We start from the raw sequence: 144,179 nt of genomic DNA, 5'->3' as shown, positions 1-144,179 counted from the left end.
ATCAATAGCGCTTTAGTTCTTGTGCTCATATTACAAGTTGAAAGTAAAAAGTTAAAAGGCGAGTATTAGGGAATGGGCCGACATGGCCTGTACATAGGGCGGCAGATTTAGGGAAGATGGGGGGGGCACTAATTTAGCCTGTGGTATCCCTAACTATACTGAAAGTTTCTAAACTTAAATGGACAGTACACTGTAAAATTGTTTTTCTATTTATGTATTTTCAATGACTTGTTATACCAGCTACAGAGTATAAAAACATAATTTATGCTTACCTGATAAATTCCTTTCTCCTGTAGTGTAGTCAGTCCACGGGTCATCATTACTTATGGGATATTAACTCCTCCCCAACAGGAAGTGCAAGAGGATCACCCAAGCAGAGCTGCTATATAGCTCCTCCCTCTACGTCACACCCAGTCATTCGACCAGGAACCAAACGAGAAAGGATGAAACTATAGGGTGCAGTGGTGACTGGAGTATAATTTTAAAAATTTAGACCTGCCTTTAAAAAACAGGGCGGGCCGTGGACTGACTACACTACAGGAGAAAGGAATTTATCAGGTAAGCATAAATTATGTTTTCTCCTGTTAAGTGTAAGTCAGTCCACGGGTCATCATTACTTATGGGATACCAATACCAAAGCTAAGTACCACGGATGACGGGAGGGATAGGCAGGATCTCTATACGGAAGGAACCACGCCTGAAGAACCTTTCTCCCAAAAACAGCCTCAGAAGAAGCAAAAGTGTCAAATTTGTAAAATTTGGAAAAAGTATGAAGAGAAGACCAAGTTGCAGCCTTGCAAATCTGTTCAACAGAGGCCTCGTTCTTAAAGGCCCAAGTGGAAGCCACAGCTCTAGTAGAATGAGCTGTAATCCTTTCAGGAGGTTGCTGTCCAGCAGTCTCATAGGCTAAACGTATTATGCTACAAAGCCAAAAGGATAGAGAGGTAGCAGATGCTTTTTGACCTCTCCTCTGTCCAGAATAAACGACAAACAGGGAGAAGTTTGTCGAAAATCTTTAGTTGCCTGTAAATAAAATTTCAGGGCACGGACTACATCTAGATTGTGCAGAAGTCGTTCCTTCTTTGAAGAAGGGTTAGGACACAATGATGGAACAACAATTTCTTGATTGATATTCTTGTTAGTGACTACCTTAGGTAAAAACCCAGGTTTAGATACGCAGAAACTACCTTATCTGAATGAAAAATCAGATACAGAGAATCACAATGTAAGGCTGATAATTCAGAGACTCTACGAGCCGAGGAAATAGCCATTAAAAACAGAAACTTTCAAGATAAAGCTTGATATCAATGGAGTGAAGGGGTTCAAACGGAACACCCTGTAAAACGTTAAGAACTAAGTTTAAGCTCCACGGCGGAGCAACAGATTTAAACACAGGCTTAATCCTGGCCAAAGCCTGACAAAAAGCCCTGAACGTCTGGAACTTCTGACAGACGCTTGTGTTAAAAGGATGGACAGAGCTGAGATCTGTCCCTTTAACGAACTAGCAGATAAACCCTTTTCTAAACCTTCTTGTAGAAAAGACAATATCCTAGGAATCCTAACCTTACTCCATGAGTAACCCTTGGATTCGCAGCAGTGTAAGTATTTACGCCATATCTTATGGTAAATTTTCCTGGTAACAGGTTTCCTAGCCTGTATTAGGTATCAATTACTGGCTCTGAAAATCCACGCTTTGATAAAATTAAGCGTTCAATTTCCATGCAGTCAGCTTCAGAGAAATTAGGTTTTGATGTTTGAAAGGACCCTGAATTAGAAGGTCCTGTCTCAGAGGCAGAGACCAAGGTGGACAGGATGACATGTCCACTAGATCTGCATACCAGGTCCTGCGTGGCCACGCAGGTGCTATTAGAATCACTGATGCTTTCTCCTGTTTGATCCTTGCAATCAAACGAGGAAGCATCGGGAATGGTGGAAACACATAAGCCATCCTGAAGGTCCAAGGTGCTGTCAAGGCATCTATCAGGACCGCTCCCGGGTCCCTGGACCTGGACCCATAACGAGGAAGCTTGGCGTTCTGGCGAGATGCCATGAGATCCATATCTGGCTTGCCCCAACGTCGAAGTATTTGGGCAAAGACCTCCGGATGAAGTTCCCACTCCCCCGGATGAAAAGTCTGGCGACTTAGGAAATCCGCCTCCCAGTTGTCCACTCCTGGGATGTGGATCGCTGACAGGTGGCAAGAGTGAGACTCTGCCCAGCGAATTATCTTTGAGACTTCCATCATCGCTAGGGAACTTCTTGTCCCTCCCTGATGGTTGATGTAAGCCACAGTCGTGATGTTGTCCGATTGAAACCTGATAAACCTCAGAGTTTCTAACTGAGGCCAAGCCAGTAGGGCATTGAGAACTGCTCTCAATTCAAGAATGTTTATTGGAAGGAGACTCTCCTCTTGAGTCCATGATCCCTGAGCCTTCAGGGAATTCCAGACAGCGCCCCAACCTAGAAGGCTGGCGTCTGTAGTTACAATTGTCCAGTCTGGTCTGCTGAAGGGCATCCCCCTGGACAGATGCGGGCCGAGAAAGCCACCATAGAAGAGAATCTCTGGTCTCCTGATCCAGATTCAGCGTAGGGGACAAATCTGAGTAATCCCCATTCCACTGACTTAGCATGCACAATTGCAGCGGTCTGAGGTGCAGGCGTGCAAAAGGAACTATGTCCATTGCCGCTACCATTAAGCCGATTACCTCCATGCATTGAGCCACTGACGGGTGTTGAATGGAATGAAGGACACGGCAAGCATTTAGAAGCTTTGTTAACCTGTCCTCTGTCAGGTAAATTTTCATTTCTACAGAATCTATAAGAGTCCCCAAGAAGGGAAACTCTTGTGAGTGGTAAGAGAGAACTCTTCTCCTCGTTCACTTTCCACCCATGCGACCTTAGAAAAGCCAGTACTAACTCTGTATGAGACTTGGCAGTTTGAAAGCTTGACGCTTGTATCAGAATGTCGTCTAGGTACGGAGCTACCGAAATTCCTCGCGGTCTTAGTACCGCCAGAAGAGAGCCCAGAACCTTTGTAAATATTCTTGGAGCCGTAGCCAACCCGAAGGGAAGAGCTACAAACTGGTAATGCCTGTCTAGGAAGGCAAACCTTAGATACCGGGTAATGTTCTCTGTGAATCGGTATGTGAAGGTAAGCATCCTTTAAATCCACTGTGGTCATGTACTGACCTCTTTGGATCATGGGTAAGATTGTCCGAATAGTTTCCATCTTGAACGATGGAAACTCTTAGGAATTTGTTTAGGATCTTTAAATCCAATATTGGTCTGAAGGTTCCCTCTTTTTTGGGAACCACAAACAGATTTGAGTAAAACCCTTGTCCGTGTTCCGACCGCGGAACTGGGTGGATCACTCCCATTAGTAAAAGGTCTTGTACACAGCGTAGAAACGCCTCTTTCTTTATCTGGTTTGTTGACAACCTTGAAAGGTGAAATCTCCCTTGTGGAGGAGAAGCTTTGAAGTCCAGAAGATATCCCTGAGATATGATCTCCAACGCCCAGGGATCTGGACATCTCTTGCCCAAGCCTGGGCGAAGAGAGAGAGTCTGCCCCCCACTAGATCCTCTTCCGGATCGGGGGCCCTCACTTCATGCTGTCTTAGGGGCAGCAGCAGGTTTTCTGGCCTGCTTGCCCTTGTTCCAGGTCTGGTTAGGTTTCCAGCCTTGTCTGTAGCGAGCAACAGCTCCTTCCTGTTTTGGAGCAGAGGAAGTTGATGCTGCTCCTGCCCTTGAAGTTACGAAAGGCACGAAAATTAGACTGTCTAGCCCTAGGTTTGGCTCTGTCTTGAGGCAGGGCATGGCCTTTACCTCCCGTAATATCAGCGATAATTTCTTTCAAACCGGGCCCCGAATAAAGTCTCGCCCCTTGAAAGGTATGTTAAGTAATTTCGATTTAGAAGTTTCATCAGCTGACCAGGATTTTAGCCACAGCGCTCTGCGTGCCTGAATGGCGAATCCGGAATTCTTAGCCGTAAGTTTAGTTAAATGTACTACGGCATCAGAAATAAATGAATTAGCTAGCTTAAAGAGTTTTAAGCTTAAGTGAAATCTATCTAATGTCGCTGAGTCAAGGGTGTCTTCCAGAGACTCAAACCAAAATGCAGCCGCAGCCCATGACAGGCGCAATGCATGTAAGGGGTTTGTAATATAAAACCTTGTTGAACATACATTTTCTTAAGGTAACCCTCTAACTTTTTATCCATTGGATCTGAAAAAGCACAGCTATCCTCCACCGGGATAGTGGTACGCTTAGCTAAAGTAGAAAACTGCTCCCTCCACCTTAGGGACCGTTTGCCATAAGTCCCGTGTTGGTGGCGTCTATTGGAAACATTTTTCTGAATATAGGATGGGGTGAGACAGGCACACCGGGTCTGTCCCACTCCTTAGTAATAATTTCAGTAAGTCTCTTAGGTATAGAAAAACGTCAGTACTCGTCGGGTACCGCAAAATATTTTATCCAACCTACACATTTTCTCTGGGATTGCAACTGTGTTACAATCATTCAGAGCCGCTAACACCTCCCCTAGCAACACACGGAGGTTTTCCAGCTTTAAACTTAAAATTTGAAATGTCTGAATCCAATTTATTTGGATCAGATCTGTCACCCGCAGAATGAAGCTCTCCGTCCTCATGCTCTGCATATTGTGACGCAGTATCAGACATGGCCCTAGCATTATCAGTATACTCTGTTCTCCTATCCCAGAGTGATCTCGTTTACCTCTAAGTTCTGGCAATTTAGACAAAACTTCAGTCATAACATTAGCCATGTCTTGTAAAGTGATATTGTAATGGCCGCCCTGATGTACTTGGCGTTACAATATCACGCACCTCCTGAGCGGGAGATGCAGGTACTGACACGTGAGGCAAGTTAGTCGGCATAACTTCCCCTCTCGTTGTCTGGTGAATGTTGCTTAACATGTACAGATTGACTTTTATTTAAAGTAGCATCAATGCAATTAGTACATAAATTTCTATTGGGCTCCACCTCGGCTTTTGAACATATTGCACAGAGAGTTTCCTCTGAGTCAGACATGTTTAAACAAACTAGCAATTAGATAGCAAGCTTGGAAATACTTTTCAACTAAATTTACAAGCATATGTAAAAACGTTACTGTGCCTTTAAGAAGCACACAAAAACTGTCACAGTTGAATAACAATGAACCGGATTAGTTATTATAAATCAAATTAGCAAAGGATTGCACACATTAGCAATGGATGATAACCCCTTAATATCAGAAAAAAACGTTATAACATTGACAATATAAACGTTTTTATCACAGTCAAGCACAGTTCTCACAGGTCTGCTGTGAGTGATTACCTCCCTCAAAATTAGTTTTGAAGACCCCTGAGCTCTGTGGAGACGTCCTGGATCATGCAGGGAGAAAAGACAGACTGTGACTGAAATTCTGATGCGTAGTAAAAGCGCCAAAATCGGCCCCTCCCACCTCACACTACAACAGTGAGGGGAGCTCAGTAAACTGTTTTAATTTAAAACAACGACAGCCATGTGGAAATAAAGCCCAAAGCAATTTTCACCAAGTACCTCAGAGAATTAAACTATTTAACATGCCAGCAAACGTTTAAAATCAAATATATGAAATGTCTTTAAAAAGCCTGCTGCTAGTCGCTCCCACTGCAAGTTAGGCTAAAAGATATATGCATACAGTATTTTCCCAGTGAAGTGCCATTCCCCAGAAATACTTAAGTGTTAACATATATACATGTCAGCCTGATACCAGTTACTACTACTGCATTTAAGGCTGTACTTACATTATATCGGTATTAGCAGTATTTTCAAAGTCAATTCCATTCCTTAGAAAATAATATACTGCAACATACTCTTTGCAGGTGTCCCCTGATCTGAAGTTACCTTACTCCTCAGAATGGCCGAGAACAGCAAACGGATCTTAGTTAAGTCCGCTAAGATCATATACAAAAACTCAGGTAGATTCTTCTTCAAATTCTGCCTGAGAAGGAAACAACACACTCCGGTGTCGTTTAAAATAACAAACTTTTGATTGAAGATATAAAAAACTAAGTTTAATCACCACAGTCCTCTCACACATCCTATCTATTAGTTGGGTGCAAGAGAATGACTGGGTGTGACGTAGAGGGGAGGAGCTATATAGCAGCTCTGCTTGGGTGATCCTCTTGCACTTCCTGTTGGGGAGGAGTTAATATCCCATAAGTAATGATGACCCGTGGACTGACTACACTTAACAGGAGAAATGTATGAGAAATTGCATTTTCAGGTAAATGAAATAGCTGGTTTTGTGCTTTTTAACCACAGCCTATTACAATGGGTTGAGTTTCAGATCTCATTATCTTATCACTTTGTGTACACACACTTGCTTCCTTATCTTATATTTGTTACCAAATATAAGATAAGGAAGTATATATGGTATATTTATACCAAAGCGCAAATACTTAGGGGCCGAATTATCAAGCACCGTTTCGGCTGCTCCATAACTTGTCCGCCTGCTCTGAGGCTGCAGACATTAATCCGCCCAATCCTATTCGATCGGGCTGATTGACACCCCCTGCTAGTGGTTGATTGGCCGCGAATCTGCAGGGGCGGCATTGCACAAGCAGTTCACAGATCTGCTTGTGCAATAGATAAATGCTGACAGCGTATGCTGTCGACATTCATCGATGTGCGGCAGACATGATACCGCTACATCGTATCATATCCGCTCACACTATAATAAATTGGCCCCTTGGAGAGAACAATGGAAAATTATCATTCTATTACTTAACTATCCTGCACCCCACTGGGAATTTAATTTCTTCTGCTGGCTGTGTTTACATAGCCTGTCAATAGCCTATACTCCAGTATACAAACTCTTTCAGTATAGAGTGGTATACCACAAGCTATTATTATTATACTTTATTTATAAAGCGCCAACATATTCCGCAGCACTGTCCACTGGGTACAATTTATTTAGATAAAACAATGATATAAAACTTGTAGGAGACAGGACCCAATTTGACAAACTCATACAGGAGAATTGAGGGCCCTATTCCCGTGGGAATTCACAATCCAGAAGGGTAGGAGGTTGAACAAACAGGAGGTGAGGACTGCCAAGATTGAGAAAGATGTTAAAGCAGAGTTAGATGAGGGAACTATTAGGTGAGTGGAATTAATGTATCTACTGAGTTGGGAGTTAGGCTTCTCTGAACAGAAAAGTCTTCAGGGAGCATTTAAAGGAAGAAAGATTAGGACAAAGCCTGACAGCACGAGGAGAGTGTTCCAGAGGGTAGGTGCTTGCACGACAGAAGTCATGCAGTCTAGCATGAGAAGAGGTGATAGTTGCGTATGCAAGGAGCAGGCCATTGTTGGATCTTAGTGGGCGGGCTGGAGTATACTTGTTGATTAGAGAGGATAGGTTAGAGGGGAGCGGCGTTTGTGAGAGCTTTGTATGTACAGGGTTGAGAATGTTTTATTCAATTCGCTACATCAGCTATTTCAATGGGGAAATAAGGAGCTATAAACAATTTGATACATTCTAGCAGGTAAAATGGATCATTGGGAACAATTTAAAGGGGAGAGATTTTTTTGGGTGAACTATCCCTTTAAAGTGATAGTAAATCGTTGTGTTTTTGAAACATTAGGATTTACCAGTGCTACAAATAAAGGGGGCTTTCAGTCATGAAGTATAAAAAACCTCATGCCGAAAGTTCCTTTAATTGCAGTGAGTTTTTCTGCCAAGCTGAGTGCCTTCCAGGCTGCCCAAAGCAAACTGATTTTTGTCAATAGCGTCCTCTTAGCCAATAGCGTACCAGCTATACAACATAAAGCTGATTGGCCCACTATGGCTATTGTCTAATTGATGTAAAATGGTGTATTGCCATTGGCAGCCCAGAGGTGCTCAGCTCGGCATAAAACTCTGCAAATAAGGTACTGTTAAAGAATAAACGGCTAGATTACGAGTTTTGCGGTATGAGTGAAAAAAGCAGCGTTAAGGCTCTTTTTCACTACCGTGGTATTATGAGTCTTGCAGGTTTAGGTGCACCGCACCACTTTTTTGGCCGTAACGCAACGTAATTACCCACAGCTTTCAAAAGTCCCTTCCTATGCGCCTGTATTACGAGTCTGCTTGGGAGGCCAAAAAGTGAGCGGTACAGCCTATACCGCCAAGATCCATACCGTAAACTGAAAGTCAGTAGTTATGAGTTTTACGCTACAAAGCTGTAGCATAAAACTCATAACTAAAGTGCTAAAAAGTACACTAACACCCATAAACTACCTATTAACCCCTAAACGAGGCCCTCCCGCATCGCAAACACTAAAAAAAATTATTTTAATTTTATTAAAGTTAGGGGTGTTAGGGTAGGACGTAGGGTTAGGTTTAGGGGTTAATAACTTTAGTATAGTGGCGGCGATGTTAGGGACAGCAGATTATTAACCCCTAATCTGCTGTACCTAAACATCGCCGCCCACTATACTAAAGTTATGAGCCCCCTAAACCTAACCTAAGTCTAACCCTAACACCCCTAACTTTAATTTAATTAAAATAAATCTCCATAAAAACCTACTATCATTACCTAAATAATTCCTATTTAAAACTAAATACTTAACCTGTAAAATAACCCTAAACTATCTACAATATAACTAATAGTTACATTGCATCCATCAGCGCTGGATGGATGAAGATAGAAGATGCCGTCTGGATGAAGACTTCGGCCGCTTGGATGAAGACTTCTGCCGGCTTCGATGAGGACTTCTGTCGCTTCGTTGAGGATGGATGTCGGGTCTTCAAAAACTGGTAAGTGGATCTTCGGGGGTTAGTGTTAGGCTCTTTTTAGGGTTTATTGGGTGGGTTTCTTTTTAGATTAGGGGTTTGGGCACTTGAAAATAGCTAAATGCCCCTTTTCAGGGCAATGGGGAGCTTAGTTTTTTTTAGTTAGGATTTTATTTGGAGGGTTGGTTGTTGTGGGTGGTGGGTTTTTACTGTTAGGGGGTTGTTTGTATTTTTTTACAGGTACAAGAGCTGATTTCTTTGGGGCAATTACCCCGCAAAAGGCCCCTTTTAAGGGCTTATTGGTAGTATAGTTTAGGCTATGGTTTTTTTTTTATTTTGGGGGGCTTTTTTATTTTGATAGAGCTGTTAGATTAGGTGTAATTAGTTTAATATCTGATAATTTATTTTTTTATTTTGTGTAATTTAGTGGGGTTTTTTTTGTAATTTAGTTAATTGTATTTATTTTTTGTCATTTATTTAATTTATTTAATTGTAGTGTAAGGTTAGGTGTTAGTGTAACTCGGGGTTAGGTTTTATTTTACGGTAAATTTGTATTTATTTTAGCTAGGTAGCTAGTAAATAGTTAATAACTATTTAATAACTATTTACCTAGTTAAAATAAATACAAACTTGCCTGTAAATAAAAATAAAACCTAAGCTAGATACAATGTAAACTATTAGTTATATTGTAGCTAGCTTAGGGTTTATTTTTCAGGTATTTAGTTTTTAAATAGGAATTATTTAGTTATTAATTAGTAGGTTTTATTAGATTTATTTTAATTATATTAAAGTTAGGGGATATTAGGGTTAGGGGTAATAACTTTAGTATAGTGGCGGTGACATTGGGGCAGCGATTAGGGGTTAATAAGTGAACTGTAGGTGGTGGCGACATTGGGGGTGGAAGATTAGGGTTAATCTAATTGTAATGTAGGTGTCGGTGGATGTTGGGGGCTGCATATTAGCGGTTAATAACTGTAATGTAGGTGGCGGACAATGTCGGGGGCGGCAGATTAGGGGTTAATAAGTGTAGATTAGGGTTTTTTAGACTCGAGGTTCTTGTTAGGGTGTTAGGTGTAAACATAAATTATAGTTTCCCCATAGGAATCAATTGGGGCTGCGTTACGGAACTTTACGCTGCTTTATTGCAGATGCTAGACTTATTTTCAGCGGCTCTCCCCATTGATGTCTATGGGGAAATCGTGCACGAGCATGGTAAAACCAGCTCACCGCAGCTTTCAGCAGTGCTGGTATTGGAGTACGGTATGGAGCTCAATTTAGCTCTATGCTCACTTCTTGCCTGTTAACGCCGAGTTTTTATAAACCTGTAATACAAGCGCTGTAGGGAAGTGAGCGGTGACAATAACTTGCAAGTTAAGCACCGCGCCGCTCATAACGCAAAACTCGTAATGTAGCCGAAAGTTTTTTTACCTTTATGACCTGAAAAGTCCCCTGCTATTTGTAGCACTATAAATCCTAGTGTTTCACAAACACTAGGATTTACCATCACTTTAAACGACCCCAATAAAATGGCCCTTTTTATGATGCATAAAACTATTTATTGTTTAAAATTAAAACATTATTGCAATATATACTTATTTATTTTGCTGTATAATACATATGAAAAATTGTACTTGTTCCACTGTCTCCCAGGGAGGCTAGGGTTAATACATTTAGCTAATTTATCTGTGAGGTTTTGTTTTACCCCTCCTACCTCATATTCTCTGTACTCATGTACTTTTTTAAGGTGGATTTTATATTACTTTACATTCAGATTGGGTCCTTTCAGTATATTGCCACTTTAAAGAGACAGTCAACACCAGCATTTCTGTTGTTTAAAAAAGATAGATAATCCCTTTATTACCCATTCCCCCAGTTTAGCATAACCAACAGTTATAATAATACACTTTTTACCTCTGTGATTACTTGTATCTAAGCCTCTGCAAACTGCCCCCTTATTTCAGTTCTTTTGACAGACTTGTTTTTTAGCAATCAGTGCTCACTCCAGGGTAACTTCATGTGCACAAGCTCAATGTTATCTATATGAAATACATGAACTAATGCCCTCTAGTGGTCAAAATGCATTCAGATTAGAGGCAGTCTTCAAGGTCTAAGACATTTGCATATTAACCTCCTAGAATTAGCTTTCAACTAAGAATACCAAAAAAACAAAGAAAAATTGGTGATAAAGTAAATTGGAAAGTTGTTTAAATTATATTCCCCTATTTAAATCATAAAAGTTTTTTTTGGACTTTGCTGTCCCTTTAAGCTTTGCACTTTCTGTTTTATATTTTAAGTACACTTAGATCTAGATCCAGCAGTGCTTTTACAAATTCTGAATGTTTTGAAAATTTCTGTGTTACTTTAACCAATTTATGGAATAAAATGCAAAAAGGCAAGTGTGTGTAATTATTAACTGTTTCACTGCTGGGCCGTTCTCAAAACTGGCCGTAGAGGGAACCCTAGTGAGCATGATGTTTAACTGCATTATTTCACTATGGTGTTTGTATGCAGCATGTATGTACAGTAAGTATGTAGTGCTCATGTTTCGTGTGCAAGTACTGTAACAGAATGCGCTTATATAGGGCTAGATTACAAGTGTACAAGATGATATTAGTACTCCACTTTGTAATATCAGCGCACGATAATGTGCACTGGTATTACAAGTAAATTGCAATGTGAATGTGAGCTCACATTCGCATTGCTAGGAAGCATTGCGCTCACGAGAGTGCGCTACCATAGGCTCCTATCCATTTTTTAATATATATATATATTATATATATATATTTAATGTATATACACCAAATTAACATAATAAATATATATGTATATAATTGTATACATATATATTTACATTGCTGTCTATGGGAACAAACAGTTCCCATAGACCGTAATGTAAATCCACTTTTCAGTGCCATTCTTTTTTCTAACACCCCACACCCACCAACTTTAAAGCCCCAAAATGAAATAAAACATTTTTTAATAAAAAACTACAATGTCCTCTATTTTGAGGGCCTTTGTGTGAACTTTTAGAAATATAACCAGAAGTCTGGACTCTGGTTTATTTTCTGAGCACTAATTGCTACTGCGTGCTCGCGATAGCAATAACCAGCCACTTGTAATGGCTGGTTAATTATCATGCTCCCGCAAACGGGCAAATTTGCCCATTTGCAGGAGCACGATAATTTAGCCCTCCACTTGTAATTTAGCCAATAATGTGTGCATCAGTGAGAGGGTGTGAAAATGAGCAGGTTGTGTAGATAATTTGATAGAGAAGTAATTCAACTTACCTGACAGTATGCAAGTGTTTTGCAAGCCCTAGTAAACATTTACTTTGGAAGCAGGGGTCAAGTCCAGTGGGAAACACAAGGGAACGGAGTTCCTACACTATTTTTGCAAGTGGAACTAATGTCCCCCCTGGAAAGAGAACAATTTTTTTTTTTTAGCAAACACTGCTGCTGGTGGGAGGACCTGGAGCACAGTGTGATTAGAGGGATAGTGAGATCCTTTAGTAATGGGCAGTAACACTTCTACAAACACACTAAATGTAAGCCTGTCAGTGGCCCTGCTGTGTGTTTACCCTGCACTTTGTGGAACACATGGTGGCTTACATTTCTGTGTGGCTTGCTCTGGGGATATTTAGCTTACCTAAGCAGAAATAGGACTATTGCACCTTAATGGATGAGACTCTGTGACAGAGGAGAGTCTCAGGCCAAAGGCAACCATTCAACCCCTCACTGGATTTTATTTGCTTTCATTACCCAAAGTGTATAGATTATATACATATAAATACAGTGTGTGTACTCCACTGGGTAACCTTCAGCATTACCAAAGACAAACAGGATTACTTTAGAGAACACCCTGAAGTCATTTGATGATCATAAAACTACTTTGGAAGTCATTTGCACATCATCAGAGATCATCAGAGCTTGTAAAGTCATCAGCTAAGGTTGATGACTTTAAAATGATTATCAGATGACCTTAATGGTTACATCACAAGCAATGAACAGCCAATGAATGACTCTAGAGCAGTGCTTTCCAAAACTGTGGCCTCTAGTTATCAACGTGTCTACTTTACCTGCCATCTCCAGCCCAATACGCCCGCCTAAGCTCGCCTACCATCGCCGCCGCCAGACCTGAAAAATCTCGCCAAAGTTATCAATAAATCTGTCAAAAAGCAGCACACCAAGTACGGGGCGATGAGCAGCGGACTGTGATAGTTATCACTCATCCGATCTCGCTGCTCTTCGGCTTTTTGACCGCTTTATTGACAAGCTGTCACTAAGCACCCACACTAACTATACTGTTCTACCCCTATAATCCGGCGCCCCCGGATCCCCCCGCAACTAAATAAAGTTATTAACCCCTAAACCGCCGCTCCTAGACCCCGCCGCAACTCTTATAAAGGTATTAACCCCTAAAACCGCCGCTCCCGGAGCCCACCGCCACCTACATTATACCTACTAACCCCTATCCTGCCCCCCGCCTATACCGCCGCCACCTATAATAAATTTATTAACCCCTATTCTGCCAGATCCCGGGACCCCCGCCGCAACTAAATAAATTGTTTAACGCCTAAACCGCCGCTCCCGGACCCCACTGCCACCTATATTAAACTTATTAACCCATAATCTGCCCCCCCTACACCGTCGCCACCTATAATACATTTATTAACCCTATCCTGCCCCCCCCTACACCGCCGCAACCTATAATACATTTATTAACCCCTATCCTGCCCCCCCTACACCTCCGCCACTATAATAAAATTATTAACCCCTAAACCTAAGTCTAACCCTAACCCCCCCTAACTTAAATATTAATTAAATACATCTAAATAAATTTAACTTTTATTAAATTAATTATTCCTATTTAAAACTAAATACTTACCTTTAAAATAAACCCTAAGATAGCTACAATATAATTAATAATTACATTGTAGCTATTTTAGGATTTATATTTATTTTACAGGTAATTTTGTATTTCTTTTAGCTAGTTAGAATAGTTATTAAATAGTTATTAACTATTTAATAACTACCTAGCTAAAAGAAATACAAAATTACCTGTAAAATAAATCCTAACCTAAGTTACAATTAAACCTAACACTACAACTATCATTAAATTAATTAAATAAATTACCTACAAATAACTACAATTAAATAAACTAACTAAAGTACAAAAAATAAAAAAATATTCAAAAATATTACAACAATTTTAAGATACTTACACCTAATCTAAGCCCCCTAATAAAATAACAAATTCCCCCCAAAATAAAAAATTCCCTACCCTATTCTACATTAAAAAGTTACCAGCTCTATTACCTTACCAGCCCTTAAAAGGGCCCTTTTGCGGGGCATGCCCCAAAGAAAACAGCTCTTTTGCCTGTAAAATAAAAATACAACCCCCCCCCCCCAACATTAAAACCCACCACCCAACATACAGCCAATCAGATTTTTCCTACCTTAATTCCGATTGGCTGATAGAATCCTATCAGCCAATCGGAATTCGAGGGAGGCCATCTTGGATGACGTCCCTTAAAGGAACCTTCATTCGTCGTCTAGTCGTCGGGAGAAGAGGATGTTCCACGCCGGAGGTCTTGAAGATGGAGCCGCTCCTCGTCGGATGGATGAAGATAGAAGATGCCGCTTGGATGAAGATGTTTGCCGGTCCGGATGTCCTCTTCTGCCCGGATAGGATGAAGACTTCTACCGCTCCAGATGTCTCTTTTGGTCCCATCGCTGCCTCGGCTGAGTGAAGATGACTCAAGGTAGGGAGATCTTCAGGGGGGTAGTGTTAGGTTTATTTAAGGGGGGTTTGGGTTAAAGTAGGGGTATGTGGGTGGTGGGTAGGTTTTAATGTTGGGGGAGTTGTATTTTTATTTTACAGGCAAAAGAGCTGTTTTCTTTGGGGCATGCCCCGCAAAGGGCCCTTTTAAGGGCTGGTAAGGTAATAGAGCTGGTAACTTTTTAATGTAGAACAGGGTAGGGAATTTTTTTATTTTTGGGGGGGTACGAGAATTTTTTTGGCGTGAAGTTACGTTTGTTGATGCAAATTCGTCATTTCCGGCGTCTTAGTTGACGCCGGGGTCCTTTCACAAGGATTTGCGTCATCTCTATGACGCGAGTGTGTCGTTTCCGGACGTTTTTGGCACCAAAAAATATTTTTCTGTTTGTTGTGCGTCATACTTGCCGCCCTAATATTTTCATTACTTTAAGACCCCATTCCTATTTGCCCTCTTGCCTTTTTCTATTGTCAGAGGGCTATTCTGTTTGCATTTTTTCCCATCCTGAAACTGCCATATAAGGAAATTGATAATTTTGCTTTATATGTTGATTTTTTCTCTTACATTTGCAAGATATCTCAATCTGTTCCTGTCTCAGAATTCACTGCTGGATCCTGCTGCCTGATAACAGTTCTACCAAAGCTAAGTGCATTTGTTGTAAACTTGTGGAGATTATACCTCCAGCTGTGGTTTGTAATAGTTGTCATGATAAACTTTTACATGCAGATAATGTATCCATCAGTAGTAGCTCATTACCTGTTGCTGTTCCCTCAACATCTAATGCACAAGATATACCTGTAAATTTAAAATAATTTATTTCTAATTCTATTCAGAAGGCTTTGTCTGCCATTCCGCCTTCTAATAAACGTAAAAGGTCTTTTAAAACTTCTCATAAGGTTGATGAAATTTCAAATGACCAGCAACATACTGAATTATCCTTCTCTGATGAGGATCTATCTGATTCAGAAGATCCTGCCTCAGATATTGACACTGATAAATCCTCTTACTTATTTAAATTGGAGTATATTCGTTCTTTGTTAAAAGAAGTGTTGATTACATTGGATATGGAGGAACTAGTCCTCGTTGATATTAAAACTAGTAAAGGTTTAAATTCTGTTTATAAACCTCCTGTGGTTATTCCAGGGGTTTTTCCAGTTCCTGATGCTATTTCTGATTATGATTTCTATAAGGAATGGAATAAGGCCTGGTACTTCTTTTATTCCTTCTTCAATGTTTAAAAAATTGTATCCTTTGCCAGAAGTTAGATTGGAGTTTTGGGAAAGATCCCCAAAGTTGATGGGGCTATTTCTACTCTTGCTAAAAGTACTACTATTCCTACGGAAGATAGTACTTCTTTTAAAGATCCTTTAGATAGGAAACTTGAATCTTATCTAAGGAAAAGGAAATTTATGCTTACCTGATAAATGTATTTCTTTTATGATATGACGAGTCCACGGATTTCATCCTTACTTATGGGATATCGCCTCCTGGTCAGCAGGAGGAGGCAAAGAGCTCCACAGCAGAGCTGCATAAATAGCTCCTCCCCTCCCCCCAATCCAGTCATTCGACCGAAGTTAGGGAGTGAAAGGAAAAGCCAAGGAGCAGAGGTGACTGAAGTTTAACAAAAATGAAAACCTGTCTCTAGAAAAAAAACGACAGGGTGGGCCCGTGGACTCGTCATATCGTAAAAGAAATAAATTTATCAGGTAAGCATAAATTTCCTTTTCTTTTACAAGATATGACGAGTCCACGGATTTCATCCTTACTTATGGGATACAATACCAAAGCTATAGGACACGGATGAAAGGGAGGGACAAGACAGGAACCTAAAATGGAAGGCACCACTGCTTGAAGAACCTTTCTCCCAAAACAGCCTCGGACGAGGCAAAAGTATCAAATTTGGAAAATTTGGAAAAGTGTGAAGAGACGACCAGTTGCAGCCTTGCAAATCTGTTCAACAGAAGCATCATTTTTAAATTCCATGAGGAAGCCACAGCCCTAGTAGAATGAGCCGCAATTCGTTCTGGAGGCTGCTGTCCAGCAGTCTCAATACTGCAACACAGATAATACTCTTCAGCCAAAAGAAAGAGAGGTAGCCGTAGCTTTCTGACCCCTACGTTTCCCAACAAAAACAACAAATAATGAAGATGTTTGACGAAAACTCCTTAGTCGCCTGCAAGTAAAACTTTAAGGCACGGACTACGTCCAAATTATGTAACAGACGCTCCCTTCTTAGAAGAGGGTTAGGACATAATGAAGGAACAACAATCTTACTGATTAATATTTTTGTTAGAAACAACCTTAGGAAGAAAACCAGGTTTGGTACGTAACAACACCTTATCAGAATGGAAATAAGATAAGGAGAATCCACATTGTAATGCCGAAAGCTCAGAAACTCTGCGAGCAGAAGAAATAGCAACCAAAATAAAACTTTCCAAGATAATAACTTAACATCGATTGAATGGATGGGTTCAAACGGAACCCCCCTTGAAGAACATTAAGAACTAAATTCAAACTCCATGGAGGAGCAATTGGTCTAAACACAGGCCAGATTCTAGTCAGGGCCCTGACAAAAGGATTGAACATCCGGAACATCTGCCAGACGTTTGTGTAGCAAAACAGAAAGAGCAGAAATCTGTCCCTTTAAGGAACTTGCTGACAAACCCTTTCTCCAATACTTCTCTGAAGAAAGGTTAGGATTCCTAGGATTTTATCTTTACTCCATGAGTAGCCCTTGGATTTGCACCAATGAAGATATTTACGCCTATCTTATGGTAAATTTTTCTAGTAACAGGCTTACAAGCCTGAATCAAAGTATCAATAAACTGAACCAGAGAAACCCTCGCTTAGATAAAATCAAGCGTTCAATCTCCAAGCAGTCAGCTGCAAAGAAATTAGATTCGGATGATGGAAGGGTCCCTGAATGAGAAGGTCTGCCTCAATGGAAGCTTCCACGGTGGCAGAGATGACATGTCCACCAGATCGGCATACCAAGTCCTGCAGGGCCACACAGGAGTGATGAGAATCACTGAAGCCAACTTCTGTTTGATCCGAGCAATCAGCCGGGGAAGGAGAGCAAATGGTGGAAACACATAAGCTAGGTTGAACGGCCAAGGCACTGCCAGGGCATCTTTCAGTTCGGCCTGAAGGTCCCTGGACCTGGATCCATATCTCGGGAGCTTGGCATTCTGACAAGATGCCATAAGATCCAGCTCCGGCCTGCCCCATCTGAGATCAGGGCTGGCAAATATCTCCGGATGGAGTTCCCACTCCCCTGGATGAAACGTCTGTATGCTCAAAAAATCCGCTTCCCAGTTGTCCACTCCTGGGATGTAGATTGCTGACAGATAACAAGAGTGAGCCTCCGCCCACCGAATTATCTTGGATACTTCTGTCATCGGCAAGGAACTCCTTGTTCCCCCCTGATGATTGATGTAAGCCACAGTCGTGATGTTGTCTGACTGAAACCGGATGAATTTGGCCGAAGCCAACTGAGGCCAAGTCCGAAGTGCATTGAATATTGCCCTCAACTCCAGAATATTGATTGGAAGTAGAGACTCCGACCGAGTCCACACACCCTGAGCTTTCAGGGAATTTCAGACTGCACCCCATCCTAGTAAGACTGGCGTCGTTGTCACAATCACCCATGAGGGTCTGCGGAGAGCATGTCCCTTGGGACAGATGATCCTGCAACAACCACCAAAGAAGAGAGTCTCTTGTCTCCTGATCCAGATCTATCTGAGGAGACAAATCTGCATAATCTCCATTCCACTGTCTGATGATGCTCAGTTGTAGAGGTCTGAGATGAAAACGAGCAAACGGAATGATGTCCATTGCCGCCACCATCAATCCAATGACTTCCATGCACTGAGCCACTGATGGCCGAGGATTGGACTGAAGGGCTCGGCATGTATTCAGAATCTTTAACTTTCTGACTTCCGTCAAGAAGATTTTCATGGAAATAGAATCTATTAGAGTTCCCAGGAAAGGAACCCTTGTCTGTGGAATTAGTGAACTTTTTTCTAGATTCACCTTTCACCCGTGAGTCCTTAGAAAGGACAGAACCATGTCGGTATGAGACTTTGTCAGTTGGCAAGACGATGCCTTGATTATAATATCGTCCAGATAAGGCGCCACTGCAATGCCCCGTGGTCTGAGAACCACTAGCAGAGACCCTAGAACCTTCGTGAAGATCCTTGGTGCCGTGGCCAGCCCGAAGGGAAGAGCCACGAACTGAAAATCTTTGTCCAGGAAGGCAAACCTTAGAAATTGATAATGATCTCTGTGTATAGGAATATGCAGATATGCATCCTTTAAGTCCAAAGTAGTTATAAATTGACCCTCATGGATCAATGGAAGAATTGTCCGAATAGTCTCCATCTTGAAGGATGGAACTCTGAGAAACTTGTTTAGACTCTTGAGATCTAAAATAGGTCGGAATGTACCCTCTTTTTTTGGGAACCACGAAAAGGTTTGAGTAAAACCCCTGCCCCTGTTCCTGTTTTGGAACGGGACAAATTACTCCCATAGTGGAGAGGTCTTTTACACAACGTAAGAACGCCTCTCTTTTTGTCTGGTCTACAGACAATCGTGAAAGAAGAAACCTTCCCCTTGGGAAAGAATTTTTGAACTCCAACTGATACCCTTGAAACACGATCTCTAGTGTCCAGGGATCCTGAACATCTCTCATCCAAGCCTGGACAAAGAGAGAAAGTCTGCCCCCTACTAGATCCGGTCCCGGATCGGGGGCCGCCCCTTCATGCCGTCTTGGGAGCAGCAGCGGGCTTCTTGGGTTGTTTGCCCTTGTTCCAAGCCTGGTTGGGTCTCCAGGTGAGTTTGGCTTGAGAATAATTCCCTTCCCTGTTTAGCGGCAGAGGAAGTGGGGACTCCCTTGAAATTACAAAAGGAGCTAAAATTACTTTGTTGTCCCCTTTGCTTGTCTTGAGGGAGGAGGTGACCCTTACCTCCCGTAATGTCAGAAATGATTTCTTTCAAGCCAGGCCCAAATAGGGTCTTTCCCTTGAAAGGAATAGCTAAAAGTTTGGATTTAGAGGACACATCCGCAGACCAAGATTTCAACCCATAAGGCTCTGCATGCTAAAATGGAAAAATTTGGCGAAAAAATTTGGCGATCTGAAAGGCGGCATCCGTGACAAAAGAGTTAGCCAGCTATTTCCTCTAAGGAAGTCTCAGTTTTAAGAGACTCTTCTAAGGGCTTCAAACCAAAAGGCAGCCGCAGTTGTGACTGGTACAATGCAGGCCGTCGGTTTGTAAACAGAAACCCTTGGTGAACAAATAGCTTTTTTAGAAGACCCCTCCAACTTTTTATCCATAGGGTCTTTTGAAAGCGCAACTGTCCTCAATAGGGATAGTTGTACGCTTAGCCAGGGTAGAAATAGCTCCTCCCACCTTAGGGACGTCTGCCAAGAGTCCCGAACGGTGTCAGCAATAGGGTACATCTTCTTAAAATAGGGGGAAGGAGAGAACGGGATAACCGGTCTTTCCCCATTCCCGTGAAACAATTTTCGAAATTCTCTTAGGAACCGGAAAAGACATCAGAGTAAGAAGGAAATTCTAAGTATTTGTCCATCTTACACAATTTCTCTGGAGGTACCACAATAGAGTCACAGTCGTCCAGAGTCATCAAAACCTCCCGCAGCAACGAGCGGAGGTGTTCCAGCTTAAATCTGAAGGACATGACGTCCGAATCTGTCTGAAGTAATGCACTACCTGAGTCAGACAGTTCCCCCTCAGAAAGGGTCTCCCTGCTCCCCAATTCAGATTCCTGGGAAGGTACATCGGAGATAGCCATCAAAGCATCAGAAGTCACAGGGATCACATGGGATTCTGTCCTGCTGCGTTTGCCTTGCAACACTGGCAACTTAGACAAAACTTCTGTGAGAGTGGATGACATAACTGCAGCCATATCCTGCAAAGTAAAAGAAGCAGACGCCATTGAAGAACATGGCGTCTTATGTGCGGGCGTTAAAGGCTGTGACACTTGAGGAGAAAGTTGCGGCATACCCTGAATCTCATTGGTCTGAGAACATTCTTTAGACATATCTTTATTAACAAATATTTTCGCTTTACACTGTAAGGCCCTCTCAATACAAGTGTCACAAAATGTAAACAGGGGGTTCCACAATGGCATCTAAACACATGGGACATGTGTTTTGCTCAATGTCATCCATGGTAGCAGATGCAGGAGCAAAACGTGGTCAAGTCACTGATACACAATCAGCTTAACAAATAGACTATAATAAAGCATATACTGCGTATTGTAATAATGCAAAAAACGCTCTTAATGATATATGGGGCAGAGCAAAATTTCACATTCCCTGTAAAAAAAATAACAATAAAAATAACAATGTTATAATTTTGAAAATTAATTAGTCACCTCACCGCAGCTCCGCTGCGGCCTCCTACCTGCCCCCACGAGCAGTCTGAACACTGCAAGCACGGCACACCTAAAGTCGCTTGTAAAATATCCCTACAAGCAGACTTAGGAGCCGTGAGGAAATGCTGGCAACCAGGACCGCAAGAAGAAACTGTGCTGTCAAAGCGCACGAATAACACTAAGCCCCGCCCATCATGGGCGTAAATAACTTGTCAATCACATCAACCAAGCCGCCATTTACGGAGCCTTAATAAAAACATACTCTCTCCGGAACTGTCCCCAGCGTCAGCTTAGCCCCAATCTATGTAACCCCCACACTGTATGTCCCAGTGCTTCAGGCCCAACAATAAATGCCAGAGTGTCCGGTTATAGTACAACCCCACACATAACTCCCAGTGCTTCTAGGCCCATAACACCATGCCAGAGTGACTGGATAATAACTATGTCGGTCTTGTACCCATATCCAGTGCTTCTAGGTTAATAGATTGCTAGAATGTCTGGATATAAATGTTAAAGGGACCCTTCTTAGCCCCCCAATATAAAAGTGCAAGTACAGTTAGTCTGAGGTATTTTTGCTGCGTCCCAGAATAAAAATCTGCACTTACCTCCATGCTGAGGAACAGCATGCACAACTTCACAGTATCAAGAGGTCCACTCTCCCTCCTGAGGTCCTGTGAAAGTAAAAGGGTCTTAGTTACAACCTCCAAGACCACACACAGAAAAACGCAGCTTAAACATGGGAGGCGCAGTGGAGACAAAAATCCACCAGTTCCCACAGTCTGAAAAAGACTATCAGAAGCTGCTCTGTAATAAAATAGCACACTTTGGCACCATTTGAAAATAAAAAACTCTTGATTGAAGAATCTAAACTAACACCTCACTTTACCTCACTCCTATCACTAACACAGGCAAAGAGAATGGCTAGGTTGGGGGGGGGGGGAAAGAAGGAGCTATTTATGCAGCTCTGCTGTGGAGCTCTTTGCCTCCTCCTGCTGACCAGGAGGCGATATCCCATAAGTAAGGATGAAATCCGTGGACTCGTCATATCTTGTAAAGAAAGCTTATTTATATTCAGGTCATCTTCTTAGGCCTGCAATTTCTTTGGCTTATGTTGCAGCTGCTTCAACTTTTTGGTTGGATACTTTAGCGCAACAAGTATCGGATCATGATTTGTCTAGCATTGTTAAGTTGATTCAACATGCTAATAATTTCATTTGTGATGCCATTTTTGATATTATCAAAATTGATGTTAAATCTATGGCCTCTATTTATCAAGCTGTCAACCGCAAATACGCTGGAATTCTGCAGCGTATTTGTGGCGAGCCTGATTCGCCTTAGTTATCAAACCCTACAGACCGGCAAAAGTAGAATTTAGTTACGTAACATACGATCCGCCGGACTCAGTCTGACACAGATCGATGCTTACGTCACTCCAGATGTTCCGAATGCAAGTTCGGAACAATCTGACTACTTTTGCTAGTTATCAAATAACTAGCAGGTACGCTCGGCACTATTCCGGCCCAGCGTACCTGGTTTTCAATCCGCCGCCCTGGAGGCGGCGGATGCCATAGGAATCAATGGGAGTCTGAAAGCAGCGAAAGCTTATGTTCGCTGCGGCCCGATATCCCATTGATTCCTATGGTAATGTCTATACCTAACACCCTAACATGTATCCCGAGTCTAAACACCCCTAATCTGCCGCCCCCCTACACCGCCGCCACTCTACATTATACTTATTAACCCCTAATCTGCTGCCCCGACACCGCCGCCATCTACATTATACTTATTAACCCCTAAACCGCTGCTCCCCGGAGCCCACCGCCACTCTAATAAACTTACTCACGGACCCCGCCGCAACTAAAGTTATTAACCCCTAAACCGCTGCTCCCGGAGCCCACTGTCACCTACATTATACATATTAACCCCTGATCTGCCGCCCCCCTATACTGCCGCCACCTACATAAAGTTATTAACCCCTATCCTGCCGCTCCCGGACCCCGCCGCAACTAAATAAAGTGTTTAACCCCTAAACCGCCGCTCCCGGAGCCCACCGCCACCTACATTATACTTATTAACCCCTAATCTGCCCCCCTACACCGCCGCCACTATATTAAATTTATTAACCCCCTAAATCTAAGTCTAACCCTAACACCCCCCTAACGTAAATATAATTTAACCTAAGTTACCAATTACACCTAACACTACACGATAATTAAATTAAATCCCTAAATTAACTACAATTAAATAAATTAAATTATCTAAAGTACAACCCCCCCACTAAATTACAGAAAATAATAAATAATTACAAGTTTTTTAAAACTAATTATACCTAATCTAATCCCCCTAACTAAATAAAAAATAAAAAAAAATAAAAAAAAGCCCTACCCTATACTAAATTACAAATAGTCCTTAAAAGGGCTTTTTGCGGGGCATTGCCCCAAAGTAATCAGCTATTTTACCTGTAAAAAAAAGTACAATACCCCCCCCAACAGTAAAACCCACAACCCCCACACCCAACCCTACTCTAAAACCCACCCAATCCCCACTTAAAAAAACCTAACACTAACCCCCTGAAGATTACCCTACATTGAGAAGTCTTCACCCAACCGGGCCGAAGTCCTCAACGAAGCCAGGCGAAGTGATCCTCCAGACGGGCAGAAGTCTTCATCCAAGCCGGGAAGAAGAGGTCCTCCAGACGGGCAGAAGTTTTCATCAAAGCCGAGAAGAAGAGGTCCTCCAGACGGGCAGAAGTCTTCATCCAGACGGCATCTTCTATTTTCATCCATCCGGCGCGGAGCGGCTCCATCTTCAAGACATCCGACGCGGAGCATCCTCTTCCATCAACGTCTTCTTCCCGAATGACTCTTTCTTTAAATAACGTCATCCAAGATGGCGTCCCTTGAATTCCGATTGGCTGATGGAATTCTATCAGCCAATCGGAATTAAGGTAGGAAAAATCCTATTGGTTGATTCAATCAGCCAATAGGATTGAGCTCGCATTCTATTGGCTGATTGGAACAGCCAATTGAATGCAAGCTCAATCCTATTGGCTGATTGCGTCTGGAGGACCTCTTCAGCCTGGCTTCGATGAAGACTTCTGCCCGTCTGGAGGTCCACTTCGCCCGGCTTTGTTGAGGACTTCGGCCCGGTTGGGTGAAGACTTCTAAAGGTAGGGTGATCTTCAGGGGGTTAGTGTTTTTTTTAAGCGGGGATTGGGTGGGTTTTAGAGTATGGTTGGGTGTGTGGGTTGTGGGTTTTAATGTTGGGGGGGTATTGTACTTTTTTTACAGCTAAAAGAGCTGATTACTTTGGGGCAATGCCCCGCAAAAAGCCCTTTTAAGGGCTATTTGTAATTTAGTATAGAGTAGGGCTTTTTTTATTTTGGGGGGCTTTTTTATTTTGTTAGGGGGATTAGATTAGGTGTAATTAGTTTAAAAAAACTTGTAATTATTTTATTATTTTCTGTAATTTAGTGTTTTGGTTTTTTTGTACTTTAGATCATTTAATTTATTTAATTGTAGTTAATTTAGGTATTTAATTTAATTATAGTGTAGTGTTAGGTGTAATTGTAACTTAGGTTAGGTTTTATTTTATAGGTACTTTTGTATTTATTTTAACTAGGTAGCTATTAAATAGTTAATAACTATTTAATAACTATTGTACCTAGTTAAAATAAATACAAAGATGCCTGTAAAATAAAGATAAATCCTAAGCTAGCTACAATGTGATTATTAGTTATATTGTAGCTAGCTTAGGGTTTATTTTTATAGGTAAGTATTTAGTTTTTAAATAGGAATAATTTAGTTAATGATAGTAATTATTATTTAGATTTATTTAATTGTAGTGTAAGGTTAGGTGTTATTATAACTTAGGTTAGGTTTTATTTTACAGGTAAATTTGTATTTATTTTAGATAGGTCGTTAGTAAATAGTTAATAACTATTTAATAACTATTGTACCTAGTTAAAATAAATACAAAGTTGCCTGTAAAATAAAAATAAACCCTAAGATAGATACAATGTAACAATTAGTTATATTGTAGCTAGCGTAGGGTTTATTTTACAGGTAAGTATTTAGTTTTAAATAGGAATAATTTAGTTAATTATAGGAATATTTATTTAGATTTATTTAAATTATATTTACGTTAGGGGGTGTTAGGGTTAGACTTAGATTTAGGGGTTAATACATTTAATATAGTGGCGGCGGTGTAGGGGGGCAGATTAGAGGTTAATAAATATAATGTAGGTGGCGGTGGGCTCCAGGAGCGGCTGTTTAGGGATTAATAACATTATTTAGTTGTGGCGGGGTCCGGGAGCAGCAGGATAGGGGTTAATAACTTTATGTACATGGCGGCGGTATAGGGGGCGGCAGATTATGGGTTAATATGCATAATGTAGGTGGCGGTGGGCTCCAGGAGCGGCGGTTTAGGGGTTAAAACATTTATTAGAATTGCGGTGGGCTCCGGGAGAGGCGGTTTAGGGATTAATAACTTTATTTAGTTGCGGCGGGGTCCGGGAGCGGCAGTATAGGGGGTAAAACAGTTTAGTATAGTGAGGGTGCTTGTTTGGGTGGAATCCAGCTCCTGTCTAATTTCTGTGGTTCATATCCCAGGTATAGACAATTGGGAAGCGGATTACCTCAGTCGTCAGACTTTACATCGGGGAGAATGGTCTCTCCACCCAGATGTGTTTTTTCAAATTGTTCAGATGTGTGGGCTTCTAGAAATAGATCTGATGGCATCTCATCTAAACAAAAAACTTCCCAGGTACCTGTCCAGTTCCAGGGATCCTCAGGCGGAAGCAGTAGATGCATTGACACTTCCTTGGTGTTATCAACCTGCTTATATTTTCCCGCCTCTAGTTCTTCTTCCAAGAGTGATCTCCAAGATCATCATGGAGCAATCGTTTGTGCTGCTGGTAGCTCCAGCATGGCCTCACAGGTTTTGGTATGCGGATCTTGTCCGGATGTCCAGTTGCCAACCTTGGCCACTTCCACTAAGGCCAGACCTTTTTATCTCAAGGTCCGTTTTTCCATCAGGATCTCAAATCATTACATTTGAAGGTATGGAGATTGAACGCTTAGTGCTTAGTCTTAGAGGTTTCTCTGACTCAGTGATTAATACTATGTTGCAGGCTCGTAAATCTGTTTCTAGAAAGATTTATTATCGAGTTTGGAAGACTTACATTTCATGGTGTTCGTCTCATAAATTATCTTGGCATTCTTTTAGAATTCCTAGAATTTTACAGTTTCTTCAGGATGGTTTGGATAAAGGTTTGTCTGCAAGTTCCTTGAAAGGACAAATCTCTGCTCTTTCTGTTTTATTTCACAGAAAGATTGCTAAACTTCATGATATTCATTGTTTTGTGCAGGCTTTGCTTCGTATCAACAAAAAATGGTATCAGAAAGCTCCAGAGAATAAAAACCACACAAGCTCCTTCCCAAAAAATTTTGCGAGGTCTCCCAACCAGATCTCAAAATTGTGTCAGAAAAAGAGAGGAGCGCTACAAAAATGTAGCTTAAGGTGGTGTCCACGATGTGTATTGACTTATGTACAATTTGGTAAAACTTAATCTGAAGTATATAAAAGATACATAAGATATTCAATATACATAAAATATTTAATAAACAATATTTAATATACAATGGTTTAAAAATACAGTCCTATATAAAAATACAACAAATAAAAAAATACAACAAATAAAAAATACAATATAAAAAGTACAATATCTCCTGGTTATATAAAAAGTACAGTATCTCTAAGCTTATCTATCTTGGAAATACATAAGAGGCATTTACAATTAATGATAAAAATCGATAAGGGGCATTTACAATTGATAATAAAAGTAATATGGATAATATAACAATAATATAAAATGAGGTACAAGGAATTGTGGTTCCACAGGAGCTAAGGTTCTGGCAAATTAGGCCAAATGAAGGTACAGTCAATTTCCAGATAAATGTCCCGATAAATATCCCAAAGTGATGGAAACTTAAATGTTATAATAGTTATGGTGGTGGTAATAGTAGTGATTTCGTGTGCGGTGAATAAAATCCAAAATTTATAATCCAAAATTATCTAAAATATCTCGAAAAACTATATCCAACAATGATCAAAAAATGTAAGTGTGAGCAAAAATTTGCAAGAAACGAAATTCAAAAACAGTGAAAACCAAAAAAAAAAAATGGAAAACAAAAACTGAATATTAAAAGTGAAAATTAAAAAATGAAAATGAAAATTACTTGTATAGGTGAAAAAATGTGTGTCCAAAAAAATGTGTAGGTAAAAAAACAAGTGAAAAAAGAGAGGTATACACCTAAAAGTTATATACTAAAATGGTGGTGAAAAATATATGTATACTGTTGGAAAATATAGATGAAAAAATATAGATGAAAAAATAAGTTGAGGATATATATGATGTGTCCTCAGACAATATGATCCTGTTGAGGATGTCCTCAAACAATATGATCCTGTTTTGAAAACTTTATATAATAGTAGATAATTCCTTAATGTTCCATTGGTTGATAGAACTTATGTGTGATAGTATTGTGGGTAATATTTGTGATCTTCTTCCAAATGTAGTATAATAATCTTATATGACATCAACCTCATATAGAAAAATAAAAATAGACATAGTGCAATATTGCCTCTATATTGGAATAAAGTAGGTGCTATGCTTACCGTATGTGCCTGAGCCGTAATACCAGTACAATCTACGTGTTTCGGTCTTTAAGGACCTTTCTCAAGGCTGGTATTGGCTCTATGGTGTGTCTGCTTTAAATAGATGAATTTGTCCAATGGGGCTTTTGAAAAAAAAGCGCCAAGAAAATTCCGCCCAAAAATTGTGCCAAAAAATTTGCGCCCTAAATTAACATGACTTGTTTACCATAATTTGCATTACCCCGTATTGAGGAAGCTTTTCTTTGCCCCGGAGGTGTTTGGTGTGTTCCGTAAAATATGCACGTCCGTCGAGTTTGCCCTCTGAGCTAATATGGCCGATATCGTTTGAACCGGAAGTGACGTCATAACCTATTTTTTCAGATCGGGCATTGGCGGCATAATGGCATGTGTTGGACTTCTATAATAATTAAGTCTAGAAAGGGGTATTACGGACTCAGGACTACACGGATAGCTTAAACACTTAATTTATGATAATCACCAGAGAGAAAAAATAAGAAAAATAAGAAAACAAAAAGCAAGAAAAGTTGTATTATGTTTTAAGGCAAGATTTTATAGATTCATACATTATAATTTATATCGATAGGAACATAAAACTCATAAAATTATGTATATATGAAATTGTACATTTTCTTAGTCCAACCAGAGTGGTTTAGTAATTAGATGAATTTGTAGTTAAATAATGTCGCGGTGTTCATACTCGTACATAGAGTAATTCTATTAAAAAAACATATAATATAGATTAATAGACGGTTAGCCATGTATGATATAAATCAATAAAATGCATCTCGAGGTGCATAGGGATATGTGTCCGAATTTACATACATTATGAAAATGTATATGTGTGTGAAGTATGTGGATTGTTATAATTTGGACTTCCCACTATTGTAGCTTTAGAGTTTGCTTTATAGTTCTTAAAGGTTTGTAAATTAAGTCTAATTAATGGTCCATGCTTGTTTTATAGTGGAAGTTTTGTCTGTGGATGAGGATCTCTATATTCCAAACTAATGCAGTTGAATAAGATGGAATAGGAGATAGGAGATATGTATTTTGGGGACAATGAGCTGCCGCATCGAAATCCACTTTCGTCCCATTATTACTCTAATCAGGATAATTAGCTATTATGGTTGTTTAGGGATTTCCCTAGTTATGGGAGTGTTCTCAAATAGGAATACTTTCTGAGAGTGGTAATATGTAAAAATGCTCTCATAATAGGTGGAATATCTCTGTGCTGCTATTGAAACCTTTTCGAAAAGTGCAATCTAGGAGGAAAATCCATTTGGATTCCACTTTGAGAAGTTGCTTTTAGAAGTCCCCCTCTCTCAAATTTTTCATTGGCTTGCTAATACCCATAAATTTGAAGGTTTTGTTGTTTCCATTGTGGACTTCTTTAAAGTGCTTATATAGTGGGAAATCTTCTTTTCCCCATTTTATCTGGAGCAAGTGCTCACGGATCCTATCTCTCAGTCTCCTTGATGTCTGCCCTATGTACTGTAATCCACATCCACACTCGATCAGATATATGATGCCTGTATCTTGGCACCTTATCACCTCTTTCATATCGAAAGACTCGTTGGTAACTTTGGATTTGAAGTCATGTTTTGCTCACACTTACATTTTTTGATCATTGTTGGATATAGTTTTTCGAGACATTTTAGATAATTTTGGATTTTAAATTTTGGATTTTATTCACCGCACACAAAATCACTACTATTACCACCACCATAACTATTATAACATTTTAGTTTCCATCACTTTGGTATATTTATCGGGACATTTATCTGGAAATTGACTGTACCTTCATTTGGCCTAATTTGCCAGAACCTTAGCTCCTGTGGAACCACAATTCCTTGTACCTCATTTTATATTATTGTTATATTATCCATATTACTTTTATTATCAATTGTAAATGCCTCTGTTTTATCATTAATTGTAAATGCCTCTTATGTATTTCCAAGATAGATAAGCTTAGAGATACTGTACTTTTTATATAGCCAAGAGATATTGTACTTTTTATATTGTATTTTTTATTTGTTGTATTTTTATATAGGACTGTATTTTTAAACCATTGTATATTAAATATTGTTTATTAAATATTTTATGTATATTGAATATCTTATGTATCTTTTATATACTTCAGATTAAGTTTTACCAAATTGTACATAAGTCAATACACATTGTGGACACCACCTTAAGCTACATTATTGTAGCGCTCCTCTCCTCTAATTTTTTGCTTCGTATCAAGCCTGTCATTAAATCAATCTCTCCTCCCTGGAGTCTTAATTTAGTTTTGAAGGCTTTGCAGGCTCCTCCGTTTGAGCCTATGCATTCTTTGGACATTAAACTACTTTCTTAGAAAGTGTTGTTTCTTTTGGCCATCTCTTCTGCTAGAAGAGTTTCTGAATTACCCGCTCTCTCTTGTGAATCTCCTTTTCTGATTTTTCCTCAGGATAAGTCGGTTTTGCGGACTTCATTTAAATTCTTACCTAAGGTTGTGAATTCTAACAAAATTAATAGAGAAATTGTTGTCCCTTCCTTGTGTCCTAATCCTAAGAATTATTTGGAGAGATCCTTACATCATTTGGATGTGGTAAGAGCTTTGAAATATTATGTTGAAGCTACTAAAGATTTCAGGAAGACTTCTAGTCTATTTGTTATATTTTCTGGTTCTAGGAAAGGTCAGAAGGCTTCTGCGGTTTCCTTGGCTTCGTGGTTAAAGTTTTTGATTCATTAAGCTTATTTGGAGTCGGGTCAAGCCCCGCATCAAAGAATTACTGCTCATTCTACTAGATCAGTCTCTACTTCGTGGGCTTTTAAGAATGAAGCTTCAGTTGATCAGATTTGCAAAGCAGCAACTTGGTCTTCTTTGCATACATTTACTAAATTCTACCGTTTTGATGTATTTGCTTCTTCAGAAGCAGTTTTTGGTAGAAAAGTTCTTCAGGCAGCTGTTTCAGTTTGATTCTTCTGCTTTTGATTTAATTTTTTTCCTTTCATTTATGAGAATAAACTTATTTTTTGGGTTGTGGATTAATTTTTTTCAGCGGAAAATGGCTGTTTTTATTTTTAACCCTCCCTCTCTAATGACTCTTGCGTGGAGTTCCACATCTTGGGTATTGCTATCCCATACGTCACTAGCTCATGGACTCTTGCCAATTACATGAAAGAAAACATAATTTATGTAAGAACTTACCTGATAAATTCATTTCTTTCATATTGGCAAGAGTCCATGAGGCCCACCCTTTTTATGGTGGTTATGATTTTTTTGTATAAAGCACAATTATTTCCAAATTCCTTTGTTGATGCTTTTTACTCCTTTCTTTATCACCCCACTACTTGGCTATTCGTTAAACTGAATTATGGGTGTGGTGAGGGGTGTATTTATAGGCATTTTGAGGTTTGGGAAACTTTGCCCCTCCTGGTAGGACTGTATATCCCATACGTCACTAGCTCATGGACTCTTATCAGGTAAGTTCTTACATAAATTATGTTTTTACACTTTCTGCGCACACCTATGTATAGACTGGCTGTTATTGGCCCCCAGCACTTGAGGCCTGGTGCCTTCGCACCTGGAATAAGCAATTTACTTAAACAAATTACAGAAATACAAATCTAAATATTATTGACTCAGTCGAATAGAAACAAAAACAAACAAAGTTTTTCATCAGTTAGAAAACAAAAAATAATTCTCCTAAAAATAATATATGTGATAAATATATTACTTTTTTCAAGTAAGGAGAATGCAAAAATAATATACTATTTATTAAAGAATATTTTATTTTAGTCTTAAAGGACCAGTCAACACACAAATGCAAGATAAGAAGACAATGCAATAGCACTTAGTCTGAACTTCAAATGAGTAGTAGATTTTTTTATAACAAATTTCAAAGTTATGTATATTTCCACTCCCCTACCATGTGTACCATGTGACAGCAATCAGCCAATCACAAATGCATATACGTATAGTCTCTGAATTTTTTGCACTTGCTCAGTAGGATCTGGTGACTCAAAAATTGTAAATATAATAGACTGTGCACATTTTTTTTAATGGAAGTAAACTGGAAAGTTGTTTAAAATTGCTGCTCTATCTGAATCATGAAAATTTAATTTAACCTGAGTGTCCCTTTAAAGGGATGGGAAAGTCAAAATTACACTTGCTAGAATCAGATAGAGCATGCAATTTTAAACGGTAAAAAGTATATTAATATAACCGTGTTGGTTATGCAAAACTGGGGAATGGGTAATAAAAGTATTATCTACAGTACCTTTTTAAACAATAAACATTTTTGAGTTGACTGTCCCTTTAATACTGTTACTGTTCTTTAAAGATGATAAACCTGTGATTCATTCTCTTGCTCCACCCACAAGTGACTTTTATTATACCAGAAAAGCTTTTGGCAGCAAACACTAAAACAGAGACTGCATCAAAGCTATGATGGATCTGTCCACAGAGATAACCCTACTCCTGGCCTTCTGTACGTCCTTTATTATTCTCATCTTGGGTTTCAAAACAGTTTGGAAGAGCAGCAATCTCCCACCTGGACCCACCCCTCTCCCTGTTTTGGGGAACATCCTGCAATTAAGAAGAGGGGAGCTGGTGGAATCCCTGCTGGAGGTGAGTTTGTGAAAACATGTACAGTGTTGGTATGAGAACTGGCTGGTTAGGGTGAGCATGCAAGCCACAGGTCAAGCGTTTTACAATGGCCAAGACCTTTATTGCAAAACCTGAAAAACGTGTGCAAGGTGTATTAGTTATGGATTTACTTCTTTAAAGGGACAGTGTAACGTAAAATTGTTTTCACTTAAAGGGACAGTCTACCCTAATTTTTTATTGTTTAAAAAGATAGATAATCCCTTTATTACCCATTCCCCAGTTTTGCATAACCAACACTGTTATATTAATACACTTTTTACCTCTGTGATTACCTTGTATTTAAGCCTCTGCAGACTGCCCCCTTATCTCAGTTCTTTTGATAAACTTGCATTTTAACCAATAAGTGCTGACTCATAAATAACACCATGGGATTGAGCATAATGTTATCTTTATGGCACACATGAACTAGCACTGTATAACTGTGAAAAGCTAATAAAACACACTGAGATAAGAGGTGGCCTGGCCTATAGAAGCATAGAAACAGGCAGAAATTTAGAGGTTTAAATGTTATAAATTATATTAATATAACAATGTTGGTTGTGTAAAGCTGGGGGATGGGTAGTTAAGGCGTTATCTATCTTTTTAAACAATAAAAATAAAATCAAGTAGACTGTCCCTTTAATGTGTTTCAAATGACTTGCTATACCAGCTACAGAATATAAAATGTATGATAAACTGCTCCTTTAGATTTATTTTTGTATATTCTGGGCTAGATGACAAGTGAAATGGTATATTTTTTTTCACGATTGTGAAAACTCCGCTAGAGTTAAGATTTTTGCGCTAGTCGGGTTGCGCTCATATTACAAGTAAAAAAAAAAAAACTTATTGCGCCTCACTTGTAATCTATGAAACCACAACTCATTACAATGGGCTGAGCTTGCCTGCAAATTAGACCTTCTTATCTTACCATTTTCTAAAGACACATGATTCTTTGGGGTAGATTTTATCATATTGCGATGTAGCGTATCATGTCCGCTGCACATCGATAAATGCCTGCAGATTCGAGGCCAATCAGCCGCTAGCAGGGGGTGTCAATCAGCCCAATCGTATAGGATCGGGTGGATTGATGTCCGCAGCTTTAGAGCAGGCAGACAAGTTATTGTCTTATTTCTGTTTTTATACTAAAGCCCAATACTAGGGCAACTGAAAATGAACATGTTATTACTTATCTATCCTACCCCCCAAGGGGAGTATGATGTCTTCTGCTGACTATATTTACGTAGCATTTCTATAACCAGTACTTAAAGGGACAGTAAACATTACTTTAATCTTAGAACCAATTAACCTTTCCAATATTATGGCTCTATATTATGTGCCTCATTTCTAAGGAGCTGAAATAGGTTTTATATGAAATACCTTTGATCATGCTCCATTTAAAGGGACATAACCCCCCCAAAAAAATGTCATGATTCAGACAGAGAATGCAATTTTAAAAAAATTCCAATTTACTTTTATTATCAACTTTGCTTTGCTCTCATGTTATTCTTTGTTGAAGAGATATCTAGATAGGTAGCGTGCACGTGTCTGAAGCTATACATGACAGGAAATAGCGCTGCCATCTAGTGCTCGTGCTAATGTATAACATTGTTGTAAAACTGCTACCATATAGTACTACAGACACGTGCACACTCCTGAGCATACCTTCCTGCTTTTCAACAAAGGATAACAAAAAAACAAAGAAAAATGATAATAGTTGTTTAAAATGTTATGTTCTATCTGAATTGTGAAAGAAAATGTTTTGGTTTTATGTCCCTTTAACATCTCTGCTGACCCTGAATTTCACTAGGAATCCTGAGCAGACGCTTTACCCAATGACGCTGTCCTCGCAGGAGACCTTGGTAGCTCGCACACATTTTTCACTCTATTTAATTGAACATTTGTCATGTTCCATAATGAAATTGAAGCAGACCTTCTAACCATATCTTAGTCGCGTTCCTTTACATAACTTCGTATTCTTGTAGGTACACAAGTCATAGTAATCATCTGAAAGTGAACAAGAGCGCTAGACCAAATCAACTAAAGTTTGAATAAATAGCACTTTTTATTTTCCTTCTGTAGCTCTCCTTGAATATTATACATTTTGTCTATTAAGTCTAGGGGGTAGATTTATGAAAGTGTGAGCGGACATGATAAGATGTACCGTATCATGTCCGCCGCACATCGATAAATGCCTACAGCATTAGCTGTCGGCATTTATCATTGCACCAGCAGTGCTTGTGAACTGCTGGTGCAATCCCGCCCCCTGCAGATTCGTGGCCAATCGGCCTCTAGCAGGGGGTGTTAATAAACCCGATCATACTCGATCGGGCGCAGGGACGGAACTACATGGGGTGCAGAAGTCGCAACTGCAACCAGGCCCCCCGAGGGTAGGGGCCCAGCTTAACGTTTTTTTTTTCTCTCAATAAAAAACTTTGACCTGCCACTGCCTGCACTGATATCAGGTGAGTGTGATGTGATGCTTCACTAGTGTCTCTGATTACAGGGGTTAGTGTTTCTGTTTTACCCATTGGTGTTTATGTGTGTGTGTGTGTATGTATGTATGTGACTGTGTGTGTATTTATGCATGTGTGTATATGTTTGTGTGTGTATGTATGTATGTGACTGTGTGTGTATTTATGCATGTATGTGTGTGTGTGTGTGTATGTATGTGTGTGTGTGTATGTGTGTGTGTATGTTTGTGTGTGCATGTGTGTATGTTTGTGTGTGTGTATGTATGTGACTGTGTGTGTATTTATGCATGTATGTGTGTGTGTGTATGTATGTATGTGACTGTGTGTGTATTTATGCATGTATGTGTGTGTGTATGTATGTATGTGACTGTGTGTGTATTTATGCATGTATGTGTGTGCGGTGTATGTGTGTATGTTTGTGTGTGTATGTATGTATTTGACTGACTGTGTGTATGTATGTATGTGACTGTGTGTGTATTTATGCATGTATGTGTGTGTGTGTATGTATGTATGTGACTGTGTGTGTATTTATGCATGTATGTGTGTGCGGTGTATGTGTGTATGTTTGTGTGTGTATGTATGTATTTGACTGTGTGTGTATTTATGCATGTGTGTGTGTGTATGTTTGTGGAACCAGTAAATTAAAGACCTTGCTACTACAGCATGGGGGCGGGGGTAAACAGTGTCACTATACAGTATCACTATATACAGTATGGGGGAGCTGGACCATGTCACAGACTACTGTGGTCACTTTATGAAGTACTGGGGCGGGTAGGGTCAGGCCAGCCATCTCACCGGCAGATTACAGACTGTGTCACTAACTCACTATATACAGTACTGGTGGGTTAAACAGTGTCACTATATACAGTAATAGGGGGTTAGACTATCTCACAGACTGTGGGCACAGGGTACCTCCTTTTGCAAACATGTAATTTTTTCTGTGTTAAATGTAAAAAAAAAAAAAAAGAAGATATGTATCAAATTCACCTTTTCTTTGGGGGGGGGGGGGGGGGGCTTCTTAGATTTTTGCATCTGGGCCCTGTGGTTTCTAGTTACGCCTCTGATTGGGCAGATTGATGTCCGCAGCCTCAGAGCAGGCCGACAAGTTATAAAGCAGGGGTCTTTAGAACGCTGCTACATAACTTCTGTTAGGGGCATTAAGCTCCATACGGCGCTTGATAAATCGGCCCCTAAATCTCTAAAAGATGATTGTGTTTGTATTTAACAAATGTTTCAAATTTAAAGAAAAAAATAGTAACTTGGTTTAACAAATAAAACTAATAAAACACTTCAAATAAAATGTCTTAAATAAACAAATTCACTGTACATTCTCTTCTTGTTGCTTAATCTTTTTATGTTTCTTACCTTATAAAGGTGTATTCTCGTATCTTAAAATATTCCTGTATATGATGAAATAGTTCCCTCCCTACTTCTGCTGTAGAAACAAATTCTATCCTACTTCGTTTAATATGTTACGCCTTGTTTCCCTGCAATATCCACCAATACCAGATGTTACTAAAGGCTTCCATCGTGTCTTGGTTGTGTGCTGCCGTTTCATACAAGCCGGACAGATAGCTCAGCATGCTAAGGCACTGTGGCTGAGTTCTGTAGCAACCCAAGGTTTGATCCCCTGCGAGGTTCACTCAACCTTTCATCCTTCCGAGGTCAATAAAATGAGCAGCGCCTTGAGACCCTTACGGGTGATTAGCCGTGCTTTACAAGTACCCAATACATACATACATTGAGAATGTAGTCTTATTTTTGCCTGGTACCTCCTGCCACTCTGGTACCCCTGTCTTCCAATGTTTGGCTATATTTATACATACAATTCTGATAAATGTGTTTATATGCTTATTAAACTTAGGGTTTTTATCATTTAGCAGTGCTTGAACTGGGGTCAGAGTTAGTGATTCACCTAAGATGGTGGTAAGGAATTTAGATAAGGCATTCCATACTAATTGTACTTTATGGCACTCCCACCACATGTTTTTCACTCTATTTAAAGGGACAGTCAAGTCCAAAATAAACTTTCATGACTCAGATATGTAATTTTAAACAACTTTCCAATTTACTTTTATCACCAATTTTGCTATTTTCTCTTGGTATTCTTTGTTGAAAGCTAAACTTAGGTAGGCTCATATGCTAATGTCTTAGACCTTGAGGGAGGCCTCTAATCTGAATGCATTTTGACAGTTTTTCACCACTAGATGGCATTAGTTCATGTGTGTCATATAGATAACACTGAGCTTACGCATGTGAAGTTACCTAGGAGTAAGCACTGATTGGCTAAAATGCAAGTCTGTCTAAAGAACTGAAATAAGTGGCAGTCTCCAGAGGCTTAGATACAAGGCAATCACAGAGGTAAAAAGTGTATTTATATAACTGTGTTGGTTGTGCAAAACTGGGGAATGGGTAATAAAGGGATTATCTATCTTTTTAAACAACAAACATTCGGGTGTTGACTGTCCCTTTAACACAGGCTTCACAGAGCAGAAATGTTTAGAATACTACTTACAACAAGCATACCTGGCTAAATGACTGAGGAATGAACACATTCGATCTGACAAAAAGGGGGCGGGAGAGAAAACTCACAGCTTACAAACGCTGCAGGCAGATAAGGGGCAGACACAGCAGTGTTCGGTAAAGAAATATAAAGCATAATTACTCAAAGATCTTTTCAAAACACTGGTAATGATGTACATTTAGGGGGAATCTATAAACGTGTAAAAAATACGCCTACAGGCACTATCATTATTGAAATTTCAGTAAAAGTTGGGATACAACTGGCAAAATCGGTTATATCAAATAACAAAATAAAGGTAAATTAGCTATTTGTAAACATTGTAAACATTTTTTTAAATACACCACCAAGTAAAAGGATAATTGGGAACAAATGAAAAAGGGAAAAACTTTACAGTACACTGTGTCCCTTTAACCTGTAGGAGAAAATGATTGAGACAGCCATGTGTTGTCATACAGCAGTCACTGTGGACATATAGGTAGGTTGCAAGTATGGACTGTCACAGTGATGTTAAAGGGACAGTCAACTCCAAAATTGTTATTGTTTAAAAAATAGATAATCCCTTTATTACACATTCCCCAGTTTTTCAAAACCAACACCGTTATATTAATATACTTTTACCTCTGTGATTACCTTGTATCTAAGCCTCTGCAGACTGCCCCCCCCCCGATCACATGACTTTTTATTTTTTATCTATTGACTTGCATTTTAGCCAATTAGTGCAGTGTCCTGCACAACTCCGGGTGTGAGCACAATGTTATCTATATGGCCCACATGAACTAGCAGTCTCCTATTGAAGCTAGGGAATGGGTAGTAAAGGCATTATCTATCTGTCAAAACAAAAACAATTTTGGTGTTGACTTGCCCATGACTATCAAATACAGTAGAATCGCATAATTAACACGTGTTTAATAAAAATACAATGTAATAACTTCAACAAAGCAGTAGATTTTTTTCTGACAAATGTATTTTGCCTCTGTTTACCCCCCTGTATCATGTGACAGCCATCAGCCAATCGCAGACTTGTATACATATACACAGTGAACTTGTGCACATGCTCAGTAGGCGCTGGTGCCTCAGAAAGTGTGAATATAAAAAGACAGTGCACAATTTGATAATAGATGTCAATTGGAAAGTCTCTTAAAACTGCATGTTCAATCTGAATGATAAAAGTTTGTGTTTTTAGTGTCCCTTTAAGACATTAAGATCAGTCTACTCTATAAATATACATAGTTCCTTTGTGATTTGATGAGCCATAGGGGTAGATTTATCAAAGGTTGAGTGGACATGATTCGCTCTAGCGAATCATGTCCGCTCTACCTCGCTAAATGCCGACAGCATACGCTGTTGCATTTATCATTGCACAAGCATTTCTGGTAAAATGCTTGTGCAATGCCGCCCCCTGCACATTCACAACCAATCGCCCGCTAGCAGGGGGTGTACATCATCCCGATCGGATGATTGCAGTCCGCCACCTAGAAGGCGGACCTGAAACCTCGGGCGGATTAAGTAGCATCCGCTGCTTAATAAATCTACCCCATAGCCTTCTCAATCAAAAGTGTTCACAAATCAATTAAAGGGACACTGAACCCAAATTTTTTCTTTCGTGATTCAGATAGAGCAGCAATTTTGAGCAACTTTCTAATTTACTCCTTTTATCATTTTTATTTTAATTTATCCACCAATCAGCAAGAACAACCCAGGTTGTTCACCAAAAATGGGCCGGCATCTAAACTTACATTCTTGCATTTCAAATAAAGATACCAAGAGAATGAAGAAAATTCGATAATAGGAGTAAATTAGAAAGTTGCTTATAATTGCATGCTCTATCTGAATCACGAAATAAATTTTTTTGGGTTCAGTGTCCCTTTAAGACAATTTATCTATTCTTTAGAGATAACTAATCATTTGTCTATTTCAGGATAAGCTACAGTTGCCAACAATCTATTATAAATGTTAACCTCATTATTTGTCTCAAAGCTCAGCAAAAAATATGGCGAGGTCTACACGATATACCTGGGCTCTCGAGCAACAGTGGTGTTCACTGGATACAAGACGGTCAAAGAGATCCTTGTGGATAGAGGGGAGGAGTTTTTGGGTCGAGGAGAAATTTCTTCTTTTGACACACACTATAGAAATTATGGTGAGTAAAGGAATCATATGAATCCATCTCTTATTAGAAGATATAAAATGCAGAATTCAAAAGAAGAGTTTTTTTTTGTTTGTTTTTTTAAATGAAACATTTTATTAAAAGGGACAGTCTACTCCAGAACTGTTATTGTATAAAAAGATAGATAATACCTTTATCCCCCATTCCCCAGTTTTGCAGAACCAACACGGTTATATTAATATACTTTTTCCTCTGTGATTATCTTGTATCTAAGCCTCTGCAGACTGCCCCTTATCTCAGTTCTTTTCCCAGACTTGCATTTTAGCCAATAAGTACTGACTCATAAATAACTCCATGGGAGTGAGCACATTATCTATATGGCACACATGAACTAATGCCATGTAGCTGTGAAAAACTGTCAATTGCATTCAGATAAGAGGCGGCCTTCAAGGGCTTAGAAATACAGTATCCCACAACAGTGAGTACATCCTTCACATTTTTGTAAATATTTTATTATATCTTTTCATGTGACAATACTGAAGAAATGACACTTTGCTATAAAGTAAAGTAGTGAGTGTACAGTCTGTATAACAGTGTAAATTTGTTGTCCCTCAAAATAATTCAACACACAGCCATTAATGTCTAAACCGTTGGCAACAAAAGTGAGTACACCCCTAAGTGAAAATGTCCAAATTGGGCCCAAAGTGTCAATATTTTGTGTGGCCACCATTATTTTCCAGCATTGCCTTAACCCTCTTGGGTATGGAGTTCACCAGAGTTTAACAGGTTGCCACTGGAGTCCTCTTCCCCTCCTCCATGACCACATCACGTAACCGGTGGATGTTAGAGATCTTGCACTCCCCCACCTTCCGTTTGAGGATGCCCCACAGATGCTCAATAGGGTTTAGGTCTGGAGACATACTTGGCCAGTCCATCACCTTTACCCTCAGCTTCTTTAGCAAGGCAGTGGTCGTCTTGGAGGTGTGTTTGGGGTCATTATCATGTTGGAATACTGCCCTGCTGCCCAGTCTCCGAAGGAAGGGGATTATGCTCTGCTTCAGTATGTCACAGTACATGTTGGCATTCATGGTTCAATGAACTGTAGCTCCCCAGTGTCCGCAGCACTCATGCAGGCCCAGACCATGACACTCCCACCACCATGCTTAACTGTAGGCAAGACACACTTGTCTTTGTACTCCTCACCTGGTTGACACCATCTGAACCAAAATAACTTTATCTTGGTCTCATCGGACCACAGGACATGGTTCCAGTAATCCATGTCCTTAGTCTGCTTGTCTTCAAAAAAACTGTTTTGCGGGCTATCTTGTGCATCATCTTTAAAAGAGGCTTCCTTCTAGGACGACAGCCATACAGACCAATTTGATGCAGTGTGCGGCGTATGGTCTGAGCACTGACAGGCTGACCCCCCACCCCTTCAACCTCTGCAGCAATGCCGTCAGCACTCATACGTCTATTTCCCAATTACAACCTCTGGATATGATGCTGAGCACGTGCACTCAAGCACGTGCACTCAACTCTTTTGGTCGACCATGGTGAGGCCTGTTCTAATTGGAACCTATCCTGTGAAACCACTGTATGGTCTTGCCCACCGTGCTGCAGCTCAGTTTCAGGGTCTTGGCAATCTTCTTATAGCCTAGGCCATCTTTATGTAGAGCAACAATTCTTTTTTTTAGGTCCTCAGAGAGTTCTTTGCTATGAGGTGCCATGTTGAACTTCCAGTGACCAGTATGAGAGAGTGTGAGAGCGATAACACCAAATTTAACACACCTGTTTCCCATTCACACCTGAGACCTTGTAACACTAACGAGTCACATGACACCGGGGAGGGAGAATGGCTAACTGGGCCCAATTTGTACATTTCCACTTAGGGGTGTACTCACTTTTGTTACCAACGGTTTAGACATTAATGGCTGTGTGTTGAGTTATTTTGAGGGGACAGCAAATTTACACTGTTATATAGGCTGTACACTCACTACTTTACATTGCAGCAAAGTGTCATTTCTTCAGTATTGTCACATGAAAAGATATAATAAAATATTTTAAAAAATGTGAGGGGTGTACTCACTTTTGTGGGACTCTGTATAGGTATGTATGTATGTATGTGTATATATATATATATATATATATATATATATATATGATTATATATAGACATATATAGGAATATCTATTTATAAACACATAGAACATATTTCCGTATGTGAATAACATTGAATGTGAAATATTTACAGTAAATATACAGAATAACACTTTATTAAATATGTATGTGTATATATATATATATATATATATACATATTAATGTATGTAACTGTGTATATATGTATTGACAGACATAAATATATATACACACACATATAAACACATTAATATATATGTACACACATAAAGACATATATATAAGTGCATTAGAGCCCTTTGTCATTAAGCAGATAAAAACATGATATAACATATTGATGCAATAATCATTATTAATAGAGATTTTAACTATGTATTCACTGTAAATGTGCGATGGGTGTTTTTTTTTTTCCCAACAATTTTTTTTTCTCTCCATTGACTTTTATGGGGAATGTGAAAATGCGATGGAGTTTTTGCAATCTCGGGTATTAGTTTTTTTTCTCTCCTTTGATCTCTATGGCGGAATACATGCACACGCACGTGAAAACGCAAGTTAGTATATTTACAGTATTCAGGTTAACGAGCGTGCAAAATAAGTTTTGCAACTTGTAATACCTGCGCAACTAAAAATGTGCAAAAACCTAAGAGTGCACTGTGTTTCCGCAATTGCGAAAACAGATTTGACGCGCAACTTGTAATCTTGCCCTTTGTTAGTAAATGGAGGGAAAGTATAATTATGACAACCTGTATTTAGATTAATCTCAAGTTCCAGGTTGTATCTAATTTTTTCTGTACAACTGATTAAGCTTTGTAACAGAATTTTATGTATCCTTATATACTTACATGTACCTGTCACTTTTGAATATTTTCTCTCAATAAAAAACATTTTATAAAAAATATGTCTTGAAGAAGGGATGCAATATAATCTATTATTTTGACAATGTTGACTGCAAAATTTCAACCCATAAAAGGATTCAGTTCCCCAATAATTACCTAACTGTATTTGGTCAGAAAAGAAAATGTATGCTTACCCGATAAATGTATTTCTTTTTTGACACAATGAGTCCACGGATCATCTTAATAACTATTGGGATATTCACCTCCTGGTCAGCAGGAGGCGGCAAAGAGCACCACAGCAGAAGCTGATAAATATCACCTCCCTTCCCTCCCAACCCAGTCATTCGACCGAAGTAAAGAAGGAAAGGAAGTAACAAGGTGCAGAGGTGTCTGAAGTTTATAAGAAACCTGTCTATTAAACAGGGCGGGCCGTGGACTCATCATGTCAAAAAAGAAATAAATTTATCAGGTAAGAATAAATTTTCTTTTCTTTTTACTGACACGATGAGTCCACGGATCATCTTAATTACTATTGGGAATCAATACCTAAGCTAGAGTACAGAGATGATACGGGAGGTACAAGACAGGAAACCTAAATGGAAGGCACCACTGTATGAAGAACCTTTCTCCCAAAAGCGGCCTCAGCCGAGAGGACCAAGTAGCAGCCTTGCAAATCTGTTCCACAGAAGCTTCATTTTTGAACGCCCATGAGGAAGCAACAGCCCTCGTGGAATGAGCTGTAACTCTCTCAGGAGCCTGCTGTCCAGTAGTCTCATATGCAAAACGTATGATGCTCTTCAGCCAAAAAGAAAGAGAAGTAGCCGTAGCCTTCTGTCCCTTACGTTTTCCTGAGAAAACCACAAACAAAGCAGAAGACTGACGAAAATCCTTAGTCGCCTGCAGGTAAAATTTTAAAGCATGAACCAGGTCCAAATTGTGTAGAAGCCGTTCCTTCTGAGGAAGGATTAGGACACAAGGAGGGAACAACAATCTCTTGATTAATGTTCCGATCAGAAACAACTTTAGGAAGAAATACGGAAAACTACCTTATCTGAATGAAAAATAAGGTAAGGAGACTCATACTGCAAAGCCGAAAGCTCTGACACTCTGCAAGCAGAAGAAATAGCAACAGGAAATAAAACTTTCCAAGATAACAACTTAATATCTAAGGAATGCATAGGCTCAAACGGAGCCCCTTAAAGAACTTTGAGAACTAAATTAAGACTCCATGGAAGAGCAACTGGCTTGAACACAGGCCTGATCCTGACCAAGGCCTGATAAATGGATTGCACATCTGGAACATCTGCCAGACGTTTGTGTAACAAAATAGATAAGGCAGAATTTGACCCTTTAGAGAACTTTTCGATAATCCTTTCTCCAAACCTTCTTGGAGAAAGGACACAATTCTAGGAATCCTAACTCTACTCCAGGAGTAGCCCTTGGATTCACACCAATAGAGATATTTACGCCATACCTTATGGTAAATCCTTCTAGTTACAGGTTTACGAGCCTGAATCTTGGTCTCTATGACCGATTCTGAAAAGCCCCGCTTGAATAAAATTAAGCGTTCAATCTCCAAGCAGTCAGCTTCAGAGAAACTAGATTTGGGTGAAGGAAGGGCCCTTGAATTAGAAGGTCCTTCCTCAACGGAAGTCTCCAAGGTGGTAGAGATGACATGTCCACCAGATCTGCATACCAAATCCTGCGAGGCCAAGCCAGTGCAATGAGGATCACCGAGGCCCTCTCCTGCTTGATTCGAGCAATGACCCGAGGAAGAAGAGCAAACGGAGGAAATAGGTATGCTAGACTGAAGGTCCAAGGTACCGCCAGGGTGTCTATCAGTACCGCCTGAGGGTCCCTGGACCTCGTTTTCCTTTAAATAATAAACCGTAACTTTTTCCCAGAAAAACTTAATCTAGAGAGGCATAACCTGCTAAAATAATCTTGCAGACACCGCTACACCTCAGCAACAACTTGCTGAGGTGCCTACCTCCTCCTGAGCAGGAGCCAAATGATCCCCACAGTCAATCTCCGTTTCTAAAGTCACTCCGGAATGAACAAGCAGCTAGAATAGAGATGCGTAGTCAGTCTCTGTTGAAAGGCCGTTTAGCTATGTCGGGCAGTAAACAGACAACTGATTGCGTAGTATACTTGCTACTATACAGCGGAGAGAGCGGAGAATAGGGTGCGCAAATACTTGTTGTGTCCTAGAGGACCTCCCATCGTGGGCGTGTCACAAAAGAATCTCCCGGTCTGTTATTTAAGTTATAAAACTGACGGGAGATGTGGAATCACCGCATTAATTAAACCAGCCCCAGTGTCTGCGTCTGAGCTGTCAAAGTGTCCCCTATGCCCCTAGGAGAGTCTAGGAGTCATACAACTATGAGGTCTGTCCCAAATAATAAAGTGCCCAACCTTTTCCTGAGTTTATTATGTCCCCCAGAAATAAAGCCAGCACTTACCTCATGTGCTGCCTGACAGCAAGGCAGATTCCAGGTTTGAGAGGTCCTCTCCCTCACATGGACCTGAGAAATAAAAGAAATTCCTGAGTAAATATCCCTCATGTTTTCAGCATAAGGGCAGCATCAATTTATGGGAGGTGCAGTGAGAATTATGTCCCACAAGTTCCCATTGCTCTAAAGCCACCACTGTTCTACTCAAGAGACTGATATGGACTACGGCTACACCCCGGGACAAAGCAGCACAATCTTGTACTACTTTAAAAATAATAAACAACTCTTGATTGAAGAATCTTTTCTAACACCTAACTTTACCACTTCCTTACACTAACGTAGGCAAAGAGAATGACTGGGTTGGGAGGGAAAGGAGGTGATATTTCACAGCTTGTGCTGTGGTGCTCTTTGCCGCCTCCTGCTGACCAGGAGGTGAATATCCCAATAGTAATTAAGATGATCCGTGGACTCATCATGTCATTAAAAAGAAATCAAGATTTCAAATAAGAGTTGTTGGATCTTATGTGAGGATTTAGACATGTCCTATCTCGGCAACATCAACTCAGCATTAACCTAAATAGTTGTGAAATTATGCCCTGGAAAAAATAGATATATTTTTTGTCACTGTTAAAGGGACATAAAACAAGTTGGGATAGAGACAAAATATAATAATATGTACTTTACTTTACCAGCAAATTTAAACTGCAGTGCCCCGCCATTAACCCTTTCTTTTAAGTTTCCGAATTGTAAAGCTCTAACTCCCCCCACATAATTCCTTCTATGGCTGTATCTATATCCACCTTTGATTTGGTAGAATGCAGGTCATTAACACTCATCCTCTGCTGGAGCATGCCTAGAAGCAAATAAGTTGCTGTGAACTCAGTTGAAATACAATGCCTGTGTTTCTGATGCTAAACACTTGGGGTCAATTTATCATGGTGCAGACAGACATGATCCGCTATAGCGAATCATGTCCACCGCACATTGATAAATGCCGACAGCATATGCTGTCGGCATTTATCATTGCACCAGCAGTTCTTGTGAACTGCTGGTGCAATACTGCCCCCTGCAGATTCGTGGCCAATCAGCCGCTAGCAGGGGGTGTCAATCAACCCGATCGTGTTTGATTGGGCTGATTGCTGTCCGCCACCTCAGAGGTGGCGTGTGATTTAAGGAGCAGCGGTCTTAGGACTGCTGTTTCTTAACTTCCGCTTCAGGACCGCTGGAGTGGATCAGACTACTCCAGACAGCATGGCTATGTAACTAATTTTGCTTATTTTTTAAAATTATTTTAAAATACTTTCCAGCAATTTTTAAACAATTTTTTTATGCAAACTTTTTTTTACTTAAGTAGCCCTTTTAGGATATGCACAGATCTCATCATGTTTTATGGCACTTTAACCTGCCATTGGAGGTGTAGACATGTCTTCAAATTACAACCCCCAGCTTAGATGGAACAGTCAAAGCTAAATTGACTGGTCAATCATTGATTGAAATTAGGAAATTCCTCAAAACTGCACAACTATTAAAAACTGAAGGTAGAAATGACTTTTATACACTTGTTCCTGACTATGCAATAATGAGAAACATCTCGAGTTGTAGCATCCAGAACATTTAATGGTCATGTTGCCCTTTTTTCAGGTTTGGCATTTACTAATGATATGAATCGGTGGAGAGAGCTCAGACGTTTTTCTGTAACAGCTTTGAGAGACCTTGGTATGGGGAAAAGAAGTTTTGAGGATAAGATTCAAGAGGAATTAATGTTCTTGGTTGAAGCACTGAAAAACACTAAAGGTAAGTGGGTAAATGGATCAATGGAGTTGCATCTATTTTTCAAACTATACATTATGGCTGCATAGAAATAGTTGCAATGTCAAAGATTCCAGAAAACCTAAAAAAACCTTCAACACTTTACTAAACAAACTAAAAAAACTGTTTACACTACAACATATTTACAAAACGTAAACTTGAAAACAGTTAAAGAAATCTGAAAGAAAATTAAAAACTAGACAACCTTGTCAGCTTTAAATTAGCAAGAGTCTCCCAGAAGACAAGATGTATTGCATGGTTGATAGAGGCTTTATGAATTCAACATGGTAGAACGAGACTTGGGTAAATATAAAACCAACCATACCTCTACAGGGAGTGCAGAATTATTAGGCAAGTTGTATTTTTGAGGATTAATTTTATTATTGAACAACAACCATGTTCTCAATGAACCCAAAAAAACTCATTAATATCAAAGCTGAATATTTTTGGAATTAGTTTTTAGTTTGTTTTTAGTTTTAGCTATTTTGGGGGGATATCTGTGTGTGCAGGTGACTATTACTGTGCATAATTATTAGGCAACTTAACAAAAAACAAATATATACCCATTTCAATTATTTATTTTTACCAGTGAAACCAATATAACATCTCAACATTCACAAATATACATTTCTGACATTCAAAAACAAAACAAAAACAAATCAGTGACCAATATAGCCACCTTTCTTTGCAAGGACACTCAAAAGCCTGCCATCCATGGATTCTGTCAGTGTTTTGATCTGTTCACCATCAACATTGCATGCAGCAGCAACCACAGCCTCCCAGACACTGTTCAGAGAGGTGTACTGTTTTCCCTCCTTGTAAATCTCACATTTGATGATGGACCACAGGTTCTCAATGGGGTTCAGATCAGGTGAACAAGGAGGCCATGTCATAAGATTTTCTTCTTTTATACCCTTTCTTGCCAGCCACGCTGTGGAGTACTTGGACGCGTGTGATGGAGCATTGTCCTGCATGAAAATCATGTTTTTCTTGAAGGATGCAGACTTCTTCCTGTACCACTGCTTGAAGAAGGTGTCTTCCAGAAACTGGCAGTAGGACTGGGAGTTGAGCTTGACTCCATCCTCAACCCGAAAAGGCCCCACAAGCTCATCTTTGATGATACCAGCCCAAACCAGTACTCCACCTCCACCTTGCTGGCGTCTGAGTCGGACTGGAGCTCTCTGCCCTTTACCAATCCAGCCACGGGCCCATCCATCTGGCCCATCAAGACTCACTCTCATTTCATCAGTCCATAAAACCTTAGAAAAATCAGTCTTGAGATATTTCTTGGCCCAGTCTTGACGTTTCAGCTTGTGTGTCTTGTTCAGTGGTGGTCGTCTTTCAGCCTTTCTTACCTTGGCCATGTCTCTGAGTATTGCACACCTTGTGCTTTTGGGCACTCCAGTGATGTTGCAGCTCTGAAATATGGCCAAACTGGTGGCAAGTGGCATCTTGGCAGCTGCACGCTTGACTTTTCTCAGTTCATGGGCAGTTATTTTGCGCCTTGGTTTTTCCACACGCTTCTTGCGACCCTGTTGACTATTTTGAATGAAACGCTTGATTGTTCGATGATCACGCTTCAGAAGCTTTGCAATTTTAAGAGTGCTGCATCCCTCTGCAAGATATCTCACTATTTTTGACTTTTCTGAGCCTGTCAAGTCCTTCTTTTGACCCATTTTGCCAAAGGAAAGGAAGTTGCCTAATAATTATGCACACCTGATATAGGGTGTTGATGTCATTAGACCACACCCCTTCTCATTACAGAGATGCACATCACCTAATATGCTTAATTGGTAGTAGGCATTCTAGCCTATACAGCTTGGAGTAAGACAACATGCATAAAGAGGATGATGTGGTCAAAATACTAATTTGCCTAATAATTCTGCACTCCCTGTAGAATGCCCTGGAATGATGCCCTCAGCCATCCTCTTGTTTGTATATGCAAGGTTTCTGGGACAGTTCTTGTTCTATGCGGCAAGGTTACTTTGACCTAATAAAGAAAAATTTTAAAAATTGTTCCTAATTGCTTTTTAGCCTTGCCTGTTTTTTTTTTTTTTTACTGTGCGAGATATCATGAATTGGGGCACTTAATTAAGTAACTGGGGAAAAATGTATCAAGCTCTGTATGGAGCTGGAAGCCCTGTGTTTCTGGCGAGCCTTCAGCCAGACATTCGATGTGCGGCGGACATGATCCGCAATATCGGATCATGTCCACTCGCACATTAATAAATAGGCCCCTATATGTTAAGGGCAGCAATGTCTACTAACAAAATATTAAAAAAGATAGGTGGAAAGAGCTTAAATAAATCTCTGTGATCTAACCTGAAAAATGGGGCCTAAGACGCATTCATGAATCTAGCCCAATATATCATAAAGAAAGAGGTCAGTTTGAACTATATAAATGAATTAACAGCTGCAGATCCTCATATATACAAAATATGAAAGGATGGCTTTGATATCAGATGGATTGTGTTGTGATGTTCTGTGATGCCTGACTCTTGATATCTAATGTATGAAGTAGAATGTAGTTTGGGAGGAGGAAGCATGGAGTCTTGATGGAAGGCTGATGGAGGAGGGAGCATGGAGTTTCATTAGCTGACTAATTGAGCTTGAGAAGAAGGAGACGGAAAATACCATCAGTCCTCCATTAAAAGCCCATACTCCCTTTAAATATGCTATGCTATGTGACCTCAGTGTACATCACTCTACAACATTAATAAGGAACCTATTCAGCTAATCTCTTTATACATTTATACCCTAGAGTCCATAATTAACCCTCACCAACATGTAAACCGGGGAACAGGCAACATCATCGCCTTAATTATGTTTGGCCATCGTTATGACTATGAGGATGAAGATCTTAATACTTTTTTAACCTCCATACAGGAATGTTTTAAGCTTGCAAGCGCAGCATGGGGTCAGGTATGTAAACTGTTAAACAAACTAGATCCTGGTCAGAGTCCTAAAAAGGCTGAATGTAAATCTTAATCTAGATTTTTATTCCCCATCAGCCTATTTTAAGACTATGCTATTTCATATACTTTTCTTTATTTTTCAGGCCTATGAAATGTTCCCAAGGATCATGAGGTTTCTTCCTGGAGGCCATCAGAAAATGCTTTCACTTATGGGGAGCCTTCTAAAGTTTGTAGAGAAGAAAGTTTTGATGAACAAGAACAGTCTTGATGCCAATAATCTAAGGGATTATGTTGACATTTTTCTGATCAAAATGGAGCAGGTGAGATGATTTATTGTGCACTTACATAGTAATAATCGGGATGGCAAACTTTAGGGCAAAGGGATGAGTTAATGGTATGGCTTATGTGGAGCAATAAGATGAGTTATAGGTTGGGATCATATGGGGCAATAGGAGGTGTTATAGGGAGGGAATTATATGGTGCAATAGGAGGTGTTATAGGGATGAATTTATATGGAGCAATAGGAGGTGTTATAGGTTGGGATGTATATGGGGCAATAGGAGGTTTTCTACGGAGGGATTTATATGGTGCAATAGGAGGTGTTATAGGGAGGGATTTATATGGGGCAATAGGAGGTGTTATAGGGAGGGATTTATATGGGGCAATAGGAGGTGTTATGGGGAGGGATTTATATGAAGCAACAGGAGGTGATATAGGGAGGAATTTATATGGAGCAATAGGAGGTGTTATAGGTTGGGATGTATATGGGGCAATAGGAGGTTTTCTACGGAGGGATTTATATGGTGCAATAGGAGGTGTTATAGGGAGGGATTTATATGGGGCAATAGGAGGTGTTATAGGGAGGGATTTATATGGGGCAATAGGAGGTGTTATGGGGAGGGATTTATATGAAGCAACAGGAGGTGATATAGGGAGGAATTTATATGAAGCAATAGTAGGTGTTATAGGGAGGAATTTATATGAAGCAATAGGAGGTGTTATAGGTAGGGATTTATATGGTGCAATAGGAGGTGTTATAGGGAGGAATTTATATGGAGCAATAGGAGGTGTTATAGGTAGGGATTTATATGGTGCAATAGGAGGTGTTATAGGTATGGATTTATATGGGGCAATAGGAGGTGTTATAGGTAGGGATTTATATGGGGCAATAGGAGGTTTTATAGGGAGGGTTATATGGTGCAATAGGAGGTGTTATATGGAGGGATTTATATGGTGCAATAGGAGGTGTTATAGGCAGGGGTTATATGGTGAAACAGGAGGTGTTATAGGGAGGGTTTTATATAGTGCAATAGGAGGTGTTATAGGGAGGGATTTATATGGGGCAATAGGAGGTTTTCTAGGGAGGGTTATATGGTGCAATAGGAGGTGTTATAGGGAGGGGTTATATTGTGAAACAGCAGGTGTTATAGGGAGGGATTTATATAGTGCAATAGGAGGTGTTATAGGGAGGGATTTATATGGGGCAATAGGAGGTTTTATAGGGAGGGTTATATGGTGCAATTGGAGGTGTTATAGGGAGGGATTTATATGGTGCAATAGGAGGCGTTATAGGGAGGGATTTATATGGTGCAATAGGAGGTGTTATAGGGAGGGATTTATATGGTGCAATAAGAGGTGTTATAGGGAGGGGTTATATGGTGAAACAGGAGGTGTTATAGGGAGGGATTTATATGGTGCAATAGGAGGTGTTATAGGGGGGGATTTATATGGTGCAATAGGAGGTGTTATAGGGAGGGATTTATATAGTGCAATAGGAGGTGTTATAGGGAGGGGTTATATGGTGAAACAGGAGGTGTTATAGGGAGGGATTTATATGGTGCAATAGGAGGTGTTATAGGGAGGGATTTATATGGTTCAATAGGAGGTGTTATAGGTTGGGATCATATGGAGCAATAGGAGGTGTTATAGGGAGGTATTTGTATGGTGCAATAGGAGGTTTTCTACGGAGGGATTTATATGGTGCAATAGGAGGTGTTATAGGGAGGGATTTATATGGGGCAATAGGAGGTGTTATAGGGAGGAATTTATATGGGGCAATAGGAGGTGTTATGGGGAGGGATTTATATGAAGCAACAGGACGTGATATAGGGAGGAATTTATATGAAGCAATAGTAGGTGTTATAGGGAGGAATTTATATGAAGCAATAGGAGGTGTTATAGGTAGGGATTTATATGGTGCAATAGGAGGTGTTATAGGGAGGAATTTATATGGGGCAATAGGAGGTGTTATAGGTAGGGATTTATATGGGGCAATATGAGGTTTTATAGGGAGGGTTATATGGTGCAATAGGAGGTGTTATATGGAGGGATTTATATGGTGCAATAGGAGGTGTTATAGGCAGGGGTTATATGGTGAAACAGGAGGTGTTATAGGGAGGGTTTTATATAGTGCAATAGGAGGTGTTATAGGGAGGGATTTATATGGGGCAATAGGAGGTTTTCTAGGGAGGGTTATATGGTGCAATAGGAGGTGTTATAGGGAGGGGTTATATGGTGAAACAGCAGGTGTTATAGGGAGGGATTTATATAGTGCAATAGGAGGTGTTATAGGGAGGGATTTATATGGGGCAATAGGAGGTTTTATAGGGAGGGTTATATGGTGCAATTGGAGGTGTTATAGGGAGGGATTTATATGGTGCAATAGGAAGCGTTATAGGGAGGGATTTATATGGTGCAATAGGAGGTGTTATAGGGAGGGATTTATATGGTGCAATAAGAGGTTTTATAGGGAGGGGTTATATGGTGAAACAGGAGGTGTTATAGGGAGGGATTTATATGGTGCAATAGGAGGTGTTATAGGGAGGGATTTATATGGTGCAATAGGAGGTGTTATAGGGAGGGATTTATATAGTGCAATAGGAAGTGTTATAGGGAGGGGTTATATGGTGAAACAGGAGGTGTTATAGGGAGGGATTTATATGGTGCAATAGGAGGTGTTATAGGGAGGGATTTATATGGTTCAATAGGAGGTGTTATAGGTTGGGATCATATGGAGCAATAGGAGGTGTTATAGGGAGGTATTTGTATGGTGCAATAGGAGGTGTTATAGGGAGGGATTTATATGAAACAATAGGAAGTGTTATAGGGAGGGATTTATATGGTGCAACAGGAGGTGTTATATGGAGGGATTTATATGGGGCAATAGTAGGTGTTATAGGGAGGAATTTATATGAAGCAATAGGAGGTGTTATAGGTAGGGATTTATATGGTGCAATAGGAGGTGTTATAGCGAGGGATTTATATGGTGCACTAGGAGGTATTAGAGGGAGGGATTTATATGGTGTAATAGGAGGTGTTATAGGGAGGGATTTATATGTGGCAATAGGAGGTTTTATAGGGGTTATATGGTGCAATTGGAGGTGTTATAGTGAGGGATATATATGGTGCAATAGGAGGTATTATAGGGAGGGATTTATATGTTGCAATATGAGGTGTTATAGGGGGGGATTATATGGGGCAATAGTAGGTGTTATAGGGAGGGATTTATAAGGGGCAATAGGAGGTGTTATAGGGAGGGATTTATATGAAGCAACAGGAGGTAATATAGGGAGGAATTTATATGAAGCAATAGGAGGTGTTATAGATAGGGAGTAATATGGTGCAATAGGAGGTGTTATAGGGAGGGATTTATATGGTGCAATAGGAGGTGTTATAGGGAGGGATTTATATGGAGCAATAGGAGGTGTTATAGGTAGGGATTTATATGGTGCAATAGGAGGTGTTATAGGGAGGGATTTATATGGTGCAATAGGAGGTGTTATAGGGAGGGATTTATAAGGGGCAATAGGAGGAGTTATAGGGAAGGATTTATATGAAACAATAGGAAGTGTTATAGGGAGGGATTTATATGGTGCAATAGGAGGTGTTATAGGGAGGGATTTATATGGTGCAATAAGAGATGTTATAGGGAGGAATGTATATGGTGCAATAGGAGGTTTTAAAGGGAGGGATTTATATAGTGCAATAGGAAGGTGTTATAAGGAGGGACTTAAATGGCGCAATAGGAGGTGTTATAGGGAGGGATTATATGGTGAAACAGGAGGTGTTATAGGCAGGGATTTATATAGTGCAATAGGAGGTGTTATAGGGAGGGATTTATATGGGGCAATAGGAGGTTTTATAGGGAGGGTTATTTGGTGCAATTGGAGGTGTTATAGGGAGGGATTTATATGGTGCAATAGGAGGCGTTATAGGGAGGGATTTATATGGTGCAATAGGAGGTGTTATAGGGAGGGATTTATATGGTGCAATAGGAGTTGTTATAGGGAGAGGTTATATGGTGATACAGGAGGTGTTATAGGGAGGGATTTTTATGGTGCAATAGGAGGTGTTACAGGGAGGGATTTATATGGTGCAATAGGAGGTGTTATAGGTTGGGATCATATGGAGCAATAGGAGGTGTTATAGGGAGGTATTTATATGGTGCAATAGGAGGTGTTATAGGGAGGGATTTATATGAAACAATAGGAAGTGTTATAGGGAGGGATTTATATGGTGCAATAGGAGGTGTTATATGGAGGGATTTATATGGGGCAATAGTAGGTGTTATAGGGAGGAATTTATATGAAGCAATAGGATGTGTTTTAGGTAGGGATTTATATGGTGCAATAGGAGGTGTTATAGCGAGGGATTTATTTGGTGCAATAGGAGGTGTTATAGGGAGGGATTTATATGGGGTAATAGGAGGTTTTATAGGGAGGGTTAAATGGTGCAATTGGAGGTGTTATAGGGAGGGATTTATATGGTGCAAGAGGAGGCATTATAGGGAGGGATTTATATGGTGCAATAGGAGGTGTTCTAGGGAGGGATTTATATGGTGCAATAGGAGGTGTTATAGGGAGGGATTTATATGAAGTAATAGGAGGTGTTATAGGGAAGGATTTATATGAAGCAATAGGAGGTGTTATAGGGAGGGATTTATATGAAACAATAGGAAGTGTTATAGGGAGGGATTTATATGGTGCAATAGGAGGTGTTATAGGGAGGGATTTATATGGTGCAATTGGAGGTGTTATAGGGAGGGATTTATATGAAGTAATAGGAGGTGTTATAGGGAGGGATTTATATTGTGCAATTGGAGGTGTTATAGGGAGGGATTTATATGAAGCAATAGGAGGTGTTATAGGGAGGGATATATATGGTGCAATAGGAGGTGTTATAGGGAGGGATTTATATGGTGCAATTGGAGGTGTTATAGGGAGGGATTTATATGAAGTAATAGGAGGTGTTATAGGGAGGGATTTATATGGTGCAATTGGAGGTGTTATAGGGAGGGATTTATATGAAGCAATAGGAGGTGTTATAGGGAGGGATTTATATGGTGCAATAGAAGGTGTTATAGGGAAGGATTTATATGAAGCAATAGGAGGTGTTATAGGGAGGGATTTATATGAGGCAATAGGAGTTTTTATAGGGAGGGTTATATGGAGTAATATGAGGTGTTATAGGGAGGGATTTATATGGTGCAATAGGAGGAGTTGTATGGAAGTATTTATATGAAGCATTAGGAGGTATTATAGGGAGGGATTTATATGGTGCAATAGGAGTTGTTATAGGTAGGGATTTATATGGTGCAATAGGAGGTGTTATAGGGAGGGATTTATATGGTGCAATAGGAGGAGTTGTATGGAAGTATTTATATGAAGCATTAGGAGGTATTATAGGGAGGGATTTATATGGTGCAATAGGAGGTGTTATAGGTAGGGATTTATATGGTGCAATAGGAGGTGTTATAGGGAGGGATTTATATGGTGCAATAGGAGGTGTTATAGGGAGGGTTATATGGAGCAATAGGAGGTGTTATAGGGTGACGGACTGCCTGGTACCCCAGATGAGTACCTCCGTCAGAACACTTCCCTTGTCCTGGACATCCCTTTATCCAGAGCAATAGCTCCTGGTATCTCCCTTTGACCGCAGTCTAAAGTTATAGAGGTGAACAGAACTGAGACAACACTCAGTGGTCTGAACACAAAAATTAACACTTTATTTAGAAGCAGCACACAGATTTATACACCCTGGTATTAAAGAGTCACAGAGCTTCAGGTTACAGAGGGAATTGGTTAAAGAGTAAAGCAAACATATGAATAATACATCAAACCTCTATTCACAGGTAAAACAGATTAACATATCAAGTTAATTAACTGGGGAAGAAAGTTTACTCAGACAATCTGATGTTGGGCAGTCTGGTTAACATAATCACACAGGAACACAATCAGTTTACCCTGACAGACTCCTGAGACACAATCAGATCAGAAACGTAAATAAAATGTACCCCCTGCCCAAAGCATGTTCCATAACAGGCCCTCAGATCTTGGTGACTCACGTCACAGGAGAAATTTATATGGTACAATAGGAGGTGTTATAGGGAGGGATTTATATGGGGCAATAGGACGTGTTATAGGGAGGGATTTATATGGGGCAATAGGAGGTATTATAGGGAGGGATTTATATGGAGATATATGAGGTGTTATAGGGAGGGATTTATTTATGGTGCAATAGGAGGTGTTATATGTAGGGATTTATATGGTGCAATAGGAGGTGTTATAGGTTGGGATCATATAGAGCAATAGGAGGTGTTATAGGGAGGGATTTATATGGTGCAATAGGAGGTGTTATAGGTTGGGATCATAAAGAGCAATAGGAGGTGTTATAGGGAGGGATTTATATGGTGCAATAGGAGGTGTTATAGGTAGGGATTTATATGATGCAATAGGAGGTGTTTTAGGTAGGGATTTATATGGTGCAATAGGAGGTGTTATAGGTTGGGATCATATAGAGCAATAGGAGGTGTTATAGGGAGGGATTTATATGGTGCAATAGGAGGTGTTATAGAGAGGGATTTATATGGGGCAATTGGAGGAGTTATAGGGAAGGATTTATATGAAGCAATAGGAGGTGTTATAGGGAGGGATTTATATGGGGCCATAGGAGGTGTTATAGGGAGGGATTTATATGGTGCAATAGGAGGTGTTATAGGGAGGGATTTATATGGTGCAATAGGAGGTGCAATAGGAGGTGTTATAGAGAGGGATGTATATGGTGCAATAGGAGGTGTTATAGGGAGGGATTTATATGGGGCAATAGGAGGAGTTATAGGGAAGGATTTATATGAAGCATTAGGAGGTGTTATAGGGAGGGATTTATATGGGGCAATAGGAGGTGTTATAGGGAGGGATTTATATGGTGCAATAGGAGGTGTTATAGGGAGGGATTTATATGGGGCAATAGGAGGTTTTATAGGGAGGGTTATATGGAGCAATAGGAGGTGTTATAGGGAGGGATTTATATGGTGCAATTGGAGGTGTTATAGGGAGGGATTTATATGATGCAATAGGAGGTGTTATAGGGAGGGTTATATGGAGCAATATAAGGTGTTAGAGGGAGGGATTTAAATGGTGCAATAGGAGGTGTTATAGGGAGGGACTTATATGGGGCAATAAGAGGCTATACAGGGAGGGTTATATGGAGCAATATAAGGTGTTATAGGGAGGGATTTATATGGTGCAATAGGAGGTGTTATAGGGAGGGACTTATATGGTGCAATAGGAGGTGTTATAGTTTGGGATCATATAAAGCAATTGGAGGTGTTATAGGGAGGGATTTATATGGTGCAATAGGAGGTGTTATAGGGAGGGATTTATATGGGGCAATAGGAGGTGTTATAGGGAGGGATTTATATGGTGCAATAGGAGGTGTTATAGGGAGGGATTTATATGGGGCAATAGGAGGTGTTCTAGGGAGGGATTTATATGGTGCAATAGGAGGTGTTATAGGGAGGGATTTATATGGAGCAATAGGAGGTGTTATAGGTTGGGATCATATAGAGAAATAGGAGGTGTTATAGGGAGGGATTTATATGGTGCAATAGGAGGTGTTATAGGGAGGGATTTATATGGTGCAATAGGAGGTGTTATAGGGAGGGATTTATATGATGCAATAGGAGGTTTTATAGGGAGGGATTTATATGGAGCAATAGGAGGTTTTATAGGGAGGCATTTATATGGTGCAATAGGAAGTTTTAAAGAGAGGGTTATATGGTGCAATAGGAGGTGTTATAGAGATGGATTTATGTGGTGAAATAGGAGGTATTTTAGGGAGGGATTTATATGAAGCAATAGGAGGTGTTATAGGGAGGGATTTATATGGTGCAATAGGAGGTGTTATAGGGAGGGATTTATATGGAGTAATAGGAGGTATTATGGGGAGGGATTTATAAGGGGCAATAGGAGGTGTTATAGGGAAGGATTTATATGAAGCAATAGGAGGTGTTATAGGGATGGATTTATATGGGGCAATAGGAGGTTTTATAGGGAAGGATTTATATGAAGCAATAGGAGGTGTTATAGGGAGGGATTTATATGGGGCAATAGGAGGTTTTATAGGGAGGGTTATATGGAGCAATATAAGGTGTTATAGGGAGGGATTTATATGGTGCAATAGGAGGTGTTTGTCAGGGTTTTTCCCTGTTGTGTTTGCCATGTGCTGCTGGCAGCCATTTTACTCACCTCTCTTCCTGACGTGGTGCATTGTGGGGGATGCTGCTCACTTCCTGCACTTCCTTTTATGGCCAGACTGGTGTGCATCATCCATGTGAGACAGGATGCAGTCTCAGAATTGTGATGTCATCACTTATTATTTAAAGGGACTCTGTTCAGTATGCTTTGCCTTTGCGTTGTCTCAGACCTGTTTGTGAGAGTTCCTGTGTATTACCTGGCTGCCTGACGTCCTTCCTGGTTCCTGATCCCTGGCTTGTTCCTGACTCTGCTGTTTTCCTTGTTCCTGATTCTGGCTCATCTAACTATTCGCTTTGGCTCCTGACTCGGCTCGTCTGACTACCAGCTCTGGTTTTGACTCCTGGCTTGTTATTTGACTTGTGGAATTTTTATTATTTTTTGCTATTAATAAAGGTGTGATTATTTTTGCACTTCTCGTCTCAGTCTGATTCCTGGCACCCTGATATTACGCAAAGGCCATGAATCCTGATGGTGCTAATAATCCACCTTTACCTGCCATCATTTCCAGGATGGATGTACAGGATTACTGCTTGGATCAATTTGCACTAGCCCTGCAAACCATGCTGACTCGCACTGCACATTTGGACCAAAGTTTCCCTCAAGTTATGGCTGCTCCTGTTTCCGCTGCTGCACCTATGCCTACCAGGAGCATGTCCGGTTCTGCACCTCTACCTCAGCGATATGGAGGCGATCCTATTCAGTGCAGAGGGTTTTTGAACCAGGTGGGCATTTACTTTGAGATTTTACCTCAGGCGTTTCCCTCTGACAGAGCTAAGGTGGGATTTCTCATCTCGTTACTCTCTGACACAGCTCTTGCCTGGGCTAATCCCTTGTTGGAGACTAATAAACCTGTGATTTCAAATTACCCTGAATTTGTGGCTGTCAGGTTAGGAATCCAATGGAGAAGGTTCAGAAGATTGGAACTGCCTAGATAAAGCATCTGCCTTGGAATTTTTTGAACCAGGAACATAGGAAAGTACAAAATTAAACCTGGAGAAGAACAAGGCCCACAGAGCCTGACGAGGATTGACGTGTAGCTGTTTGGAGGTATAAAAGATTCTTGTGATCTGTCAGAATGAAAAAGGTTGACTGGTACCCTCTAACCAATGCCTCCATTCATCCAAATGCTGGTGCATTGCACAATCCGAATGGCATTACTAGATACTCGTAGTGACCAAATCTAGTGTTAAATGCCGTCTTCCATTCGTCTCCTTTACGGATTCTGACCAGATTGTAGTATATATATACTAAAGTATAGAGTATATTGTCGATCTGAAAAGGGAGGTAGGAGATGAATCTCTACGACCGATAACAGAGAACCTATGAAATAGACCCCCATTAGGGAAACCATTGTATTCAATAAATGATACTCCCTTCACGTCCCTCTGACATTCGCTGTACTCTGAGAGGAATCGGGCTTCAACAATGCTGAGAAGCGCATATCAACGTAGAAATCTTAGCACAAACTTACTTCACCACCTCCATAGGAGGCAAAGTTTGTAAAACTGAATTGTGGGTGTGGTGAGGGGTGCATTTATAGGCATTTTGAGGTTTGGGAAACTTTGCCCCTCCTGGTAGGATTGTATATCCCATACTTCACTAGCTCATGGACTCTTGCCAATTACATGAAATAAATACTGCTGGTGCATTGCACAATCCGAATGGCATTACTAGATACTCGTAGTGACCGTCCTCCATTCGTCTCCTTTATGGATTCTGACCAGATTGTAGGCCCCACGGAGATCTAACTTGGAAAAAAATAGAAGCACCTTGAAGACGATCAAATAACTCAGAAATGAGCGGCAGAGGATAGCTGTTTTTGACAGTAATCTGATTCAAGGATCGATAATCAATACAGGGACGAAGACCTCCATCTTTTTTCCCAATGAAGAAAAAACCCGCACCCACAGGTGATGAGGAAGGACGAATAAATCCTCTGGCTAAGTTGTCCTTTATGTATCCCTCAAGAGACATTTTCTTGACAAGAGAGGGGATAGGTCCTTCCCTTAGGTAGAGGAGCCCCTGAATACCATTCAATAGGACAGTCAAATATCCGGTGTGGAGGTAACGTCTCAGCCTCCTTTTTAGAAAACACATCACTAAAGGCATGATAGTAATTAGGCAATAAATCAGGAACTTCCACCATAGCTACAACAGGACAAGATGGTTTAGAGGGATTTTGCAGGCAATGCTTGAAACAGGTAGTTCCCCAGGAAATAAGTTCTCCTTTAGACCATGAGAAAACTGGATCATGAAGCTGCAACCAAGGTAACCCCAGAATCAATGGTATGTGGGGAGAAGAGATGACATCAAAACGAATAATTTCAGAATGAAGTATGCCCACAGACAAAAGAAGAGGAATGGTAGAATGTTGTATGATACCAGAACCTAGTGGCTGTCCACTAACAGTAGTTACCTTAATTAACTGTTTCTTGGATTGAAGAGGAATCCTGAGAGAGTCAGCAAAGTTTGAATCAAAGAAAACTCCAGCAGCTCCAGAATCGATGAGAGCTTGAGCTCGAATCTTGGTGTGATAAAAAAAAAAAAAAGTGATAAAAGTGATAGTTACAGGAACAAAAAGTTTAGAATTGAGGGAAGACATGGGATTCTGGCTTAACTCTGTCCCTCTATCAAAAGTTAAGCCTTGGCTTTTACTGGCCAGATAGGACAGCCCTTCAGTAAATGTCCTTTGGTACCACAATACAGACATAACCCAAGAATACGCCTTTTATGGCATTCAGCTTCTGACAATTTAATAGCTCATACTTCCATGGGTTCCACAGACTCAGGAGAATGGGAATTATTATTAGAAAGAGGTTCGAATAGAAAGACGAAAAGAAGATTTAACAAAGGATCTCCGATTCCTATCTCTCTCCTGAAGACGTTCAGAATGCCGGGCGTCAAGAGTAATACATAAATTGATAAGACCCTCCAATGAATCGGGGAGTTCCCGAAATACAAGTTCATCCTTAAGGTGTTCGCAAAGTCCTTTGCGAAAGGCTGCCCGTAAGGCTCCATGGTTCCAATCAGTTTCTGCGGCTAAAGTCCTGAATTCAATAGCATATTGAGCTACCGAAAGGGATCCCTGTCTCAGATCCAACAATCCTGCCTCAGCAGCTGCAGACCTCCCAGGCTTGTCAAAAACAGAAGAAAAAATGGACACAAATAATTCCACATCCTGTAGTAAAGGATCATTCTTCTCTAAAAGAGGGGACACCCAGGCTAGAGACTTACCCTTCATGAGGGAAATAATAAACGTGATTTTGGAAGTAGAATTTGAAAAAACTTGAGGATTGTTTCTGAAGTGTAAACGACATTGATTAAGGAATCCACGGCATTCATATTTATCTGGAAGTGGGATTCGTGGTATATTCTGTCCAACAGGTTGAGGTGGATTAAAGACAGCATTGGAGCTAGTAGCAGTGGCAGCAGGAGTCGCCGTAGCTTGAGAAGGAGCGGAGAGGTTATGTAGCAGAGCAGTAATCTGGTCAAGCTTGGAATCCAAAGATTGCAAATGAGCAGAATGATTTCCTAGAAGTTGCCCTTGTAGAGCTACAGCCCTGTGAAGTCAGTCTTTGCAGAGTTTGCTACAGGTAATCAGGTAGTTTGAAGGTTAACACAGATTAATCAGTACTTGCTGAGATTGGCAACAGGATATCAAGCAGTTAGAGAGATTCCACAGCGAATTCCTCACAGAAGCCACAAAGAGGAACAAACAAACGGGCACTGGAGAAACAGGAAGCTCAGAATAAAAAGCCTGGTTGTGACATCATCAGGAAGGGGCGGCTCAGACACCTGTCAATCAAGCACACAGAGAGGACTGCAGAGCTTCCCAGCGGCCGAGCGTGACAGTGGCCTCCTTTCGAAGGGTATTTGATGTTCCGGCTCGCTCCTCCTCTGCTGTTAAAGGACTCATGTCCATTCAGCATGGTACAAGATCTGTTGCTCAGTATGCTATTGAGTTCAGTATGCTTGCCGCAGAGGTAGGTTGGAACAATGAAGCCCTTGTTGCCGCCTTCTTTCATGGGCTCTCTGATGCGATTAAAGACAAAGTTGCTGCCAGAGATTTACCAGAGGATCTCGAGGCATTGATGTCTTTTTTGATCCTAATTGACATAATTATGATTTTTTGATCCTAATTGACATAATTCTCTCGTTCAGAGAGGGATTGCCTGGTATTTCAGGGCTGGACTGTACTGTGAAGTCAGGATCAGACTGATATGCTTCAGGAAAGTTCTTCTCTGTGAAAGGCACATGTTGAGCAAAAAGAGGCTGCTTCTTGGGTGGTAACTAGCCATAGAACAAGCTATTATGCTATTGTTCGTTCCCTGGTTGAGCGCTTCTCTCTTTTTATTTATGCAAATTATGACACTTTGGGAAGTCTCCCTAAGTGTGATGAGGGAATCCAGACGTGGACCCGTTGCTCAGTGTGCCTAGAGGGATATGGCTGCACCTCACTGACGAGGCCCACAATAGGCCGAAATGATCAGCAGAGGTTGCTTCTCGGGCCTTTGGCTTGGATCAAGTGCAGTTTTCTGTGCTTGGTCTTGGTTGAAAGATTTGCTGCCTGGAGACCTGCTCCTTCGGCCTGGGGTCGTTTCCCTTTTGGGGTTTGGGCTCCTGCTGCTATTGGGGGGGTTGCTACTCCTTAGGCGTAGAGCAACTGGGTAGTAGGGCCATCCCCTTGGCCTTGTGGCATCGTCCCTGGACTTCAGCCACATGCTGCTTTTGGGGGGGCGCTCTAAAATCCAGCCTAAAGAGGCAATAGGGCAAATATGGCTACCAATGTGCCAAATGTTCCCCATAAACTTCGGGTGTTGATTTCTGAGGACTTTCGAGAGAAGATTGGTTTGGCTCATGTCCAGCAGGTGGTTTTGGAGGGTGTTTTGAAGATGCCAAGAGCAAGTTTGCATTGTGTTCAGTCATTCCCTTCAAGAGGGATTTTTGATGTGGCTTTCACCGATGAGCATTATTTACAGACCTGCTATCAACGGACTATTGATATGGCTGCTGCTCCAGAGTTGGTTGGCATGAAAGTTTTTGCCTGTGTGCAGAGGGAGAGAAGAATCCCGGTGACAGTACATATGTACAACCCTTGGGTCACTGATGTGGAAATTCGTCTGTTTCTTTGTCGCTACTTTGATGATGTTCAAGGAGGTAGCAAGCTGAAGAATCAGTTTGGGACTTTCAATGGAAAGCGCAGGTTCTGGGTGCAGTTTGTGCCAGATGAATTAGGTATTGGTGGAAAGAAACACCCTCCACAGACTTTCGCCATTGGTGGAAATAGAGGTTTCCTATACTATGATGACACGCCTCTTTTTTGCCGTAGTTGTAACCTGTTTGGTCACATTGCTGAAAATTGCCCAGGTGCCAGATGTCGAAATTGCGGTGAGGAGGATCATCTTGTTACCCACTGTAGTAAACGCCGGACCTGTGACCTGTGTGGTTCTTCAAGTCATCTGTGAAGGATGTGTCCTTTGATGATGTTGCAGGGGCTTGATAGAGTGAAGCCTTCCTATGCTGATGTTGCAAAAAAAAACATCTTCAGTTGCAGTTGAGCCATCTGTGAATGAGGAGGAGGTCTCTGATGAGGCATTGAACTCTATATTACCTCTTTTGTGTAAGAAATCTGCAGTTGGGGTCCCTGTCGGAGAGGTGTCTGATGCTCCTGTGGTGGTTCCTGTGGCTGAGAAGGTGGAGGAAGCCCAATCTCATCTTCAGGAGGTGGATCTTGCTACATCTAATGTGATAGCTGCTTCAGATACTGATGATACTGTTGCTGTTCCTGGGACAGATAATTTTTCCTTCATCTTGTGATCCTGCTCCTGATGCTGTTCTTGGTGAAGGGGAGAACATTGATTGGTCTGCTGTTGTGTCCTCTAGTTCTGAGGAGGATATGGACACTGAAGCAAAAAAATCTGCCTCCAAGCGAAAAAAAGATGCGGATTCTGATGGATGGGAGAGTCCTAATTTGGATCTTCCAGTAGTTAAGGGTGCAGATCCAGAGACTACAAGTGATGCTGACTCTTTAATTTCAGAGTTTCCTTCTGTCTCTACTAAAGACGTTCCTTCTGACTCAAGCCAGTGTATAGGTGACTTTTCTGATGCCTCTTCTGTTGGTTATCTAGATAAAAGAGATGTGAACCAACTTGCTGAAGTTACTGGTTATGAGGCTGGCAAGGGGGAGCCTAGGAGGTTGGAACGTCACAGAGGCAGATTTAAAGGATCTCCTTTGAGTCCTAAGAAAAAGAAAGGAAAGAAGAAGTCCTGATGTTATTTCTTTTTTGTTTTTCTTTAATTTATTTTTGTGATGTTTCTGACCATTTCTTCCCTTAATGTCAGGTGAATGACAACTATAGCAAGGAGAGCTGCAATTTTTAAATTATTATCTGTATGTTCTGCTAATATTTTTTGTTTGCAGGAATGTGGTCTCTCTAAACATCCTAAATGTGCTGACTGGGAATATGGTCCTAAAGTATGGTCTTGTTCTTCTGATAGGAATGGGGAGGTGGGAGTTTTGTTTAAGGGGTTTAGTTTTTCTATCCTTAATGTAGTTCATATTGTCCTAGGTCGGGTACTTTTGGTTAGTTTTAGTTTTTGTGGGACTGTTTTTCGTTTGTTTAATGTATATGCTTCTCCAAATACAGTGGGGAAAAAAAGTATTTAGTCAGCCACAAATTGTGCACGTTCTCCCACTTAAGAAGATGAGAGAGGCCTGTAATTTTCATCATAGGTATACCTCAACTATGAGAGACAAAATGTGGAAACAAATCCAGACAATCACATTGTCTGATTTGGAAAGAATTTATTTGCATATTATGGTGGAAAATAAGTATTTGGTCACCTATAAACAAGCAAGATTTCTGGCTCTCACAGACCTGTATCTTCTTCTTTAAGAGGCTCCTCTGTCCTCCACTCATTACCTGTATTAATGGCACCAGTTTGAACTTGTTATCAATATAAAAGACACCTGTCCACAACCTCAAACAGTCACACTCCAAACTCCACTATGGTGAAGACCAAAGAGCTGTCGAAGGACACCAGAAACAAAATTGTAGACCTGCACCAGGCTGGGAAGACTGAATCTGCAATAGGCAAGCAGCTTGGTGTGAAGAAATCAACTGTGGGAGCAATAATTAGAAAATGGAAGACATACAAGACCACTGATAATCTCCCTCAATCTGGGGCTCCACGCAAGATCTCACCCCGTGGGGTCAAAATGTTCACAAGAACGGTGAGCAAACATCCCAGAACCACACGGGGGGACCTAGTGAATGACCTGCAGAGAGCTGGGACCAACGTAACAAAGGCTACCATCAGTAACACACTACGCCGCTAGGGACTCAGATCCTGCAGTGTCAGACGTGTCCCCCTGCTTAAGCCAGTACATGTCCAAGCCTGTCTGAAGTATGCTAGAGAGCATTTGGATGATCCAGAAGCGGATTGGGAGAATGTCATATGGTCAGATGAAGCCAAAGTAGAACTGTTTGGTAGAAACACAACTCGTCGTGTTTGGAGGAGAGAGAACACCATACCTACAGTGAAGCATGGGGGTGGCAACATCATGCTTTGGGGCTGTTTCTCTGCAAAGGGAACAGGACGACTGATCTGTGTACATGAAAGAATGAATGGAGTCATGTATCGTGAGATTTTGAGTGCAAACCTCCTTCCATAATGAAGGGCATTAAAGATGAAACGTGGCTGGATCTTTCAGCATGACAATGATCCCAAACTCACCGCCCGGGCAACGAAGGAGTGGCTTCGTAAGAAGCATTTCAAGGCCCTGGAGTGGACTAGCCAGTCTCCAGATCTCAACCCCATAGAAAACCTTTGGAGGGAGTTGAAAGTCCGTGGTGCACAGCGACAGCCCCAAAACATCACTGCTCTAGAGGAGATCTGCATGCAGGAATGGGCCAACATACCAGCAACAGTGTGTGACAACCTTGTGAAGACTTACAGAAAACGTTTGACCTCTTTCATTGCCAACAAAGGATATATAACAAAGTATTGAGATGAACTTTTGATATTGACCAAATACTTATTTTCCACCATAATTTGCAAATAAATTATTTCCAAATCAGACAATGTGATTATCTGGATTTGTTTCCACATATTGTCTCTCATAGTTGAGGTATACCTATGATGAAAATTACAGGCCTCTCTCATCTTCTTAAGTGGGAGAACTTGCACAATTGGTGGCTGACTAAATACTTTTTTCCCCACTGTAGGGTTGAACGTTTGCTTAATTTTGAAACTTTAAAGTTTTTTCTGCCAGGTCGAGAGCCAACTTTTTTGGTTGGGGATTTTAATTGTATTATTAAGAATGGGGACAGAGAGGGTGGGAGTGATTGTAGGGTGGATAGCTCAGGGAAGTTTTTACTTGATTTGCTTAAATCTTTCGGTTTGAAGGATGCCTTCGGGTCTGTTTCTTTTTCAGGGGAGGGTTTTACTTTCGTTAGTGATAGTGGTGGGATAAAATCTCGAACTGATTTTTGTTTTTTATCTAAATTTTTATGTGTTGATGATTTTTCTTTAAAGCGGATGCCCATTACGGATCATGCCCTTTTGATGTGTAAGGGGAATTGTGTTTTGAAGATCAAGTATGGTAAGGGTGTTTGGAAACTGAATGTGGATTTGTTAGAAGATGAGAAGTTTAAGCGTCAGTTTGTTTGGATGTATGAAAGGTGGCGTGAAAGAAAATGTGATTTTAGTAATGTGCTTATGTGGTGGGAATGGTTGAAGGTGGAAATAAAGAGGTTTTTTATTAAGAAAGGCTGTGAGAAAGCTAGAATGGAAAGGGAGTTGTATGATAAATGGTATCTGAGGTTGTTGTATTTGTATGAATTGATAAATTGTGGTATTGATGTGCATGAGGAAATTGCTGAAGCAAGAAAGATAATTAAAAAGTGTATGCATGAAAAAGGAAAGAAAATTGTTTTTATGGCAAGAGAAAATGGAAAAGGATGAGTCTTGTAGTAAATATTTTTTTAAGAAAGATTTTGAAGGAAAGACTGGTTTTGTTAGTGTTTTTGATAAGGTTGAGTGTGAAGTTAATGGTACGGATGGTGTTTTGCGTGAAGTTCATGAGTTTTACAGTGAGCTGTATAAAGAAAAAACAAGAGATGTTTTATTGGAAAATGAGTTGTTGGAAGACATTGAGGTTAAGTTGGAAAAAAATCATAATGATTTGTTAGAAAGGGATCTAAGTTTGGATGAGATTGCAGAGGTTGTTAGGAGTTTTAAGAATGGGAAGGTACCTGGTTGTGATGGTTTGCCTGTTGAATTTTATACTTGTTTTTGGAATTTTATTGGGGTGGATATGTTGTATGTTTGTAAGTTTGTTTTTAGAATGAATGTTTTGCCTGTTTCAATGAGGAAAGGTTTGATTGTTTTGTTATTTAAAAAGGGTGATAAGAGAGATTTGAGGAATTGGAGGCCGATTACGTTGTTGAATGTTGACTATAAAGTTATTGCAAAGGTGTTGGCAAATAGAATGCGTGGAGTGATTGGTAAGGTTGTGGGTGAAGAGCAAGTGTGTGCTGTTCCTGGGCGTCAGATTTCTGAAAGTTTGTTGTTACTACGCGATGTACTGTGGTATGTGAGGGAGAGGATGAGGTCTGTTGCTGTTGCTATTGTGGATTTTGAAAAAGAGTATGATAGGGTAGTGCATGATTTTATGTTTCATGTTTTAGAACGTTTAGGTTTTTCTGGTAAGATTATTGGATGGTTTAAATGTTTGTATAGTGATATTGTGAGTCAAGTCCAGGTTAATGTTTTTTTGACTGAGGAATTTTGTGTTAAATCTGGAGTGCGTCAAGGATGTCCTTTGTCTCCTGTGTTATTTGTATGTGTCATTGAGCCATTGGGGGGTAGTTATCATCGTGTCAACTTTCCTGCCTTCGCCGGCCCAATACGCCCGCCTAAGCTCGCCTACCTTCGCCGCCGCCGACCTGAAAAAATATGCATAAGTTATCAAATAAAGCTGTCAAAAAGCCGCGGGGCGATGAGCAGCGGACTGTGATAGTTATCACTCATCCGATCTCGTTGCTCTTCGGCTTTTTCACAACTTTATTGCTAGCCTGTCACTAAGCACTCACACTAAACTGCACTGTTCTACCCCCTATACCGGCGCCCCCGGAGCCCCCCGCAACTAAATAAAGTTACTAACCCCTAAACCGCCGCTTCTAGACCCTGCCGCAACTCTTATAAATGTATAAACCCCTAAAAACTGCCGCTTCTAGACCCTGCCGCAACTCTTAGAAATGTATTAACCCCTAAACCGCCGCTTCTAGACCCTGCCGCAACTCTTATAAATGTATTAACCCCTAAACCGCCGCTCCTAGACCCTGCCGCAACTCTTATAAATCTATTAACCCCTAAACCGCCGCTCCTAGACCCTGCCGCAACTCTGATAAATGTATTAACCCCTAAACCGCCGCTCCCTGACCCCGCCGCAACCTATATTAAATTTATTAACCCCTATCCTGCCCCCCCTACACCGTCGCCACCTATAATAAATTTATTAACCCCTATCCTGCCCCCCACTACACCGCCGCCACTGTAATAAAATGATTAAACCTAAGTCTAACACTAACCCTAACACCCCCCTAACTTAAATATTAATTAAATAAATCTAAATAATTTTTCTATTATTAACTAAATTAATACTATTTAAAAATAAATACTTACCTTTAAAATAAACCCTAAGATAGCTACAATATAAATAATAATTATATTGTAGCTATCTTAGGATTTATTTTTATTTTACAGGTAACTTTCAATTTATTTTAACTAGGTACAATAGCTATTAAATAGTTATTAACTATTTAATAGCTTACCTAGCTAAAATAAAGAGAAATGTACCTGTAAAATAAAAACTAACCTAAGTTACAATTACACCTAACACTACACTATACTTTAATAAATTATTCCTATTTAAAACTAAATACTTACCTGTAAAATAAACCCTAAGATAGCTACAATATAATTAATAATTACATTGTAGCTATCTTAGGATTTATATTTATTTTACAGGTAACTTTGTATTTATTTTAGCTAGTTAGAATAGTTATTAAATAGTTATTAACTATTTAATAACTACCTAGCTAAAAGAAATACAAAATTACCTGTAAAATAAATCCTAACCTAAGTTATAATTAAACCTAACACTACACTATCATTAAATTAATTAAATAAATTACCTACAAATAACTACAATTAAATACAATTACATAAACTAACTAAAGTACAAAAAATAAAAAAGCTAAGTTACAAAAAATAAAAAATATAAGTTACAAACATATTAAAAATATTACAACAATTTTAAGCTACTTACACCTAATCTAAGCCCCCTAATAAAATAAGAAACCCCCCAAAATAAAAAAATGCCCTACCCTATTCTAAATTTAAAAAGTTCAAAGCTCTTTTACCTTACCAGCCCTGAAAAGGGCCATTTGCTGTTCCGATCAGCCAATAGAATGCGAGCTCAATCTGATTGGCTGATTGGATCAGCCAATCGGATTGAACTTGAATCTGATTGGCTGATTCAATCAGCCAATCAGTTTTTTCCTACCTTAATTCCGATTGGCTGATAGAATCCTATCAGCCAATCGGAATTTAAGGGACGCCATCTTAGATGACGTCCCTTAAAGGAGCCTTCATTCGTCGGTAGTCCGTCGGTAAAGAAGGATGTTCCACGTCGGCGGGATGAAGATTGAAGACCCGGCTTGGAAGATGACATCGCCCGTATAGAAGACTTCTTCAGCGTCTCTTGGAAGATGACATCGCCCGGATCGAAGACTTCTTCAGCACCGCTTGGAGGATCACTTCATCGGATGGAAGATTTTTTCAGCGCCGCTTAGAGGATAACTTCTTCCACTTCGGATGTCCACTTCGGTTCCATCGCTGCTCGGCTGAGTGAAGACGACTCAAGGTAGGATGATCTTCAGGGGATTAGTGTTAGGTTATTTTAAGGGGGGTTTGGGTTAGATTAGGGGTATGTGGGTGGTGGGTTTTAATGTTGGGGGGGTTGTATTTTTCTTTTACAGGCAAAAGAGCTGAATTCTTTGGGGCATGCCCCACAAATGGCCCTTTTAAGGGCTGGTAAGGTAAAAGAGCTTTGAACTTTTTTAATTTAGAATAGGGTAGGGCATTTTTTTATTTTGGGGGGTTTGTTATTTTATTAGGGGGTTTAGATTAGGTGTAAGTAGCTTAAAATTGTTGTAATATTTTTAACATGTTTGTAACTTATATTTTTTATTTTTTGTAACTTAGCTTTTTTTATTTTTTGTACTTTAGTTAATGTAATTGTATTTAATTGTAGTTATTTGTAGCTAATTTATTTAATTAATTTAATGATAGTGTAGTGTTAGGTTTAATTGTAACTTAGGTTAGGATTTATTTTACAGGTAATTTTGTATTTCTTTTAGCTAGGTAGTTATTAAATAGTTAATAACTATTTAATAACTATTCTAACTAGCTAAAATAAATACAAAGTTACCTGTAAAATAAATATAAATCCTAAGATAGCTACAATGTAATTATTAATTATATTGTAGCTATCTTAGGGTTTATTTTACAGGTAAGTATTTAGTTTTAAATAGGAATAATTTATTTAAGTATAGTGTAGTGTTAGGTATAATTGTAACTTAGGTTAGTTTTTATTTTACAGGTACATTTCTCTTTATTTTAGCTAGGTAAGCTATTAAATAGTTAATAACTATTTAATAGCTATTGTACCTAGTTAAAATAAATTGAAAGTTACCTGTAAAATAAAAATAAATCCTAAGATAGCTACAATATAATTATTATTTATATTGTAGCTATATTAGGGTTTATTTTACAGGTAAGTATTTAGTTTAAAATAGGATTAACTTAGTTAATAATAGAAATATTATTTAGATTTATTTAATTAATATTTAAGTTAGGGGGGTGTTAGGGTTAGTGTTAGACTTAGGTTTAGGGGTTAATAATTTTATTACAGTGGCGGCGGTGTAGTGGGGGGCAGGATAGGGGTTAATAAATTTATTATAGGGGGCGACGGTGTAGGGGGGGCAGGATAGGGGTTAATAAATTTAATATAGGTTGCGGAGGGTTCAGGGAGCGGCGGTTTAGGGGTTAAACTATTTATTTATTTGCGGCGAGGTGCGGGATCAGCAGGATAGGGGTTAATAACTTTATTTTAGAGGGCGGCTGTATAGGGGGGGCAGGATAGGGGTTACTAGGTATAATGTAGGTGGCGGTGGGCTTCGGGAGCGGCGGTTTAGGGGTTAAGACATTTATTATAGTTGCGGTGGGCTCCAGGAGCGGAGGTTTAGGGGTTAATATGTATAGAGTAGCTTGCGGTGGGCTCCGGGAGCGGCGGTTTAGGGGTTAATCAGTTTATTATAGTGGCGGTGGGCTCCGGGAGCGGCGGTTTAGGAGGTTATAACTTTATTTAGTTGCGGCGGTGTAGGGGGGACAGATTAGGGGTGTTTAGACTCGGGGTACATGTTAGGGTGTTAGGTGCAGACATTTCCCATAGGAATGAATGGGATGTCTGTTAGCAGCGAACTTGTACTTTCGCTATGGTCAGACTCCCATTGATTCCTATGGGATCCGCCGCCTCCAGGGTGGCGGTTTGAAAACCAGGTACGCTGGGCCGGAAAAGTGCCGAGCGTACCTGCTAGTTTTTTGATAACTAGCAAAAGTAGTCAGATTGTGCCGCACTTGTGTGCGGAACATCTTGAGTGACGTAAGAATCGATCTGTGTCAGACTGAGTCCGGCGGATCGAAGCTTACGTCACAAAATTCTACTTTTGCCGGTTTCTAACCTTTGATAACTAAGGCGAATCAGCCTCGCCACAAATACGCTGCGGAATTCCAGCGTATTTGAGGTTGACGGCTTGATAACTACCCCCCATTATTAACTAGTTTGAGGAACGATACATTAGTTAGAGGTGTGAGTGTTCCTGGTAGTAATGGAAGGTGTTTAAAAATGATTGGGTATATGGATGATGTGAGTGTGGTATGTGAGACTCAGGCTGGTTTGAGGAGGGTGAAAACTTTAGTTGAATGTTTTTGTATGGCAAGTGGTTTCAGAGTTAATTGGAATAAGTGTAAAGTTAAAGTTTTTGGTAATGATAGGGAGATTGATTCCTGTGGATGGCCTGTGACTGAAGGTGCAATTGAGGTGTTGGGTGTGAAATTTGATGTGCATTTGAAAGGCTTGGAAAGTTGGGAGAATGTTTTTGATAAAGTGAGTAGAAAACTTCAGTTTTGGTCTTTAAGGACTTTATCTTTGGAAGGAAAAATGTTAGTTATTAAATCGGTTTTGATCCCTATTATGTTATATTTGGCGTTAGTTTTTCCTCCATCTGAGAGGATTTTTCGGAGAATTTTGAGAGTGTTGTTTTCTTTTTTCTGGAGTTCTGGTATGGAGCGTTTAAAAAGAGATGTTGTTGTTAAGAGTAAGAATGTTGGTGGTAAGGGTTTTCCAAATGTGGAGAGATTTTTGGCTGTGAAATATGTTAGTAGGTGTGTGGTTCTGAGTGGTAAGGATAGCATGGCTGGTTGTATGGTAAAGTATGCTTGTGGAAATGTTTTAAGACGATATGGTTTATTTGAGATTGATAGAAAGAAACCGGTATGTTTTGCTGTTCCGTGGTTTTATGTAAGGGTGGAATGTTGGATTAAAAAATATGGTTTGGAGAATGTTAGTAGGGAGATGTGGTGTGCAAACAGAATGGTGTTGAAAATGTTGGAGAAGAAGGAAGGTCTTGAGTTGATTGGGGGTTTGAATGAAAATGAATGTGTGTTTGTATGGAAAAATGTGTGTAATAAGTATTTGATGAATAGGCAGAAAGATATTAGTTGGATGAGTGTGCATAAGTGTTTGCCAACAAGGGATTTTCAGAGAATGCGTCGTTTAGTGGCTTCAGAAGTGTGTCCTAGAGATGGTTGTTGTCAAAGCGAGAGTGTTATTCATTAGTTTTGGAATTGTGAGTATGCTAGGGATGTTTGGAGAAGTTTGAAAAGGATGATTAAGGGTTTGACTGGAGTGCAGTTTTTTTACTTTTAATATGATGATGTATGGTTTGTGTGGAAGTGGTGTGGAAAAGGAGAAAGCAAGATTGATATGGTTGTTGGCATGTTGAGTGAAGGAGGTGTTGTGGGAGGTGCGTAATATTTTGATTTTTTAGAAAGAGGTAGTTACTGTAGGTAATTGTGTGGGTATGATCCGTGGGAAGTTGTTTTTGTATTTTTCTTTTGATAGGAGGCGATATGGGGAATTAGATTCTGAAGGCATCTGGAAGACAAAGAAGTGGAAGGATTGGATTATTTAGTTTTGGGTTTTTTTCTCCAGTTTGTTTTTGTCTGTATTTGAAATATGTTTAATTTTATTTTGTGTGATTATTTAAGTTTAATGTTTGCATTTTGATTTTTTTCTGATGACAAAAATTTGGGTCAATATTTCAGTTTTGTAACAAGAGACAGGGCCGCCATCAGGGGGTGACAGGGGTGACTCCTGTCAGGGGCCCAATGAGCCAGGGGGGCCCCATGAGGCAAGAACTAAAAAAAAAAAAAAATTTTTTTTTTTTAATTTGGGCAGCCAGTGGGTACTACAGCAGAGTGCTAATTGAGCATGGGAAATGTTATTACAAGGAGTAAAGTATTAACATTTGAGAGGATTTCTTAGTGTGCACTAAACCACTATGCGCAGTGTGAGATAGACTTGGCACTTTGTACAGTGCGTGCCTGAGTCAGAGGGCAGATCACTTTCATTTGCAGAGGAGGTAGGACTTACTTAGCAAATGTTTTTTATTTCTTTGTGCAATTTTGGATTGTAACTTCAATGTGGTAGTAGTTGTTTGGTGGGGCTAGGGGTCCATAAAAACACATTTTTTTTTAGCAGCAGTGAATTTATGATTATTTGACAATGCTTTAGAAATTCTATATTTAAAACTATGCAGAAATGTTTCCTCCTCAATACACAAATGGTAGATGCCCTTTTGGCAGATATGCATTTTATATATATTACATTCCAGTTTACTGCCCCTTTATGCAAGGACTTTCCAGATGCAAGGAGGCATTTTATCTAAGATTTTTAAATCTGCATAAAATTTTATACTCTCAGACTAAGATTGCTCAGTGTTTGAAATGAGACAGGTTAACTTAAAACTGTTCAGTTTATACTACAGCTGACTTAATTTTGAAATACATACCAACAAACCTAAATCCTGCATTTAACCAGATCTAATGGTATGAGTACCACAGCTTATGGTCCCACCAAGACCATATAGAGTACAGCATTTTCAAAATCCATAAGTACAGCTGACAGCTGGGAAAATTTGTACACTATATTTGAAGTGGTGCTCTTGGTTGGGGAAAATGGGGAAAAAACAAACAAACAAACATATGTCAACCTTTTAAAGGTACTTTTCTTCATCTAGCCATCTACCCAGCTCATTAATGTACAATTTTGCATTCACAGAATTATTTTTGTTTGCACATTTACAAATTTGATTCTTTAAAAAGTGATCTCTTAATTTCTAAAAAATTATTTATCATGCATGTCACACACTGTTGATTTAGGGGATGCAAGGTGCATAAATGTTTCCTCCTGTGAGTGTTTCTGTGGGTGTCTGTGTTTATGTCTTTGTGCTTTGGTTTGTGTCTCTATGAGTGTGTATGTATTTTTTATCTGTGGATCTCTCTGTGAGGGTGGGTGCGTATGTCTTTGTGCATTTTCTGTGGATGTCTGTGAGGGTGTGTGCATATGTCTTTGAGCTTTTTATGTGGGTGTCTCTGTGAGGGTGCGTTTATGTTTGTCTTTGTGTATTTTCTCTGGATGCCTCTGTGAGGGTAGGTGTGTATGTCTGTGTTTTCTGTGGATGTCTCTGTGAGGGTGTGTGTTTTCTGTGGGTGTCTCTGTGAGGGTGTGTGGATGTCTTTGTGTGTTTTCTGTGGATGTCTCAGTGAGAGTGTGTATGTCTTTCTGTGTTTTTAATGTGGTTGTCTCTCTGTGTGTGTATGTCTTTGTGTGTTTTCTGTGGGTGTCTCTGTGTGTGTGTATGTCTTTGTGTGTTTTCTGAGGCTGTCTCTGTTGGTGTTTCCTTGGGTGTATGTGCAAGTTTGAGTTTGTGTGTGTGTGTCCATTGTCTGTTCCTTTTTAGGACATTTTGACCTTACTACTAATTATTCACATCTTTCTACAGACTTTGAGACTAACTAGACCTTTCTGGAAGTAACCAATCCATAAATTTAACCTTTAAATTATTATTTAGGCAGTTCAGGGCCCATCCTTTCAGCCACTGCATGCTGTTGTCATAATTTAGTTGTCATCTTCCTTTACAAAAAGATAATCAGAACTCCATATTTTGTTTTCTAAATCTCCTTTTTTTTTTTTACAAAACTGTAGTTTACCTCATTACTTGTCAGGTCAATGTAAACAAGTGCTGAGTGTTTGGGTGTCTGTGTCTGTGTGTGTTTCTTTGTGTGTCTGCTAGAGTGTCTCTATCTGAATCCTTATGTGTGAGTGTGTGTGTGTGTTTCAGTGTATGAGTGTGTCTGTGTGTGTGTGTGTGTATGTTACTACCTTTACAACATTTCCAAGTTTAAATAGACAATTAAGAATAAAGTGCATATACGTTTTAGTCACTTCGTCAAAAATTGAACATGTCAAAGGAGGGGGGGGGGCCTGATCAATGGTTGAGTCAGGGGCCCCAAAATTTCTAGTGGCGGCCCTGACAAGAGATATTTTGTTTGTATTTGTTATTATGATTTTATTTTGTATATATGCATATATGATTATTTTTCTATTAAAAGAATTACGAAACGTACGTCTGGGGTTTTGCTGTTTCTCTCGTTCAGAGAGGGATTGCCTGGTATTTCGGGGCTGGACTGTACTGTGAAGTCAGGACTGATATGCTTCAGGAAAGTTCTTCTCTGTGAAAGGCACATGTTGAGCAAAAAGAGGCTGCTTCTTGGGTGGTAACTAGCCATAGAACAAGCTATTATGCTATTGTTCGTTCCCTGGTTGAACGCTTCTCTCTTTTTATTTATGCAAATTATGACACTTTGGGAAGTCTCCCTAAGTGTGATGCGGGAATCCAGACGTGGACCCGTTGCTCAGTGTGCCTAGAGGGATATGGCTGCACCTCACTGACAAGGCCCACTATAGGCCGAAACGTACGTCTGAGGTTTTGCTGTTTCTCTTGTTCAGAGAGGGATTGCCTGGTATTTCGGGGCTGGACTGTACTGTGAAGTCAGGATCAGACTGATATGCTTCAGGAAAGTTCTTCTCTGTGAAAGGCACATGTTGAGGAAAAAGAGGCTGCTTCTTGGGTGGTAACTAGCCATAGAACAAGCTATTATGCTATTGTCCGTTCCCTGGTTGAGCGCTTCTCTCTTTTTATTTATGCAAATTATGACACTTTGGGAAGTCTCCCTAAGTGTGATGTGGAATCCAGACGTGGACCTGTTGCTCAGTGTGCCTAGAGGGATATTTCTGCACCTCACTGACGAGGCCCACAATAGGCTGAAACGTACGTCTGGGGATTTGCTGTTTCTCTCGTTCAGAGAGGGATTGCCTGGTATTTCGGGGCTGGACTGTACTGTGAAGTCAAGCTCAGACTGATATGCTCCAGGAAAGTTCTTCTCTGTGAAAGGCACATGTTGAGCAAAAAGAGGCTGCTTCTTGGGTGGTAACTAGCCATAGAAAAAGCTATTATGCTATTGTTCGTTCCCTGGTTGAGCGCTTCTCTCTTTTTTTATTTATGCAAATTATGACACTTTGGGAAGTCTCCCTAAGTGTGATGCGGGAATCCAGATGTGGACCCGTTGCTCAGTGTGCCTAGAGGGATATGGCTGCACCTCACTGACAAGGCCCACAATAGGCCGAAACGTACGTCTGGGGTTTTGCTGTTTCTCTCGTTCAGAGAGGGATTGCCTGGTATTTCGGGGCTGGACTGTACTGTGAAGTCAGGATCAGACTGATATGCTTCAGGAAAGTTCTTCTCTGTGAAAGGCCCATGTTGAGCAAAAAGAGGCTGCTTCTTGGGTAGTAACTAGCCATAGAACAAGGTATTATGCTATTGTTCGTTCCCTGGTTGAGCGTTTCTCTCTTTTTATTTATGCAAATTATGACACTTTGGGAAGTCTCCCTAAGTGTGATGCGGGAATCCAGACGTGGACCCATTGCTCAGTGTGCCTAGAGGGATATGGCTGCACCTCACTGACGAGGCCCACAATAGGCCAAAACGTACGTCTGGGGTTTTGCTGTTTCTCTCGTTCAGAGAGGGATTGCCTGGTATTTCGGGGCTGGACTGTACTGTGAAGTCAGGATCAGACAGATATGCTTCAGGAAAGTTCTCTGTGAAAGGCACATGTTGAGCACAAAGAGGCTGCTTCTTGGGTGGTAACTAGCCATAGAACAAGCTATTATGCTATTGTTCGTTCCCTGGTTGAGCGCTTCTCTCTTTTTATTGATCCTAATTGACATCAGACTCAGAGAGAGGCCCTCTTTCAAGGAGCGCTTGCGGAAGCCTCCTGTTCTGTTGTCTCCTACGTGTTCGTTCCCACCCATGCCTCCTGGTCCCGAGTCACCAGGTACTGCTGAGCCGATGCAGTTGGGATTCACGCGTCTCTCCGCGTCGGAGGGGGCCTTTAGGAGGAGGGAGGGGCTCTGCCTCTATTGTGGGTTACAGGGCCACCTTTTGAAGTCTTGTCCTACACGGCCGGGAAATGCTCACACCTAAGGTCCTGTCGAGGGCAGACCTTGGGTGGTTTATCCTCATCTCCGGAACCGCTTAAGGAAAAACCTTTGGTCACGGTTGTCCTTTCCTGGGTGGACTCCTCCATAGTCACTCAGGCTCTTGTTGACTCCGGTGCTGCGGGCTATTTCATTGACAGTGCTTTTGTATCAAAGCACTCCATTCCTGTTTTGCCTCGGTCCGTTCCGCTTGCTATTGAGGACATTGATGGCAGGCCCCTTCAGCCCGCACTCGTTACTCACGAAACTGCTCCGTTGTCCATGGCTGTTGGGGCTCTCCATTTTGAAACCCTCCAGTTCCAGGTGATAAACTCTCCGCATTTTCTGGTTGTTCTGGGTTATCCCTGGCTCCAAAAGCACAATCCCAGTCTCGACTGGCGCAGGTGCGAAATGTTGTCATGGTCCCCGCAATGTATTTCCACTTGTCTTCAGAAACCAGTTAAAGTCTTGTGCACTTCTTTGGTATCTCAATTGCCAGAGGAGTACCGAGAGTTCCTAGACGTGTTTGACAAGGTGCGTGCCAGTACGTTGCCTCCTCACCGGTCTTACGATTGTGCCATAGACCTGCAACCCAGAGCCATTCCTCCTCGGAGCCGGGTGTACCCTCTGTCTGTTGCAGAGAATTGTGCTATGGAGGAGTATGTTGCCGATGCTCTGTCATGGGGAATCATCTGCAAATCCTGCTCTCCAGCAGGGGCTGGCTTCTTCTTTGTGAAGAAAAAGGGTGGCGAGTTAAGACCATGTATCGATTATAGGGGTTTTAATCGTCTTACCATTAAGAATGCTTACCCTATTCTGCTTATTATGGAACTCTTTGACCACCTCAAGGGAGCTATAGTCTTTACTAAACTTGATTTGAGAGGAGCGTTTAACACCAGGAGCAGGCATTATGAGTATCTTGTAATGCCCTTTGGCCTATGTAATGCTCCTGCTGTTTTTCAGGAGTTTATTAATGATCTCCTAAGAGATATGTTGCAACAGTGTGTTGTGGTGTACTTAGACGACATCCTCATACACTCACCCATACTTGAGGCTCATCGTTCTGATGTTAAACGGGTTCTTCAGAGACTACGTGAGAACGGAATGTTTTGTAAACATCAGACTCAAGTAACTTTCCTAGGTTATGTTATCTCTGTTGCAGGGTTCTCCATGGATCCTGACAAGTTATCTGCAGTTCTGCAGTGGCCTTGCCCAGTTGATCTTCGGTCTATTCAAAGTTTTTTGGGGTTCGCCAATTACTATAGAAAGTTTATTAAAAACTTTTCTTCCTTGGTCAAACCTATCACAGACATGACCCGTAAAGAGAATGATCCACTCCATTGGTCACCTTCTGCCATTAAGGCCTTTGATAGTCTTAAGACTGCCTTTGCTGCCACTCCAGTTCTGGCTCATCCTAACCCTGTCCTGCCTTTCGGGAGTAGGTTCCCTCTTGTCTCAACGTCCTACGCCTGACGGTTCCTTGCATCTGTGTGGTTTCTTCTCTAAGAAATTGTCTCCAGCGGAGTGCAATTATGAAATTGGCGACAGGGAATTACTGGTCATAATTTTGGCACTCAAGGAATGGAGGCATCTTCTTGAGGGTACTAGCGTGCCAGTGCTCATTCTTACTGACCACAAGAATTTAACTTATCTATCTGAAGCAAAATATTTGTCGCCCCGACAGGCCAGATGGGCGCTACTTTTGTCTTGGTTTAAATATGTGGTCTCCTACCTGCCTGGTAGTAAGAATGTTAGGGCTGATTCCCTCTCTCGACAATTTTTGCCTCTGTCCAAGGAGGAGTCTGTATCTACTCCTGTTATACCTCCTGACCATATTTTGGCTACCATACATACTAATTTGACTTCTCCCTTGGGGGAGGAGATCATGGCTGCACAAACCAATGCACCTCCTGAGAAACCTAGTGGTAAGTGTTTTGTTCCTGAGAATATTTGAACTAAACTTTTGCACAATTACCACTATCCTAACGCCGCAGGTCACCCAGGCAAGAACCAAATGATTCGGTCTGTCTGTCGACAATTCTGGTGGCCAGGTCTTCGTTCTGATGTTGCTGCGTATGTGGCCTCCTGCTCAGTTTGTGCACAGAATAAGACTCCTCGACGTCTTCCTGTGGGTCTTATTCAACCTATTCCTAATGGTGAGCGTCCTTGGACACATCTTTCCATGGACTTCATTGTCAAGCTCCCTGTTTCCAATGGCAATACTGTTATCCTTATGGTGGTTGACTTTTTTTCTAAAATGTCACATTGCATTCCCTTGATGAAGCTACCTACCGCTCAGGAGCTTGCTTCAATTTTTGCCCAGGAGGTCTTCCGTTTACATGGGTTACCCAAGGTGATAGTGTCGGACCCGGGTAGCCAGTTTGTCTCCAGATTTTGGCGTTCCTTTTGTGCTCAAATGGGGATCCGGCTTTCCTTCTCCTTGGCATATCACCCTCAATCCAATCGGGCTGCGGAACGGTCTAATCAAGCTCTGGAACAGTTCCTCCATTGCTATGTCTCAGATCACCACAATAATTGGTCTGAACTGTTACCTTGGGCAGAGTTTGCTCGTAATAGTGCTATTAATGCTTCCTCCAAGTTATCCCCGTTCATGGCGAATTAAGGATTTCAACCATCCTTGTTGCCTGATTCATTCATGTCTCAGGGTATTCCGGCTTTGGAGGAGCATCTTCGGCAACTCCGTTCAGCGTGGGTGCAGATTCAGGATTGCCTTCATCTTTCTATGCAGCTCCAAAAGTTCCAGGCTGATCGTAGGCGTCTGCCCGCACCTTCCTACCAGGTTGGTGAGAGAGTTTGGCTGTCCTCCTGCAACTTGAACCTTCGTGTGCCTTCCAATAAATTGGCTCCCCGATATGTTGGTCCTTTTTGAATACTCCGACAGGTTAATCCTGTGGCCTACGCTCTTGACCTTTCTCCTGCTATGCGCATCTCCAATGTTTTTCATGTCTCCCTCTTGAAACTATTGGTTTGTAATTGGTTTACCACTGTGTTGCCTTGTCCCCCGTCCTATCTTTGTTGACAACCATGAGGAGTATGAGGTCAGCAGCATTATTGACTCTCATATGTCCAGGGGCCGTGTACAGTATTTGGTTCACTGGAGGGGCTACGGTCCGGAGGAGTGTTCTTGGGTTCCCTCCTCTGATGCTCATGCTCCCGCCCTCCTCCGTGCCTTTCATGCCCGTTTCCCCAATAAGCCTTTTGCCCTCCCGTGGGGGAGGGGTCGTTGAGGGGAGGGTACTGTCAGGGTTTTTCCCTGTTGTGTTTGCCATGTGCTGCTGGCAGCCATTTTACTCACCTCTCTTCCTGACTTGGTGCATTGTGAGGGATGCTCCTCACTTCCTGCACTTCCTTTTATGGCCAGACTGGTGTGCATCATCCATATGAGACAGGATGCAGTCTCAGAATTGTGATGTCATCACTTATTATTTAAAGGGCTTCTGTTCAGTATGCTTTGCCTTTGCATTGTCTCAGACCTGTTTGTGAGAGTTCCTGTGTATTACCTGGCTGCCTGACGTCCTTCCTGGTTCCTGATCCCTGGCTTGTTCCTGACTCTGCTGTTTTCCTTGTTCCTGATTCCGGCTCGTCTGACTATTCACTTTGGCTCCTGACTCGGCTCGTCTGACTACCAGCTCTGGTTTTGACTCCTGGCTTGTTATTTGACTTGAGGACTTTTTATTATTTTTTGCTATTAATAAAGGTGTGATTATTTTTGCACTTCTCGTCTCAGTCTGATTCCTGGCACCCTGACAGTATTATAGGAAGGGATTTATATGGTGCAATAGGAGGTGTTATAGGGAGGGATTTATATGAATCAATAGTAGGTGTTATAGGGAGGGATTTATATGGTGCAATAGGAGGTGTTATAGGGAGGGATTTATATGAAGCAATAGGAGGTGTTATTTGGAGGGATTTTTATGGTGCAATAGAAGGTGTTATAGAGAGGGATTTATATGGGGCAATAGGAGGTTTTATAGGGAGGGCTATATGGAGTAATAGGAGGTGTTATAGGGAGGGATTTATATGGGGCAATAGTTGTTATAGGGAGGGATTTAGATGGTGCAATAGGAGGTGTTATAGGTAGGGATTTATATGGTGCAATAGGAGGTGTTATAGGTTGGGATCATATAGAGCAATAGGAGGTGTTATAGGGAGGGATTTATATGGTGCAATAGGAGGTGTTATAGGGAGGGATTTATATGGGGCAATAGGAGGTGTTATAGGGAGGGATTTATATGGTGCAATATGAGGTGTTATAGGGAAGGATTTATATGGTGCAATAGAAGGTGTTATATGTTGGGATCATATGGTGCAATAGGAGGTGTTATAGGGAGGGATTTATATGGTGCAATAGAAGGTATTATAGGTTGGGATCATATGGTGCAATAGGAGGTGTTATAGGTAGGGATTTATATGGTGCAATATGAGGTGTTATAGGGAGGGATTTATATGATGCAATAGGAGGTGTTATAGGGAGGGATTTATATGGAGCAATAGGAGGTGTTATAGGTTGGGATCATATAGAGCAATAAGAGGTGTTATAGGGAGGGATTTATATGGTGCAATAGGAGGTGTTATAGGGAGGGATTTATATGGTGCAACAGGGGGTGTTATAGGGAGGGATTTACATGATGCAATAGGAGGTGTTATAGGGAGGGATTTATATGGTGCAATAGGAGGTGTTATAGGGAGGGATTTATATGGTGCAATAGGAGGTGTTATAGGGAGGGATTTATATGGGGCAATAGGAGGTTTTATAGGGAGGGTTATATGAAGCAATAGGAGGTGTTATAGGGAGGGATTTATATGGTGCAATAGGAGGTGTTATAGGGAGGGATTTATATGGAGCAATAGGAGGTGCTATAGGGAGGAATTTATATGGAGCAATAGAAGGTGTTATAGGGAGGGATGTATATAGTGCAATAGGAGGTGTTATAGGGAGGGATTTATATGGAGCAATAAGAGGTGTTATAGGAAGGGATTTTTATGGTGCAATAGGAGGTGTTATAGGGAGGGATTTATATTGGTCAATAGAGGTTTTAAAGAGAGGGTTATATGGTACAATAGGAAGTGTTATAGGGAGGTATTTATATGGAACAATAGAAGGTGTTATAGGGAGTGATGTATATGGTGCAATAGGAGGTGTTATAGGGAGGGATTTAGATGGAGCAATAGGAGGTGTTATAGGGAGGGTAAGAGTTGTACGAGTGTATAAGTCTCCAGCGCCAATGAGTAATACTACTTCTGCTCCTATATGCAAGATCTCTTGACTAGATCTTATAAATTGTCAATTAATAAAGGCTAGAAGGAGCGCTGAGAAAACCTCAAATAGGAGTCTCTGCTAAGTAGAGTCAAAGAGGATTCCAAGAAATTATACTTTAAAAATGTACATATTTATTATAACAAAAATTTTAAAACAATGATATTAAGCAATGGTCAATTTTAAACCTCTAAATTACATCTGTATACATGATTTATATCTGGTTACAAAAGTAAATCACAGGAGTGTGCTCGTGATAAAATGATGAATATATAATCAAACTGTGATAAAATGAAAATAAAAATGAAAATATTGAGTGCAATGGCTCCAAAAAAGTGTCTATTATTTAGAAAAAAGAGTGAGAAAAATCGAAAAAATAAATAAATATATATATATATATATATATATATATATATATATATATATATATAAAATAGGTGTACACCTTTAAAATCTTAATGTCCAATTCCTTGTGGGTGGTATTTGTGAAAAAATGTGAAAATTCCAAAAATTATATATACGTAGTGAAAAATTGATTAAGAATAGTTCCTGTATTGAAATCCAAAAATCTTCTAAATGATGGTATATGTCCAAATAATATCCTATGTTGGGATGTTGTTGATAGTGATTGGCTCCTAGTGTTCCTAGTGTTCCATTATTCGAAAAATATCTTCATTAACCTAAATAAAATAAAATATTATTGAGAAAGATCCAGTAGGATTGAAACGCGTAGACTAAACACTGGTATTACGGCTCAGGTCCCTATCTGGTGAGTTTATTACCATTTTTAGCCACTTGTAATAGCATTATTGCACTATATATTTTTATTTTATTTAGGTTAATGAAGATATTTTTCGAATAATGGAACATTAGGAACACTAGGAGCCAATCACTATCAACAACATTTATATGGTGCAATAGGAGCTGTTATAGGGTGGGATTTATATGATGCAATAGGAGATGTTATAGGGAGGGATTTATATGGAGCAATAGGAGGTGTTATAGAGAGGTAATTGTTTAGTAATAACAATAGCACTATAAATTGTAATAAAAGACCTAAGAGTACAGAAACTGTCCCTAACAGCATACACAGGTTTGTCCTTGCAAATAAGTCCATTTAGCCAAACTAAACATAGCCAAAGTGATACAGCAGTCTCTGAAAGGGCATTCCCTTCCCGGTTCCTACATGTAAAGGACCAAGACAATAGGAAATGACACAAACTTTATTAGGGACAACAGGGCATATTTATATACAAAGTGACTTATTTGGGAGGGCAAGCAGGAGGGGTTGAAAGAATAGGCCAATAACAGCCATTTAGGATAAGGTACCTAGAGAATATTCTCAAAGGACCTAATCTCTTTGGTGCCTGACTTTTAACTGGAATTTAAGGGCTGTGCTTTCCTGAAACAGGAAGAGCCTCAAATAATGGGGCTAAGCTTCAGAGAATAGCTGTGCCAGACCATTTAGTGTTATCATACACTGGATATTTTAACTGAATACATTTAACAGCAGCCAACACTAACGTGGCAAAGTTCCCTAAAGTGGCATTGCATAATCCCACTAATACAAACAATCATATCCATGAATTTTGTTTCTAGCTAGAAATGTATCCAAACAATTTTTAAATGTATCTAGGGTGATGGCATTCACTACCTCCTTTTTTAATGAGTTCCACAATGTTATTAATTTTACAGTGAAAAATCGTTTCCGTTACAGGAGATTAAATCTCCTTTCTCTTGTTAAGTGTGTTCAGTCCACGGGTCATCCATTACTTATGGGATATATTCTCCTTCCCAACAGGAAGTTGCAAGAGGATCACCCAAGCAGAGCTGCTATATAGCTCCTCCCCTCACATGTCATATCCAGTCATTCTCTTGCAACCCTCAACAAAGAAGGAGGTCGCGAGAGGAGTTGGAGTTTTTACTTAATTATTCTTCAATCAAAAGTTTGTTATTTTAAATGGCACCGGAGTGTGCTGTTTTTCTATCTCAGGCAGTATTTGGAAGAAGAAACTGCCTGCGTTTTCTATGATCTTAGCAGGCGTAACTAAGATCCACTGGATGTTCTCGACATTCTGAGGAGTGGGGTAACTTCAGAAAATGGGAATAGCATGCGGGGTCCCCCGCAAATGAGGTATGTGCAGTACAATATTTTCTGGGAATGGAATTGACTAAGAAAACACTGCTGTTACTCGTATGATGTAAGTACAGCCTTAAATGCAGTAGTAGTGACTGGTATCAGGCTGATAAATGTATGCACAGTAGAGTTATTTTCTAGGGACTAGAATTTGACTGAGAAAATACTGTTAATACTGAAATAATGCTTAAGCCTTATCTGCAGTGGAAGCGACTGGTAGCAGGCTTAGTGATAACTTTGCATGACATTAAAAAAGTTTGTTTTTAAAACGTTTACTGGCATGTTATTCGTTTTGTGAGGTACTTTGGTGATAAATCCTTTTGGGCATGATTTTTTTCCACATGGCTAACGTATATTTCTGCATAGAAACCGTTATATCAGGTCTCCCACTGTTGTAAATGAGTGGGAGGGGCCTTTTTTAGCGCCTTGTTGCGCAGTTAAAATTCTAGCACAGTCTTCCTGCTTCTTCCTCCTTGATCCAGGACGTCTCTACAGAGCTCAGGGGTCTTCAAAATTCGTTTTTGAGGGAGGTAATCAGTCACAGCAGACCTGTGACAGTGTGTTTGACTGTGATAAAAGCGTTAAATCTTAATTTGATATCCGTTTTTGGGTACTGAGGGGTTAATCATCCTTTTGCTAATGGGTGCAATCCTCTGCTAATTAATACATTTAAAGAATTGTTGACTATAACTGAATTAGTTCTTTGTTATTCAACTGTGTTTTTTTTTTTTTTTTTTTAAAAGCGCTGCAGCGTTTTTTATATTGCTTGTAAACTTATTGAAAGTAATTTCCAAGCTTGCTAGCTTCATTGCTAGTCTGTTTAAACATGTCTGATACAGAGGAATCTGCTAGTTCATTATGTTTAAAAGCCGATGTGGAGCCCAATAGAAATATGTGTACCAATTGTATTGATATTACTTTGAATAAAAGTCAATCTGTACCGATAAAGAAATTATCACCAGACAACGAGGGGGAAGTTATGCCGTCTAACTCTCCTCACGTGTCAGTACCTTTGTCTCCCGCTTGGGAGGTGCGTGAGATTGAGGCGCCAAGTACATCAAGGCCCTTACAAATCACTTTACATGATATGGCTAATGTTATGAAAGAAGTATTATACAATATGCCCGAGTTAAGAGGCAAGCGCGACAGCTCTGGGTTAAGGACAGAGCGCGCCGATGACACGAGAGCCATGTCTGATACTGCGAAACAATTTGCAGAACATGAGGAAGGAGATCTTCATTCTGTGGGTGACGGTTCTGATTCGGGGAGACCGGATTCAGAAATTTCAAATTTTAAATTTAAGCTTGAGAACCTCCGCGTGTTGCTAGGGGAGGTGTTAGCGGCTCTGAATGATTGTGACACGGTGGCAATCCCAGAGAAATTATGTAGGCTGGATAAATACTATGCGGTACCGGTGTGTACTGACGTTTTTCCTATACCAAAGAGGCTTACAGAGATTATTAGCAAGGAGTGGGATAGACCCGGTGTGCCTTTTTCCCCTCCTCCGATATTTAGAAAAATGTTCCCTATAGACGCCACCACACGAGACTTATGGCAGACAGTCCCTAAGGTGGAGGGAGCAGTTTCTACTTTAGCCAAGCGTACCACTATCCCGGTGGAGGATAGCTGTGCTTTTTCAGATCCAATGGATAAAAAAATTAGAGGGTTACCTTAAGAAAATGTTTGTTCAACAAGGTTTTATATTACAGCCTCTTGCATGCATTGCGCCTGTCACTGCTGCAGCGGCATTCTGGTTTGAGTCTCTGGAAGAGGCGATTCGCACAGCACCATTGGATGAGTCTTTGAGCAAGATTAGAACCCTTAAGCTGGCTAATGCGTTTGTTTCGGATGCCGTAGTGCATTTAACCAAACTTGCGGCTAAGAATTCCGGATTCGCCATACAGGCGCGCAGAGCGCTATGGCTTAAATCCTGGTCAGCAGATGTAACTTCTAAATCTAAACTACTGAACATTCCTTTCAAAGGGCAGACCTTATTCGGGCCCGGCTTGAAGGAAATTATTGCTGACATTACTGGAGGTAAGGGCCACACCCTTCCTCAGGACAGGGCAAAATCAAAGGCCAAACAGTCTAATTTTCGTGCCTTTCATAATCTCAAGGCAGGAGCAGCATCAACTTCCTCCGCTCCAAAACAGGAAGGAACTACTGCTCGTTACAGACAGGGTTGGAAAGGCAACCAGTCATGGAACAAGGGCAAGCAGGCCAGAAAGCCTACTTCCGCCCCTAAGACAGCATGAAGACAGGGCCCCCTTTCCGGAGACGGATCTAGTGGGGGGCAGACTTTCTCTCTTCGCCCAGGCTTGGGCAAGAGATGTACAGGATCCCTGGACGTTGGAGAGTTGCTCCTCCGTGGAGCTTAAACTTGGTTCTTAAAGTTCTTCAGGGTGTTCCGTTTTAACCCCTTCATTCCATTGATATTAAGCTTTTATCTTGGAAAGTTCTGTTTTTGATGGCTATTTCCTCGGCTCGAAGAGTCTCTGAGTTATCTGCCTTACATTGTGATTCTCCTTATCTGATCTTTCATTCAGACAAGGTAGTCCTGCGTACTAAACCTGGGTTTTTACCTAAGGTTGTTTCTAACAGGAATATCAATCAAGAGATTGTTGTTCCATCATTATGTCCTAATCCTTCCTCAAAGAAGGAACGTCTTTTGCATAATCTAGACGTGGTCCGTGCCCTGAAGTTCTACTTACAGGCAACTAAAGATTTTCGACAAACTTCTTCTCTGTTTGTCGTTTACTCTGGACAGAGGAGAGGTCAAAAGGCTTCGGCTACCTCTCTCTCTTTTTGGCTTCGTAGCATAATACGCTTAGCCTACGAGACTGCTGGACAGCAGCCTCCTGAAAAAATTACAGCTCATTCCACTAGAGCTGTGGCTTCCACCTGGGCCTTTAAGAATGAGGCCTCTGTTGAACAGATTTGCAAGGCTGCAACTTGGTCTTCACTTCATACTTTTTCCAAATTTTACAAATTTGACACTTTTGCTTCTTCGGAGGCTATTTTTGGGAGAAAGGTTCTACAGGCAGTGGTTCCTTCTGTTTAATGTTCCTGCCTTGTCCCTCCCATCATCCGTGTACTTTAGCTTTGGTATTGGTATCCCATAAGTAATGGATGACCCGTGGACTGAACACACTTAACAAGAGAAAACATAATTTATGCTTACCTTATAAATTTATTTCTCTTGTTGTGTGTTCAGTCCACGGCCCGCCCTGTCTTTTTGAGGCAGGTTCTAAATTTTAAATTATAACTCCAGTCACCACTGCACCCTATAGTTTCTCCTTTCTCGTCTTGTTTCGGTCGAATGACTGGATATGACATGTGAGGGGAGGAGCTATATAGCAGCTCTGCTTGGGTGATCCTCTTGCAACTTCCTGTTGGGAAGGAGAATATATCCCATAAGTAATGGATGACCCGTGGACTGAACACACTACAAGAGAAATAAATTTATCAGGTAAGCATAAATTATGTTTTCCTCCAGCCTTAAATTGTTACCTCTTGTCACAAACAATTTTCTTGGAATAAACAGAGCTTCTGCCATCTCTGTATATGGGCCTTGAATATATTTTTATAAAGTAATCATGTCACCTCTCAAGTGCCTTTTTTTCGAGAGAAAACAGATCCAGTTTGGCTGGCCTATACTCATAGATTACATTCTCCATTCCTCTTATTAGCTTTGTGGCCCTTCTCTGAACTTTTTCTAGTTCTGCAATATAATTTTTTGTGATCGGTCCCCAGAACTGCACTCCATACTCAAGGTAAGGTCTTACCAGGGATTTATATAGTGACATAATTATGCTTTCCTCCCTTGAATCAATGCCTCTTTTAATACATGCTGTTTCTAAAGGGTTTCCAAATTCTGGAATATTCTATTCCACTGGACAAAGCCCATCAGATACATTTCATGAATACCCCTCACCAAAGTTATTCCAGTTCATCAGTTTAAAAACATAGTAATATTAAAATAAAACATATTTGCACATTTTTGTGTATGAAGACTTTTTATTTGTACTGAAAATCAAGCACTGTTTCTGTGTTGTTTATATTTGGTGCTTGATATTTAAAGGGACAGTCTACACCAGATTTTTTATTGTTTAAAAAGATAGGTAATCCCTTTATTACCCATTACCTGGTTTTGCATAACCAACACAGCTATATTAATACACTTTTTACCTATGTGACTACCTTGTATCTAAGCCTCTGCAGACTGCCCCCTTATCTCAGTTCTTTTGACAGACTTGCATTTTAGTCAATGAGTGCTGACTCCTAGGTAACTCCACGGGTGTGAGCACAATGTTATCTATATGGCACACATGAGCTAATACCCTCTAGTTGTGAAAAACTGTCAACATGCATTCAGATAAGAGGCGGCCTTCAAGGTCTAAGAAATTAGCATATGAGACTACCTAGTTTTAGCTTTCAACTAAGAATACCAAGAGAACACAGCAAAATTGGTGATAAAAGTAAATTGGAAAGTTCTTTAAAATCACATCCACTATCTGAATCATGAAAGTTTATTTTGGACTAGACTGTCCCTTTAAAATAGCTGCTTGTTTTAGGCCTTCTTATTTCTGAATAACATTTTGTAAAAAGGATAGACAAGGTCAGCATAAGCCTACCTTGAAAATGTGCATAGTTTTTTTCTTTACTATATTTGACCACTGGGTGGCGTGCTCTGTTAATTAAAAAAAAAGTAAAAATTAGCCAATAGGATTAAGCAGCTCTCATCCTATTGGCTGATTTGAACATTTCAGCCAATAGGAATGCAAGGTACCCCAAATAAAAAAGGGATACCTTGCATTCAATCTTTAGTGTGAGGCAGAGATCGCATAAAGAAGAGCCTCCACACTGATGAGGACCGCCGCAGCTGAGGACCGCCGCTCCGGATCCGCACATCGGGGTAGATCGCACCACACCTCCAGGAAGAAGAGAGAAGAAGGTCCCGCGTTGGATGAAGATAGAGCCGCCTGGAAGAAGACCTTCACGGCCGGACTTCAGGAACAGTGAGTACCTACAGGGAGTGCAGAATTATTAGGCAAGTTGTATTTTTGAGGATTAATTTTATTATTGAACAACAACCATGTTCTCAATGAACCCAAAAAACTCATTAATATCAAAGCTGAATATTTTTGGAAGTAGTTTTTAGTTTTAGCTATTTTAGGGGGATATTTGTGTGTGCAGGTGACTATTACTGTGCATAATTATTAGGCAACTTAACAAAAAACAAATATATACCCATTTAAATTATTTATTTTTACCAGTGAAACCTATATAACATCTCAACATTCACAAATATACATTTCTGACATTCAAAAACAAGACAAAAACAAATCAGTGACCAATATAGCCACCTTTCTTTGCAAGGACACTCAAAAGCCTTCCATCCATGGATTCTGTCAGTGTTTTGATCTGTTCACCATCAACATTGCGTGCAGCAGCAACCACAGCCTCCCAAACACTGTTCAGAGAGGTGTACTGTTTTCCCTCCTTGTAAATCTCACATTTGATGATGGACCACAGGTTCTCAATGGGGTTCAGATCAGGTGAACAAGGAGGCCATGTCATTAGATTTTCTTCTTTTATACCCTTTCTTGCCAGCCACGCTGTGGAATACTTGGACGCGTGTGATGGAGCATTGTCCTGCATGAAAATAATGTTTTTCTTGAAGGATGCAGACTTCTTCCTGTACCACTGCTTGAAGAAGTTGTCTTCCAGAAACTGGCAGTAGGACTGAGAGTTGAGCTTGACTCCATCCTCAACCCGAAAAGGCCCCACAAGCTCATCTTTGATGATACCAGCCGAAACCAGTACTCCACCTCCACTTTGCTGGCGTCTGAGTCGGACTGGAGCTCTCTGCCCTTTACCAATCCAGCCACGGGCCCATCCATCTGGCCCATCAAGACTCACTCTCATTTCATCAGTCCATAAAACCTTAGAAAAATCAGTCTTGAGATATTTCTTGGCCCAGTCTTGACGTTTCAGCTTGTGTGTCTTGTTCAGTGGTGGTCATCTTTCAGCCTTTCTTACCTTGGCCATGTCTCTGAGTATTGCACACCTTGTGCTTTTGGGCACTCCAGTGATGTTGCAGCTCTGAAATATGGCCAAACTGGTGGCAAGTGGCATCTTGGCAGCTGCACGCTTGACTTTTCTCAGTTCATGGGCAGTTATTTTGCGCCTTGGTTTTTCCACACGCTTCTTGCGACCCTGTTGACTATTTTGAATGAAACGCTTGATTGTTCGATGATCACGCTTCAGAAGCTTTGCAATTTTAAGAGTGCTGCATCCCTCTGCAAGATATCTCACTATTTTTGACTTTTCTGAGCCTGTCAAGTCCTTCTTTTGACCCATTTTGCCAAAGGAAAGGAAGTTGCCTAATAATTATGCACACCTGATATAGGGTGTTGATGTCATTAGACCACACCCCTTCTCATTACAGAGATGCACATCACCTAATATGCTTAATTGGTAGTAGGCTTTCGAGCCTATACAGCTTGGAGTAAGACAACATGCATAAAGAGGATGATGTGGTCAAAATACTCATTTGCCTAATAATTCTGCACTCCCTGTATTTCGGGGTTAGACTTAGTTTTTTTTTTTTTTTTTTGGGTGTAGGGCTGCAACAACTAATCGGTAAGTTTGATCATAAAAATAGTTGTCAACAAATCTCATTATCAATTAGGTGGTCAGCGATTAGTTGGTCAGTTGCACAGCACCAGCTGCTTTAATCTGATGATCTACTGCAACTAAGATTGTGCAAAAAAAATTGAATTTATTTATTTTTTTAATCTTTTTTCTATCGGTTTCATCGGATTGAAGCAGCTGGTGCTGTGCAATTAACCAAGTAATCGCTGACCACCTAATTAATAAGTAGATTCTTTGACAACTATTTTTATGATCAATCTTACCGATTAGTTGTTGCAGCCCTATTTGGGTGTTTGTTTGTTTTTAGATTAGGGATTTTTTATTTTAATGGGTAGCAAAAGAGTTGATTGCCCTTTTAAGGGAAATGCCCATACAAATGCCCCTTTAGGGGCAATGGGTAGCTTAGTTTTTTTTATAGTTAGGTTTTTTTAAATTTGGGGGGTTGGTTGGGTGGGGGGTTTTACTGTTAGGGGGTACTTTGTAATTTTTTTATGTAAAAGAGGTGATTGCTTCAGGGCAATACCCTACAATAGTTTATTGTTAGATTAGGGGGTGATTTTATTTTGTGTTGGCTTTTTTGTTTTTATAGGGGCATTAGATTAGGTTTAATTTGTATTATTTTGGATAATTTCTTTTATTATTTTTTGTAATGTTAGTTTTTTTTATTTTTTCGTAGTGTTAGGATTTTTTAATTTAGTAACGTAGTTTTTTATTTTTTTTTTATTTTTATTTTTTAAATAGTTATGCTAGGTTTATTTATAGTTTAAGCTTAGGTTTTTTTTTTATTTCACAGGTAAGTTTTTATTTATTTTAAGATAATTATATTGTAACTTTAATTTAAAGTTAGGGGGGTGTTAGGTTTAGGAGTCAATAGTTTAATTTAGTGTGTCCTGATGTGGGGGGCTGGCGGTTTAGGGGTTAATGGGTTTAGTTTAGTAGTTGCGATGTGGGGAGCCGGTGATTTAGTGGTTAATAGGTTTATTATAGTAGTTGCGATGTGGGGGGACAGTGGATTAGGAGTTAATAGCTTTATTATAGTAGTTGCGATGTGGGGGGCCGGCGGTTTAGGGGTTAATAGGTTTATTATAGAAGTTGCGATGTGGGGGACCGACGGTTTAGGGGTTAATAGCTTTATTTAGTGTTGGGGATGTCAGGGGTCGGCGGATTAGGGGTATTTAGACTAGTGGTTTATGTTAGGTTTTTACGTAATCTTCTTTTCCACATAGATATCAATGGGGATTGCATTATAGCAATCGCCATTCCGCAACTGCAGGTGTTAGTTTTTTTCTAACACTTTCTCTCCATTGATGTCTATGGGGGGAAACGTGCACGAGCATGTCAAGTCAGGCCTTTGATTTTGTGCGGTATGGAGCTTAACGTACCATACCGCACAACAAAAGAAGGTTTTTCTGTAACTTGTAATGGCAGCGCTATGGAAATTGCGGTACTGCTAAATATTTAGCGTTATTTACGCTAATAGGTTTAGCGCACAACTTGTAATCTTGGTGTATGTGAGCCAATATCAATAGGCATATATGTGCAGCCACCAATAAGCAGATTGTTCCCAGTAGTGCATTACTGCTCCTGAGTCTTTTCAACAAATTATTCATAGAGAACAAAGCAAATTACATAATAAAAGTAAACAACGTTGTTTAAAATTGTATGTTCTATCTGAATCATGACAGTTTCATTTTGACTTTACTGTCTGTAGTGGAGAGACAAGTGGTAAGTCCTCACACAGCATAGATACACTATATTCATACATATATTCAGTGTATATACATATATAACACATATATCCCTTTAACAGAAATGCCTTTAAGGAAGGTTTTACTCTGTACTGTTTTCATTGTTTTTCTCTGATACTTTCCCAGACAGGGCTATATTAAAAGTGGAGCGATAAATTATTGCGATCCCGCAAAAACACGCAAATTTGCACGTTTGCGGGAGCGCAATGATTAACCAGCCATTACAAGTGGCTCCGAACTCTAGTTAATTTTCTAAAAGTGTCCCAAAATAGAGGGCATTGTAGTTTTTTAATAAAATAAAAAAAAACAGCACTAGGCAGTTTTGGGGCTTTAAAGTTGGCAGGAGGGGGGTGTGCCTTTACATTGCGGTCTATAGGAACTGAGTGTTCCCATAGACCGAAATGTAAATATATACGTATATGCTTATACTGGTGGTTGTAGTAATAAGGATTGCAGCAAGCGGTTCAAGGTGCAACAATCTGTTTATTGAGTTAAGGAAACACCTGTGTACAACTATCAAGCTCCGAACGGAGCTTGAAGGCCCGTGTTTCTGGCGAGTCTTCAGACTTCATGAACTATTTTATTTCATTCTTGATTTAAATAGAGCGTTTCATTTAAAACCAACCTTCCAATTTACTTCTGTTATCTAACTTTATTCTCTTGCTATCCTTTGTTGAAAATCTAGGTAGGCTGAAGAGCAGCAATGCATTAATGGAACCTAACTAGTGTGGTAATAGAAGTAAACTGGAAAATTTTTAAAATTGCACGCTTTATCTGAATTGCAAAATAAAAATTTGGAGTTTTATATCCCTTTAAGTAGATTGTCTCTAATCAATCTAAGTAGTCTATGGGGCCAATTATCTAAACTTCGCCAGATCACAAGTGTTTTTTCACGCTGACCCGTGCAGGGGGCTGCCCTGGTGGAATTATCTTAAAAAAGGGGCAGTCCATGTGAGTGGCGAGATATCCCCTACTAAAAGTTATGGAGATCGCTGAATAGGGACACTTCACTCTATAGAGCATAGTTATCAGTGAGCAGGGGACGCACTTTAAAAATTCAATCCTGCAGCCAACATAAATCACATTGCGCTGCTTTCTGCGTATAGCATCTTACAATCACCTATATTTTTGTATATATGTGTTTTTCTGTTAGGGTGTTAAAGGGACAGTCAAGTCCAAAAAAAACTTTCATGATTCAGATAGAGCATGTCATTTTAAACAACATTCCAGTTTACTTTTATCACCAATTTTGCTTTGTTCTCTTGGTATTATTAGTTAGTTAGTTAGTTGAAAGCTAAACCTAGGAGGTCATTCTTCCCTCTGACCCCAGCCTGTTATATGAGTCAGTCTGGCCGCCTTGTAGTTCAGAAACACGTTAGGGAAAGAAGCCCACCCCCCCCTTTGAAATATGTCTCTAAAGAATCTTATGTGCTACCCTCTGAGTTTTCCCATTCCACACATATCTCAGAAATAGTTGATGAATTGCTTTCAAAGTTTTATGTGACACGTTCAAAGGGAGACACCTAAAGAGATACAAAACTTTAGGTAACAGGAACATTTTGATGGTCGCTATTCTACCCAGCCATGAGATCTCCCTATAATCCAATTTTGTTATAAGAGACTTAATTTCGCCGATAAGCACGTTGAAGTTAAGTTTCATAGTGGCCTCACTATCTTAGCTTAATTTAATGCCAAGGTGTGTCAGGTAATTCCAAGACCAGCTAAATTTAAAACGTTCTTGCAACTCCCCGTATTGGGTCAATTCAGAATAAATTAGATAAACCTCGGTTTTGGAAGGGTTGACTTTGTAATAACTGTATCTGCCAAATTGTTCAATTAGCTGAAAGACTGATTCTATGGACCTGGCTGGGTCCGACAACAAAAGGGTAACATTGTCTGCAAAAAGTATGATTCTTTCTTCGTGGTTGCCAAAAGGTACCCCTGTTATTGACATTGAGTTGTGGACCGCTGGGCGAAGGGTTCCATCGCCAGAGCGAATATCAGGGGCAAAAGGGGGTACACCCCTGTTGTGTACCATTGGAAATATATATCTCCGAGGAGCAGAAGCCTGTACCTCTAACCCTTGCATACGGGGAAGAGTAAAGAACTCTGATTGCCGCAATAACTGGTTCTGGAATTCTGGAAACCCGAATGATTTCAATACCTCCCAGAGGTAGTCCCATCGGACCCTGTCAAAAGCTTTTTCAGCATACAATGACAGGGCCACAACGGGCATCCCTCCTGATCTAGCTCCTGAAAAGACTGAAAGAAGTCGCCTGGTATTGTCAGGTCCCTGACGTCCCTTAGTGAAGCCCACCTGATCAATGTTGATCAGGGAGGGCAATATTGTGCTAATCTGTCCGCAATCAGTTTTGAGTACAGTTTGGTATCGACGTTAATCAACGAGATTGGTCTGTAATTGCCACAAAGTGACGGATCCTTATCCGGCTTCGGAATAGCTATGATAGAGGCCTCCAAGTTTTCTCTTAAAATATGGCCTTCTGACTTAATTTCATTGAACATCTGGTAAAGGGTTTGTGAAAAATGGCTGTTTAGTTTCTTATAAAAAGAGCATTGGAAGCCGTCGGGTCACGGGGCTTTATTATTTTGTAGCTGTTTTATCGCCTCCGTGATGTCATTTACGGTAAACAGGGATAGTAACCTATTTTTAGCTTCCTCAGTTAGAGAAGGTAGTCCCAGACTCCGCAGAAAATCCGCTATCTCGGGGACCGGGCCTCAGTGGGACGCTCATGCTGAGCGATATTATATAATTTGTCATAAAAGTCCAAAAAGGCCTTGCCTATGTCAGACGGTGCTACGGCTCTCTGTCCGTTAAGATCAATAAAGGAGATGCGTTATTGTGCAGTCCGGTCCCGAAGTTTCTTAGCTAAAAGCGAGTCTGCTTAGTTGCTTTTATAGTACACAAGCTGTTTGAACTTTGCTAGAGCAGACTGGATTCTCTGGACCTCAAGTTCCCTAATTCAACCCCAGAGCTGGGCTATCTCCTCAGATAGGATCTGTGTGGGAGATAGTTTGTTAAGCTTCTCTTTGGACCTGAGTTTACAGGCTAATCTCCCTAGGGGTGCCTCTGGCTTTCCGCCAAGCAGCCATCCTGCTTATGCAGTAGCCTCTCAAAAAGGATTTCATGGCAGCCCATCTGATTTGATGAGAGGTCTGTCCCGCCGGATTGTTTAGAAGGAATTAGTTGATTTTCTCTACAATATCATGTTTGAAAGTTGGGGCCTCCCATAAACAAGTTTGGAGTTTCCAGGTTGGTCTTGCTGAAGGGGGGTCTTCCCCCTCAAGGGAGAACGTGAACCCATCATGGTCAGACCTAGCACACATAGATATTTTGGCGGATGAAACTCTATTAAGAGTCCAAGAGTTTAAAAAAAACATATCTAGTCTCGGATAGGACCTGTGTGGTGGAGAAAAATATGAGCAATCCCTAGTATCCGGATGGCACAACCTTGTTTTATGTCTCTTTTAATTATTATATCAACATTTACGGGACATAAAACAGGTTGAGATCTGTGCATATCCTAAAAGGGCTAATTAATTAAAAAATAGTTTGCATAAAAACATTGTTTAAAAATTTTCAAAAATAAGCTAAGTGAATTACATATCTTAGCTGTCTGGAGCAGCCGAATCCACCCCCCTCTCCTTATCAGGCATTGTATTTTAACTGAGTTTGCAGCTTCTAGGCATGCTCCAGCAGATAATCCCTACGCATTTTTGCATTCTACCAAAGCAACAATAGATATAGATACAGCCATAAAAGGAAATGTGTGGGGGTAGTTAGAGCTTTACAATTTAGAAACTAAAAAAAAGGGTTAATGGTGAGGCACTGCAGTATAAATTTGCAGGTAAAGTAATAAAGTACATATTATATTTTGTCTATATCCCAACTTGTTTTATGTCCCTTTAACACTTTTATCTTATCCTCACCAGGAGAAAAATGATCCAAAAACTGAATACCACATGACCAACTTGGTGTGCAGTACCCTACAGCTCTACTTTGCTGGGGTTGAAACCATCACAGACACACTGATTTACTCTTTCTTAATCCTAATGAAATACCCAGACATTTTAGGTGAGTAAAGGCAATAAAAGACAAAAAAAAGTATTTGACAAAGCTATTGGCAACGTTAGGCATTGATTTGCTCATTTTCTTCATGTATTCGTAATTTTATTGTTAAAGAGATAGGAAAATCAAAATAAAAGTTGCATGATTCAGATTGAGCAGGTCATTTTAAGACACTTTTAAATTCACTTGTATTTTCAAATCTTTGTTCTCTTGGTATCCCTTGTTGAAAAAGAATATGCACATATCCTACACTAGTGGGAGCTAGCTGCTGATTGGTGCCAGCACACATTTGTCTCTTGTGATTGGCTAAGTAGATGTGTTCAGCTAGCTGCCAGCAGTGCAATGCTGTTCCTTCAGCAAAGGATAACAAGAGAATGAAGCAAATTTGATAGGAGAAGTAAAATGGAAAGTTGATTAAAATGGTATGTGCTATCCAAATCATGATAGACAAAGTTGGGGTTTTCTGTCCCTTTAAATATAGTAATTTTTGTTCAAACTTTGATTTTGATACTGTGGCTTCCACAGAAATACCCAGCATTTTTAGATAACTGGTGTACGTTACAGCAGTCACAAACTAATATTTGTCTCTCTTGTATGGAGAATTATCTGGTAAGAGTCGTTAAAGGACCATAATAGTCAAAATAAATTACAAGCCGGTATTACTCAGTGGAGCGCAAATGTTGCTTTCGCAAAAACAATATTTTGTGCTCCACTTGTAACCGGGCCAATCATTTTTCAATATTTATATATTTTGTATTTAGTGTGTAATATATATATATATATATATATATATATATATATATATATATATATATAAAATTGGGATCTTAGTCACACAATATGGCCATATTTTGATTAGCCAGTCACCACTTACAAGGTGCCCCAATATAGACTGGTCCTAACACTACAGTCCTTTTGCCACAGAGGGCTGAATCATTCCTGCTTTTACTCTTCATAATAGAATGAGACTCCCTAGCTTAATATTCACAACTCCATTTGCAGCAGTTCAAAAAATATGTTGTGCTTTTGAAAATGGATGTGCGCTGATACCTCTTTGTTTGTGTAATTACTGGGTCATATTGGCAGCACTCCCAAAGATGTGTATATAAAACTTTTTGTAAGGTGTGCTAAAAAACACAAATTTTGTATCTGTATTTAAAAATAATCAGGGAGATTGACCCTCTCCCATTGTTTTAAGCACCCCACCGAAGCTCAGGTGTGCACATGACAGTGTAATGGAGTTGTGAATATTAACCCCTTAATGACCACAGGCCTTTTCCATTTTCTGTCCGTTTGGGACCAAGGCTATTTTTACATTTTTGCGGTGTTTGTGTTTAGCTGTTATTTTCCTCTTACTCATTTACTGTACCCACACATATTATATACCGTTTTTCTCGCCATTAAATGGACTTTCTAAAAATACCATTATTTTCCTCATATCTTATAATTTACTATAAAAACAATTATAAAATATGAGGAAAAAATGGAAAAAAACCCACACTTTTTCTAACTTTGACCCCCAAAATCTGTTACACATCTACAACCACCAAAAAACACCCATGCTAAATAGTTTCTAAATTTTGTCCTGAGTTTAGAAATACCCAATATTTACACGTTCTTTGCTTTTTTGGTAAGTTATAGGGCCATAAATACAAGAAGCACTTTGCTATTTCCAAACCACTTTTTTTCAAAATTAGCGCTAGTTACATTGGGACACTGATATCTTTCAGGAATCCCTGAATATCCATTGACATGTATATATTTTTTTTAGAAGACATCCCAAAGTATTGATCTAGGCCCATTTTGGTATATTTCATGCCACCATTTCACCGCCAAATGCGATCAAATACAAAAAATCGTTCACTTTTTCACAATTTTTTTCACAAACTTTTGGTTTCTCACTGAAATTATTTACAAACAGCTTGTGCAATTATGGCGTAAATGGTTGTAAATGCTTCTCTGGGATCCCCTTTGTTCAGAAATAGCAGACATATATGGCTTTGGTGTTGCTTTTTGGTAATTAGAAGGCTGCTAAATGCCGCTGCGCACCACACGTGTATTATGCCCAGCAGTGCAGGGGTTAATTAGGGAGCTTGTAGGGAACTTGTAGGGTTAATTTTAGCTTTATTGTAGTAGACAACCCAAAGTATTGATCTAGGCCCATTTTGGTATATTTCATGCCACCATTTCACCGCCAAATGCGATCAAATAAAAACAATATTTCCTTTTTCACAAACTTTAGGTTTCTCACTAAAATTATTTACAAACAGCTTGTGCAATTATGGCACAAATGGTTGTAAATGCTTCTCTGGGATCCCCAGCAGACTTAAATGGCTTTGGCGTTGCTTTTTGATAATTAGAAGGCCGCTAAATGCCGCTGTGCATCACACGTGTATTATGGCTAGCAGTAAAGGGGTTAATTAGGTAGCTTGTAGGGAGTTTGCAGGGTTAATTTTAGCCTTAGTGTAGAGATCAGCCTCCCACATGAAACATCAGACCCCCTGATCCCTCCCTAACAGCTCTCTTCCCTCCCCCACTCCACAATTGTTCCCGCCATCTTAAGTACTGTCAGAAAGTCTGCCAGTACTAAAATAAAAGGTATATTTGGGGTTTTTTTGTTGTTTTTTACAGCATATTTACATATGCTGCTGTGTAGAATCCCCCCTTAGCCCCCAATCTCACGGATCCCCCATCAAACAGTTCTCTAACCCTCCCCTTCTAGCCTAATGGGTGCCATCTTGGGTACTGGCAGCTGTCTGCCAGTACTCAGTTTAGTAAAAAAAAAATATGCTTTCATTTTTTGCCCTTTTCTGTAGTGTAGCTATCCCCCCCCCTCCCTCCCAGAACCCTTCGATTGCTTTCGAAATTAAAATTCCCCCCCTTTTCTCCCAATTTTTTCTTTAGTGTAGTGGTTCCCACCCGCTCCTGCCACGTGCACGCGGCCGCCCGCCGCCCCCTGTGCACGCACGTGCGTCCATGCACGCCCCCGTGCACTCCCGTCTCCGATCCCGCCACCTCCACATGAGCCTATATAAGGTGACCAGATTTTTAAAATGAAATCTGGGGACATTTTTTTTTATTGGCAAATAGTAAAAAACTATTTTATTAGCATATTTCCCTCAAATTATATATGCAGTTTATTTGGTATGTGTTTATGGAGTGAATGTATGAGATTTACGTTATTTCTCACATTTTATCCATGTGAGATAAAAATAATTCTTCTTAGAATTTGTTGGGATATGTCTACCAAACGCTTTCTCACACACATGCTGTCTCATACACACACACTGTCACACACACATGCTGTCACACACACACACTGTCACACACATGCTGTCACACACACACACACATGCTGTCACAGTCACACACACACACACATGCTGTCACACACACACATACATGCTGTCACACACACACACACACACACATGCTGTCTCATACACACACGCTGTCACACACATGCTGACACACGCTGTCACACACACACATGCTGTCACACACACACACACATGCTGCCTCATACACACACTGTCACACACACACACACACTGTCACACACATGCTGACACACACGCTGTCACACACACACATACATGCTGTCACACACACACACATGCTGTCTCATACACACACACGCTGTCACACACACGCTGTCACACACATGATGTCACACACACATGCTGTCACACACACCCATGCTGTCACATACACACACACAGATGCTGTCACACACACACATGCTGTCACATACACACACACACATGCTGTCACACACACACATGCCGTCTCACAAAGATGCTCTCTCTGCCACACACACAAATTCTCTCTCACACAAAAAATGATCTCTTTCCTACAGAGGCTTTCTCTAACACTAACACTGAATCCCACTTCTGCCCGCTAGTAGTATCTCCGCCCCCTGGCCAGCTGAATGTGCTGAAGGTGTTAGAATGTGTTATAACAGGCTTGGCGCAGACCATCCGTCTTCCGGGGACATTTCCAGGGACATAATTTGTCCGGGGACAATCTCCTCAATTCGGGGACTGTCCCCGGAAATCGGGGACATCTGGTCACCCTATCATAGGCCCATTGCAGGCCACCCACCCGCCTCCCTGCTTTGCTCCCACAGAGTGGCTCTCTCTGCATTGGAGGCTTGTAAAGGGGTATTGCAGGATGCCTCCATATCGAGGCATCACTGCAATACCCTCAGAGCTGCTGGAAGCGATTGCGATCGCTTCCAGCACTCTGTTAGACAACTGACGTACCAGGTACGTCTATTGTCATTAACTGCTTGTTAATGCATGACGTACCTGGTACGTCAGTTGTCATTAAGGGGTTAAGCTAGGGAGTCTCATTCTATTATGAAGAGTAAAAGCAGGAATGATTCAGCCCTCTGTGGCAAAAGGACTGTAGTGTTAGGACCAGTCTATATTGGGGCACCTTGTAAGTGGTGACTGGCTAAGTAAAATATGGCCATATTGTGTGACTAAGATTCCAATTTTATTTAAAAAGAATAGTTGTCTCTTGATGTTGTTTGCAGGCAATTTTTTGCAGCAGTTCAAAAAATATGTTGTGCTTTTGAAAATGGATGTGCGCTGATACCTTTTTGTTTGTGTAATTACTGGGTCATATTGGCAGCACTCCCAAAGATTTGTATATAAAACTTTTTGTAAGGTGTGCTAAAAAAACAAATTTTGTATATATATATATATATATATATATATATATATATATATATATATATATATATATATATATATATATATATACGTTGATTGGAGTAGCCATGTTAGTCCAGAGATTTAGATATGAAAATAACAAGAGTATTGCATTGAGCAATGATACTTTTTTATTGGACTAACTATTAATTTATAAGATGACAAGCTTTCGGAAGAATGACCTCCTTTTTCAAGTCTGAAGCAATACTGACCAATTTGATGGAATTTACAGATTATATTTTAAAACACAGGCTAAAAAGATGGAAAGTGTTACAGAGGTCTGAATGCAGGGGGAGGAGGGGGTATCATAAAAATCATGAGGGGGGTTAGGAAGACAGAGGCAGACAGTGTTCAGTGAAGGATAACAGACAGGGGAAATATATGGTTATACACAAAGCATATACTGACATAAAGTTATATATCAACATGAAATTAATATGAATAAAGATGGGAAATTAGGTATACAGGGGAATATAAGATAGTCAAAAAGGAGAAAGGAAAGAAAGAAAAATGGGAATAATAATAATGACAAAAGTGTGGACATAGGCTTACCTGTGTACCTATGTCTCTGTCTCCTAAACCCCCCTCATGATTTTTACGACACCCCCTCGTCCCCCTGCACTCAGACCTCTGTAACACTTTCTATCTTTTTAGCCTGTGTTTTAAGATATAGGGGCCAGTTTATCAAGTTCCGAATGGAGCTTGATGCCCCTGTTTCCGCTCAAGCCTTCAGGCTCACTGGAAACAGAAGTTATGAAGCAGTGGTCTAAAGACCGCTGCTCCATAACTTGTCCGCCTGCTCTGAGGCGGCAGACAGAAATCAACCAGTATACGATCGGGTTGATTGACACCCCCTGCTAATGGCCGATTGTCCGCAAATCAGCAGGGGGCGGCATTGCACAAGCAGTTCACAAGAACTACTTGTGCAATGATAAATGCAGACAGCGTATGCTGTCAGCATTTATCGATGTGCAGCGGACATGATACTCTACATCGTATCATGTCCGTCTGCACTATGATAAATTGGCCCCATAATCTATAAATTCCATTGAATTGGTTAGTACTGCTTCAGACTTGAAAAAGGAGGAAATTCTTCTGAAAGCTTGCTATCTTATAAATGTATAGTTAGTCCAATAAAAAAGTATCATTGCTCAATGCAATACTCTTGTTATTTTGATATATATACTGTGTATATATAAACATCAAAGACCTATTAACCAATCTATAAATTACCATTCATGATTTAATATCCTAAAAAAACTTGGGTTGAATTATATTATATCACTGAATTGATCATTGAAAACAAAGGTAATGCAATGAACGTCTTTAATCAAGTAGTGTCTATAAAAACCCTTCTCAAGAAACATTCCCAACTAGTCAACGGGAACTTTAACCTTATTTCTCTATTAGACAAAGTGTAAAAGGAAATTGGAAAAGTAATTGGACAAAATCTCTAAATTACCATTCATGATTCATTATCATTAAAGAAAAAACTTGGGTTGAATTATATTTAGTAGCTGAATTGATACATTTAGGACTTGGACTATATTAATTGAAAAGAAAAAAAAAGTAATGCAAATAAACGTCTTTAATAGTGTAATGTCTATAAAAAAAGCTTATCAAGAAACATGTCCTATTCATCAGGAACTTTAACCTTGTCTTCCTATTAGATAAAGTCCATAAGGAGATTGACAAAGTAATTGGTCAGAATCGCCAACCAAAATTACAGGACAGAAACCAGATGCCGTACACTGAGGCTGTGATCCATGAAATCCAGAGATATATTGACTTGCTTCCAATGAGTGTCCCAAGGAAAACAACACAAGAGGTCAAATTTAGAGGATATATTATACCTAAGGTGGGTGTGTAAGATATTTATTTAATATAATACATGAGAGAGACTTGGAGACTTAAAAATCAAATTAAATATGAACAACAGTAGGTTTATGGTTATATATTATCAGATGTGAAGACAGATACACTAGCCGTTGACTAAGGTACTTCCTCCATTCTTTTTTACATCTATATCCCTTAGTTTGGTTAGGTTGTATTTCATGAAGAAGGGTATTACTCATCTCTCATTTAAAACTTACTGGGCATCTTGCTAGATTCATAATACCCAGTATCTGATACAGTTAGAGAACAGATACAACAAAATCAGAGGGTATGAATTGAAAGGCAAGACAGAAAGCCTGGATATAGATTCCAGGGACCCATAAGCAGGTAGTGTGGTGCACATCTAGTTCATAAAAAGCTGAGCCCAGTGGGATTTTTGATTGGTTGAGATACCATTCCCAGTGACTGAGGCACAAGAGTCCAAGGTATAAATAAAGGTGAGGTACAAAACTGACTGAAGTCAGGGCAAGTGATTAAGTTTTAAGATCATTTAGAATGCCAATGTTTCTCAACTCCAATCCTCAAGTATCCATAACAGGTCAGATTTTCATGATATCTTAAAGGGACAGTCAACACCAGAATTGTTATTGTTTAAAAGATAGATAATCCCTTTATTTACCATTCCCCAGTTTTGCATAACCAACACTGTTATATTAATATACTTTTTATCTCTGTGATTACCTTGCATCTAAGCCTCTGCAGACTGTCCCCTTATTTCAATTCTTTTGACATACTTGCATTTTAGCCAATCAGTGTTTGCTACTAGGTAACTTCACGCGGTCAAAATGCATTCAGATAAGAGGCGGCCTTCAAGGTCTAATAAATTAGCATATGAGCCTACCTGGGTTTAGCTTTTAACTAAGAATACCAAGAGAACAAAGCAAAATTGGTGATAAAAGTAAATTGGAAAGTTGTTTAAAAGTACATGCCCTATTTAAATCATGAAAGTTTATTTTGGACTTGACTGTCCCTTTAACTACCGCTCATGGGAACTAATCACAGAGCAGGCTAGTAACCATGGTTAATGATTAGCTTATTATTTCACCTATTCTCTCTTTAAAATATTATGAAAAGCTGGCATCTTGGGGGTACTTGAGTTGACAAACACTGTAGAAGGCACCAGGATTGGAAGGTTAAAGCGACAGTCTATTCCAGAATTTTTATTGTTTAAAAAGATAGATAATCCTTTTATTACCCATTCCCCAGCTTTGCAAAACCAACACAGTTTTAATAATACACTTTTTATCTCTGTGATTACCTTGTATCTAAGCCTCTGCAGACTGCACCCTTATCCCAGTTCTTTTTACAGACTTGCATTTTAGCCAATCAGTGCTGACTCTTAAATAACTTGACGGGTGTGCATAATGTTATCTATATGACACACATGAACTAGCAACTGTCAAAAACTGTCAAAAATGCACTGAGATAAGAGGCAGTTCAATGGCTTTGAAACTAGAATATGAGCCTACCTAGGTTTAGCTTTCAATAAAGAATACCAAGAGAGCAAAGCAAATTTGATGATAAAAGTAAATTGGAAAGTTGTTTAAAATGACTGCCCTATCTGAATCATGAAAGTTTAATTTTGACTACACTGTCGCTTTAACTTTGGGATCTAGTAGGTAAGGAATTAAAAGAATAGGCCAATATGTCACAAAAATAATAGGGTTCGACAAAGAGTAATATAAAGATTTGAATAGTTCAAAGTTAGAATAATGTTTCACCATTGATAACTAAGATTTTTTACGGACCTTAATTTATTTTATTTTTTTATGAAATCCTGACACATACTTGAGATACTAACAGAAAATCAAGTCAAGATAAGCAATCAAGAGTAAATTCCCATTGTGTCTTTCCTTCCCTTTCTTCCCGTGGTTGTCGCCCTTTCCCACTTATTTTTACCAACTGCCTCTTTTCTCCCTTGACCTTACCATCTCTCGCCTTAAAGGGACACTGAACACAACATTTTTTCTTTCGTGATTTAGATAGAGAATGCAATTTTAGGCAACTTTCTAATTTACTCCTATTATCACATTTTCTTCATTCTCTTGGTATATTTATTTGAAAAGCAAGAATGTAAGTTTAGATGCTAGCCCATTTTTGGTGAACAACCTGGGTTGTTCTTGCTGATTGGTGGATACATTCACCCACCAATAAACAAGTGCTGTCCAGGGTCTGAACCAAAAAATGTCTGGCTCCTTAGCTTAGATGCCTTCTTCTTCAAATAAAGATAGCAAGAGAACAAAGAAAAATTGCTCATAGGAGTAAATTAGAAAGTTGCTTAAAATTGCTGCTCTATCTAAATCACGAAATAAAAATTTTGGGTTCAGTGTCCCTTTAATGGCTGTCTTATTTTCTAAGAAATAGGTCTTTCTGCAATGAAAATTTTATCGCCTAGATTTGGAGTTTTGTCAGTAAAGCCATATGGTGCTAACAAGCCTTTTTTTTCCAGCGCACCTTTAAGACAACACTGGTATTACGTGTTTTCTGAATGGCTGCGTTAGCCTCAGAAAAGAGCGTTGAGCCAAATTTATCTCCACTTCAACCCTCAATACCAGTGTTGCTTACGGTAGCGGTAAGCTGGAAAAACGTGCTTGTGCACGATTTCCCCATAGGAAACAATGGGGCTGAGCTGGCTGGAAAAAAACCTAACACCTGCAAAAAAGCAGTGTTCAGCTCCTAACGTAGCCCCATTGTTTCCTATGAGGAAACACTTTCCTACACAGTCTACACCTAACACCCTAACATGAACCCCGAGTCTAAACACCCCTAACCTTACACTTATTAACCCCTAAGCTGCCGCCCCCGGCATCGCCGACACCTGCATAATATTATTAACCTCTAATCTGCCGATCCGGACACCGCTGCCACCTACATTATAGCTATGAACCCCTAATCTGCTGTCCCTAACATCGCCGACACCTATATTATAATTATTAACCCCTAATCTGTCCCCCCCAACGTCGCCGCCACCTACCTACACTTATTAACCCCTAATCTGCCGACCAGACATCGCCGCCACTATAATAAATGTATTAACCCCTAAACCACCGCACTCCCACCTCACAAACACTATAATAAATTTTATTTACCCCTAATCTGCCCTCCCTAACATCGCCGCCACCTACCTACAATTATTAACCCCTAATCTGCCGCCCTCAACGTAGCCGCTACTATAATAAAGTTAATAACCCCTAAACCTAAGTCTAACCCTAACACCCCCCTAAATTAAATATAATTTAAATAAATCTAAATAAATTTACTATAATTAAATAAATTATTCCTATTTAAAAATAAATACTTACCTATAAAATAAATCCTAATATAGCTACAATATAACTAATAGTTACATTGTAGCTATTTTAGGATTTATTTTTATTTTACAGGCAAATTTGTATTTATTTTAACTAGGTATAATAGCTATTAAATAGTTAATAACTATTTAATAGCTACCTAGTTAAAATAAGTACAAAATTACCTGTAAAATAAATCCTAAAAAGTTACAAATACACCTAACACTACACTATCAATAAATTAATTAAATAAATTACCTACAATTATCTAAACTAAAATACAATTAAATAAACTAAACTATAGTAAAAAAAAACCCCACTAAATTACAAAAAATAAAAAAATATTACAAGAATTTTAATCTAATTACACCTAATCTAAGCCGACTAATAAAATTAAAAAAAAAAACAAAATAATAAAATTCCCTACCCTATACTAAATTACAAAAGTAATCAGCTCTTTTACCAGCCCTTAAAAGGGCTTTTTGCAGTGCATTGCCCTGCAGTAATCAGCTATTTTACTTGTAAAATAAAATACAAGACCCCCCAACATTACAACCCACCACCCACACACCCCTACTCTAAAACCCACCCGATCACCCCTTAAAAAAACCTAACACTACCCTATTGAAGATCACCCTACCTTGAGCTGTGTTCACCCAGCCAGGCACCACTGGTCATCTGATCCGTCCACAAGTCTTCATCCGATGGGGCAGAAGAGGACATCCAGACCAGGAGAAGGCTTCATCCAAGTGGCATCTTTTATCTTCATCCATCCGGCGCGGAGCGGGTCCATCTTCAAGACATCCGACGCGGAACATCCTCTTCTTTCCACGGCCAACGACTGAATTCCGATTGGCTGATAGGATTCTATCAGCCAATCGGAATTAAGGTAGGAAAAATCCGATTGGTTGATGCTATCAACCAATCGGATTGAAGTTCAATCCGATTGGCTGATAGTATCAACCAATCGGATTTTTCCGACCTTAATTTCGATTGGCTGATAGAATCAGCCAATCGGAATTCGAGGGATGCCATTTTGGATGACATCATTTAAAGGAACCTTCATTCAGTCGTCGGCCGTGGAAAGAAGAGGATGCTCCGCGTCGAATGTCTTGAAGATGGACCCGCTCCGCGCCAGATGGATGAAGATAGAAGATGCCGCTTGGATGAAGCCTTCTCCCGGTCCGGATGTCCTCTTCTGCCCCATTGGATGAAGACTTCTGGACGGATCGGATGACCAGTGGTGCCCGGTGGGGTGAACATGGCTCAAGGTAGGGTGATCTTCAATGAGGTAGTGTTAGGTTTTTTTAAGGGGGGATCAGGTGGGTTTTAGAGTAGGGGTGTGTGGGTGGTGGGTTGTAATGTTGAGGGGGGTCTTGTATTTTTTTTACAGGTAAAAGAACTGATTATTTTGGGTCAATGCCCCGCAAAAAGCCCTTTTAAGGGCTGGTAAAAGAGCTGATTACTTTTGTAATTTAGTATAGGGTAGGGAATTTTATTATTTTGGGGGGCTTTTTTATTTTATTAGGGAGCTTAGATTAGGTGTAATTAGATAAAAATTCTAGTACAATTTTTTTATTTTTTGTAATTTAGTGTTTGTTTTTTTGGTAATATAGTTTAGTTTATTTAATTGTATTTTAGTTTAGATCATTGTATTTAATTTATTTAATTAATTTATTGATAGTGTAGTATTATAGTAGCGGCGACGTTGGGGGCAGCAGATTAGGGGTTAATAATTGTAGTTAGGTTGCGCCGACTTTGGGGGGGGGCAGATTAGGGGTTAATAAAATTTATTATAGTGTTTGCAAGGCTGGATTGCAGCGGTTTAGGGGTAGGTGGCGGCGACGTTGGGGGGGGGCAGATTAGGGGTTAATAAATATAATATAGGTGTCGGCGATGTTAGGGACAGCAGATTAGGGGTTCATAGGTATAATGTAGGTGGCGGCGGTGTCCGGTCGGCAGATTAGGGGGTTAAATCATTTTATTATAGTGTTTGCGATGTGGGGGGGCCTCGGTTTAGGGGTTCATAGGTAGTTTATGGGTGTTAGTGTACTTTGTAGCACTGTAATTAAGAGCTTTATGTTCCGGCGTTAGCCCATAAAACTCTTAACTACTGACTTTTTTATGCGGTAGGAGTCTTGGAGGTAGAGTCTGTACTGCTCACTTCTTTCAAGATTCATAATACCGGCGTTTGGCAAATCCCATTAAAAAGATTGGATACGCAATTGACGTAAGGGGATTTGCAGTAGCCTCGAGTCGTGGAAAAAAAGTGAGCGGTACACCTGTACCTGCCAAACTCGTAATACCAGCGGGCGTTAAAAAGCAGCTTTAGGACCCCTTAATGCTGCTTTTTAAGGCTAAAGCAGAGCTCTAAATCTAGGTGAATGAATCTAGATATACAAATCCCAAACGACATGCAGACTAATTAGTAAAGGCTTTAAAAGATTAGGAGAGGTATGCTATCATTTATTAAAATGAAACTTAAGAAGACCTCCCCTTGCAAGAGAAATGCTCTTTACAATGGAGTTATATTCTTTTTTTGAAAGATGTCGACGGTTCAAAAGCTGACAGACAGTTAATAAATATGGTCATTTTAGCGGCTAGATTTTTGATATTCAGGAAGTGGAGATCCCATGAAGCCCCTAGCTTATCTGAGTTTACAAATAATATAAAAATGCAAATGTGTATAGAAAGACAAAATTTAGTACTGGCCTCGGAAAAAGTATTCAGAATGTTCATTAATAAATGGAAGAGAGTAATTCTATCCTGGCCTAGGGCAGGACAGATTCAATTTATGGCTCCCCTAAAAAATATGCCTTTTTTGATAACTATGGTGGCCAAGGAGGTGGTTCCCCCCTCACTGGCTGTGAGTTGTTGTTAGTTACTCTGTCGGCCTAACCTGAATGTCGCTTCCTATTTTTTTTTATTTTTTTTTTCGGTCTGGGTTGGTATTGTTTTTTGGGTAGGTCCAACATTTAGTAATATCAACATAATCCTGCCGGAATAATTCGTTACAATGTAACAGGATATTAAAGAACAGGCAGAGTGGTATCATGCTTACTGGCGAGAACAAGAAGAGGGACAGGTATAGGGACATTTATTTTAGTGTTCACCTTGAAAATGCGATTATGTATGTATAATAACTGGAGTTGTGTCCTCAGTGTATATTATTACAAGTTACAACATGAGAAGCTGCTTCTTCTGTGAAAGGGTTGTTTGGAATCTTTACTTTATAACATGAAGTGTAGGGTAATGAAGATAGTTCTTAGTTATAGGCTTTACAGAAATCTTAAAATAGTTTGTATAGGTCAATGGTTTTTTTTGGTGTTTTTTGGGACAAGTTATTTATTGAGCTCAATATAGAGATGTGAAGAGAACAGCTATATTGATAAAGGGAGTGAATATCTAAGATTAGAACAGGTTCTTACTGTTTGTTTATTTTTTTTCCCTATCTTCTCCAATATAGTGACGCTTTGTTTTTTTTCGAATGTATCAATACTATGGTTAAAAATGAGCAATTATAATTTGCAATAGCATATATGATTGACTTATTACTTGAAACATTTCTGTATTAATATGAAATTCAAATAAAAATTATTAAAAAAAAAAAAAAAGACGACCTCCCATGGGTCACAGAGGGAGGAAAAAAAGTACATATATACACATCTATACATACATATATGCACATACATATTCTACCCAAATTTCAAACTCTAGGTGACTACACCCATTCTCCTCTTAATTTAATTCTCATTATATATTGAGTTGATTTCAATTTCCTAATCAGAGTTTCTTGTTCAGCTTGTTCTAGCTGTAGAATCCAACATTTCCATTTTTCAAAAAATTGCTCAACATTATATTCAAGCTTATACCAAATATCATATTGTTCTATCAGAAACTGATTGACACCCCCTGCTAGCGGCCGATTGGCTGGTACAATGATAAATGCAATGATAAATGCAGACAGCGTATGCTGTCAGCATTTATCGATGTGCGGCGGACATGGTTTGCTATAGCGGATCATGTCCGTCCACACATTATTAAATAGACCCAAAAGGATGGACTTAAAATTGTTTTCCAATGCTTTAAAATGTAATTTCTCCAACATTGGTGTGTCCGGTCCACGGCGTCATCCATTACTTGTGGGAATATTCTCTTCCCCAACAGGAAATGGCAAAGAGCACAGCAAAAGCTGCCCATATAGCCCCTCCTCAGGCTCCGCCCCCCAGTCATTCTCTTTGCCGCTCTGAACAAGTAGCTAGCGCACCAATGCTTGTTACTATGCAACAATTAACGGCAGTAATGGATAATTCCATAGCTAATATTTTATCCAAAATGCCAGAATTTCAAAGAAAGCGTGATTGCTCAGTTTTAAATACAGTGGAGCAAGAAGACGCTGACGAAAAATTTATCTGTCATACCCTCACACCAGTCACAGGAAGGGCCTTTCACTATAGTAGGCAGAGCCTCATTTTGGCGCCATAACTGCGCAGTTTCTTTTGGATGCAGTGCATGCAGCTGCATGTGAGAGGGTCTGGTGATCATTGAAAACGTTCCTGGAAGGCTTCATTTGGTATTGTATAACCCCCAGGGACAGGTGAAGTCGCAGCAAACGCTGTGGCTGGGACTGTAGTGGGGTTAAAATTGCTGATTGATTAAACGGCTCCGGTTTCCTCATTTAAGGGGTTAAAAGCTTGAAAATTGGGGTGCATCTCCACGGAGATGGTGAAGAGTATGTGGTGTTTAGTTGTAGTTTTTTATTCTGCTATCAAGAGTTTGTTATTTTAAAATAGTGCCGGTTTGAACTATTTACTCTAAAACAGAAAGGGATGAAGAGTTCTGTTTAAAAGAGGAGTATGATTTTAGCAGCAGTAACTAAAATCAATTGTTGTTCCCACGCATGACTGTTGAGCCCAGAGAACTTCAGTTGGGTGGAACAGTTTGCAGACTTTTCTGCTCAAGGTATGACTAGTCCATTTTCTAACAAGACTATGTAATGCTAGAAGACTGTCATTTTCCCTCTTGGGGATCGGTAAGCCATTTTCTTAGACTCTTAACAGAATGAAGGCTTATTATGGGCTATACACTGGTTGACACTCTTGTGGGCTAAATCGATTGCTGTATTTAAGTTTTTTATGCAGTTTGAAGTGATTTTCTAAACTTTTAGTGTTTGGGAACGTTTTTAGGCACCAGGCAGTTGTTTAGACACCTTCCCAGTCGGAGGGAGAACTTTCTGATTCAGGAAGAATTTCTCAACAGGCAGAACCTGATGTTGTGACTTTTAAATTTAAGTTAGAGCATCTCCGCGCATTACTTAAGGAGGTACTAACTACATTGGATGATTGTGACTCTTTGGTCATTCCAGAAAAATTGTGCAAGATGGACAAATTCCTAGAGGTCCCGGTGCACCCTGATGCCTTTCCGATACCTAAAAGGGTGGCGGACATAGTGAATAAGGAGTGGGAGAAGCCAGGCATACCTTTTGTCCCACCTCCTATATTTAAGAAATTGTTCCCCATGGTCGACCCAAGGAAGGACACATGGCAAACAGTCCCTAAGGTTGAGGGGGCAGTTTCTACGCTAGCCAAACGCACAACTATTCCCATTGAGGACAATTGTGCTTTCAAAGATCCTATGGATAAAAAATTGGAGAGTTTGCTTAAAAAGATTTTTGTTCAGCAAGGTTACCTCCTCCAACCAATTTCGTGCATTATTCCTGTCACCACGGCGGCGTGTTTCTGGTTCGATGAACTAGAAAAGTCGCTCAATAAAGAGACTCCATATGAGGAAGTCATGGACAGAATTCATGCACTTAAGTTAGCTAATTCCTTTATTTTAGATGCCGCTTTGCAATTAGCGAGATTAGCGGCGAAAAATTCAGGGTTTGCAATTGTGGCACGCAGAGCGCTCTGGCTAAAGTCTTGGTCGGCGGATGTATCTTCCAAGACTAAATTGCTTAATATCCCTTTCAAAGGTAAGACCCTTTTTGGGCCAGAATTGAAAGAAATTATTTCAGACATCACTGGGGGGAAGGGCCATGCCCTCCCACAGGATAGGCCTTTCAAGGCTAAGAATAAGTCTAATTTTCGTTCCTTTCGTAATTTCAGGAACGGACCGGCTTCTAACTCTGCAGCCTCTAGACAAGAGGGTAACGCCTCCCAGGCTAAACCAGCTTGGAAACCAATGCAAGGCTGGAACAAGGGTAAACAGGCCAAGAAGCCTGCTGCTGCTACCAAGACAGCATGAAGGGGTAGCCCCCGATCTGGGACCGGATCTAGTAGGGGGCAGACTCTCTCTCTTTGCTCAGGCTTGGGTAAGAGATGTTCCGGATCCCTGGGCACTAGAAATAGTCTCTCAGGGTTATCTTCTAGAGTTCAAGTGTCAGGACTACTCTTAGAGATTGGTTAATACCATCATCAGACCGTCCCTTTAAGGATTCCAATACATCAATTACTCCACCCTATATAAACACCACATTGGCCCTTCCCTAATTGCTTAGTATTGAAGTGAATTTCTCATTCCTATCCTGAGCCTATCCTGTGAACGCTGTTCACACCTAAGTCTCCCTGCTGCTGCAGAATCACCTGTGAACGCTGTTCACACTCAAGTCACTTTGTTGCTCATCTCTTATTGAGATCGCTGTTCACACTTGATCCGCAACAATCCCCAACCTGCTACAACTCACATTCTGTGTCAGTCTCTTTCCGGATTTACCGCTCTCCTACCTACAACTCGGATCTCCGGTTTCACTAACAGCTCCGCTCCACTTCCAAGTTCTACGCTAACGGCTCTCCTTGCGGTGACGTCACACGCCTGCTGCTCACTGTCTCCGGATCTCCCGCTTACAGTCTGTGTACTCTCTACCACTCCAGATTCAGTAAGTGTGCAGACTTATCCAAGTAATGTTCGCATATCTATTTCTATATTTCACACTTGCCTCAAACTTACTTTGTTGCCGGATACCTCTGATTAACTACCGCTCAGCTTAACCACTTTTCCATTCACCTGGCTTTCCCTCATTCTCAAATTGACTTTTGTTTTCATACCATTTTATGTTTTTCATCCGATTTTACCCCTATCTCAAAGGGTCATATTTTCTGCTATTTTTGTATGTTTGTGCACATACTGTTCCTTTTTATTATGTTGCATTCCTTGGGAAAACTACATTACATTTCTCCCTGCTGCAAATGTTAGTGCTAATTAGCACAGGTGGCAGCAATAGGGTTAATGTACTTGTGAATCCCTATAACAATTACAGCCTGGTGATACAAGGTAACCACTATTGCTTCTACACTTACAAGTGTGGTTCCCTGTATCTTTTTGCTACAAACTATTATAAGTATCTATCTGACTCAGCAGTTGTGGTCTAGTAGTTCATTTGCTATTGTCTGTATTTTTCTAGATATAAGACTGAGCATTGTGACAGAATACTAAGCCCTCCAATTATGGACCCAGCTGAGATCAATGTCCAGATGCAAGCATTAATTCAAAGGGTTGACCTTTTAACTACTGGGTTAAATACCCTTAAAGCAGAAAATGATTCACTTAAAGCCTATATCAGGGACGTAGTGGATAAAAGAATCCCTCCTACAGAACCCCAGGTTAGCCCCCCAGAAAAGTTCTATGGTGACAGGGACCCTCTATAGGGAGTTTAAAAACGCCTGTCTGTTAATGTTTGCCCTCAAGCCACTAACCTACCCTAATGACAGGGTTAGAGTACTCACTACTATATCATATCTTAGAGGAGAGCCACGTACCTGGGCTAATACCTATTTTGAGAGTAATGAAGAGATATTGAATTCCCTAGAGAATTTTTTCACAGCAATGGGTCAACTTTATGAAGATCCTTACAAGCAGCTTACCGCTGAAAATGCTATGAGGGCTCTTAAGCAAAAAAAGAGAGTGGTAGAGGACTATATCACAGAATTCAAAAAGTGGGCAAAGGATTCCCAGTGGAACAACCTTTCCCTCATGAATCAATTCAGATTAGTCCTCTCAGATGGTATTAAGGATGAGCTATCAAGATCAGAGCTCCCTAACACTCTAGAAGAGTTAATGACACTCAGCATAGCTATAGATAGGCGTCTTAGGGAGAGACACCAGGAAAGGTCCAGTCATGACCCTATCTCAAAAAAGCTTGGTACAAGTACACATGTTCAATCATCCAGCAAAAGTTCTACTGAACCTATGGAGATTGGATTCGTAAAAGGACCCTTTATCGCCCCAAGAAAAACTTAGAAGACGTTCTAATAACTTATGTTTATACTGTGCATCTGAGGACCATACAGTCAAGGAGTGTCCTTCCCTCTTGAGACAAAATACAGGGTAAGAACCTTTCTCAATCCTTTTGTTGTAACACCCAGCACAGTTCGTCCACTTATCTAAGATTGCACCTTCTTTTGCAGTGGGATCAGTTGCGTCTACCCGCCTCTGCGATAATTGACTCCGGAGCCACAGCTTCCTACATTGATAAAGATTTCTGCACTACCAATAAAATACCACTAATGAAAAAAAGCTCTCCTCTCTTTTTAAGAGGTATAGATGGGAAACCCATAACCACTGGGCCTGTAGATTATCATACTATTCCTCTACTGGTAACATGTTCTGACCCACCATAAGGAATACTTATCATTTGAACGTTATTTGTTCTCCTGTTTCACCTATAGTTCTAGGCATTCAATGGTTACATACACATAACCCACAGATTGATTGGAATACATCAACACTTACATATAATTCTCCTTATTGTGTAAAAAACCTGTCTCCCAAACAGCATTCTTCAAACTTCTGTAGTGACTGATCATAGAGACATACCTGAGGTTTATAGAGATTTTACAGATGTCTTTAGTAAAAAGGAGGCTGAAAGTCTCCTCCTCATAGGAAGTACGATTGTCCCATAGAGATCTATCCAGGTTCAGAGATTCCCTTTGGACACATATTTCCACTATCAAATTCAGAATTAGAACACCTCAAAACTTATCTGGATGAGAATTTGAAAAAAGGCTTTATCCGACCTTCCACCTCTCCCGCTGGAGCAGGTATATTTTTTGTTAAAAATAAAGATGGGACTCTTAGACCCATAGTTGACTATCGTCAATTAAACAAGATCACAGTGAAGAATCGTTACCCCCTACCTCTTATCCCAGAGCTCATTGAGAGACTCGAAGGGGCTAGATTCTTCACGAAGTTAGATCTAAGGGGAGCATACAATCTGGTCCGTATAAGAATCTGGCGACGAATGGCTGACGGCGTTTCGTACTCGGTACAGCCTCTTTGAATACGTCGTCATGCCATTCGGGTTGTGTAATGCCCCTGCTACCTTCCAGCATCTGATAAACGACCTGTTTAGAGACGTCCTAGACGTATTTATCGTTATTTACTTGGATGATATCCTTATATATTCCAAGACCTAGAACAGCATGTACATCATGTTAGACAAGTTTTATCCAGGCTAAGGAGTAATTACTTGTATGTCAAGGCTGAGAAATGCATTTTCAATTCACAATCTATTTCGTTCTTGGGATATGAGATCTCCCCTTCTGGTATTCGTATGGAGGATAATAAAATAACGGCAATATTAAATTGGCCTACACCAAAGTCTAAACGTCAGGTACAGTGTTTCATGGGGTTTGCTAACTTCTATCGTAAATTTATAAGAAATTTTTCTAAGTTAGCAATACCTTTAACCAGACTCACTAAAGCCAATATACCTTTTAAATGGACAGCTGAGTCACAGGAAGCTTTTGATTTCTTCATACAGAAATTCACTAGTGCACCTATTCTGCATTTTCCAGACCCTAAACTCCAGTATATTTTGGAGGTCGATGCCTCCAATTATGCGATAGGAGCAGTTTTATCACAAAGGGTCGCCATAACGAAACCTCTACACCCCGTAGCCTTCTATTCACGAACCCTAAACACTGCTCAACAAAACTACCCCATAGGGGAGAAGGAACTCCTCGCCATAAAACTTTCTCTCGAACATTGGCGTCATCTATTAGAAGGCACTGAATTACCAACTCTGATCTATACAGACCACCGTAATCTCCAATACCTGAAAACTAACAAGAACCTTGTCCGCCAGACAAGTTAGGTGGAACCTTTTTTTCTCACGGTTTTAACTTCCTCATTAGCTACCGTCCATCCTCAAAGAACCAGAAGGCAGTTGCTCTCTCACGAATGCCGGAAGACACCGATTACTTCTCATCCTCAACAAACTGTTATTCCTTCTCAGAACTTTCTTTGTTTCACTATTGATACTTTACCTCTTCTCATGAAGGAACAACAAACCGATCAGACTAAACCACTTCCCCTCTTACAACGTAATTCAGAGGGTTGCTACTGTTTCCACAACCGTCTCTATATCCACCATCTCTCAGAAGATCTCTACTCGAAGCAGTACACGATTCCCCTCTTGCTGGACACCCTGGAATTGCTAAAAACTCAAGAATTAGCCAAGAGGAACTATTGGTGGCCAAAGATGAGTAGTGATATTACACAACATGTCTTAACATGGTCCTACTTGTACCACTTCCAAGAGGAAGAAACAACCTTCCTATGGTCTTTTACTCCCACTACCAACTCCCAAAAGACCCTGGACTGAAATTGCCTTAGATTTCATAGTCGATTTACCACTATCCTCAAGAAACAATACTATCCTTGTTGTGGTAGACCTATTCACTAAAATGTGCCATTTCATCCCATTCAGCAAGTTGCCTACTTCTCTCGAGACTGTTCAGCTCCTCATCAGTCACGTTATCAAACTTCATGGTTTACCTCACACTATACTAACCGACCGTGGAACTCAATTCTCCAGCAAATTATGGAAAGAATTCTGTAGATTATTCCACATTGATAGACGACTGACCAGTGCATACCACCCACAGTCAAATGGACAAACAGAACGTTGTAATCAATGGCTAGAACAATTCCTGAGGTCCTTCTGCTCTACACAACAACATCTCTGGGCAGAATATCTCCCATATGCTGAGTTCTGCTATAACAATACATTGCACTCAGCTACTAATCAGACACCATTTTACTCCAACTATGGCTTCCATCCTACTTTTCAATTACATCCAACGCAAGATTCTACCTCTCCCACCATTTCTGAGATCTCAAACATCATCTCTTCGAACTTCAAGTGTATCGAGACCTCCATACAGAACGCTAAAATTATGTACAAAAAATACTATGATAGGCATAGAACACCACCACCACAATATAAGGTAGGAGATTTAGTCTGGCTCTCGACGAAAAATCTCAGAATGAATTGTCCCTCCAAGAAACTATCACCTCTCTATGTTGGACCTTATCCAATAGAACACGTAATCAATGTCACTGCAGTTTGTCTCACTCTACCTGATACTTTGAAAATCCACCCAACCTTTCATGTGTCCCTGCTTAAGCCATACCGTGCTCTGAGGGGATCTTCCAAACCTTCCTACGTTCCCCTGTTCAAATTGATCCGAACCTAGAATACGAAGTTCGAGCTATACTGGATTCACGGCTCAGTCATGGCACTCTGCAGTACCTAGTTAGTTGGAAGGGCTACCCTCAGGATGATGATTCCTGGGAACCAGCGACTAACATTTCAGCTCCCAGGTTGATTCTCTCGGTTTCCATCAGAGGAACCCTGAACCGTCCAGCACCTTGAGCTCCGGTGTCGCTCCTTGAAGGGGGGATCCTGTCAGGACTACTCTTAGAGATTGGTTAATACCATCATCAGACCGTCCCTTTAAGGATTCAATACATCAATTACTCCACCCTATATAAACACCACATTGGCCCTTCCTAATTGCTTAGTATTGAAGTGAATTTCTCATTCCTATCCTGAGCCTATCCTGTGAACGCTGTTCACACCCTAAGTTTCCCTGCTGCTGCAGAATCACCTGTGAACGCTGTTCACACTCAAGTCACTTTGTTGCTCATCTCTTATTGAGATCGCTGTTCACACTTGATCCGCAACAATCCCCACCTGCTACAACTCACATTCTGTGTCAGTCTCTTTCCGGATTTACCGCTCTCCTACCTACAACTCGGATCTCCGGTTTCACTAACAGCTCCGCTCCACTTCCAAGTTCTACGCTAACGGCTCTCCTTGCGGTGACGTCACACGCCTGCTGCTCACTGTCTCCGGATCTCCCGCTTACAGCCTGTGTACTCTCTACCACTCCAGATTCAGTAAGTGTGCAGACTTATCCAAGTAATGTTCGCATATCTATTTCTATATTTCACACTTGCCTCAAACTTACTTTGTTGCCGGATACCTCTGATTAACTACCAGCTCAGCTTAACCACTTTTCCATTCACCTGGCTTTCCCTCATTCTCAAATTGACTTTTGTTTTCATACCATTTTATGTTTTTCACCCGATTTTACCCTATCTCAAAGGGTCATATTTTCTGCTATTTTTGTATGTTTGTGCACATACTGTTCCCTTTTTATTATGTTGCATTCCTTGGGAAAACTACATTACATTTCTCCCTGCTGCAAATGTTAGTGCTAATTAGCACAGATGGCAGCAATAGGGTTAATGTACTTGTGAATCCCTATAACAATTACAGCCTGGTGATACAAGTAACCACTATTGCTTCTACACTTACAAGTGTGGTTCCCTGTATCTTTTTGCAACAAACTATTATAAGTATCTATCTGACTCAGCAGTTGTGGTCTAGTAGTTCATTTGCTATTGTCTGTATTTTTCTAGATATAAGACTGAGCATTGTGACATCAAGGAACTTCCTCCAAGGGGAAGGTTCCACATGTCTCACTTATCTTCAGACAAAATAAAGAGACAGGCATTCTTACATTGTGTAGAAGATCTGTTAAAGATGGTAGTGATACACCCAGTTCCAACAGTGGAACAAGGTCAGGGGTTTTACTCAAACCTGTTGTAGTTCCCAAAAAAGAGGGAACTTTCAGACCAATTCTGGATTTAAAAATTCTAAACAAGTTTCTCAGAGTTCCATCGTTCAAAATGGAAACCATTCGAACAATTTTACCTACAATCCAGGAGGGTCAATATATGACTACCGTGGATTTAAAGGATGCGTACCTACATATTCCTATCCACAAAGATCATCATCAGTTCCTGAGGTTCGCCTTTCTGGACAAACATTACCAGTTCGTGGCTCTTCCATTCGGTTTAGCCACTGCTCCCAGAATTTTCACAAAGGTGCTAGGGTCCCTTCTGGCGGTTCTAAGACCGAGGGGCATTGCAGTGGCACCTTATTAGACGACATTCTAATTCAAGCGTTGTCTCTTTCCAAAGCAAAGGCTCATACAGACATTGTTCTAGCCTTTCTCAGATCTCACGGGTGGAAGGTGAACGTAGAAAAAAGTTCCCTGTCTCCGTCAACAAGAGTTCCCTTTTTGGGAACAATAATAGATTCTTTAGAAATGAAGATCTTCCTGACAGAAGTCAGAAAGTCAAAGCTTCTAAGAGTTTGTCAAGTTCTTCACTCTATTCTGCAGCCTTCCATAGCTCAGTGCATGGAAGTAGTAGGATTGATGGTTGCAGCAATGGACATAGTTCCTTTTGCTCAAATTCATCTAAGACCATTACAACTGTGCATGCTCAATCAGTGGAATGGGGACTATGACAGACTTGTCTCCTCAAATTCAAGTAGACCAGATAACCAGAGACTCACTCCGTTGGTGGTTGACTCAGGATCACCTGTATCAGGGAATGAGTTTCCAGAGTGGGTCATTGTCACGACCGACGCCAGTCTATTAGGCTGGGGCGCGGTCTGGGATTCCCTGAAGGCTCAGGGTCTATGGTCTCGGGAAGAGTCTCTTCTCCCGATAAACATCCTGGAACTGAGAGCGATATTCAATGCTCTCCGAGCTTGGCCTCAACTAGCAAAGGCCGGATTCATAAGATTCCAGTCAGACAACATGACGACTGTAGCTTACATCAACCATCAGGGAGGAACAAAGAGTTCCTTGGCGATGAGAGAGGTATCCAAGATCATCAAATGGGCGGAGGATCACTCCAGCCATCTATCTGCAATTCACATCCCAGGAGTAGACAACTGGATGGCGGATTATCTGAGTCGTCAGACTTTCCATCCGGGGGAGTGGGAACTCCACCCGGAAGTCTTTGCCCAGTTAACTCAACTATGGGGCATTCCAGACATGGATCTGATGGCGTCTCGTCAGAACTTCAATGTTCCTCGCTACGGGTCCAGATACAGGGATCCCAAGGCGACACTAGTGGATGCATTGGTGGCGCCTTGGTCGTTCAACCTAGCTTATGTGTTTCCACCGTTTCCTCTCCTTCCCAGGCTTGTAGCCAGGATCAAACAGGAGAAGGCCCTCGGTGATTCTGATAGCTCCTGCGTGCCACGAAGGACTTGGTATGCAGACCTGGTGAATATGTCATCGGCTCCACCATAGAAGCTACCTTTGAGACAGGATCTTCTAGTACAAGGTCCATTCGAACATACAAATCTAGTTTCTCTGCAGCTGACTGCTTGGAAAATTGAACGCTTGAATTTTATCCAAGCGTGGGTTTTTCAAATTCAGTGATAGATACTCTAGTCCAAGCCAGAAAACTGTGACTAGGAAGATTTACCATAAAATATGGAAGAAATATATCTGTTGGTGTGAATCCAAGGGATTCTCCTGGAGTAAGATTAAAATTTCCTAAGATTCTTTCCTTTCTCCAAGAGGGTTTGGATAAAGGGTTGTCAGCGAGTTCTCTAAAAGGACAGATTTCTGCCCTATCTGTTTTGTTACACAAACGCCTGGCAGCTGTGCAAAATGTACAAGCTTTTGTACAGGCTTTGGTCAGAATCAAGCCTGTTTACAGACCCATGACTCCTCCTTGGAGTCTAAATTTAGTTCTTTCAGTTCTTCAAGGGGTCCGTTTGAACCCTTACATTCCATAGATATCAAGTTACTATCTTGGAAAGTTCTGTTTTTGGTTGCTATTTCTTCTGCTAGAAGACTTTCTGAATTATCTGCTTTGCAGTGTGATCCACCCTATCTGGTGTTCCATTCAGATAAGGTCGTTTTGCGTACCAAGCCTGGTTTTCTTCCAAAAGTTGTTTCCAACAAGAATATTAACCAAGAAATAGTTGTTCCTTCTCTGTGTCCGAAACCAGTTTCAAAGAAGGAACGTTTCACACCACAAGTAAACTGTATCGCAGATAGTAAAAAGAATAACACACAACAGCACACACCACAAGTAAACAGAATTTTTCGAGTGCCCAGACTAAATTTTTTGACGGATTGTATTATGTTTATACTTACCCACAATTATTTTGTTTTTGAGGGTGTATTTTATTTACAAACCCAGGGGACGGCCATGGGTACAACATTTGCACCCTCTTATGCAAATTTATTTATGAATTTTTTTGAAATTTTTTTTATTTGGCCCGACAATAAGTATAGACATAATATAATGAAATACCATCGCTATATAGATGATATTATCATCTTGTGGAAAGGGGAGGAACAGGAGATAAGAGAATTTTATGGGTTTTTTGAATCAGAACAACCTAAATCTAAAATTTACAGGCAACCATTCAAAAATTTCAATTGAATTTTTAGATTTAATTTTTTACACCGATATCAATAAAAAGATAGCTGTCACTAATTTTAAAAAACCTACTGAGAAAAACAGTTTTATAGATTTTAAAAGTGCCCATAAGAAGAGCTGGATCCACAATATACCATATAGCCAGTTCGTTAGGATGAGGAGAAAACTGTACCCACTTGGAGAATTTTATAAGGAAGCTAAATGTCTGGAAAATAAATTTTTAAATAAAGGTTACAGTCCCCAGCTTAATAAATGAATCAAAAAATAGGGCTCTTGCAAGAAATAGGGAAGATTTACTCAAAAAGAACCAACCTAAAAATCAAGAACAAAAACCAGTGGATGAAACTACAATTAGATTTATTTCATCATATAATGAGGGGGTCAAATAAAATTAAGAACATTCTAAAAAAACATTGGCTGTTCTTAAAGCAGACCCTGTTTTAGGCACCCCATTTAGGAGAGCAACCAACATGCACTTTTAAGAAAGGGAGAAACCTTAAGAATTTCTTGGCACCTAGTAAACTCAAGAGTAAAAAAGAAGAGAAAACAGCATCTTCTAGTAATTGGTTAACAGGTACTAAAAGCACCAACAAATGTGGGGAAGCTGAACTGTCAAATGTGTAAGCACATAAATAAAAGCTAGCAAATTCTATAACTCTGAGAGATCAAAAGAGTTTGACATCAGGGTCAGAAGTAATTGCAACTCCACTTTTGTTGTATATTTGTTAGAATGTGGGTGTGGCCTATTTTATGTAGGCCGCACCAAAAGAAAAAATCAAAAGAAGACTCTATGAACACATTTATAATATAAAAGAGAAAATTAATAAACACAGTGTTCCAAGACATTTTATGGAATGTCACAATAGTGATCCTTGTAATCTAAGATACAAGTAATAGACTGGGTCCCCCCTAGTGAACATGATAGGCTTTTAAAACTACATAAATTGGAGACCCTTTGGATCTACAAAATTAACTCTTTGGCACCTCTGGGGGTTAAATATAGAGATTGATGTGGCAGCGCATATGTAGCCATTTCTGTTGACTGTTTTCCTCTATGGCTTCTATTTGTTGCTTAATTCAGGCTATGTAAGATGATTATTATTTTCTGTTTTTTGGATAATCAGTATTTTAGTCATTATAGAAAAAATGTTTTAAGCTTATTATTTGTATAACAAGGAAACGTTCTAGATAGACTCATGATTTTAAACCTGATGTTTTTAATGTCAAGCTCTATGCATAATGCATTATAACGTATTTTGTGTGCAATATTGTATAATAACTATTTATTGAATATACATTTAATGTTAGAAATGTCTATTTAACATTGGATGTTTAAGTGTATGTTTTTAAAAATGAGTGTCTTGCCCCTGAAGGTGTGGCTATAATCACCAACACAGGTGTATCCTATACCTGCATAGATTTTTGTAGGTATATAGGGGGCCTCCCTGTTGTTGCAAGTCATTCACTATTTTCCTCTTGAAAAAGCCCGTCCGCTCAGACGGGGGAAACGCGTTGAGGTGTTCTGTGTATAAAGCATACACATTTTAAGCTTGAATATCAGTGATCATACCTGTAGGTGAGAAGTGGATTCTAATACCGCTGTTTACCGCTACCCCTGCTTGATCATCTATACATCTATAGTTCTATGTGTACAGTGGATGCTTTGCATCTGGTGAGTTTGCTACTTACTATATGTTGTTTTGTCTGGCTACTTGTTCCAATAAATCCGCTTGAATCTGGGTGCGCTTTTTTGTTCTTTTTTTGTCCTATGAAAGAAGGAACGTTTGTTACACAATTTAGATGTAGTCCGTGCTTTAAAGTTCTATTTAGAAGCAACAAAGGATTTAGACAAACCTCATCTTTGTTTGTCGTTTACTCTGGTAAGAGGAGAGGATAAAAAGCTACTGCTACCTCTCTTTCTGGCTGAAAAGCATTATCCGATTGGCTTATGAGACTGCCGGACGGCAGCCCTCCTGAAAGAATCACAGCTCACTCTACTAGGGCTGTGGCTTCCACATGGCCTTCAAGAACGAGGCTTCTGTTGATCAGATATGTAAGCAGCGACTTGGTCTTCCTTGCACACTTTTGCCAAATTCTACAAATTTGATACTTATGCTTCTTCGGAGGCTATTTTTGGGAGAAAGGTTTTGCAAGCCGTGGTGCCTTCTGTTTAGGTAACCTGATTTGCTCCCTCCCTTCATCCGTGTCCTAAAGCTTTGGTATTGGTTCCCACAAGTAATGGATGACGCAGTTGGACCGGACACACCAATGTTGGAGAAAACAGAATTTATGCTTACCTGATAATTACTTTCTCCAACGGTGTGTCCGGTCCACGGCCCGCATTGTTTTTTTTAATCAGGTTTGAAAAAATTTCTTTCTCTATACACTACAGTCACCATGGCACCCTATAGTTTCTCCTATTTTTCTCCTAACCGTCGGTCGAATGACTGGGGGGCGGAGCCTGAGGAGGGGCTATATGGGCAGCTTTTGCTGTGCTTTTTGCCATTTCCTGTTGGGGAAGAGAATATTCCCACAAGTAATGGATGACGCCGTGGACCGGACACACCGTTGGAGAAAGTAATTTATCAGGTAAGCATAAATTCTGTTTTTTTGCAGTAATAATATTTATAAAATTTGGGTTATTTTTATGTTTTGTATCTGCAAATAGCAAGATTATCTGTTTACTGATAATAAAATATCTATCTGACGTATTCTATTTACCAAATAATTAATCATCTTCCAAAATTTCTGTATTTTTGGACACGTCCAAAAACAATGAAGAATATTAGCTTTATGGAATCTGCACTTTGGACAGCAATTCTCTTCCATCTCCTTCTACCATTTAGATCTGTTCAATGGAGTTGAGTAGACCATTAATACTATTTTAGTATGTTGTTCCTTAGAGAACGCCGATAGAGAGGCTTTTTCCACTCTTTTTAAGCTTTTTAATATATTTTGATCGTTGAAATTACCATACCAAATCTGGCTCTATTTTTTAGCCATTTTTTTCTAAAAACAGATCTTGATTTATATTGGTAATCAATTTATATAATCGTGAGATAGAGAATTTCGCTTTAAAAAAGCATTAATAACTTGTGCTAAAACCGTCCAATCCCAGAATCTACCATATAATGATATAAGTTTAATACAATAATGTTTTGCCTTGAAATATGGGAACCAATGTTTTGAATCTAGAGAGTATTTTTCTTAATTTGTCAAAGGAATACACTCCTTGTGCCTCTTCCCATAGCTGATATATTTTACCCAGACCTAAATTATGCCATGTTTTTGCAACTCCTCCTAACCTTAAATCTGGATTATTATTAATTTCTAAATGTTTGGAAACTAAAAAATTAATTTTTAAAATTTTACAGATTCGGTGCCATGCAATAATTGGGTCTCTAAGCAAATACACTTTTTTTTTCCAATAGTCAGGCAAATTTTTGATCTGACTATGAGTTATATTTGTCAAAGAGATGGGTGAACTAAGTTTCGATTCAACTGATGCTATTGTAAAGTAATTGCATTTTAATATCATATCCAGAGCAATCTTACCTAGAGTAGCTAGGTTGTAATTTACTATATGTAAGAGGGCAAAGCCCATATATTCTTTTGATATTACCATCTTGCCAACACTAATCCTAGGGTTCCTCCCTTCCCATAGGTAACATAATAGTTGAATTAATTTTCTTACTATCTTCTCTCCTCAATAGGAGAAGTACGTTCTGAAAAATATATAAAGGTTTGGGTAAGTGATTATTTTCAACAAGCTAATCTTTCCTGTCAATGGAAGGGGAAGTGATCTCCATTTTTTAAGCTGTTCACAAAAATGATTAACCCCTACACCTATATTCAGTTTATACCACTCCTCAGGATGTTTAGAGATCTTAATTCCCAAATACGTCATATTATTACCTACTTCTTTAAATAGCCCCAATACTGACTCTTTATTTTTATATACCCATAGTATCTCTGATTTATTGGTATTTGTAACACTCGTGGGATACTCCTCTATCAGACCAAACTCGGCCAATAGTCTTGTTATCCCGTCATCGAGCCAGAATGATAGGGAATATCCCAGAACAGAAAAAGTTAGTGAGATGAGGAAGGCGGCACTCACCACAGGCAGGACAGTCCCCAGCGGCAACAGCAGAGCAGTCCAAAAATGAACCACTAGAATGGTCAGGCAGGCAGGGTCTGGCAAAAGCAAAGCAGTCCAAGGATAAACCACTAGAATGGTCAGGCAGGCAGGGTCTGGCAACAGTAAATCAGTCCAAGGATAAACCACTAGAATGGTCAGGCAGACAGGGTTTGACAACAGCAAAGCAGTCCAGCAGATTAAGGGTTAAGGCAGGTAGAGTAGTCAGACAGGCAGGTCCAGCAACAGTAATCAATCTAACAGATTAAGGGTTAAGGCAGGTAGCATAGTCAGACAGGCAGGTTCAGCAACAGAGATCAATAATAGGCAGTTGGAAAGAACGATCTGTCACACCCAGGAGCACACAAAGTAACACCTATACTTGGGCAGTGACAGATTGTTAGGGAAACATTTAAAGGGACAGTTTACTCAAAAATTTTCTCCCCTTTAATTTGTTCCCAATGATCCACTTTACCTGCTGGAGTGTATCAAATTGTTTACAAGTAGCTCCTTTACCCTTATATTGGCATTTGAAATTGTTAATTTAGCATGTGGTATCCCCACCTATTCTGAAAGTTTGTGGCCGCGCGTACCAGCTATAGATATGCTTTGTAAACACAGCCAGCAGAAGAAATTACACTCCCAGTGTGATAAAGCAGAGTGAAGGTAATAAAATGTTGATTTTCCATTGTTCTCTCAAAGTACTGGTGATTGTTTTAAGGACAGATATAAGATAAAGAAGCAGGTATGTGTGCACAATGTGATACAGTAATGAGATCTGATTATACCTACAAGCTCAACATATTTTATTAGGCTGTGGCTTCAAAACACAAAATCAGAGCTTTAATATACAGAAATAAACCTTAAAAAGCTCATTTTCATAATTTTTTTACTCTGCAGTTGGTAAAAAAAGCAATTGTAAACACATTAAGGGAAAAACTTTTTTACAGTATACTGTCCCTTTAAATAGGTGCAGGATTCGCACTACTGAGCACTGACTGGCATCAGGAGCATGCATTGATGACGTCAGCACCGCACGCATCCTGAGCCGACACTGCCCCTCTCAACAAGCAGGGAAGGAGACGCCTCACCCCTAGCAATGGCTACAGCGGCGCGGCGTGACATAACCCCCCTCTCAAGGATTCCCTCCGGAAACCAGAGTTGCCTTGAAAGGATGAGCATCATGGAATCTGGAGACCAGAGATGGAGCATGCACATCACAGGCAGGAACCCAGGAACGATCTGCCACAGAGTAAACCTTCCAACGTATTAGATACTGCGCCTGTATCTGGATGTCTGTATGTCTGCGCCTGTATCTGGAGTCCAGAATCTTAGCTTCCTCATATTCGGGATCACCACGGAACAAGAGCGGAGGAGGAGGAGGAGGAGGAGCCAGGTATATCTATTCTTGATGTAAGGTTTAAGTAGAGAGATATGGAAGACTGTGTGTATGCGTAGGGTCTTTGGCAAGGACACTTTGTAGGCAAGAGGAGACAGTCTTTTCAAGACCTTGTAAGGACCGATAAACCTAGGCTCCAATTTGTGACAGGGTTGACATAGACGAATATGTCGAGTAGAGATCCAAACACGTTCACCCACTGGAATGGCACGTACAGAAGCCCTATGACGATCAGCAAACTTCTTATATCTAGAGACAGCTGAGCGCAGCTGTAAGCGAATACGTTGCCAATGAGTGGTGCATTCAGTGACCTATCGGTCGTCGGCAGGGACCCCAGTGGGCTGAGCTGAAAAAAGGAAGACACAAGGTTGATACCCTGCTGTGGCTTGAAACGGAGAATATAGAAGAGAGAGTGCCAATAAGTGTTTCTTGCCAGATCAGCTAGGTAGCAACTCAGACCAATTGGTATGGCGAGCGTTGACAAAGGCTCTAAGGTAGGCTTCAAGATCCTGGTTTGTTCTCTCAGTTAGTCCATTGGTCTGAAGATGGTAGCCAGATGACAAGGAAACGGTGGTTCCAATCAACTTACAAAAGGTTCTCCAGAAGGCAGAGATGAACTGTGACCCTCTGTCAGAAACAATATTCACAGGAATGCCATGAAGTCATACCACATGCAAGAGAAAAAGGGATGATAATTCTTGAGCAGAAGGCAGTTTGGTTAAGGGTACAAAGTGAGCCAGTCCAGAAAAGCAGTCCACCATAACCCAGATAACTGTATGGTGGTCGGAAGAAGGAAGGTCCACAATGAAGTCCATTGTTATGTGTGTCCATGGTTGTTTGGGAATGGACAATGGTTGGAGCAAGCCAGGAGGCAAAGATCGGAAAGTTTTGTTGGCAGCACAAGTTATGCAGGCTTTCACATAATCCTGAGCGCCAGACTTCATAGTAGGCCACCAAACATGTTGGGAAAGACGCTTGAAAGTCCTAGTCGAACCAGGATGTCCTGAGAGTTTGCTATCATGAGCCCAGGCTAGCACAGGGATACGTAGGTTCAGAGGTACAAAAGGATATCGGAGGCCATGGGGGCACCAGGAGGTTTACTAGACTGAGCACGTTGCAATCTTTGTAGAAGGGTAGTATTGAGTTGGGCAACCACACAGGGGGGGGTATGATGTGTTCAATAGGAGCTTCTGAGGAATCGCTTGAGTGAGGGAACTGACGGAAAAGGGCATCTGCCTTCTTGTTCTTAGTCCCAGGAAGATAAGAGACCACAAAGTTAAAATGGGAAAAGAACAAGGCCCACCTGGCCTGTCGAGGATTGAGTCGATGAGCAGTCTCTAGGTAAGTCAGATTCTTGTGGTCATTGAGAATCTAAATAGGATTTGGCGGTGCCCTCTAACCAATGACACCACTCAGTCAAGGCCATCTTAATGGTTAAGAGTTCACGATTACCCACATCATAGTTCCTTTCAGCAGGAGTAAAGCATTTGGAGAAAAAGGCTACAGGGTGTGACTTGGAAGTCAAAGGGTCCCTTTGGGTAAGAACTGCTCCATCCCCTATCTTGGAGGCATCAACCTCTAAAGTGAACTGTAGGTCAGGATCAGGATGTTCTGTTTTGTCAGTTCAGTGAGAGGAGCGACTGTTTGAGAAAAGTTCTTTATAAACTTGCGGTAGTAATTGGAGAACCCTAAGAACCTCTGCAATTCCTTTAAAGAGGTAGGTTGCTGCCATTCTAGTACTGCGGTGAGTTTAGCAGGATCCATGGCAAAACCCTCCTTCGAGATGACATAACCAATGAACTGGATCTGCACTTGATCAAACTCACACTTTTCTAGCTTGGCTACCAAAGAATTATCTCTGAGACGAAGAAGCACCTGTCTCACGTGTCTATAATGCTCCTCTAAAGTGGAAGAGAAAACAAGGATGTCATACAAATAAACAATGATTGGTTGAGGAGGTCACGGAAGACATTCTTGACAAATGCCTGGAAGACTGCAGGGGCGTTACACAGCCCAAAGGGCATTACAAGGTATTGCCCAGATCTTGTGTTAAAGGCGGTCTTCCATTTGTGGCCTGGAAAGATACAAATCAGATTGTATGCCCCACGTAAGTCCAGTTTGGTGAAGAAGCGAGCATCCTGGAGTGAGTCATACAGTTCGGTGATCAATGGCATGAGATAGCGATTCTTCATGGTTATGTTGTTCAAGGCCCTGTAGTCAATACAGGGTGTGAGCCGACCATCCTTCTTACTGACGAAAAAGAAGCCTGCCCCAGCAGGAGAGGAGGAAGGACGAATTAACCCTTTGGCTAGGTTCTCTTGGATGTACTCCTCCATGGATTTGGTTTCAGCCTTGGAGAGTGGATAAGTCCTCCATTTAAGAAGTGGGTCTCCGGGAAAGAGGTCGATTTTGCAGTCATAAGGACGGTGGGGTGACAGCACATCGGCTGCTTTTTTCTCAAACACATCCGCAAAGTCTGTGTATACTGAAGGAAGGTTTGAAGGAGTCTGTATACTGGCTATGGGAATATGGGGCAGAGGAATGACTTTAGCAAGGCAGGAGTGGAAACAGGAGGTACCCCAGGTGTCCAGTTGTCCCTCAGCCCAATCGAACTGTGGATTGTGTACCCAAAGCCAAGGAAGACCAAGGATGACAGGCTGTGCTGGGGAATAAATGACTTCAAACTGCAGCTTTGGAGGACTACCACAGTCAGGGTCAGGAGTGCTGACTCAAAATGGATCACGCCCGAACCAAGGGGGGTGCCATCCAGGGTAGTTATTTTGAGACAATGTCTTTTCTGTAGAAGAGGCAAACCATCTTGAATCATAAAACGGTGATCAAGGACGTTTCCAGCTGCCCCTGAATCAATGAAGGCTTGAGTGTGTACAGTATTCTGAAGGAAGGTAAGGGTAACAGGTACCAGGATCCGAGAGGATGAGGGGATTTCGTTGTGACCATGCTTAAAGGTACCCCAGTGTTATCCCCTAAGCATTGGCTTTTCCGGCCGAATGTCACAGTCCTTTAGTTGGTGGATGTTAGATCCACAATAAAAACATAGTCTCAGTCTCCTTCTTCTCTGTCTTTCAGACTCTGCAGGTTTGAAGGAGGTGTGAGATCCATGGGTTCCTCTACTGAGGTAACAGGAGTAGCTGAAGGGGTAGCGGATGCTGCCGAAACTGGGTGACTAGGAGGACGGGAGGGAAGGACCCTCCTAGTTCTGTCTCTCTCCGCTTGCCTTTCCTGAAAGCGAGAGTCTAGATTGATACAAAGCACTATAAAGTCATCCAAAGAAGAAGGAATATCACGATAGGTGAGTTCATCTTTGATGCGTTCATGGTGACCCTTCCTAAAGGCTGCCTTGAGAGCACTGCCATCCCAAGTGGTTTCAAGTGCCAAGTTGCGGAACTCAATGGCATATTGTGCCACAGTTTTATTGCCTTGGCGGAGATCCAGGAGAGAATATTCCGCAGCAGAGGTATGGCCAGAAGTCCCAAACACAGAAGATAAAGCAGAAATTAAATCATCAGCATCATGCAGGAGCATAGCGTTCTGTTCCAAAAGGGGAGAGACCCAGGCTAGAGCCTTGTCCTTTAGCAAGGAAATGATAAAGGTGACCCTTGACTGATGAGACTCTAAGGTGTGAGGATCATTGCGGAAGTGCAGCCAGCATTGGTTTAGAAAGCCCCTGCAATCAGTAGTACCTTCATACTTGTCAGACAAGGGTATCCGGGGTATACTTCCAGAAGCAGAGGAAGAAATCACAGCACTAGGAGTAGAGACTGGCGGTACAACAACAGGAGCGGTATTCCTCGCTGCAAGTAGTAAGGAGAGTTGAGCGGTAATAGCCTCTAGCTTGGAATCCATATTCTGCAACTGTGTGGTATGGGTTCCCAACATCTGTCCCTGAAGATAAACAGCTTGTGCCACCTCATCTGGCTGCATGGCCCAAGTATAATGTAACACTCGTGGGATACTACTCTATCAGACCAAACTCATCCAGTAGTCTTGTTATCCCATCGTTGAGCCGGAATGATAGGGAATATCCCAGAGCAGAGAAAGTTAGTGAGATAAGGAAGGTGGAACTCACCAAAGGCAGGACAGCCCCAGCGGCAACAGCACAGCAGTCCAAGGATGAACCACTAGAATGGTCAGGCAGACAGGGTCTTGCAACACAAAGCAGTCCAAGGATAAACCACTAGAATGGTCGGTCAGGCAGGGTTTGGCAACAGTAATGAAGTCCAAGGATAAACCACTAGAATGTTCAGGCAGGCAGGTTTGGCAACAGTAAAGCAGTCCAAGGGCACACCACTAGACTGGTCAGGCAGGCAGGGTTTGGCAACAGCAAATCAGTCCAGCAGATTAAGGGTTAAGGCAGGTAGGGTAGTCAGACAGGCAGGTTCAGCAACAGTAATCAATACAACAGATTAAGGGTTAAAGCAGGTAGCGTAGTCAGACAGGCATGTTCAGCAACAGAGATCAATAATAGGCAGTTAAAAAGAATGATCTGTCACACCAGGAGCACATGAAGTAACACCTATACTTGGGCAGTGACAGATCGTTAGGGAAACATTGAAATAGGTGCAGGATTCACGCCACTGAGCTCCGACCGGCATTAGGAGCGTGCAGTGATGACGTCAGCACCGCACGCATCCTGAGCCAACGCTGCCCCTGGCAACGAGCAGGGAAGGAGACGCCGTGCCCCTAGCAACGGCTAGAGCAGCACAGCGTGACAGTATTAATTTCATAGCCAGAGAACGTGCTGAACATGTTAAGATTATTAATTTTAGGAAGATTAACCACAGACTGTCAAATAAAAATGAATAAATCATCCGCATATAGTGCTGTTGTTATCTCTTGTATCTCTTTCCTGATTAGAATTGCTAAAGGTTCTAATGCAATATTGAAAATCAATGGGGATAATGGACAGCCTTGTCTAGTTCCTCTTAACAACTTAAATGAGGAGGTTTTATTACTATTTATCTTCAAATATGCAGAAGAGTCTGTATATAATAATTTAATAACTTTTTGTATATTACCACAATATCCAAATCTTTCCAGAGATATCAACAAATGATCCCATGTAATGGAATCGAAAGCTTTGCGGGCGTCAAGGGATATGATAGAGAGGTCATAATTTGGTTTAAATTTCTGATTGTACCAAGTATTAGATATAGATAGGAAAACCTTTCGAAGATTCCCACTTAATGACCTACCCTTCATAAAACCAGTCTGGTCTGGTCCGATGATGTCCCCCAGGGAAGATTGAATTCTTTTTTCTATTAATTTAGTTAACATTTTGTAGTCTAAATTTAATAAAGATATTGGTCTGTATGAGATCCTTTTCAGATTTCAAAATAAGAGTAATAGCAGATTCATTAAAACCAATAGGGGGGTCAACCGACCAGACCAGAATTTATTATACATTATATCAGAATTCCTGCAATACCTTTTACCAGGATTTAAAAACTTTTATTCATTATTGAACCTTTGTTTCCTATGTATTAAGTCTAGATATAACTTAAAGGGGCACGAAACCCAAATTATTTCTTTCACGATTCAGATAGAGCGGCATTTTTAAGAAACTTTCTAATTTACTCCAATTATAATTTTTTTCTTTGGTCTCTTGCTATCTTTATTTAAAAAGTAGGAATGTAAAGCTTAGGAGCCAGCCCATTTTTGGTTCAGAACCTGGGTTATGCAAACTAACAAGAGATAATCGTTTGCCTCAGGTCTCAAAAGTGCTACATTTTAAAGTGTTATTTTGGATTTCACATGAGCGCAACACTTAACTTACCACTTGTAACACTAGCACAATAGGTGCACTAATACCGCTCTGTGCTATCCATGTAAAGTAAAGAGTACGCTAAATTGTTTATGGCGTTAAGAAGATTTTTTGGCTAAAATTTGTAACTATCCACTTGTAATAGACTTTGGACCAGATGAACTTAACCTTTTCTCGCTGACCCTCGCAGGGGCTGCCTGGTGGACTTATTGTAAAAAAGGGGCAGAGATGTCTCCTATTTAAAGTAAAGGAGCTCACTGTGGAGAAAAGTTAGCAGTGAGCCGTCCTCCAAAGTTATTAGTGAGCACATTTTAAAAATAAAGCCTTGCAGCCAATATAAATCACATTACGCTACTTTCTGCGTATAGCATCTTACAATTGCCTATATTTTCGTATGCACGTGTTTGTCTTTTAGGGTTATAAGTATTTTGAGTGTTTTGAGAAAAGCTCACCACCTTTTAGTTGGCGAGAAAAACTGTTAGATCTGTAGTGAGAAAATCTTTACACAATTATGCTGGATTAGAGTGAAAATTTAATATACGCCCATGTTCCACCCATTTTACAAAAAAACTATTACGCTTTGTATTTTATAGTTATTAGTACGAAGTGATTTTTGCACATCAAGTTGATCATTCCACCAGGGAAAAAGAAGGACTGGCGAGCATTCTTTAAAAATCTCACCAGCCCAGAGACCTTTAGAACATAGGGCCCTTTGTAAGGTCGAGAGCAAGATAACCCACCCTGCGGTAATGATTGTGCTCCGCTTGTGATTTATCCCATTTCTGTTTTTCTTTTTTTTAGGATACCAATGTGCTTGCAATGCTAGGTTCAGTGCTCAAAGATCCGTCCTGCTTCCCGTACCCAAAAGAATTTAATCCGCAAAACTTCCTGAGTGAAAATGGGGAGTTTAAGAAGAATGATGCTTTTATTCCTCTATCTGCAGGTAGGTACCTTCTCTAGAACCTCCCAAGGGTACAAGCTAGAGCAAGTAAATTTCGGCCCATATTACAAGTGGAGCGCAAAGATATTAGCGCTATAGTGAGCTAACATCAATCAAGTTAAATCAAGTTAAATCAATTTAATCAAGTTAAATCAATAGCGCTTTTACTTTTGCAATCATATTACAAGTTGAATGTATATATATTAGTGCTTGAGAGAAAGTCTAGATGAAGATGCACTAAGCTGAATGTCAAATAGTGGAGTTCTTCACTTACTCTTACAAATACACAATACAAACATAAACAAATGCATACAAACATAAACAAACACACACTACACACATACAAACATAAACAAACACATACAAACATACACTACACACATACAAACATAAACACACACACACAAACAAACACAAACACACACACACACACAAACATAAACAAACACACACACATACACAAACATAAACAAACACACACTAACACACAAACATACACATACACAAACATAAACACACACACACAAACATAAACAAACACACACTACACACACAAACATAAACAAAAACACACATACACAAACATAAACACACACACACAAACACACACTACACACACAAACATAAACACACACACACATACACAAACATAAACACATACACACACACAAACATAAACAAACACACACACACAAACATAAACACAACACACACACACAAACACATAAACATAAAACACACACACAAACATAAACAAACACACACACACAAACATAAACAAACACACATACACACAAACAAACACATAAACATAAAACACACACACAAACACATAAACATAAAATACACACAAACATTACGTGAATATATTTTACATGTCTTTTGTTATGCATATTTTCAAACATTAACACTACTTTTTAACACTATTTAACACTACACACATACAAACATAAACAAACACACACTACACACATACAAACATAAACAAACACATACAAACATACACTACACACATACAAACATAAACAAACACACACTACACACATACAAACATAAACAAACACATACAAACATACACTACACACATACAAACATAAACACACACAAACATAAACAAACACACACTACACACACAAACATAAACAAACACACACACATACACAAACATAAACAAACACACACTACACACACAAACATACACATACACAAACATAAACACACACACACAAACATAAACAAACACACACTACACACACACACAAACATAAACAAAAACACACACATACACAAACATAAACACACACACACAAACATAAACAAACACACACTACACACACAAACATAAACAAATACACACACATACACAAACCTAAACACACACACACAAACATAAACAAACACACACACACAAACATAAACAAACACACACACAAACATAAACAAACACACACACACACACACACACAAACAAACACATAAACATAAAACACACACACACAAACATAAACAAACACACACACACACAAACAAACACATAAACATAAAACACACACACACACACACAAACATAAACAAACACACACACAAAAACATAAACAAACACACACACACACACACACAAACACATAAACATAAAACACACACACACAAACACATAAACATAAAACACACACAAACATTACGTGAATATATTTTACATGTCTTTTGTTATGCATATTTTCAAACATTAACACTACTTTTTAACACTATTTTGTATTGCGGAACGTGCGCGACACTTAACTCACCACTTGCATATGAGCGATAATAGCGCACCCTGCAATATACATATAATATATATACACAGTTGTGCTCATAAGTTTACATACCCTGGCAGAATTTATGATTTCTGGCCATTTTTCAGAAAATATGAATAACACAAAAACTTTTCTCATGGTTAGTGTTTGGCTGAAGCCATTTATTATCAATCAACTGTGTTTATTCTTTTTAAATCATAATGACAACAGGAAACTACCCAAATGACCCTGATCAAAAGTTTACATACCTCGGTGATTTTGGCCTAATAACAAGTTGACACAAAGGGGCCTATCCATTAAGCTCCGTATGGAGCTTGATGGCCCGTGTTTCTGGCGAGTCTTCAGACTCGCCAGAAACAGCAGGTTTATGAAGCAGCAGTCTAAAGGACCGCTGCTTCATAACCCTGTCAGGAATCGCTGCAATTCAATTGATTGACAACTCCCTGCTGGCCGATTGCCTCAGAGTCAGCAGGGGGCGGCGTTGCACCAGCAGCTCTTGTGAGGCTTGCTGGTGGCAATGCTGAATACAGAGAGCGTATTGCACTCCCCCATTTAGCGAGGTCTTGCGGGCCTGATCTGCACTGGTGCGTTAAGCTCCATACCTGCACAAAAACTAGCCTGACTTTACGTGCTTGTGTATACGCTTTCCTGCATAGACATCAATGGGGAGAAAAATGTCTGAAAAAACCTAACACCTGTCATCGCGAATGGCAAAATCGCAACCCTATTGATATCTATTGGGGGAAAATAAAAATACAATTATAACTAAACACCCTTACATAAACCCCTAGTCTAAATACCCCTAGTCCACCGCCCCCCCCCCCGACATCAGCAGACACTAAAATAAAGTTATTAACCTCCTAATCTGCCGCTACCCTAACATCACTGACACTAAATACTAATATTAACCTCTAATCCGGCGCCCCAACACTAAATAAACATATTAACCCCTAAACCGCCGGGCCCCCCCACATTGCGACTATTAAATAAATCTATTAACCCCTAATCCGCCGCCCACCCACATCGCCAAAACTATAATAAAGTATTAACCCCTAAACCACCAGCCCCCCCACATCGCAACTAATAAACTAAACCTATTAACCCCTAAAACACCAGCCCCACATCGCAACTAATAAACTTAACCTATTAACCCCTAAACTGCCAGCCCCCCACATCGCAAAACACTAAATTAAACTATTAACCCCAAACCTAACACCCCCCTAACTTTAAATTAAAAGTTACAATATAACTATCTTAAAAAAGATGAAAACTTACCTGTGAAATAAAAGAAAACTAAAGATTTTACTATAAATAAACCTAACATAACTATTCTAATAAAATAAAATAAACTACAAATTAAAAATCCTAAATTACCAAATTTAAATAAACCCAACACTACGAAAAAATTTAAAATATCTAACATTACAAAAAAAAACACACTAAAATTAAGAAAAATAAAAAAACAGCTAAGAAATCTATCCAAAATAATAAAAGATTACACCAAATCCTAATAGCCCTATAAAAACAAAAAAGTCACCACAAAATAAAAACACCCCCTAACCTAACAATAAACTACCAATAGCCGCTAAAAAGGTCCTTAGGGCATTGGCCCTAAATTAAGGCTAGATTACGAGTTTGCGTTTATGAGTGAAAAAGGCAGCGTTATGGGTTATACTGCTGCTTTTTCACTACTGCTGATATTACGAGTCTTGTAGGTATAGCTGTACCGCACACTTTTTAGGCCGTAACGCAAATTAACGTACGCAATTTGGCTAAAGTCTTTTTTCAATGGGAGCTTCCATAGGCGCCGCTATTACAAGCTTTTTCTAGGAGGCCAAAAAGTAATGCAATCAACTCATAACTAAAGTGCTAAAAAGTACACTAACAGCCATAAACTACCTATTAACCCCTAAACCGAGGCCCTCCCCGCATCGCAAACACTAAAATAAAGTTATTAACCCCTAATCTGCCGCTCCGGACATCGGTAATAAACATATTAACCCCTAAACCGCCGCACTCCCCGCATCACAAACACTAGTTAAATATTATTAACCCCTAATCTGTCGCCCCTAACATCGCCGCCACCTACCTACATTTATTAACCCCTAATCTGCCGCTCCGGACATCGCCGCCACTATAATAAACATATTAACCCCTAAACCTAACCCTAAATCTAACCCTAACACCCCCTAACTTTAATATAATTAAAATAAATCTAAATAAAACCTACTATTAATAACTAAATAATTCCTATTTAAAACTAAAATACTTACCTGTAAAAATAACCCTAAGCTAGCTACAATGTAACTAATAGTTACATTGTAGCTAGCTTAGGGTTTATTGTTATTTTACATTTAAGTTTGTATTTATTTTAACTAGGTAGAATAGTTACTAAAATAGTTATTAACTATTTACTAACTACCTATCTAAAATAAAATAAAAATTTACCTGTAAAATAAAACTAACCTGTCTTACACTAACACCTAACCTTACACTACAATTAAATCAATTACCTAAATTAAATACAATTACCTAAATTACAAACACTAAATTACACAAAATAAAAAAAGAAATTATTAGATATTCAAACTAATTACACCTAATCTAATAGCCTTATCAAAATAAAAAAAGCCCCCGCAAAATTAAAAAAAACCTAGCCTAAACTAAACTACCAATAGCCCTTAAAGGGCCTTTTGCGGGGCATTGCACAAAAAAAAATCTGCTCCTTTACCTGTAAAAAAAATACGATCAACCCCCCAACAGTAAACCTACCACCCACACAACCAACCCCCCAAATAAAATCCTAACTAAAAAACCTAAGCTCCCCATTGCCATATGGATGGGCATTGCCCTTAAAAGGGCATTAAGCTCTTTTTCAGTGCCCAACCCTTAACCTAAAAATAAAACCCACCCAATAAACCCTTAAAAAAACCTAATACTAACCCTCGAAGATCCACTTACAGTTTTGAAGACCGGACATCCATCCTCAACGAAGCCGTGAGAAGTCTTCATCCAAGCGGCAAGAAGTCCTCAATGAAGCCGGAGAAGTCTTCATCCAAGCCGGCAGAAGGTGGTCCTCCAGACGGGCAGAAGTCTTCATCCAGACGGCGCGGAGCGGCTCCATCTTCAAGACATCCGGCGCGGAGCATCCTCTTCAATCGAAGTCTTCTTGCAGAATGAAGGTTCTTTTAAGTGACGTCATCCAAGATGGAGTCCCTTGAATTCCAATTGGCTGATAGAATTCTATCAGCCAATTGAATTAAAGGTGAAAAAATTCCTATTGGCTGATCGAATCAGCCAATAGGATTGAGATTCAATCCTATTGGATGATCTAATCAGCCAATAGGATTGAGCTCGCTTTCTATTGGTTGTTCCAATCAGCCAATAGAATGGCAAGCTCAATCCTATGGCTGATTGCATCAGCTATAGGATTTTTCACCTTTAATTCCGATTGGCTGATCATCTATCATTCTATCAGTCACTGGAATTCAAGGGACGCCATCTTGGATGATGTCACTTAAAAGAACCTTTATTCTGCAGAAGACTTCGATTGAAGAGGATGCTCCACGCCGGATGTCCTTAAAGATGGAGCCGCTCCGCGCCGGATGGATGAAGATAGAAGATGCCGTCTGGATAAAGACTTCTGCGGGCTTGGATGAAGACTTCGGCCGCTTGGATGAAGACTTCTGCCGGCTTTTGATGAGGACTTCTGCCGCTTCTTGAGGATGGATGTCCGGTCTTCAAAAACTGTAAGTGGATCTTTGGGGTTAGTGTTAGGCTTTTTAAGGGTTTATTGGGTGGCTTTTATTTTTAGATTAGGACTTTTGGGCGAAAAAAGAGCTAAATGCACTTTTAAGGGGCAATGCCCATCCAAATGCCCTTTTCAGGGCAATGGGGAGCTTAGTTTTTTTTAGTTAGGATTTTATTTGAGGGGTTTGGTTGTGTGGGTGGGTGGTGGGTTTTACTCTTAGGGGTTGTTTTCTTTGGGGCAATGCCCCGCAAAAGGCCCTTTTTAAGAGCTATTGGTAGTTTAGGCTAAGGTTTTTGTTTCATTTTGGGGGGGGCTGTTTTATTTTGATAGGGCTATTGGATTAGGTGTAATTAGTTTAAATATCTGATAATTTCTTTTTTATTTTGATTAATTTAGTGGTTTTTTTTTGTAATTTAGGCAATTGTATTTAATTTATGTAATTTATTTAATTGTAGTGTAAGGTTAGGTGTTAGTGTAAGACAGGTTAGGTTTATTTTATAGGTAACTTTGTATTTATTTTAGCTAGGTAGTTAGTAAATAGTTAATAACTATTTAGTAACTATTCTACCTAGTTAAAATAAATACAAACTTGGCTGTGAAATAAAAATAAAACCTAAGATAGATACAATGTAACTATTAGATTTATTTTAATTATATTTAAGTTAGGGGTGTTATTGTTAGATTTAGGTTAGGGGTTAATAAATTTAGTATAGTGGCGGCGACGTTGGGGGCGGCAAATTAGGGTAAATAATAGAGAGAGGGGGGGAGAGAGAGAGAGAGGAGAGAGAGGGAGAGAGAGAGGGGGGGGGGAGAGAGAGGAGGAGGGGGAGAGATAGGAGAGAGGAGAGAGAGGGGAGAGAGCGAGAGAGAGAGAGTGTGTGTGTGAGAGAGAGAGAGTGGGGGGAGAGAGAGACAGAGGGGAGAGACAGAGGGGAGAGGGGAGAGAGAGACAGAGGGGAGAGAGGGAGAGAGAGAGACAGAGAGAGAGAGGGAGAGAGACAGAGGGGGAGAGGGAGAGAGACAGAGGGGGAGAGGGAGAGAGACAGAGGGGAGAGAGATAGACAGAGGGGAAAAGAGAGAGTGAGACAGAGGGGAAAAGAGAGAGTGAGACAGAGGGGAAAAGAGAGAATGAGACAGAGGGGAAAAGAGAGAGACACAGAAGGTAAAAGAGAGAGACACAGAGGGGAAAAGAGAGAGACACAGAGGGAAGAGAGAGAGACACACGGGGGGAGTATATCAAGTCACCATAAAAAAACATAATTTATGTAAGAACTTACCTGATAAATTCATTTCTTTCATATTAGCAAGAGGTCCATGATCTAGTGACGTATGGGATATACATTCCTACCAAGGAGGGGGGCAAAGTTTCCCAAACCTTAAAATGCCTATAAATACAACCCCTCACCACACCCACAATTCAGTTTAACGAATAGCCAAGAAGTGGGGGTGATAAGAAAGGAGCGAAAGCATAAAAAAAATAAGGAATTGGAATAATTGTGCTTTATACAAAAAAATCATAACCACCACAAAAAGGGTGGGCCTCATGGATTCTTGCTAATATGAAAGAAATGAATTTATCAGGTAAGTTCTTACATAAATTTATGTTTTCTTTCATGTAATTAGCAAGAGTCCATGAGCTAGTGACGTATGGGATAATAAATACCCAAGATGTGGAACTTCCACGCAAAGAGTCACTAGAGAGGGAGGGATAAAAATAAAGACAGCCAATTCCTGCTGAAAAATGAATCCACTACCCAAATCAAAAAAGTTTCAAGTTTTATATGAAAAAACTGAAATTATAAGCAGAAGAATCAAACTGAGACAGCTGCCTGAAGTACCATTCTACCAAAACTGCTTTTAAAGAAGAGAAAACAATCAAAATGGTAGAACATAGTAAAAGTATGCAAAGAAGACCAAGTCATTGCTTTTGCAAATCTGATCAACAGAAGCTTCATTCTTTAAAAAAGCCAGGAAGTAGGAAACTTACCTAGTAGAATGAGCCGTAATCCTCCAAGGCGGGAATCCCACCCGACTCCAAATAAGCATGATGAATCAAAAGTTTAAGCAAGATGCCAAATAAATGGCAGAAGCTTTTGACCTTCCTAAAACCAGAAAAGATAAAAAATAGACTAGAAGTCTATCTGAAATCTGAATAGCTTCAACAAAGTAAGTAAGCATCTCACCAAAGTAATCTTAGGAAAAAGAATAATTCCTCCCTAATGTTTGTTAGAATTTATAACTTTAGGTAGAATTGAAATGAGGGACAGCAAAGACCACCTTTTCCATGATGAAAAAAAATCAGAAAAAAAGCGAATACAGATAATTCAAAAGCTGTTCTAGCTGAAGAGATGTCCAAAAAGAACTATACTTTCATGAAAGTAATTAAAGGGACACTGTACCAAAAAAAATTACTTTGTAATTCAGAAAGAGCATGCAAATTTTAAGCAACTTTCTAATTTACTCCTATTATCAATTTTTCTCTTCCTTCTCTTGCTATCATTATTTGAAAAAGAAGGCATCTAAGCCTTTTTTTGGTTTCAGTACCTTGGACAGCACTTTTTTATTGGTGTGAAGAATTTATCCACCAATCAGTAAGGACAACCCAGGTTGTTCACCAAAAATGGGCCGGCATCTAAACTTAACATTCTTGCATTTCAAATAAAGATACCAAGAGAAAGAAGAAAATTTGATAATAGGAGTAAATTAGAAAGTTGCTTAAAATTTCATGCTCAATCTGAATCACGAAAGAAAATTTTTGGGTACAGTGTCCCTTTAATGTCCAGAGCAAGCATATGCTCAAATAGAAGAGCCTGAAAAACCTTCAGAACCCAAATAAGACTCCAAGGAGAAGAAATTGGCTTAATGACAGGTTTGATACGAATCAACACCTGAAAAAAATGATGAATATTATTAGGAAGTAACACTGCCTTATCCTGATGAAAAATCAGAAAAAGATATCACAAAAAAGAGCAGATAACTCAAAAATTCTTCTAGCAGAAGAAATAACCAAAAGGAACAATACTTTTCCAAGAAAGTAATTTAATGTTCAGAAAATGCATAGTTTCAAACTGAGGAGCCTGTAAAGCCCTCAGCACCAAATTGAGACTCCAAAGAGGAGAGATTGAATTAATGACAGGCTTGATACGGACCAAAGCCTGAACAAAACAATAAATATCAGTATGATTAGCAATCTTTCTGTGAAAAAAGAACAGAAGGAGTAGAGATTTGTCCTAACAAGAACTGCAGACAAAACCATATCCAAA

The 144,179-nt window shown here is 40.2% G+C and overlaps 1 protein-coding gene across 1 annotated transcript; it reads left to right on the top strand.

Annotated features, from left to right (window-relative positions):
• Nucleotides 1-32,003: 32,003 nt before the first annotated feature.
• On the top strand, nt 32,004-135,392 carry LOC128636458 (cytochrome P450 2A4-like). The gene is made up of 8 exons (XM_053689474.1): nt 32,004-32,221; nt 39,212-39,374; nt 46,411-46,563; nt 49,340-49,500; nt 49,637-49,813; nt 97,528-97,669; nt 104,052-104,239; nt 135,234-135,392. The coding sequence occupies exons 1-8, from the start codon at nt 32,039-32,041 to the stop codon at nt 135,390-135,392; spliced, it is 1,326 nt and encodes a 441-aa protein (XP_053545449.1). The 5' UTR covers nt 32,004-32,038.
• The last annotated feature ends 8,787 nt before the right edge of the window (nt 135,393-144,179 follow it).

The sequence above is a fragment of the Bombina bombina genome, chromosome 7 (assembly GCF_027579735.1).
Source record: "Bombina bombina isolate aBomBom1 chromosome 7, aBomBom1.pri, whole genome shotgun sequence".
NCBI classification, from domain to species: domain Eukaryota; kingdom Metazoa; phylum Chordata; class Amphibia; order Anura; family Bombinatoridae; genus Bombina; species Bombina bombina.
The sequence above is the reverse complement of the archived record's forward strand: the minus strand, read 5'-3'. Positions and strand labels throughout refer to the sequence as shown.

Excerpts from the sequence above, each read along its gene's own strand:
- LOC128636458 (XM_053689474.1), top strand. The coding sequence starts at position 32,039 with ATGATGGATCTGTCCACAGAGATAACCCTACTCCTGGCCTTCTGTACG. Across the intron at positions 32,222-39,211 it reads TGGTGGAATCCCTGCTGGAG|CTCAGCAAAAAATATGGCGA; the intron begins GTGAGTTTGTGA and ends TTTGTCTCAAAG. Across the intron at positions 97,670-104,051 it reads GAAATACCCAGACATTTTAG|ATAAAGTCCATAAGGAGATT; the intron begins GTGAGTAAAGGC and ends TCTTCCTATTAG.